Here is a 144179-nt window from a genome sequence, read left to right as displayed (position 1 = left end):
GGAGTGATAGGACAAGGGGGAATGGCTTTAATCTAAAAGAGGGTAGAGTTAGATTAGGTGTGAGGAAGAAATTCTTTACTGTGAGGCTGGTCTAGTGGAGGTGTCCCTGCCCATGGCAGGGGGTTAGAACTAGATGATCTCTAAGGTCCCTTCAAACCAAAATCGTTATTGTTATATGATAGGATTCTATTGTAATTTATTATTAAACTGTTATTTCAACCTACATGCTTTCTTTTTTTCCCCTCCTATTCTCCCTGTCACACCAGGGGGGATCAGGGAATGAGCAGGTGGCTGCATGGTACTTAGGTGACAGCTGGGGTTAAACCACGACACAAGACCTCCTGGCAAGTGCTTGATGCTTTCTTGAATTGTATAGTTTTTGGTGCTACTTTTTGATAACCACTGAAAGACTTAGGGGAGTTTAGAAGTTATTCATGTTCTTGGTAGCTTAGTCACAGATCACGTGATGTCAGTGCTCTGTGATTCACTTCTGATTAATTTCAAATAGTACACTAGTGATAAAGTTAGAACCTGCTTATGAAATAAAGACAATGCTTATGAAATAAAGGCCTCTTAGACCTAGAAAAACTAACTTTATTGCAGAATTCAGTTCAGTTAAGACATCCTTGGCAATCTTCCTGTTGCCTTATATTGCACTCCTGAGTGGGAAGGTCTCAGTACAATTATCTTGTCTATCAAACTTACTCTTTAAGTATACTTACCACAGGTTTGGTGGCCATCAGCACTTGGTGAAAAGCAGACAGTATGTTCTTAAAACCTGGCTTGCTGGCTTTTGAGTACTTTGATTCTTTCAAGTATTCACTAGAAACAAGTGATACGTCAGTTTATTTCTAAATCACAGATAACAGGGAGACACCAATTGGATCATACAACAGAGCGGCCAGTGGGCCTAGATTAGGATATTCCCACTCTTATGTGTACTGAGTCTCACGTGCAATGGAAGTTTTGTAACTGTAGTTTTTAGTGTCTTTGAGTTACTAACATAGATAATAAAATATTTAGCCTCAAGTGTTTTATGTTTTCGCTCCTGTAGTTAAATACTGGAAAAGTATATTCAACTCCTGTTGCCTTGTTTGTTTCAGAGAAACCAACTTAGTATAATAAGGGCATTTACATGAAGAAAAGCATGTAACCAGTGGGTTATTTGTGTTTTGCTGCAGTAAAACAAAGCTGAGGATTATAGAGTATTTTGTAGTTTTCTTTAAGATAAATTGACTGAAACACACCCATTCCACTTTATTATTCACTTAGTGGTTTTTGCTCAGCAGGGTGTGTGGTTAGAAACAGGTATACAAACGGAAACAAAAATGTGTCTCAAAGGTTTAAAACAAACTGCTGAAGGTTCAAGAGAGTGCTGTAAAGGCATTCAGAAACACTCTTGCAACACAATCAGGAAAGCCCTCTTGTTTGCTTCACCATTTGCAGAGAGGCAGTTTAACATAATTCTTGTTACTTCTTTACACACGGCTGTTTAGAAGGTTGGCTCTCTGAAGAGACCTAGTGGTCAGAGATGTGACAGATCCAATGACAGTTCAGAAACTGAAACTGAGCTGGAGTCTGTTCTTGACTTTTACCAGTTTAACTCCACGATTTGTTTTTAATTATGACTTTTTGAAATATAAATAGAAGAGGAATCAGATGCAATATTTTCCTCTTTAGTAGCATTTGCTGTATCATGGTGCATGCACTTGAAAAGTGCTTCCTTTAAAACTCGGCAGGAAGATGACATTAAATATTTGATATGCCATGTGTTTGTAAAACTATGTGCTGCTACAATTCCATTAAAGCTTGCTGCTCGGTGCTGGACTGTACTGGGAACTTTAAGATTTTTTTGCTGCAGAGTGTTTTAATTTGTTTTTAAACCATCAGTAATACAGTGTTTTTCTTTGTGAAGTTTGTTGAGAGAATGGATGACACAATACTTAGTACTGCTTTAGTGTGTGCGAACTAATTGCGTGTCATCATAATGCAGTCTATCTCTGTTGTGAGATAATTAGGTCTCGATGTTATGAAGCATAAATGCACTTTTATTATGCAAGAAAATACCATAAATGTGTTGACCTAATCACTAACAGTAGGCAGAACATACTCTTTTTCTCTGCATCATGGTAAAATGGAAAAGTGGCCTTTGAGAGGACAGAAATTCAATCTGGAGCTTTGTGCCAAGTGGTACCCATGTTGTATAATGGCAGAAGATTTTGGAATACACACAGAGGAAAAACCTGCTAAGAAAGTGAATTGTTTGCTGTCTTTGTCAGCTGGAGATGATCAATATTGAGCACTTCTGAAAAGTTGGTGATTTCGTTACAGCTGTATATACTTAATAGTACGTGTGCACATAACCATTCGGCTTCCAAGTTAAGCATATATTGAATTGCTTTTCTGATTCAACAAGAGTTGTTGGATGGAGGTTCTGGCAGAACACCAAGTTTTGTAAAATGGATGCAAATTGATGGAGGCCTCTGTGTGCAAGGCCTAAAATAATTTTATTCTTCCTGAAGACACTGGAAGAGTACAAAATGCCAAATACTACAGGCCTGAGTAAGCATGAGGATATGAAACAGTGAATGCATAAACTTTGGTTCATGCTGTAAAACAGAGAACTTGTGGTATAAGCTAAGAGGCTCTATTTAAGTGTAACTACAGAAGGTAGATTTAGAAATGGTCTCTCGTGTTAAGTGTTGAAGATCACCTGGAGCATAAAGTTCTCATTCTGGGCCTCATAGTGCTGAGGGTGCTCCGTGGTCGCAGAGGCTCCACCAGAATTTGCTAATCAGGATTTTTCCATTTGTCTTGCCTGAGAGGCTGGCTGTAGTAAGATGTTTCAAGACTGTTGTGCTGAGTGTCTTCCAGACTGACTAGGATTTTTGCTAGAGGAATGAAGTTACCCATACCAGCTATGTTCTCTGCTTTCAGGGCTTCACAGTTAGATAAACAGCAACTTGTAAACTATAGAGCTAGGCCATTCTGAGCCATCTTCCTGCTAAGCTACATCTACTCTGCATAAGATAGAGTCAGCCTGTCTGCCATCTTAAATTAAAATTTGATGGAAAGAGAGGAATCTCAAAGAATTGTGTGAGTAGAAGAGACACATCCAGATTGGTGATCGCAGTTGTGTGAGCCCAGCAGTGGTCTGATCTGATTTGCTGTCTGGCAGTCAGCCTGCCTGGATTCAACCACAGCATGTATTGCTTTAAGCATGAGTGAGGAGTTATGGCAGTGTTGTGGGAAAGAGAAGGAAAAGACTTTCTGGGGAGCATATTGTGATAGGACCATTGTGTAGTGAAGAATAGTGGAGACAGATCTAGAGGAAATCAGGCTTAATTAGTTCTATGAAAGATCCAGTGTATTGTTCAAAAAGAAAGACATGGGCTCTGGGGTCCTCTCTTCACATTCGGTACTTTCCTGTAAAAGGGCATAGGAAACTCTTGCTTAATGACTAACACGGATTATCTTGTTTTGCAAGTGGGCTAAGTTTAATGTTATTTTTGATGTTGTGCAATTTAAAAATCCTTACCTCCTCATTTTAGATGCCATTTCATATGCCACAAATCTGCTATTTCACCTTCCTCTTCCACTTTACATTATTGTGCATTGCTTCTGTATATTGATCGTGTTAATGTTGGTTTAATTGATAATTGTATTTATCCTCACAGAGGACAGTGTATTTAAAATAATTTAAAATGGTAAATCTTCTTTTGTATTTACAAGAGTGTCTAATTCCAATTCAAGCTACTTTGGCTCTCTTATGACAGGTGTAGAAAAATATCTGTTAATATTTACAAATACTTTCACTACTGTGTTACAGAAATTAAAACTTTTAAACATTCTGCTACATTTGATGTCTTTGATTTTTTCTGAATATGGAAAAAAAGACCACAAGACCTTTAAGATATATCTCATCTAAAAGCCTCTTCAAGTGACATCCTTGTAATGCATAGTTTGAGGAAATGTGTTAGGATATTTAGGTCCATCACAGGGAGCATCAACAGGTTAACCTGTGGGCTTCTGCATGCATTGTATCTCGTTCCATGCTTTCTATGGAACCTGTGCACGTACTTCAGTGTTATGTATGTCAGCTATACAAACAGCCTTACGAACACTTAAGAATATGGCCATACTGTTTGATAAGTTCAGTTGTGCCACTGACTGACTAGTATGGATCAGTAACTGAATTCTTTGGCTCTGCAATTCATTAATTTGTTTCAAAGGTTATACTCATCTGCCTAAGGCTAAGCATTTAAGTGCATTGCTGGGCTGGGATCATTAAAAATAACGATCTGAATATTCTGAGTGCTTTTGACACTTGCTTTTTTGCTTGCCTTATTTTTATTTATTTGTTTATTTATTTAAATATGGTAAGGGTCTTCCAAATCATGGTATGTAGCACTCATCAGAAAAATGATGCACTTCCTGAGTTAGTAGGTTACTGCTATTTTTGAAATAGCGTAGGTGAACAGGCCTGATGAGAATTAGTGTTCTGAAAAAGCCTCTTTTACCGAGTTATGCCAAGATTTCAATATGAATACTCCTTTTTTTTCAGATTTAGAAGGAAATGCATATCAAAACAACCAGCTGCTAAAGATAATTCTGGCTATGCATCAGTTTATCATCTCCTCTGCAGACATGCTCCAGAAACTCATTGATCTATATCCTTTTTAACATTCACCTGCTGTTAAGGTAATATTAGATAACTTGACAATTTTGAAATGGGTAAGTAGAGGATATTTAATATTTGAGTGTATTACTGTTCCGTTATTTAAACAATATACTCATTCTTCACAGGTTTTGGTTGTTTTTTTGGTTTGTTTAGGGTTGGGGTTTGGTTGTTTGGGGTTTTTTGGGGGGTTTAGCTTATCAACCACAGATCAAAAGATGAAACTCCATTTCAGATTTTAAGTAGGATAAATCACCCTCCATTGGGCTTTGACGAAATACCTAGCAGGTGTAAGATTAATGGAGGCACCTCAGTTAAGTCCTGTGAACCTGGGCCTAAGTTTCAGATCTCTTTTTCTCTCTTTCTGTCCTCCATATAAGTGGAAGAACAAGGAACAAAGGGGCAGTTCTTGAAAATATTCTAATTGTATCATCTGGAGATGAAGATTTTCAACAAATAGTATTTCTTACTCACACTATCACTTACTCGCACTGGAATAAATAATAAGCTTTTCCCTCCTATTTTCTCCCATTTTGAGGTAACTGCCTGGAGTTATAAAAGTATGTTTCTGGCTCATTACATTTCCCACAACAACGCTACTAGATCATATTGGTAATGCCAACCTTTAAAAAAAATTGTGGCATATATTACCTGACTTCTTAGCTGTAAAGAATGTTTACACCTAATTAAATAGGAGACTAGGTACAGGAAGCAGACCTGACAAGCTGAGAATCTCCAGCCAATTTTGATACCATTTAATTTAGATAATCCTTTCTTTCCCCAAACTCTGTATCTTACTGGCTTTTAAAAGCAGCATCATTTACAACCAAGATTTACTGTAGTGTTGGGTTCTGACTATCCTGCTGCTTCTCTAACCAAGTGACAGATCAAGTGTGCTAAGCTCCAACTGTGCTGTAGCATGCATTTAATTTATGCTCATGTGCTCTTTAAAAATGGAAGACAGTAGTTTCTTGTATGTTTCTGAGAAGTAATGTTTTCCACAGTCAGAAAGTGATTCAAACTTTCATCAGACTTGTAATTTTGCAAGCTTTTTTTTTGACTCTGTGTATAAACATTGCAGACTGTCTGTAAAGACATTGACAGGTAGAACCAGTTTTGAATGGATCAGGTAGCCTGGGCTCTTGTATTTTGAAAAACCTTGCAGGTGTTCCAGTTTCACCATTTTCCATCCCCTGAATTATGGGACTGATTTTTAGATGGTTCTGGGTGACTTTTGAACCATCTGAATTCAGACATTCAGTTCAGGGCCCTTAAAAATATTTGGGAACTTATTCAGACCTCACTGGTTCTATAGTCAGCCTAATTTAAGCTTTTAACATGGGTGCTTACATGTGTGTATGTCCCCTCAGTTTTGGTAGTTTTAGGCTTCCATTAATTTCAGTCAGATTGTGATGTGATTCACAAGGTATTTCCATGAAGTTCTATGTGTTAGCACTGAAAATATGTGTGTAATCTGCAGCAGAAGAAACAAGATATGCATAATCCATTTTGAAAATGGAATTTCCATGTCTTCAAAAGACATTGGCTACCGTATCAAAATGTGCTTTACAGAGTTAATAGAGTAAAAATATTTCCAGTTACCACAAGTCAAATAGAAACTGTTGTGTAGTTAGAAAGGTGAGATTTGCAGAGAGAAGCATTTAACATTTTTCTCTACCGCTGTATACAGCTGGTTGCATTTAAAAGAAAAGAGAATCTTTTTTTTTGGAAATCTTTAGTGAATTGTAATTAACTGAAAAGGCTTTTTTTTCATAGAAGCAGTAATTGATGAATTTAGTATTACTGTTTCAGACTCTAGTGAGATGTGCAAGTGCGTAAGTTTTATTAGAAATTGTGAAGCATGTTGCAGAGAAAAAAACATGTAGAAAGCAGAATTGTTTCACTAAAAACTAAGTACTTGGGCAGCTACATCAGTATTACTCACAGTAGTCTTATGTACAATAAACTTTTGCTAAAAGTCCTGCGATATACTTTGTATACACTTGTGTAAAACCCTAAACTGATATTGTTATCAGTAGAATGATTCCTATTGCTTACAGGTATGGAAGTATCAAGCATGTTGTATTTCATCTCATGCATGAATGGATGTGGTTTTCCTTAACAGTTTTCTACCTATCTTAATGCTTTAGAAAGTAAATCTTCCATGCTGTGTGTAAAGATATGCTATTTTGTGAGGTAAGAGTATTCTTGCTTGATAGGTAATAGTCTGCAGCTATCCATGTGCCGTATGTAAGACTGCTTTCACATATGTTAAGCTGATATTAAAAGGACAAACAGCTATACTGATTCAGCTTTTCAAGGTTCACTTTAGTAGTTTTAAACAGAAAGACCCAACTGGCTTTGTGCATATCCATTGAAGCTGGTGCATGAATTTTTGGGTCACAGTTTTTAACTGAGTCTGTATCTTAACCATCAGTGAAAACTGACAGTGCTAGCATTGGTAGTATTGTGTCTAATATTATTGTACAGGTCTATTAAAAAAATGAAGTGGGATTTTGCAGCTATTTTATTGTATTCAGTAGGTAATTCTATTGTATTCAGCAAACTATTTTATGCAGTAGATAATTCTCCTTTGTAATTCCACTCAGTCACTGAAATGATTCTGAATCACTTTTCAGCCTTACTGATGTTAGAGTAAAACCTTTATTTTTGTGTTTCTATATTTTCAATGTGCAATAGGTATTGGATTACAGAGTTCTGGGTTATGTTCAAAATGGACTCTAAACTATCCACAACTATGGAGGAATTTCAAGAACTGGTTAAAGCTAATGGTGAGGAGCTACACTGTCGTCTAATTGACACAACTCAAATGTGAGTGCTGAAGTCGCAATATGCTCAGAAAACAAACTTTTGCTCTGAATTTCATGTATTCAAATATAATGTCTCTCTAGTATAGCAGCATAATTGTCCTACAGTGGGTTAAATTTATAAGTCATATATTACTTATCCTCAGAAGAGTTTATACTTCATTATAGATGTTATATATATATATTACATAGAGAAAGAGAATATATTTAAAGAATGGCTTAGGTTGAATTTAAATGCACTGTAGAGTTTGTGCTGATTCTCTATGCTAGATAAATTTTACTCTATCCAGGGAACCTAGGAAATTTGTAGAGGCCTAATGACTTTGAAGGATCACTTGAAGTCAATGAGAGAGGAGAATACATTTTGATTGGTTAAAAGAGATGAGGTTAAAAAAGTATGTTTATATTTTTAACACCTGAGGTAAGTGAGAAGATGGAGTTTATTACATTGTAAAACTCTTGTTTCTATTTTATGTAATTTTACTTAGAAGAAGAAAGAAAAAATCCTAATAGCTATGCATCATATAGTTCTTTCTTGGGAAGAGAACTTTCCCTGTTATCAAGGAGACTAAGATAGCTCTCTGGAACTCTGTAACAGTGTCAATTTGTACTTTGGTTGGAAATGGACAGGCAAAAGCAGAGCAGAATTTGGCATACATTTTATCTGGTTATGAAAGAGGCTTTTTACTTTTTCAAATTCAATTGAATTTCATCACTCTATGTGTGAACAGTGTAGGGCGAGAGCTCATAGAGGCTCATCAAGGAAACCTGTAAGAATTTTTAAATGGAGGAGCACTGGATCTGTTCAGTGAAGATGAAGTTATGGATAGTAGTTCTGGAATGGCAATATATAATCTCGTGCTGTTTAGTAATAATAGTTATATAGTACTTGCTTGCTACAACAGTATAATAAAGACTAACAGTAATTTGTCATACAATCTCAAATGTATAAAAGGAACTAGCTGTTTAGAAACTCAAATAACTCACTTTTTATTGAAGTAAGGACTGAAAACAGTGATATTTTTGTACTAGGGAGAGACAAAAATTTTGCTCTTCAGAAACTAACTCATGGTAATTCTCTTTTGTCTAAAAGAAATTCTAGGGATTGGTCTAGGAAGCTGACACAGCGTGTAAAGACCAACACCAGTAAGAAACGTAAAGTCTCACTTCTTTTTGATCACCTTGAGCCAGAGGAGCTATCAGACCACCTTACCTATCTTGAATTTAAGTCTTTCAGAAGAATATCAGTAAGTGATTTTTATTTTTTAAATTTATTTACTTATTTTAAAGAAAGATATGAAGAACATAGAAAACATGGGAGAGAGGTAGTATTATAAGATTAACCCTGCAGTGCAAGCTGTTGGACAAGCTGAGTCTGTGTCCAGACTCTTTTTGTTTGACTAGTGTTGAAGGTGGCCAGTGGCACTTATTCTGAGTACATACTCTTTTGCTGCTGTCATTTGAGAGAGTGAACCTTTTAAACAATTGTGGAACAGAGTTGGGGCAAGGTCAGTTGGAAGTAACCATTTGATCTTTTTCCAAATTATCTTTCTGTTAGAATAAGTGGTGTTTGGCACAGGAACAAGCAGCCTCCTTTGACTCAAGTCAGTAACCAGGCTGAGATGGGATGAAGGAAACTTGGAATATTCTCCTAGAATGCTAACCTCCTGTGGCTGTAGAAAACAGTGCAGCATTCTTGTGCAGTGACTAACGGACTGTCTGTACAGAAGTCCACTGGACTTTACTTGGTATTTTGTATTGTGCATAACAAAGACTAGGGATAAGGAAACAATTGAGAAAATGCCATTTTTTAATGTAAGGGGGGTTTAAAATATTTTATTATACAAGCTTTCAAGTACACAAAAGACTTTTAAGGATTTATCTTTTCCTTTTGTAAGGATTTATGTTTTCTTTCATTTGCTTTGTTTTTTTCAGCTATGTTGGCAGCATATAAGATGCTAAATTCCCCATGCACCCTGGCTTGCACCCTTGTATGCTACAGCATTACTTCTATTCAAACCTGATACAGTTCACAGATGGAAAAGTGAACATTAGAGACCAAATTCTAAGGTGGTTTCAAAGTCAGTGTGATGACAACAATGAAAGCGAAGTGGGGTTTTTAGGGTTGTTTTTGTTATTTACTGGTTTGGGTTGGTTTGGGTTTGTTTTTTTTTCCTTCTTTTTTGAAGCACAATTTGAAGATGAAGTCTCACCAGGAGAGGGGCTCTCAGCAGATTATGGAAAATTTCACTGTTGTGTGTTAGTGTTGTTTTTTTTTAGCTGACAGTACATGACTCTTTGTGTTTTGTTAAATTCAAAAAGACATAGAAGCAAAGTCATGCACAGATTGCTGCCTGTAGGCAGTAATAATATGCGAAGCTTATATAACTCTTAGCATTTTCAAGCTCTGTGCAGACAAAAAGTAATTAATGATTAATGAGCATAACAAGTATGGTTGCAGTCAGGGTGTTGGATAAGTCATGGAGTTCCAACAGTTACATACTTGTCCGCATTTCATGTGCAGGGTCTTGCATATTTTTTAGTATAAATTGCATTACCAAGACCTCAGATCAGAAAATAATGCTTAATTAATAAGTAGCTGTATAGATTAACTCTTTGCAGAATATGTTCATGGTATGCTAAGCCACAGAATCCTTTTGTTATTCTAACATGGCAGCATATACTGGAAGACAGGCTGCAAATGACTTGCATGTTATCAGTCACAGGAATAACTATTCATTGATTCAGTCATTTGAAAGTCAGGAAGAAATACTTGATCCCCTGAACATAGCACAGCAAAATCTTCCAGACACTATACATCTTGCAGCAAAGAAAAATGCAGGGAGTGGTGTTCACAGAGCAAAAATGGCATACACCTGCTGGTGTTCAGAAACCATTTTAACTTACAGTTACAAAATACAGAGAGGCTACCTTCTTTTGTAAGAATCTGAATTCTATTTTATTGTTGAGACTCGTAAGTTAGCCATTGCAATGCCAGACTCCTGAATTACTAAAGTACCTGGACTTCTTTACCATATCTGCCATTAACGGTCTTGTTAAAGATGACCTCATTAATAAATTCTTACACCAAAATTATTTCAAAACTTTAAGTACTATATTAGATATAAATTTGTTCAGCATTAAAAAAAAATCTTTTCTGAAGGTGAGAGCTGCTGGGAACAAAATATAAACTAATCAAACTGCTTCATAATTGTGCTGTAACTGCTATGAAGTCCGTAATTATGTAGTCAGGTAGTGAAAAATTATCTATCTGTATAAAGTAGTTGCTTAAACTTCAAGATCCAGCCAAATCTGGCTGGGGTTCAAAATTCAAACAGTAATTTTAAGTAAGTACTATGTAATCTCAGAGATAGCTCTACTTATTACTGTTACTTATTATTAATTTAATAAGAGGACAAATCCAGAGATGTCTGCTGTCATATCTGCTTTTTAAAATGTTAATAGTTCTTATTAAATGTATGGAAAAATTGAAAAGTGGAGAGAAAGTGAGAGAGAGAGAGAGAAAAAAAAGAAATAGCAGCCTGACAATTTATGACCTTTTCTTAAGGATCAATGCCATTCAGCATACTCCTATGGCCTTAAGAAAGCAATATGTCTCTATTACAGCTATGAATTTTTGGTAAAATATTAGTAATCATAGTAAAGAATGGATATATAAACCCTATGTTGCATTTTCTGATGATTCAAATTCTTGTGTATTCTTGTTATTGGGTAAATCAACTGAATGGGTAAGCATTGCATCAACAAAACCAAATGATTGTTTCTTTTTGACTTTTTACTGGTAAGAATTGCTTAAAAAAATCTATTTGGTACATACAGGTATCTACTGAACAATTTTAGAACACTTTGTTTAAATAAGAGAATCTCACAAGCCATATTAAAAATATTAACAAATCTGTAGCCCTCATTCTTAATGCTCTTGTATAAGTTTTATATTCATCTCATTGAATTTACTTTTTGTATTAGTATAGCTTAATTCAGAAGTGTGACCTACATACATAGACTGAACACTTGATTTCCTTAAACTATCGCTGAGTTACTAGATTACACTTTAAATTCAGTTTAATCTTCCCTGTTGAAGCTTAGATTCAGTGAATCTAAGGAGCCACTGAGCAGGGAGGATAGCCATCATCCTAAATTTTATGAGAGCTGAGGCTCCTGAGATATATACGATTTAAATGGTGTGATACAAATTGTGGCAAAAAAGATGCTTTCAGCTAATTCAATTAGTTGAAGCCTTCTGCTTTGACCAAGGAGAAATTTCAGTCTTATGGATATCTAAGATGTAAAATATATCTTGCATATTTCATTTAAAAAGCAGGCCTTTATCTGCACAGTTCATGAGGTGTATGAGTTTTCATTTACGCTCTTTGTTTTGTTTGTTTTTTTTTTTTTGGGTTTTCTTTTTGTTTGTTTGTTTTGAAGTTCTCAGATTATCAGAACTACATTGTGAATAGCTGTGTGAAGGAGAATCCAACAATGGAAAGATCAATTGCTCTTTGCAATGGTATCTCTCAGTGGGTGCAGCTAATGGTTCTCAGCAGACCAACACCACAGCTTCGGGCTGAAGTGTTCATCAAGTTCATTCATGTTGCACAGGTCAGTTAAATTTTGACATGTGTAGTGCTTATTTTGTCTTTCTCTAATACAGCACTTGAGGTGTTCTTCCCATGCTGCTACTATAGGGTCAGCTGGGAGTGTTGGTACTGGTCTCCTGGTTCATACATACAGCATGCATATTTGTGTATGCTGCAGTTTCATATCAGCTATTCAGATATTATGGCACCATTACGTTCTCATATTCATTCTAAAAAGAACCTGGTTTCACAGAAAAACTAGTCTTACTTTTGAATCAGCTAGTGAGATTCCAAGCTGTGACTGTGTCCCTTTCCAAAGCATGAACCTTAATAATTAGAAACATTTCTACTAGATGTGCCTCACTGGGTAGAAGAAGAGATATGGTCCTATTGGTGATCTTTGCATAGTAATTCAACTGCAATCATAATCAAGACAATAGGCAGCATTTCCTAGTTGTGGTAGGCTGTGGGAAGAGGGAGAAGTACTGAGGAAGTACTTAGAAGATTTAGTGTATCTTCAGAATTAATATCTAATAACAGTAAAATAAGTACATTGCACCCAGTAAAATCACAGCTCATTACTAAAATGGATACTGGCACAAAACTTGTAAGACTTTAGAGGAGGATGGTAGAGGAAATGTAGAATTTGAATGTGTGTAGTGAACAACTTTAAAAAATAATACTATTTTTTTTCTCTTTGTCAACACAGAAGCTCCACCAGCTTCAGAACTTCAATACATTAATGGCAGTGATAGGAGGTCTCTGTCACAGCTCAATTTCCAGACTCAAGGAAACAAGCTCATGTGTTCCTCATGATGTAATTAAGGTTGGTATCACTCCTCTAAGTTTTACAAAGATGTCCTTTAACTTTTTTTGCCACTGCACACACAAAAAACCTATCTTATTTCGTTGAACAAGATGGAGAGAAAACCAGGAGAGAAAAAAAGAAAGAGAATTGCTTTGGTCTTGGAGGGGTTTTCTTTGTTATTTCATCTCTATGGTACCAGTTACTCCTATACTTCCAACCTCACTTTTCTTCAAGATTTCTATAGCTTCTCTAAAGTTTCTCTTTGAATACTCAGATGCCACAAGCTGCATTTTCATTTATTTGCAGTTGTATAGAATAGCATTCAAACACAAAAGCAGAGGATTGGATCCTTGAACATTTGAGGGAAAAAGCTATTGTCACTGATTGCAGCACTGACCATCTTGAGTCTATGAATGCTAGCGCAGAGCTCTGCAGTTTGAGTTTAAAACTGAAAGGACTGGTTTTGTTTATCTGATTTCACTGGGACAGATTTTATCTACTTCAGACTGAACAAACTTAGTCCTAGTATGCACACATTACAATACAGTGAAATGTTAGGAATCAGTTGTAATTTCCATTTGAATTTGTGTGGAATACAGATACTTTTTTTGAGATTCTTCCTGCTAAAACTGTGAAGAAAAGCATATTTTTTTAGCACTGGAATGGCTTCTTCAGAGATTAATATTTATTATTTTATCTTGTTTAGAGCCTGAAAGTTTTTGCATAGGTATCTAATGAACCTCTTTTGATCACAGTATAATCAGTTTGAATGAACAGTGCATACCTGAAGTATAGACCAGGAATATGACCTCCTACTGGTAACTGTTGCAGCTCTCGTGTTCTATAAAAAAGTTATCGAGCTTATATTAGAAGCATATTGTTTTATAAATTTTGTCATTACAAGAAGTGGACTACCTATGTGTCCATCGTTTTAATAACTTCTTTATGGCAAGATATTGTATACAAGCACTAACAGAAAGCAAGCAAATAAAGGCTCTTAATTAGTGTCTTGAGAACACACTTTAAAGTTTAACAATAACAAATAGTTTGCAAAGGTTAAAAATCAAGGTGTTACATGGAACTTCCACAGGAAAACATCAGTCTATTGATTTTATAAGGTTAAGAATCAGTACCTGTATGGTTTTATACAAGGGAAATATTTATACTTCTAGACTTAAGATTCATTTGGTCTTTACAACAAGTCAAATATACTGTTTTTTCTTCATTTCCATGGAAAAAAAGTTTTCTTAAAAGCAGAGATGTGCCACCTTGAACTGTAGTAGGAGTTCTGGTCATGCTGTGATGGGACCATATCACAGCGTAGGGTTTCTCTGCCAAGACTTTCCAATTCCAGCAATTCCAGCTGTTGACCTGAAAGCTGAAGAAGTGCATTCCACATTTTAAGGTGAAGATGATGGCTTTTATGGAGGTCAGAGAGCTTGTGCTATGCATTATCTATTATCTATGTACACATCCCCTTGATCTGAGAGGATCCTATTTCTTTTACCAGCATTAATGCTGGTCTTCCTACATTATATACTATAATAGTATCTATTATTATAACTATAATATTATTATATTATTATAATATATAATGTTATCTATTATACATTCTAGATAGTTAAATTAGGGGAGGTAAATACCTAGATTTCATTTGAAACCTAAAGCTTTAAAAAGCATTTCAAGAGTCATTGCAAACAAACCCAATAATAATAACATGAGAAATTTTTGTGCTGTATGACCAGAAGAAAACCAGTAACCAATTTTGATTTATTTTTGTTTTATTTTTAGGTGTTTAATGAAATGACGGAACTGCTTTCATCATACAGAAATTATGATAGCTACCGACGTGCTTATAATGAGTGCAGTAACTTTAAGATCCCAATACTTGGGGTCCACCTGAAAGACTTGATATCACTTTATGAGGGCATGCCAGACTACTTAGAGGACAAAAAAATTAACATATACAAACTATACTCTCTGTATAACCATATAAATGAGCTGATACAACTTCAGGAAATGCCACTTCCCCTGGAGGCTAATATGGACCTTGTTCATTTACTTACAGTAAGTCTGTTAGATGAGATAAATACCTCAATTTAAAAAATAATTTCATATACCTCTCAAGCAACTAAGTATTCTATTAATTATAAATACATAATACTGTAATATTTTTCTTTCCTTAATGGAATAGAAGAGGAAAAAGTTAGTGATACTGGTTTATCTGGCAGCAGTGGTAGAAGTGCCAGTTCAGCAGTATGCTTGTAATTCTTTCTATAAGGCAAGGAAATGTGTATTATATATGCTATATATGATAGGACATAAATTGAGAGATATACTTCATTTCAGAGCAGGATCTTCTAATCTGCTAACATTTCAGGGCACATAACTTTCCCGTTTGTTCCTGGATATTTCCAACAGTCTTTCTCCTTTTGTTTCCTTAGTCATCTGCTTTCCCATTAGCAGGCAAATCAGTTTGAAGAGGTATTAATAATTCCATACATAAGTCAAAAATCCATAGAAGTAACATTTGAACTTTTATTTTGGAGTATCAAAAACTACTTTTATTTCCCTAAGAATCTAAAATTATTCACTATTATGACTACAACAGTAATGTTTGCAGTTGTTCACAGAAAGCTGTTGCACGTGTGCAATTTGAATAAGGTTATTAATTGCTTAAAATAGCATATTTAGATTTCTTGTCTATATACCAAAGACTACAGTAGTGTTGACTCTCTTAATAAGCTTATACTTTCTTTGGCCTTGCCATAGATTGAGGCTTGTAACATATTTATATCTGGGTTTTCTATTCAACTGTGTCTAGTGTATTTTCATGCAAATAGTTAAAAATGTTACTAGTCTTTAATCTCAGCTTGGAATTTGTATCTGCTATACTATTTTCCAGGACATATGCAAAAGTCTTAATTAGACAATTTTTTCTATTTCCTTTATATACCCAGCTGTAATATTTCTTGCTGTATGTAATTGCCATTGAGAGCTAAAGGTTCTTACTAAATATATTCAAGCCTGTCTTTTATCTTCATCATGTACTTCTTAGTTCAGTACAGTCAACCACAGCTGGTTTGGATAAATATGACAAGCTTAAACAAGAGTTTTCTGAGAATTTGACTTGATGGACAGTTTCACTGGAATGGTGCTTTTGTGCTTAGCTGCACAACATGAACCACTTGAATATTATGGGAGTAATGTTTTTTTTCAGGTTACTTATTAAGTGACTGCTAATTATGCCTACAGTCACTTCCTGAGCTGATAACTGTGGCTGTGTAATGATACAGATTTCCAGATAATGGCAGTAACAGTCTGGAATTTAGAAATGTACCCATTTTAAATCACAGTGAACACCTGTGCAGCTCACATGCATTTTTTTTCTAGGTGCTACCAAAATTAAAAATCCTCAATAAAATACTCATGCTCACCAGGAACAGGCTTATCAAGGGGTAGTGACTGGTTTGGAATTAAATTAATTTTGTGTTTGATTTCAGCTGTCTCTTGATCTTTACTACACAGAAGATGAAATTTATGAGCTTTCATATGCACGAGAGCCACGAAGTCACCGAGCTACTGTAAGGGCTTTTACAGAGTCTTAGTGAAAAACACCATAAATTTAATGATTAACATAACTATCCCTTGCATTAATTTTGTTTTATTTTATGCTAAATTGAAAACATTTCACCTTTATAGACTGAGTAAAATCTGTTAAAGAATAAATTGTTTAGTTGATGATGAAACCTAAGCTAGAATATATGGGAGTGTTGACACCATATCAGGTTTTATAATATGAACACAAACACAAATGAAGTTACTTGTGTGGAGACATGACATCAGGCTTAATCTGGGCAATTGATACAGATTCTTTTAAATGAAGAATTCTTATGTGATTTAAGTGATGAAAGCCATGAGTATTATATTGTAGTTTTGTTTCTGTTTTATAAATATGGAAAAAAACGTGCATTTACAGGGCTGTTGGTGAACTGTAATAATTGAAGGAACAGCCACTGTTTTGAACAGTTCAGGGAAGAGCTTACTCTGAAGTACCATGTAATTATCAAAAGTATAATGTTGGGTCCAAGAGGCTATTTGTCACAAATGTGTAACAGGTGTAATCCTGAAAATCTTTCCATGTGGTACTAATGAAGTTCCATTCAATTTATTCTAGCCTTTGACACCTTCCAGACCACCAGTCGTTGCAGATTGGGCCTCAGGAGTAGCCCCAAAACCTGATCCAAAAACCATCAGCAAACATGTTCAGAGGATGGTAGATGTAAGTATGGTTGGCCCATTTACCTTCCATTTCATTCATAGCCTTAATCTCTAGGTATGAGGAGGTAGAAAGAAGGGAAAAAATAGTGGACTCATTCAAAGCTGTGCTGAGTTTGTAAGCACACCTGTCCTCATAAACAGATATTTCTGCATAACTGTAAATAGCAGCAGTGGCTGATGAGGCATGGAAGGAAATTCCTTAAATGGCTAAGGAACCAGTAGGGAGTGTGAATGCCAGTAACATTCTTCCAAGGAGTCAGGGAGTCCATTTCTACCAGGGATTCCAGCATCATGTTGTTTGATCTGAAAGTGGGCCTCTCAGTGGCTTTATTACTAGCAGCCATTGCTTCTTCTCTCTTATGTGTCACCTGCTTTTCTGGAAACCATTCAGTAAGCTCAGATGATTGATTCTGAAAATGACAGAGAGAGGTAAAGGCTTTGTCTTTGCATCCTTGCTTCATCTCTTCTCCTTCTAGACACTTCTAATTTTGCTAGGTATCCTTTGATACATGCTGGTTTGGAATACATTCCTAAATTTGGCCTAGGGGTGCTCCTTGCCTTAGGGCAAGAGACAAACAGTAACATGGAAATGGGTATCTATCTACATGACAATTCTGTCATATAACTACTTTTCACATAACATTCACCTGATAAAATAAACCAGACAACTATGGTGATTTAGCTGCAGAGATCACCACTGAGAAGACTAATTGAGAGGATTTAGTACAAATTGTATATGTAGACAGTCCCTCAGGGGTCGGTGCTGGGACCAGTGCTGTTTAATATTTTCATCAATGACCTGGATGAGGGAACCGAGTGTACCCTCAGCAAGTTTGCTGATGACACTAAACTGGGAGGAGTGGCTGATACACCAGAAGGCTGTGCTGCCATTCAGTGAGACCTGCACAGGCTGGAGAGTTGGGCGGGGAGAAACTTGATGAAATTCAACAAGGGCAAGTGTAGAGTCTTGCATCTGGGGAAGAACAACCCCATGTACCAGTACAGGTTGGGGTTGACCTGCTGGAAAGTAGTGAAGGGGAAAGGGACCTGAGGGTCCTGGTGGATAGGAGGATGACCATGAGCCAGCAATGTGCCCTTGTGGCCAAGAAGGCAAATGGCATCCTAGGGTGCATTAGAAGGGGTGTGGTTAGTAGGGCAAGAGAGGTTCTCCTCCCCCTCTACTCTGCCTTGGTGAGGCCACATCTGGAATATTGTGTCCAGTTCTGGGCCCCTCAGTTCAAGAAGGACAGGGAATTGCTTGAAAGAGTCCAGTGCAGAGCCACAAAGATGATGAAGGGAGTGGAACACCTCCCTTATGAGGAGAGGCTGAAGGAGCTGGGTCTCTTTAGATTGGAGAAGGGCAGACTGAGGGGTGACCTCATCAGTGTTTACAAATATGTAAAGGGTGGGTGTCAGTATGATGGAGCTAGGCTTTTTTCAGTGATATCCAGTGGTAGGACAAGGGGCAATGGGTGTAAACTGGAGCATAGGAGGTTCCATGTGAACATCAGGAAGAACTTCTTTACTGTGAGAGTGACAGAGCACTGGAACAGGTTGCCCAGGGAGGTTGTGGAGTCTCCTACATTGGAGATCTTCAAGGCCCACCTGGACAAGTTCCTGTGTGATGTACTCTAGGTTACCCTGCTCTTGCAGGAGGGTTGGACTAGATGATCTTTCGAGGTCCCTTCCAACCCTTGGGATTCTGTGATTCTGTAAAGCAAAACTGAAAATGAGATGTGATTGTGTAGTGAAGTATTTAGTCAAGCCTATGTGGACTTATCTGTATTTTACTACAAATCAAGATATCTTAATGCTTCTTTAATCTCAATCAAAAAAAGGCAGTTAGACTGTTGGCACTGTTTAATAGATACTGGGAGAAAGTGGGAGAGGAAATCCATAAATATTGTGGAGACTTTCTAAAGTGGTAATTCAGTCCATTCTTCTTATAAACTGTTCTAATATTACCTTGCACAGTCTGTCTTCAAAAATTATGACCATGATCAGGATGGATACATTTCCCAGGAAGAATTTGAGAAGATAGCTGCCAGTTTTCCTTTCTCATTTTGTGTAATGGCTAAGGACTGGTGAGTATCTAGTCCTGCTTATCAACTTTGTAGCACATTTTTGGAGGGCTTTCATGTTTAGAGTTTATTTCTGTCATTATAGTGGTAAAATCATCCTCTTCACCCACAAATAGAAGTGAAAACATGACAAAAACATTTTCTAAATGTGTTGTGAATGTCACCTGTATGGGCTTACAGAAGTTGTAACCGGGCAGATATAGGAGGAAGAACTGATAATAGAAAAAAAATATATTTTTAAATTATATTGAGTATATACTGCTAAGGAAATTTCCTAAAATGAACATGTTCCTCAAAAATAGAAAATTGGCAAATGTATAGTTCGGTCAAATTAAGAACATTTTTCTTAACACACTGAAGCATGGAAAAATACAATAGTGATTATTCAGAGATTTTCTATGAAGTAGTTTTGAGGTTGCATTGCATATGCAGATATTTAATTTATCCTTACAGGCTGCATTTTAAATGTGTAGATAAGTTTCTGTAGACTTTGGGAGCAGTTGACAAGATTACCAAGATCACTACAGGTTTTGGTCCATGAAACTATTTCCATTTTAAATTGTGAAGAAAGATATGTTTAATTCTCCTTATGCTGTTAAGAAAATGTGTGTCTCACAAACAGCTTCTCTTGTTTATTTTCAGGGAAGGTCTGATTAGCAGGGATGAAATAACAGCTTACTTTATGAGAGCTAGCTCAATCTATTCCAAATTAGGACTTGGCTTTGCTCACAACTTCCAAGAGACCACTTACTTGAGACCTACTTTCTGCGACAACTGTGCTGGATTTGTAAGCTTACATTTTAGTAAATTATGTTAGCACTGCTTGGAATAATGTCTTTTTTTAATCTTGTAATCACTATGTGTCATATACAGAAATGGATCTATATAAAACACCAGTGAAGCTATATGGAACACCAGGCTTCTGCCTGGTGTAGCTATTTAAGGTACCCTCTACACTCCTCTTGCAGTACTATTACCTATTTAAACATGGCTCCCACCATGTGGTGTTTGGTTGTGTCACCAGTCTCAGACAAGACTTCCAAATCCAGAGCCTTCCACTCCTTGGGGCTGTTAGAACTCATGTCCCCATGCAGACATGACATGCCCCCTGCCTGTGACAAAGAGAGATTTAGTAAAACTGTCTGTTCTGCCAATCCCCAGTTTAGCTGGGATCAAACAAGGCTGCTGAGATAGAATTTTCCATCTGCTCCAGCTCCACAACTTCTCTGGGGGCTGTCAGGTCTGCTGATGTGTTCATTACAGACTAGCTCAAGGTATTTTGTTTGTGATTGAGGAACACATAAAATATTCCTAGCTGTCTTATGCTAAAGAGGTAAATAGTTCATATTTCAATCTTAACATTAAAACGATAGGAAACCAAGATGCTCTGCAGGTGCTCAGATCTTAGAAATGAGTGGAGCTTTTAGTGGATTTTTATTCATTATCAATGTGCAGATATATATATTAATGCTAAGTCTTTCTGTTTGTTTGAATGTCAGCTATGGGGAGTCATTAAACAAGGATACAGATGCAAAGGTAAGGTACTTTATACTTTGTTAATTTTAATCTATAATTGATTATAATAATCTGATAATCCAGAGATCCATTTCAGTGTCTATGGACCTATTTAATCTGACCTCTCAGAGAGAAAACTGATTCAGGAATAGTATGTCAGACATATGGTCCAGAAGAAATGCAAAGATGAAGGAACTCATAGCTGATAGCTTTAACCCTTTGCAAAACATCACTGAATTCAGATTTGGGAGCAGACCCTTCTATTCCAATGGGCTCAAACAGCAACACTGTGGAGACTGTGCAGCACATACACAATATGTGTTTTGCAGAGTTTTCTTCTTCATATAGGTATCTGCTTTCTCTGCAAATCCTATAGTCACAACGCTGTTGCGACTGAATGTTGCTGTTTTGTATTTTCACAATGAAAAGGAGCTTCCTATGTATATAGCAAAGGGATGTCATTAGTCTGTTTACAAGATGTATGCTGTTACAGGTAACACATGTATAGAACACCAAAGAAGCTTTCTTGCTTCTTTGGGAGGCAACACAATGTAAGAACTGATCTTAGATGCTGCAACAGAGCCACTGAATCATGTAAACTGTGTTTTGTTTGTAGACTGTGGAATGAATTGTCACAAGCAATGCAAAGACCTGATTGTGATAGAGTGCAAGAGAAGACCCAAAACATCAGTTCCAGACAGCAGCCCAACATCTGCTCTTGCTTCAAGCCTCTGTCCAATAGGAGTCAAAGAACAATTCCATGGTGAGAAAAGATCACATTAAAAAGATCAAAAGACCTAGATAGTGCTGAGTTGTACAGTATCAGCTTAGGTTTTGTTAGGTAACTGCAGTGTTTAATCAACATATAAACTACAACCAGGTGTGAGCCTGTACTGAGTAACACCATTTTCCAGTTCTGGCCTGAGTATTGAAAGGCTGCCTTTCTGGGAGATCTCTTGTCACATGACAGAATGTGTGGTGCACGAATGCCACAAAAACTGGTTGAATCTTCTGTCAGTCTCATGAGGACTAGATGTGACTAACTGAACAGCTGACACGTTCCCTTGATTCTCTCATCTTTGACTAGCTGGTCTTGGCATACTCAGCAGTTTTTACCACTGCTGTCACATTAAGTGACTACTGCACTGTTACAGTGTTACTTGGATTTTAATGTGGAGTTTATAAAGTCAGTTTACTTACATATCTGCGTAGCGGGAAGATCAGGAGCTAACTGTATTTAATTTTTCCATGTTGGCAGTTGAATCTACTACTCCTCTTCATCTGTCCGTCTTTCATTCAACCAGAAATCTAATCTGTTCTTTTCTTCTACATCTTTACAAAATTTGCATGAAAGGTGTATAAACTTTTCATATTGTGTATTACCCTGTAGACTTCCAAGGGAGAAAACATTGTCCTTGATTAAGATGTCAGGCTACTTTTATTTTGAATTCTGATGTTTCAAATTTCTCAATACTCACTTTCTTTGAATTTCTCTCCTGCCTTTATCTAATGTTCTTCAAATCTACTTCTTGTCACTTTGATGTCCATCTTTTGTGTTGCGTTTAAGATTCATAGTGCTGGATTCCATCTTAGGCTTTCTATTGGCACAATGCAGCCAATTTCTCTTGACAACTGACAACATGCAGCTCTAAGATAGCACCTGCCATGGCTGCAGCGCTGCATAATAACCACCTCTTGGGATATCATGCTTATAGAGAGGTTGAGTTGCAGTGTGTTGCCCCATATCACCCAGTGTGCCAGAATGTTGTACCTCTCAAGGCTATATCATGTCAAAGAATGAGAATTCAGGTCTTGTTTGAAGGTGTAAGCCTCATCTGTTCATCCATATCCTCATGTAATTCTCCAGAGCCTGCAGCAGCTACTGGACTGAGTTTTTTCTTTCCCCTCATGTGTGTGAATATGCAGTCTTACTTTGTTTTCTTCCCAGTGACAGAAGTTACTTTATCTGGAATAGATCTTTTTAAAATCATTTAATCATATCTTTTGCCCACTGCTTCTAACATTGTGGGTTCTTCCCTCCTCCCCTTTTACCTGCACAAGTATTTTAGGATGACCTATACAAAAGCAGTGTAAAATTAAGAATTTTGTTATTTTACCTTTATGAAGAGGATCAGTTTCGTCTTACAGCTGCAAGTTACGGTAACGCTGAACTAACGCCCAGGCTAAATTTTGCAGCCCAATCACTGATGGTCTACATAAAACCCCATAGCCATCTAGAAGTTTTCTTCTAGCTAATCTTGATGGCACATTTGGGTTTCCTCTTGCCGATCCATATTTATGTTACTGAGACATGCAAAGAGGTCCAAGAGACACAATGGTGAGAAACTTCCAGTGATACCAATTTTGGAGAGCAATTAATATAAAAAGAATATGTTTATTTATTAAAACCATGTTTAATTGCTGTGGGTCTGTTTCTCCTTTCCTGGGATAAGATCTTGCCTCATTTTATCATGTATATCTTACAGGACAAGAAGAAGGACTGTTTATGTTTCCTAATGGAGAAATAGTGGAACACAGTGAAGACAGCAAGGACCGAACCATTATGCTCATGGGTTCCTCAGCTCAGAAGATCTCAGTGAGACTGAAACCATCTGTGGTTCATGAGGGTACACAGACTGATCCTGTACTGCTGTCTGGTGATGTATCTCGTAGGCAGGTTGAGAAGAAAGAACATAAGATGCCAGAAAATCCTTATCTCCAGCTAGCTCCACCATCCCCGTTTCCAAGTCCACTTCTAGGCCGCAAAAAGGCGTATGTTAAATGGGAAAACAAGGACTCCAGCCAGAAAAAGAAGGAGGAGCATCACAGCTGTAAACCTTCATACCAGGAACTTGAGCAGGTACATACATGATGAAACAAATTCTGGTTGGAGGGGGGGGGGGTAGGGCGGCTGGGTGGGAAGTTGTCACCTTACTCCAGTGTAATGAATTTCTGGAACAATCCATGAATAGCATCATAAATTCTTAGCCACTTTAACTCCAGTAATGCTTCATTTCAAGCATAAATTTTAGCACTAGTGTAGGGCTTAGGCAATAAATTTTGAAGCCCTTGTTATGATTACACTGATCCCTGTCAGTCTTAAAAGTTATAAGCAAGAACACAATCACAATCCAGTCGCTTAGGACAACATGTTATTCTGTAAAGTAAGTAACAGAGTCCTAATTTTCTTCCTGCTTTTGGTAGCCTCTGCTCCCCTAAGTGGCAGAATATCTGAGGCCAGGGGCGGTGGGGTGGGGAGGGAGGCTCTGTTTTTGTTCAACTGACAGTGAATCCCTTCTTTCTTTTGATAACTTTAAGTCACCAAGAAATTTTCCTGTGAACAGACATGATGACTCTTGCTAGATTTCACCTGCATCAGCCCAGTTGTGGCTCACCTTGCTCTACAAGTGTTCTGACAAAGTAGCTATTCATAAGGCTGTCACCTCAGATTTGGCCCAAATTCAGGTTTGTAGAAAAAAACACCTTTCCAGACAGATTAAAGAGACTATCACAGTATCAACAATGCAGTGGAGAATGATCCAGATATGACTATGAGGGACAAAGGCGGATTTATTTTCATACTTTATTCATTGCTGTCTTTATTCTGAGATGGACAAACATGAAAACAGTCCAGAAACAGGACCACAGCCTGATCTTTGTATGCTCAGTATTGCATCCAAAGTATCCTTTGCTATTGATAATATGAGCTTATCTTTTAAAAAAAGATTGGTTTGAGGAGAGGCTGAGGGAGCTGCGTCTCTTTAGCTTGGAGGAGACTGAGGGGTGACCTCATCAGTGTTTACAAATATGTAAAGGGTGGGTGTCAGTATGATGGAGCTAGGCTTTTTTCAGTGATATCCAGTGGTAGGACAAGGGGCAATGGGTGTAAACTGGAGCATAGGAGGTTCCATGTGAACATCAGGAAGAACTTCTTTACTGTGAGAGTGACAGAGCACTGGAACAGGTTGCCCAGGGAGGTTGTGGAGTCTCCTACATTGGAGATCTTCAAGGCCTGCCTGGACAAGTTCCTGTGTGATGTACTCTAGGTTACCCTGCTCTTGCAGGAGGGTTGGACTAGATGATCTTTCGAGGTCCCTTCCAACCCTTGGGATTCTGTGATTAAGACAGAGATTAAGACATTTAGCAAGAATTTTCCAGTACAGACCATTTCTCTTTCAGTCAGCAGTCCATACAATATAGACAAGGATGTGAAGTGTGGATGCACTTGTCAGCACTGGTTCTTTAAAATGTCCCATTCATGTCAGTCCCACAATTTACACTTGTCCTTGCTCCCTCAGCAGATCCCGACCTCAATTACTGAAGAGCATCTGATGTTACAAATGAATGTCTTAATGTCAATTTCTGCATTAGTAGAGCAGAAAACTGTGAGCTGAGTTCTGGTTTGTCCTAGATTACTGCTGTTATGAGAGGAGCAGTGGAGGGTGGATAAACGCAGCTGCTGGAAAGTTCTAAAAGTATACACAAAGGATAGATCAGTGACTGTGAAAACATTCAAATAAGTTACTGGTTCTGTTCGACTGATAAGAGCTACACCAATTTATGTTTATGCCAATCAACCTAAACATAAAACCAGACAGTCCTGAGACAAATTCAAAATAAAGTACTATTCTTTATGTTTTTTGTTTAGGAAAGAAATATTTTAAAGGCACACAATGAAGGTTTAAAGATCCAGCTGGAACAGGCACATAAAACAATTGAATCTCTCACAATCCACAGAAGAAACCACGTAGTGGACCATCTACAACACAGAGACTGCTCCTAGCAGACAAGAGAGGAAATCTCCTATGGAAGAATGTAAGAAAGACTGAAGGAGGGGTTGTGATAAAGCTGCTCTACCAGGTGAACTGGAGAGTCTGAAGGATGTTAAACAGAGATAGTCTCTTTACTCAATACATTTGAATATTAATCACACACTCCCAAATGTATAAATCCACTTCTTTCTTTGACTTTTTAAGGTAATTTAGCATTATCTGTTCCATGAAAATAGTTTCTTCAGGGTTTGTTTTTAAGAGGAGTGACATTGTTGCTGAAGTTTCTGTTCATGATGAAGATGACATGGATTGCCCAGTGACTTGGCTGCCAGCAGCACATCTTACTCTACAAGTAGTGTTCGTACAAAGCAGATAGATATTCATGAGACTGTGTCCTCAGATTTGGCCCAAATTCAGATTTGTAGAAACAAACTTTCAATAAAGCTGAGTATATAAGTAAAAGTGTAGAAACATTCCATCAAGAGAAACAGTTCTTTATCATTTTGGCTGAAACCAATTAAATAATGATATGAACTGTCATCTTTATTTCCAAGGTTTAACAAGAATATTAAAAGAAGTAGTTAAGCTAAGGATATTTGATTCTTAGACTCTAAGACAGACTGACAAGTTTTTTAAACCTCTTTCAGAACTAGTCCTGCTACTTAAATGCTTACCTTTGTTATGGTAAAATAGATGAGGCAACACTGAGTTTATATTTCCACTTTTATGTTCCATGCCATGGCTTGGAACACAGCCCTACTTATTTGGCTTAAGGGTTAAGTTGTTGTCTGGTTATTTTTCTGTCATGTCAAAGTGGACAGTGTTGAGTATAAACTCAAGGGTCATATTAAGAGGGAAACTGTACAGTAATCCCAGGGCAACAGTTACTGTATTCCAGAACTCCTAATGTCTTATGGTTCTAGCAAAGGATTCTCCATTTTTGCTCTCCTAAATTTCATATGCACTTTAGGTAAAGAGTCAAGATGAGTGTGCTCTTCTGTGTGTAAATTTTGTATAGTAAAAGGTGCTAGGGAGGTAACTTAGTTTTCTTAAAACTACAAAGTGTACATATTGTTAAGAGACAACAAAATGGTCTTTCAAGTCACTGATAAATCTGCTTGTCAGAATAGCCAATTTTATAATTGCATTTATGTTTCAAGAGGATCTGTATACTTTACAGTTGTATAAAATTTGCTTGTGTTATCAAACAGGGATTTGTCATCACACATTTAAACATCAGAAACTTAGGACTTCAATACATTTATCTCCTCAAAACTTGTAAGTTACAAGTCCATTATAGATTGAAATTTAATCAACTTATTGTAGTAGCATGTGTGCTTTGTGTTCAAAGTGGTATAAATGTATGTTCCATCCACAATTTAGTCTTTATCAAGTACATGAATGTTTTATTTATTAAGAAAAAAGTCCATTTGAAACAACTTGCCAGTTTAGTGAGTCTAAATTCTTGTTTTGAGCTTGCATCTTCATGTATTAGTAAAAACAAAGGGAGAGAACTAGTAGTAGTGGATTTTCTGTTACTTTACTGTAAATAATGGACATGTGTAAGACAAAAACCAGCAGCTGTGAAGACTGTGCAGCTTTTTTCCTCATACACTAAACCTGAATTATTAACAATTAACATGGAATTGCACTTTGATCAATGAAGCAATCAGAATGGCTTCAAGGTCTCCAAACTTGCTTTGCCCATTTTCTGTAAGCTTCTTGATTTTGTTCTCTATTCAGGGAAACTACAGTAAGGCGTATTTCAATAGGCATTTAGTAAGTACAAGTTTGTTTCTGCAACAATTAAAATAAACAACATAAGATAGAAGTTGAATGTATTTTCATGTATTTTGAAAATACCCCAGAAGAACAGCCAAGACTCATAAATCTTGTCATGCAGCTGAGTGCTTGTAGTCTAAGCTCTGGATTCTAATAGAATTTGTGTGTATTTGTATATACTTTGTCTGTGCTGAGGGTGGAGATCATGAACAAAATCTCTTATTTAAAAAGACATTTCCCGAACATCAGCCACTGGCCCAAAGGCCACTGTGTTAATACAGAAAATCAAGTTCAGACCATAGATTTGTACAGTCTTAAATGCTAACTTAATGTTCTGCTGTGCTGTCCTCTTGTTCCTACAAACAATCCAACCAACTTAAAAGGGATCTGTTTGCAGAAATGTCCTACAGAACACATACGTGGTGCTTCATGTATGCCGAAGATTACCTGCTTCAAAGAGGTCAGTTGATATCTGAAGAACATCAGAGCTCTCAAAGATCCTTCAGGTTCCCTATTTGCCCAAAGGCCCTTATTAGAGTTTTCTTCCTCCCCCTCTCTTAGTGGTAGGCCCTCCTTTCTTTTGGGACTTTCTGCTGCATGAAAGAGTAATAGCAGAAACTGAATGCAGGGATACTGCTAAAACTGACAAAGCTACTGAACAAAACTCACATCTGTATTAATTTTCATGTTGCTTTATGCTAGGAAAAAAGATAAAATTAAAGTACTAAGTGCTGTTTAAAAGTCATGTTAGCAAACACTGGTATTGACATTTATCTTGTTATGGCTAATTTAAATGAGAAGCACTCACCTTTATTTCTCCAGGCTCAGCTCTGTTTCATGTATATACAGGAAGGAAGGAAATACAAGTACCCTTCACTCCCTCCCCTCCAACTACTGTTTATTTTTAAATAAAGTGTGAATTCTGATGGTTTAAAGTTAAATAGAGTAACATCACAATCAAAAAAAAAGCAGAACTACTGTTCAGATTCAGATTATACACAGCTGCCTTTAAAGTAGCTTACATAACTTTCTTTGAAATATGTTTTTGTTACAGTAGCAATCTGTTATTTTGATGTAACTGATCTCTGTGGCAACTTGAAAAAATACTGGTTTAATGTCGAGAAGATTGAAAAACTGTACAGATTGTAAAGATTTTATATAAATTGTAAGATTTCAGTTTAATATTTATAATAGAAAAAATACTAAGATTGCACTTCATGCCTCTGAGTTTGTATCTCAAAGAAATCTGACCACCTATATATATCTTCCTTGACCCTGTCATCTGAGATACTTCTGTAGGATCAGCCTAGTGCCAGAGGCCCAGCATAGCTTCACCTTCTGTGAGCCCTGGTAATGCTGCCTGACAGAACAATGAGGAAGCTCATTATTTGTTTGCAGATTAGTCTTTCCTTATTTTAGCACTTGGCACAGTACAGACACTTTTGTCACTCACATTTCCAAGTATTACAAAGCACATTTCTTCATTAGTATAATCCCTCACATTTGTTAAGGTACCAGTTCTTGAAAGAGTTCACAGGGTAGAGCCAGGTTTAAACAAGGCTAATTTAATCAAGACCCCTTAGTAATCCCAGCCAGTATAATAGGGATGTATTTGTGATATGTCCTGTCAGTTGGAATTCTTCTATATTGTTATCTACAGCCTTCTGCATTTTGATCAAAATATATCTGTAATTTTTCAATCTCATAAAAAATATGTTCCATCACCACTGCAAATCACCAGCAAGATTTCTTCCTTACAAACACAAGAGGAACATGACAGTGGATCCAAATAACACTACACAATGGATGCAAGTAACCTCAAATACAGTACTTTATTCCTCAGTGTTTACAGCTGCTAACAAAAGTGTCTCAAATCCTGAAAAATTCCCCACCCCATTTTTCAACTCTTGAGCAAACAAAACAATACCCAGGTAGATATTCACTACACATGAATAAACACAAAAATGCTTACAAACATATATATGAAAATCTTTTGCTTGCAACAGAATTTTTGAAAATACTTTTTTTCAAGAAAAACATACAAAATTTGAGAACAGGTTTAAATCAATTATTTTCATGGTATTATTGCATTTTTTGATAAATTAAAAGCATACATTCTGACACCAGAGGACAGAAAGGATACCTCGATGAAATGTAGTGGTGCTTACTTTAGTTTTCAACTACTGGCTTCACATTTTGGAATTGCTTAAAGAGAGACTGAAATTGCCAGATTAAAAAAACAAAACAAAATCTCCAACCTATTCAAATTCCCATTTTCTACATAGCCTACATAAAGAAAACTGAAATATGGTATTAAAATAATTTAACTGTTAGAATTACACGTAGGCATATAGTTGGTTCACTTGATGGTTTACTTCATTCAGAACCACCCTGCTCTTGACAAACAGGATAAACCAATGAGTGTAAAGGCATCAAGACACATCCACATACAATTACATCTATTGAACTAAAACCAGCCCATCTCCACATCTTAAGACTGACGGAATCTTTAGGTGTAGATAAGCCACTTGATTTTCCTAACATGCTTCCATGGCGAAGCTAAATGCTTGACTGCTGTTCAGAAATTACTCGTACCAAAACACTACATTGGGATGAGCAAACAGAATTTTATATCAAGGCTTCAGTTGTTAGAAACTCCTCCCTCCACTCCTCTGCTGACCAACACTTCACCTCCACGGCCAGCAGCCTCACTTGGTGTGTCACCGATCTGTGAGCTACTGCAGAGCATTCAGCAAAAACCAGGCTCAAGAGCACAAACCCCAGTAGTTTGCTCCAACACAACCTTTGGGGTGTCTCCATAATGACTGCAGAGGCTGACAAGGGTGTAGGCCAGAAAGGAGTGTAGAAGAAAACTGGCAAAGGAACTGTATTGGTAGCAACTGACTGAAGTTAAGCCATTATTTTAAGAGTTCACATCCAAGCTAACATGTTCAAGGAAGGAAGACTCCTGCTCTTCTTTGTTAGGTACCTGCCTGGACCCTAAAGTATGGGTAAGTAAGTCCTTATCTATCCTTTCACAAGCAGCATTCTCAGACTACGAACAAAGAGGAAATAATGGAGAGAAACTTTTGCCATATATCTAGATTAAAATTTTAAATTAAAAGGTTGGTGATGGCTTATTAACAAAATGTGACACACGCTTTTTAGAGATGATAATTTGATTTTGAACAGAGCTTCATATTCACATATAAAGCTGCCAATGAAACAGGGCATGCTGCACATGTTCCTGAAGGTAAAATAACATCTGTCATGCAAACCGGATATGGACAGCAATAGGAAATTTGGGCAGAAAGAACTTGTAACTGTGGAACATAAAAGCAGAATGAAATCCTAAAGTTCAACCTGCAGCTAAGCCAACCTGCAGAGAAGCCATACTCAAAGTGCCTCAAGGTTTCTGTGCTACAAAATCCACAGACATCCCCACGTTTACCAGATGCCTTCCTGAATATCTCTATAATAACATGCCCCTGAATACTGTCACGAGTGTACACTTGGGCATCATCTCCCTGTTGCACTCTGTACTCAGGAGTGGCCTCACAGTAGAGGAGATCTAAAAGATGCTGGACGACAGAAACTGCCCTTCTCTTTAACTGACAGCTCTAAACTTAATTCTTGCCTACATGTATTTACAGCTGTAATTGTAAGAAAGTTTACTCCTTATTTCTAGTGTAACATTGTCTGTGAGGGAGAAGGCACACATACGATATCAAGACAAAATTTCTTTCAGGTTATCAGGCTAATCGGTTGGCAGAGTAAGGGAGTCACTGAGGAAGGGCAACTGCTGTATAAGATGTCTTAGCTGTACAATTGATGTTTCCCAAACACAGAGCAAGTGAGGAAGGAAAAACCAAAAACCCCAAACAAAACAAAAGAGAGGAGAAAAAAACCTGAAAACCGGAATGAAAAGTCTTCTCAAGAAGCTCAGCTTATTTGACATCTATGTCTCAAGGCTAATTCAGAAGGCATACATAAATGAGCTCTTACCAGATATGATGCTTGCAGAAGTTTCCTGCCCAATCTAACCTTAAAATATTTTTATGAAATAACAATAAAATGGAAAATGGGTAAAATGAAAATAGACACTATCAAAACTCACCACGTTTCTTAAGTTTATGGTACATGCTCTGACCTACACCTCTCTAATATAGTTATTAACACACTAAACAGCCCGATTTTATTTGTTTCTGCAGAGTATCAATTCAGAATGCTCTTTTACATGAATTCTGGAAGAATAAGAAACCCAACAGAATAATTTTGACCAAAGCCTTAAGGATTTCACCATTTGACATGAAAATTCATTTAGATGTCCCATATGAAAAGTAGATGAAGCCTGAAAGCAGCATTCTAGTTTTTCAAGTGTTTCCATCAGGTTCTTAGGCCTATTTTGATATTTCTACACAGAACTTTGGATCAGGGGAGTGGACATGTGACATGCAATAATTTGAGAAGCTTGAACATTAAATAACATTTGTTTGTTTAGAAAGAGTTTTATTCAGTTTTCTGAGGCTTATTTTAAATAAAATTACATTAAAAACACCATATGAACAGTATGAAAAAAAAGGACTTTAGTCATCACAGTTTAGTATAAAAGTTCTGTTCAGCTAACTAAATGAATTCAATGACAACATCAGTTGGTCTAATGTTAATACTTCATTCTAAACTAAACCCAAGTTAACGTATCTAAATTCCTGACACCAGTAAACACCACCACTGTATTTTGCCAATTACTGTTAATATTTACAGTATTTCAGTATCTTCGGTATCCTCCCCCTCCTCTGCTGCCATAAGGATCACCATAGCCTCCCCTGCCACCATAACCGCCCCTGCCACTCTGGAAGCCACCTCCACCTCTTCCACCACCCCTGAAACCCCCACCTCCAAACCCTCCCCCACCTCCAAACCCTCCCCCACCACCAAAGCCCCCCCCACCTCCTCCTCCTCTACACCCTCCGCCCCCCCAGTTGCCCCTTCCACCCCCACCTCCACCTCCCCAGGCACCTCTTCCACCACCGTCTTGTCTCTTTTGCCAAGGTGGCATTTCAGGAGGAGGTGGTTCAATCTCTGTTGGTCTGCCTCCACGGTCAGGTACCCTCCCCATCAGAACCTACAGGGAAAAATAGGTCATTTTTAGTTTAAAAAAAATAGTAATAATTTGAAGGGACACAGGGTACTTCTCTATGTGCAAAGACATGGTGCCTGCTCTTTACAGGAAATATGGTCCCCTTGGTGTGGAACTTGACAGCAGAATCCCTTTTTCCTGTCCTTGTAACTCACCATAACACAACAGAACTCTGAAAGTGATCCAATTTTGCCCCTGTAAAACTGCAGTAACTGCAGCTGGCTAGCTCATATTACTTTTGGGAAATATTTATGAAGTAAATACATGCATGTGAAGTATTAGTATTACAATAAACAATATACATAATTCATGTAATGCATATGAATATGTAATATATGTCATTCATACAATATATATTCATATAGAAAAGACTCCTTGTGATGCAGCCCTTCTACTTAAATTTCAAAGTTCAAGCTCAAACCTAATCAGCTAGCAAAAACCATGAACTGGCAAATTGATACGCAATCCTGAAAAGAGCACCAGTTTGCCTTAGGTTAGAAACTACTCAACTCACTAAGGGCTGGAACAGAGCATCTAACATGCTGATGTAACACTTCCAAGAAAATTAAACCAAAAAGGATCTTGATTTTGGTAGATATTACCCAGTGTACAAAAACGGAGACTGGACAAAGTTAAACAAAACATTAAGCTAAAGAACAAAAGGGTATCCATGTAGGCCTTTTTGTTGTTTCTGTATTTCCTAAACCTTCTGTGTAATGAATGTTTACATATGCTGGCACTTCCATTAAAGTCCTCTCAAAAAAACTCCAAAACTTTCTCTGAGATCCTACTGTAATTAAGAAATTGTAGTATTTCTGGGATCAAAACATATTAAAAGGTATCTAAATGAGGCACAAAACTTTAGAAAAATTTGTAAGTAAAGGATTACTAAAAACAGGCTTAGTCACCATTTGAATGGTGAAACTAATGCCATTACTCACAAGCTTCAGCTTTTATCATACACAAGAAAGCAGTACAGTGTTATTACTGTAGCTAAACCAAATAGTTTTGCTTTGCAGCAAAATGACACTTCCACAGAAACTTCTATTATTTATAATATACTGATAAACTAAAGCTGCTGATTTATGAACTGAATAACATAATCCTGGCAATGGTAGCCCAGGAGCTGATACCAGAAAGACTGACACATATCCTTAACATGAGGCGTGCAGTTCCACTGAACTCAAAGAGGTCATTTACACAAACACACATGCACACACATACATCTCCCCATACTGCTCCTGCTCATCTAGACTACTGTTTCACCCTGTGGCATGACTGAATGTGTAATAACATAAGAAAAGATGTTGCCAAAATCGTTAGTGGAATGCTGCAAACCTTCCTTTCTTAAAGCACCAGATATCTTACAGAAAGAAATGAAAATATTAAGCAGAGTGTAATTCCAGAATGATTACTGACAAACTCCCATGTTCTTTTATCACATCCCAGAAAGAAAAAGCATACCTTGTTGATTGCACAGACTGTATTTTCTCGTGTTGATCCACTACTTGTTCTCATGATCTTTGACAAATCTTCTCGAGCAGCAAGAAGGTGAGCTAACGTGATAGTTGACTTTGGAGATAATGCATAGCGCTTGGGCTGATAGATTCGTGCTATATCATCTGTTTTTACCTAAATGATAAAAATCAAACACAACTTATTTGATAGGCATAAAACATGCAAACATGTGTACTGTAAACTATGAACTGGTCTGCTTCAATTTGAGCAGAGGGTGGAATGCCTGAAAATCTAGGTTATCTTACAAAATATACTGCCAGTTGTTACCAATTCCCTTCATACTCATGAAACTATTGTACAAAAAAATGCTGCTGATGTTTAGTTGATGCTGAAATTAACACCATTACAAAGGAAAGTCTCCTATCCACTGTCATCAGATTCTTTAATGTTTTCCAACACATCTAAAGTCTAAAATGTAGGAGTCCAAACTGCCCTCTTAAGAGGTTTACATAAGCCATATTTAACAGATCACTTCTAAATGTGATGAGAACAGAGGAGCTTCAAAGTAAGATCAACTTGTAGGAAAAAAATTAATTGTACCCATGCAGCAGAACACTTGTGCAAGCCATGAAAAAGTGAAGACTGAGAAGGGGAAAAAGCAAGACTTTTTCCAAACATACCTTGAAATTTCTTTTGTTTAACAAAAAAGAAAACTACACTTTCTGGGGACATCTAAAGTGATCTTGAGAGTAAAACTGGATCTTGGAGGACCAGACAACAGGTGCTGTTCCTTTACTTGTTTTGCTAGGCAATCACTACACCATTTATGGATCCATTTCAGTCTGCAAACTTACCTCTCTTAAGGATTGAACAAGTTAAAAAAAAATCCAAACTATAGCACACACAAAAGAGCGTCACAGCATCAAAAGCAGATAAAAGTATCAATACCTATTTAATGGTGGAAAAAAAGGCTAGCTAACAAAAAAGTAAAAAAGCAGAACAATTTGCCTCTTGGCTTAAAAAAAAAATCTGAGCTGCATCAATGCCAAAATATTTTCAATCACAAAACCTTCTTGGAGAAGTTATAATAAAATATTTTGACAATAAGGAAAAAAGATTAAAAATCATATGTAATTTTGGATTAATATTTCACTTGGTTATTTCTGTAACTGCACACTATTTCACATCAACAGTCAAGATAGGAAAATGAATCATCTTACTACTCCACCATCATTAAAAATTTAAACTGTTGTTCTATTGCAAAAGTGTATTCATTGTTTTTCACATTGTTTGAATGAAGTGAGATCAAATGACTTAAAATGTTCACCTAAGTTAGTTATGAGTTAACATCAACTACATTTCAGAAATACACTTTAAATTTTAAAATATATAGTTGCATTGGTACAGCTATAAGGAAGTTACACACATGGGGACTTGTCCTGTCTTCCATGAGCTAAATGTCCTCCTTTTCCTGCAACATAAAAGCATTCACAACCCCTGCAGAAAACAGTGAGCCATTCCAAAGTAGCACAGCAGCATCCAGACTCTGGTCTTCTAGTGATACTGTGTGACTTTCATGAAAACAATTCTGTCTGCAAGTGTCAACAACAAATTGTGACACCAGCAAGACTAGTAACAATCCATACTTTCAGTAAGCTTTTGACGTTTTAAGACATCCATCTTGAGCTTTCTACACCAACCTTTTGAAGGAAAGTTGATCTTGCAGCTCATGAGCAAAAACATCAGCCTTCAGCTTTCCACATATATATTCATCAAATTACAAACCTTTTGTATCCTATCTCCCCACTCTCTTGAATAGAAGCAATATATATTTTCAGGTCAAAAAGATCAAACTGGTTAAATCATGACCGTTTTTTAATATATAGAGTGCTACAAACAAATGAAATTAACATAATTAAAATTATATCAACAGAGAAAATTCAGAGTGGTTCAGAATTTTTAGCCATCTGAAGGATTACAATTGCGTGTTTTTCTCGTGAGCTGCTATTTAAATAATCTGTTCAACTGACTATTTGTAGTATGCAGTAGATCTGAATCCAAGACAGGTAGCAATAACTGTAATCTCACTGACTTTATGGGCAGTGACTCTTTACACCCACTTTATGCTAAGGCCATGTCTTTATATTTCTCTTGCATCTGCATGAGAAATGTTGAAGATCCTTCCCAATCCACTTGATTGGAGAGGGGTGTATATAGGAAATGAAAAGGGAAGATGTGAACTTATTAAAGTGAGAAGTCCCAACAGAGGATGCTAAAATTTATAATTGTGAAGCTATAAACAGACACAAGGATGGTCTGTGCCATCTAGTCAAATCCTTCCCCTTCCAGGACTTGGATGTTATAACCACTGATGAGAAAATGGTTGGAAAGAAGACAACAGTAATGGAAGTGTATTTACATAGTATGTACCATTCAGTAGGAAGGTCTGGGGAACTACAGCAGACTCCTACATACACGAAGCAAAAAATTCATCAAGCTTACCTTTGCTCTATCAGACCAGCCAAAAGACTGTATTGTCACATCCAGCCTCTTCATTAACATGCGTCGGCGACATTCATACTCACTCTGAAGAGCATCATTGATTTTTTCCAGTCTTTCCTGCAGTGTTATAATAAAAATTCAAATCTATAAAGTTATAGAAGTCAATGTAACGGTAACCCCACTCAGCAACTGAGATGTCAATCCCCAGAAGATTACTATGAACTACATAAAATTCGAGATGCATTTGTGTAGTGCTACAGTAGTATGCATATGCAAAATATTTTGAAAGCGGATGAATCCACAAAAAGTCTGGTTAATAACATTAATTCTGGAAGTATCTGATTAGCATCATCAGTATTTAGCAACTGAATTTTAGTATTAATATTTAGCAACAGACCACTGACTGTAAAATGGACAAAGTTAGATAAGGCCATAAACATTAATTTTGACATCCCATTAAATACAGAAAAGAAATTGAGAGAATTCTATTTACCACTTGTTCAGAATTCAGAGGTTTTGTTAGTAGTGACTTTCCCACATGGTTATTTTGAACTTTTGAGAGAATGTCCTTTATCTGAAATGAAACACATACTTCTCAGAACACAAATTATACTTCTGTTTATTCCAGCACAACTTGCAGTAATCACAATTTGCTACTCATAAGATCAAACACAGCACATTTTTTTTAGCAGACTCATAAAACCAGATATACTTCTTCTGGTTTACCCATGACAAAAAGACTTCCTGAATACTTTTACTGCATGACTAACCTCCATACAAAAATATTTTATGGCACACCACTTTTCCAATTTATAATAGAAAAATACATACATAGCAAATGTATCAAGTGCATACAGGCAGAAGGGCTAGTTAAATTAATCATTTTACTTATTGTTGTACCTACAACTAAGAAAATGTAACAACTGGTAGCTAAGAATTCTGTTGCCAAATGCTAGACTTGGCTACAAAGTTCTGGTGATGGGTGCGAATAAGAATGGCAGGAGATATGACAGGTATACAGTCATTCTCTTTCTTCTTTCTCCTAATCCTGTGATTGCTTCCATTTAACATCACATTTAAGAGCTTTGCATTCACCCCAAATCAGCACTGCTTATATTTCTTCCATTAGTTTTTGCCCTCACAAATTAGGGATGAGGTGTGCTCTTTCTTTCCACCTTCCAAACTCCACTGCATTCTCCTCTCCCACTACAAGAAATCTCTACATCCTTTTCTTGAAGGAACTTCCTTTGCACAGCTCTTCTCCATGGTTGTCTGACATGTCTGTCTTCTAAATGCAGCCAACTTGTTCTGCTTTTAGTGAAGCATGCACATGATGCCTCTCATAATTTACTTAAAAATTTCAATGCATCCAAGCACATAACATACTTGAATTTAGATAAGTGTCTGAAGAATCAAAACCTGAAGCAATATAGTTAGATCAGCATGACAGCAAGAGATGAAGAAATGAATAATTACTAGAGAAGGAATAAAGAGCAGATGGATTAAAAATCCTATTAGGCAAGAGGTGTCTATCCATACACCATTAAGGTCAGAAACATAAACTCAAAAGTTCTAATCAATTGAAGAGTCTATCAAAATGAGATTGGCTTCTGAAACAAAACAACCCGGCAAAGTCAAAACAAATCCTCGATATAATTTATAGCTATTGAGTGAGAGAAAATTTGGAAACCAGTGATGCTGAATACTGTGTAGAGATTAGCATTATTGCAAGTTTAACTGCAAGGGCAGCTAAGAGGTAAATACAACACTGGGCTCAACATACAAAAAAGCCACACATTCTGCCATCTGCCATCACAAGATGGTCACAGTTAAAAGACCTAACTCAGCACTGCATACTTCTGAATGCCACAAACTGAAAAACGAAAGGAAGTTTAGAGAAAATAATTACAGAAGAAAATCAGTGAAAATCAGAATTAGAAGAAACAAGACAGGTAAATGAAACAATCCTTTATTGACTGGGAAACTGCCCCCAAATTTCTCCAACTTTGCTCTCCATGTTAAAGATGACACCTATGTAATTTTACCCAGTAACAGGTTTATTAATCAAATAATATTTAGGGAAGAATCTTTTCACTGATGAACTGGTCTACGTTCATGTTTGTGACATAAAGTCATACCCAGATTACTGAATCTCCACCTCACTCCCCTGCTCCCATCAGCAGAAATCTGAGGACATATCCTGCAACTGTAATGATGAAATAGATTGAGCTGCCTTACAACTGCAGGACACATTGTCCAGCCTTGACTGATGACAGGGCTATGAACACAAGAGCTCTGACATACCCCTGTCTGCCAGAGGACAAGAATACAACTGATATGAGAATCTATGCTATAACCCACATTCCTAAACACAACAGTTGCCCTAGATTAAGAAGGATAAGCAGGAGTTTAAAGAAAAACACCATCGCAACCCAGAAAGAAGCTTGCATATGGAGTGGGAACAATACAAAAGGATTGTCCAGGTAAGAGAGCAGTGAAAACCTACTCAGAAAAATGCAAAACAAATTGTAACAGCAAAATCAATTTAAAGTTTTCACACACTCAGCTGTAAAAAACAAACTAATTAAAAGCTAGATGGAGACAAATATACTTGACTATTTGACCTTCTGTATAATCCATGACCTTGGTAACGTAAAATACTTATGGGATTGCTTTGACAGTTCACACACTCTCTAACAATAGTTACTGGATTTGTTTGATACAAAAATTTTATTTCAAAATCTGCTGTATAAAAATATAGTAATTCTTGCTGTCCTGACATTTTAATCCTCACAAAACAGTACTAGAATTGTTTCCTCATCCTTTAAAAAAAAATTAATGGATATAAAGATTAGAACTAAATAGATCAAGCACAGTTAATAGTGCAGGAACAGACATCTTCACGATCACCTGGATGCCGTTTTTCATAAATGAATCTATTAAAGGTAGTCTTGTCACACTAAAGTCCTACAGATGTAAGAAAACCATGCAAGTAACAGGCCCTCTCCCCCAAACCTCTAAATATTCAACTGCCCCTGGCTGAGGAAGAATAAGAAAAAAGCAGCATAATAATGCAAACTTTTACTCAGCAGCACAGAGATTCATTCCATGTATCCCCCATAATTCTTAAAGGGGATTGGTCAACCACCCTCTCCACAGGGAGAAATAAAGAGCAAAACTTTTAGCTGCCTGAGAGAGAAGATAAATTCCACCCCAAGAGCCTATTTACATTCTGCAGTGAGGAAGTCAGATTAAGGATTGCACCTGGGAAATGAATTAGAAACTGGTGGGACATGAAAAAACTGAAAAAGCTATCCTGTTGAATAAAGCTTAAATTGACTTATTCTCTGCCTACCAGTAAGTCAAGCATTTTCATCCTCTTCTGCAACTAAGGAAATGGCACTGTCAAGTCAATGCCCCCAGGTAAAAAGGTCAGACGCTAAAAAGCAAAAATTTAAGCTCTGGACACTAAATTTAAATACATCCCAGAGACAGCTACAGGTATATAAATGCACAATCACAGAATCATAGAATAGTTAGGATTGGAAAGGAGCTTAAATTTATCTAGTTCCATGGGCAGCGACACCTCACACTAAACCATAACCCAAGGCTTCTTCCAACCTGGCCTTGAAATTAAGTTATTGCCCAAAGTCTTCTGCTTGCTGCAGCACATTTGAATGGGTAACATGAAAACTACGTTACTTCAACTCATGCCTTAAATTTGCACGGTAAAGTATGCCTCACCAGGTACATCACATGCTCAGGGAAATGCTGAAATACTTCACCTCAAAAAAACAAACAAACACTAAGCTGGCTTTCAGCATAAAATTTCCTTTACACTTGTCAGATAGGGCTTTTGTGGATTTGACTGTTGGGCCCTTAAAGAAGAATGCTTTCAGAGATAATGCTTACAATTTAACAATTGAGAGAACACATAAAAGCCCATACCTTTTGTTCCACAATGGTTAACAAGGGAGGAATTTCAGAAGATGAGGAGTTTGGCAGGCCCAGTGCATCACAAATAGCTTGCACTTCCTGATAAATTTCATTGTGTTTTTCCAAATGAGAGCCTTTCATTTTCTTGCTGTGCAGTATCTTTAAAGCCTGAAGTTCTGTACTTAGAAATACTAGAGAGAAAAGCATCATAATGGCAGATTTAGAGACACATGAATATTTCTGCATCCACATTCTCATACACAAATACAACTATACATTTATAAGACAACCCTGATAAAAAGGAGACTCTCAATTCTCCCATGGACAGGTCAGTATCAGTTTCCCATTCCTTACTTGAATTAACTCTCACCTGACTTCCTATCTTCAGTCTACACATCATATTTAACAGCTTAACACACGTCTGCCACCAGACCCCTAGTTCCTTGGCTAGCTTTGTATTATTGCACTGGTTTCTGCTGCTACTCCTTTGTCCAAGTCCATCTTACACCTAAATTTTATTTCTCTCAATCATGCACTTTCAAACCAGGTAGCACTTCCTTTTAAGATGTCCAGAAACTTCACAGAAACACAGGAAGCAAGGTCTGAGTTTCAGCAGAGCTGGAACTGGATCAGGAGAGGGATGAGGCCTCAGTAGATTGAACCATACTTCACAAATAAAGTTTACATTTCTACTAAAATATTTTCCTAATTTCTATTTTTCATTTCTGCACAAGTGAGCTGATGCATGCTCAGCTAGGTTGTATAACTGTACACATAAAGAACTATTCAATGTAATTGTAGAGTAACAACAGAGCATGTACATACAATACTGTATTCTAAGTGGGAATAAAAATTGCTTATAACTTACAGAGAAGTTTAAGACAATCTTCTTTTTCTCTTAATCTGTCCTTGATGTCTCCAGATATAAGTGATGAATACGGACAAGCCATTTCTCTCAGAAAGCCACTAATCTCAAGTTGGAAGCTCTCTATATCTTTATCACCTATGGGAATAAACAAGTGCAAAGCTTTGAACAAGGTGGTAATGCCACAGCAGTCTTTGAAGACATTGATGCAACTGAACATCCCTACGAAGTGAACAGTTTACGTCACAAAGCAGCGTATCAATGTAATTAATTTTCTGACTAACAAATTTTAGGAGTCATGAACCCATCCTTTCCATTGATTGTTTTTAGTTTTACTACTTTTTTTATGAAAACACAATCAATACCAAAACTTATCCAAGTTCTAGTGCTCAAAAAAAGTCAGGTAGCAGTAACATGCAAGTCAAGTATCCACACACAGTGCTGAAAGAAACACTGCACTGGACCAAGTAGCTGAAAATATTAGGCAGTGGAATTTAAGCCATCAAAATCCCTGGAAGTCTCAAGGCCAGGCTGGATGAGACATCGAGCAAGCTGGTCTAGTGGAAGGTGTCCCTGCCCGTGACAAGGGGTTTAGAACTAGATGATCTTTTATGTCTCTTCCAACAATGATTCCATTAAAATACGGTTACATAAAGCAACTACGAGGATGTATGAATGTACTTTTCATATTTACAAAGATCTAAAAAAAACCCCAAACCACAAGCACTTTTTTTTTTTTTGAAAGAAACTTCACAAGACAAGACTTAATTCTATGCGCCACATCCATGCAAATATAAGCCTGTTTAACTACCCTTTGTCTATCTGCTAAACTTCAACACTGTAAATTCACCATCAGCTGAACAATATGGGCCTAAACCCACTGAGCAAATACTAAACTGCTTTAATAAACTAAAATGCACATACCATCTGCTGCAGTGATGCTTTCTTCCATATTACAAAGTGACTTTATTTGGGAACTTAACCAAACACAAAGTTCAAAAAACTCTGGTGAAGACAATCCATTTTCTGCTGCTTTGTTCAGGGCTCCCTCCTCCAGCAGAGGACCAGTGTACCTGCAGAGAGAGAGAAACATTACTGATATGAAACCAGCTTACCATAAAATACATATGTTTTAAAACCATTTTACCACAAGCTGGTTAGTAACTATACTGGAAGTAATTACTCTTTTAAAGTTACTTTTATGAAGGAATAACTGAGACTTTTTTAAAACAGTCCAACAGATGAGTGGTGAACAAAATGGTGTGTGAGAAAACAGGAGCCAGGCATCCGCACGTATCATGTGTATGTAAAAACAGTTTCATGTCTCAGTACACGCAGAACAGACAAGAATGCAAGTGTTTAGTCAAAAAAATTTCCCTACAACATTAGTTTGGTGCTGTACTTTTGGGACAACACTGGCAATACGATAACAGAAAACTGAACTCAATTTCACACTGTTTGTGCTCTGTTCTACCTGGAGCAGCTCTCCAAGGCAGGCTGAAGCCGGGCGGAGAGCGGGAGGCCCGGGCGCCCCACCGTGAGTAGACACGGCCGCTTTCAAACCAACCCCCACCCCAGCAAACACCCGTCCAGACGCGCTTCCTTCGCCTAACCCCCATTACAACCAGGGTAAGCCCAACGCAGATGCTGTGACCCCGATCCTGGGAGAGGCTAGAGGCCCAGCCACGGCCGCCACCGGGCCTCCCCTGGCAACCGCCGGAACGCGAAGCCCGTTCCTCTGCCGCGCGCCGCTCCCCTCCGCCCCCCGACCGGGGCCCAACCTCCTCCCCGATGCGATGGGTCCCCGCTCTGTGCCCGGCAGAGCAGCGAGGCGGTGGGGTCCCCTCGGCCTCCCTCCCCGCACAAGGGGGGACCGCTGCTCCCCCCGATTACCCCAGGGCCTCCAGGGCGTCCAAAATGTCGCATTCCATCTTCCCGGCGGGGGCCAGCTCCTTCATGCCGGCACCGCGACTCGGGCTCGCCGCCGCCCTTCGCGCGGTGCTGCGCTCGGCTCAAACCGGCCCTCCGCAAACCTGCGCCCGCAGTTGCGTTCCGCTGCCGCCGTGGGCCCCAGGACCGGCAGGAGGCCCAGGGCTGTCCCCGCCCCTTCTCCCGGCGGCTGCTGCTGCTCTGAGGGGCTGCAGGGTCCCGCTGTGCCCCCGAGTTGCACGCAGATGGAGGTGACCTGCCAGGCAGGCCGGGCCTTGCGTTCTTGCCTCAGTGAGGAGCGCCGAAGCTCCCTCACCGTTCCATGGCTGGGTTGATCTGGCCCTGCCGCTCTCCCTGTTGCCTTGCTCCGGCTTTGGCCCCAAGCTCACCCGACACCTACCCGCTACCGCCAGGGGTTTCATGTGGATAAAACAAGCAGGTTTTTAACACTGGACCACACCAGTGTTTCTGGTCTCTCTGAATTTCGAACTGTGAAACTCTGCCGGAGGTGGTGAGGGCCACGACTGTGAGGCCCCTGTAGCCCCGATTTTGAACTGTGGGGACCAGCTCCCGGAGCCTGGTTGAGGTTAAAATCCAGATTGTTTACGGTATTTTTGATAAATTATGGAAGGAAGCTGGGATTGGGGGGGCTCTGTTGCACAAACACAGGCGGTAGTACCAGCTGTGAACACAACCAGCAGCTCCTGCCTGAGGAACACAGCATTTCCAGCCAGATGTGGCTGTTGTGAAGAAGACCTTGGAATCAGGACACAGCTTTGCTGCCCATGTGTGACTGTGTACTGCACACAGTACAGTGGGATGGCAAACTGTCTCTCTGTGGGCATCACTCTCCAGTCCTGTGGCCTGCAGGGATTTCCAGTTTCAGTACTGTTAGGCCTATTAATTGGAAAACTGGAAAGAAGGTTTCCCAAAACACATCTTTGCCTGAGCATTGATTTTTTGTCTTCTATTTTGAGAGGCTGGCTTGTCATTTCCAAGCTTTTGTTAGGGACAGCAATGTTCAGAGAGAGACATAAACTACTGCCAGCTTTTCTTTTTTGTCTGTTTGGTTCCAGACTATCTCTGTTTTATCCCTTACCCCCAGCCACTTCTGGTGAAGCATGCCAAAAATTCCTTCTAAAACCATACTGTAGTATTAGTTTCCCAGTTTCTTATTTCATGTGTTTCAGCCGTAGGCTCCTATCTGTCCTATTAAGTGGAAGGAAAAATCAACTTTTAATTTTTTTTTTCCAATCTTGCCTTATCCAGACCTTCAAAGAACCCAGCGTCTGAATCTGTGATGAAGTGCTGTAAAGGTGTGCAATCAGACAGAAGTAATTACAACGTAGATATTCATAACAAGCAAAATATCCACCATTTTTGAAGCAGCTATTTTGAATTATTTCCCTTTAGCAGAAGACATGACTCTATTGAGTACTAAGCTTTAAAAAAAATTGGGAATGAGGACAGCCATGACATCCTCCCACACACAGAGACAGAAATCTAGGAATTAAAAACATTATTTATGGCAGTTGGTGCAAAGAAGAGCATCTTTAAGTCTGACAGGGTTATGTCAACCATATGATGTACATCAGTGCCAGCAACTCGGTGGTCTCTTTCACAACTCTTAACTGTGTCTTTCTCCATATGACTGAGCTTCAAAACGACTTTTGCTTCAAATGGGTTAACATAATTTTTCTAAATGAAAGAACATGTATATGAGAGCGAAGATTCTAAAAATAAGAACTGTTACTCCTGTTTAAGCAACATGGATGTCCTATTATTGAAGAAATCAAGATATGCAGAAATAGAAATAGCCACTTTTCTTTCCCTCTCTTTTCTGAAGTTGCATCTTGATGCTAACTGCAGTGAATCATCACTGCACAATTGTCTGAGAAACCAGGTAGTTTTCATATCACCCAACAGTGCATGCTACGAAAAAGAACTAAGAACAACTAGAAGTGAAACTAGCATAACATAACTATCAAACCTGAAAAGTAATATGGTAGTTTAAGAGGTACTGTGTGGTACAAGTAGGTGGCAGCATTATTCCCTGGGTCTCTCTTAGTAAATTTTTCTACATGCCATAAATGTATTTTGCTAATTTGTACCACAGGACAATACATGAACTGTTGATCTTTCCTACTGTCTTTTGATAATGTTGCATATATATGATAGCCAAGCACATGCATCAATTGCTCTTTTAATTCCACAATATTTTTTTTTAATCCTAACTCTTCGGTCTAATAGAGGTATTATGTATATGAGGAAATAGAAGTTTGAATTTCACAAATTGTGTCTTGAGAACCACAAGTAAAAGACATTTTTTGTTGTGATCATGCACTTAGATTGCCTAACACCTTCTCACAACTCCGCTGTTCATTCAGTCCACAGCTTTCTCCTTGCCCATTCCTGAGTTTCCCATCCACAGGGGAGGGAAAAAAATGTGATAAAGCTGGCTAAAAATATTTTGTAGCAGCCTAATCCCACAGCAGCAGGCTTTGCATTTGCCCTTTGTAATAGACAAACAAGAATGCTAAATGAAGAGGTCTTGGCACACAGCTGTTACTTTCACAAGCAAGGCATATGTGGCCTCAACAAGGTCATCAGTGCCCTCTCACTTTTCAGGTTTTGTCAGGATTTCTTTTTCCCTAGTTTGCCAGTTAGCCATCTCCCTCAGGAGTCACATAAGTCCTGGAGCTGGCATGAGGAGGGAGAAGAAATGCACAGCCAAGGTTAGAAAATGTATATAGCACTGGATTAGTAGTGACTGGAATCAACTCAAACTGATACAAAATGGCATCTTAATTCAGCATGCAGCTGCTGCTGTCTACACCTCTCTTAAATATACTGGAGAGTACCCTGAGTTGAAAGCAAGGTGAAGATAGGAATTTGCAGGGTACATCTTCTGCCAATTCATATTAAATCTCTGCAATTTCAAGTTGTCTGTAGTCTTACGAAAACCCAAGCTACATAACTCCATTTCCTATTGATGTTAAGCCAAGGTAAATGTCAGCCACTTACCAAACTACTTGTATGAATATGACAAGTCATATGTTGTTATGCTATTCAAAACTGCAGGAGAGGTGTTCCTATTGCCAGGTTTGCAAATGGCACCAGGCATTCTCATACTGCCTAACAGTATGGGTGGGGTGGAAGGATGGAAGGACTGCTTCCTTCGGCAGCAGAGCAGTCACCTCCTGGTATGCACTGCCAACAGAGCACGCTTTTGCTGGTATGTGGTATATGCAACTTGTCTGCTCCTAGTAAGGAAAGTAAAACTTTCCACAGATACACTAGCTGCACATCTTGAAAGATTCAGTTGCTTTGTCCTTCTCCTATGCAGCACAGAAATAAAAAAATGGATCTCTTGAATTCAAAAGAGGAGACTGTTTTAGTGCAGAAGAGGTACAATCTGTAGTACTAGGAAACGTTTAGCAGACAATTATTGACCACTAGAGGGAATCATAGGAGTGGAGGAATTGTGTGTACTACATAATGTTTTCCTCTAACACAAGTTTGCCTACGTGCAATGCTGTATTGTACATGCAAACTTTAAAAAGCATTGAGAAAAGACAGCACTTCATGCATGCTCAAGTCGATATAAGAAGCTTATATTAATTGAGTTTAAAACAGATCAACAACAGGTTTAATTGTTATAATAATTTGTTTACACAGATATTTGTTTATCAGTTTAAATGAATGTATTAACCCTTTAAACCTTTTCAACTTCCATCTGTAAAAGAAGTACTAGCCATTCTTTCAACCTATTAAAAAAATAGGCATTGTTCTTCAGACTTGCGGACATTTAAACAACTGTAGCTTACTTGTTTAAAAGCTAATGTTAAATTGATTTTAATCCTTCTATAAAATCCTTTTTATATTTACAGATTATTTGCGACTACCCACACCAGGCAGTATCAGCTTAATTACATCATTGTGGAACCAGACTGCGAGTTAAAATTGATCTATATATAGATTACATCACTGCTGCAAATAGAGTAGATGTGAATGATGAGTATACTAACATCACTGAACCTGAATGGATTTATGCTAGCTACAGGAATACTGCCCAATAGTTTAAGGGCTACCCTCCTGAAATTGAAGCTGACCTCCCATCATAAACATTTGATTTAGAAATCACCCTTATAACATCTCACAGACCAAACCAGGCCACCTGCAGTTGTGATGTCAAGGCTTTCAATCCAAAATGAATTATTTCAAGATATTACACACCGTGATAAATTCTGCAGAATGAAAATTGTAATTTCTTGAAAGTGGACTGCTCTCAGGCTGCTTTTTCAGGGGACATATCTCTGCACAAATGGTGGGGGAGAGGTCAGAACTGGGCAATCATCAACACCTTGCACAATGACTGTAGTATACCGACTAGCCCTCCTTTTCCAGTACTTGTTTAAGGAGACACTGGCTCTTCATTGTCCTTGAATTAGAATAAGATGAATAAGGCACACTGAATATATTAATACACAACAATATAGCCAGAAAGGTGTTGACCATAAGCAGCTTTACAAAAGGAAAGCTGAGCGACTCATGGTATTACCAGCACCTTTCACCTCTGTCAGGGACTCAATTTAATTGTCTTCTCACTACCAAGATAGTCATTACACCATGAGGACTATTTACTTCTGAAGTTTCTCATGGATTTTTTAAAGGGAAAGTGAGAAGATGATTTAGTCTGTAGGTGCTCTGTGAACATTTGTTTGCAGAAGAGGCTTTGGAATATTGATCATAATTTTGTAGGTATTACTCCATTATGAATGAGACTGAAACCTCATATTAGTGCAACATATTAAGTGAGCAAAAAAAGACAGACCTGCAGTAAGTCTTGCCACTGCTACAGCAAATGTTCAGCCTGGCAGGACAAAGCAATGAATATTCCAAGTTCATATTTCTCATTCTTTTAAAAATAAACTGTGCCCATTTTGCTCTTCAGACCATATGGCATGAATCATTTCAGTGAAGCATTCATCAAATCATGATTTACACTGACATTATTTCTTAGAAGTTAAATGGTGGGGCTTCACTGTTAGGAGCTTCATGTATTACAACTGTTCTCTGTTCTTTTTCGCTTGTTTCACTGAAAGGTGACTTTATTAATCTTATCTCAAAATCAGAGTCACAGGAATGAAAAACCAAGCCCAAAGTGCCCACTTTTAGGCTTTCTGTCAGAAAATTAATCTCCTCATAAATGTACATAAACTTTTATTTTAATCTTTTGTACTCATGTATGATGTAGCCATAGGTGCCCCTTTACTCTTGATTCAGGTTTTTTTTTCATTTTAAGAAAGTACAACAGAGAAAAGTCTTATGCTAGTTCTTATACAAACACCAAATTAATTAAAGCATGTTGAATATTTAAACGGTGAAGGAGGTATGTGACCAGGTGTGTGAGTTGCCTGAGAGGGATTCTCTGAGATCAGAAACCTGCTACCGAGTCCCCACAACCTTTGTCAATAAAACAGTGGAGGGCTGCAGAGTTCTCCATGAAAGCATGTGTTCAAAGGCACCACAGGCACTGTGCTGCCTCCCCAGGGAAGCCAGGTATATAGATTTGCAAAAGCTCCCTCTTTTAGTTCACAGCTCTTTTTTTTTTTTTTTTAATCACTATATGTTTCTATATTCCATGGATTTGCCACAATTTAGTGAATTTTCTATGTTTTGGGGTTTGTTTTGTTTTTTCACTATCAGCTTCTTTTTGATGAGGAGAACTGAAATCGGAGAAAACTGCCAGAGCTTGTGGGTAACATGACTGAAAGAATCTCAAGAGGAGAGAGGCAACAGAAGGCTGTGAGAGGGTGTGAGAAGGGACATTTAAGGGGCATCTGTAGTTATATATAAATTATGATATTTTTATATTTTAGTATTAAAATTTAAAGCAAAGTATCAATAAAGTTGAATGCTTATTATCCAGAGGAAAGCATTCAAAAAGCCATTAAAGAAAAATCATAATGGGAGAGGTGATTAAGGAAAAAAGAAAAGATTAAAAAAAAAATTGCTAAACATTAGTAGCTAAAAAGATACACTGGCTAGAAAGGTTGAGTGTGGCTGCTTCATTCCCATGCCTCTCAAGTCCTGAGTGCGAGGAGTATCCAAAATAAGAAGTGGTGAGGATTTGGGTGCCGGCCTCCAACCAATAACATTAGAGTTTTTTTTACAAGACAACAGAAGAAAAAGAATTGTCCAGTCTGCTGTCTCATCTCTGTTTCTACCTCCAAGCTCATCCATTTCTCATGTCTTCTTTCCTGGGGGTTTTGATCCAGAAATTTTCTCCTAGCCATCTCAATCCTATCCTTGCCTCAGTTCCTCTCATGAATTTCAAGATACTGCAAAGCATGGGAAGTGCTAAAGGTTCAGCAAAATAGTTGCTTAAATAATCTAATCTATGTGAAACAGCTGAGCTGACAGTGCTGAAGTAATAAAAAAATGAGTAAATTAAAGGAGCATGAAGCATTTGAGCCCAAATGATTGAAGTCTGACAACATTAGAAGCAATTAGAAAATGTATGATGTGGCCTTTAATGCATACAGTCTTCCTCTCGTGGAAAAGTTAATACAAACATACATATGTCCACACATAACATACGTATATATACATATATATAAAAGCAGGTCACTAACTTACATTTATGGCTGGGGGTAGATTTAAGTTCTTAGGCTCTCTCTTTCAAATTATTTACCTATGTAGTGCTTGTAAGTCCTTAACCGAATTCTACTGGATTCTCCAAGAAAAAGAGCACAGGTATTTTTAAAAAGCTCATTTTGCTTTGTCTTGAACTGTAGGGTTTGTTTTTTGTTTTTGTTTTTTTTTAATAGTAATGCAGCCTTTTGGGTTTTCTTTCACCCTTTTCACCCCCTCTGCTGCTATTCCTTGAGAACTGTGGGTGGCCGATGAAGCAGTGAACATCACATGATGTCACTTAGCAACCTGATGTTCATAAATAGCAACAATCATTTTTCTAATGGCTATTTTTTCCCATCAGAAAAAATGCTTAGACCCAGTCCATTCTGACAGTGCCAAATTCTTCCTCGTCCTTCTAGCATATTTATTGCCTATGCTCTCCTTTTGGGGGTCCAATTTCAAATGTTAACATCATGGTTGATGCTCTGAGAAGGCTTCTAACATATTTCTGAGCTTACTGGTAATGTATAATGACAAATAACTGTTAGCACCCTTGGAGCTCTTTAATAGTCTCCTCTTCCCTTCCCCAAATGTCTGCATTGCATGAATCTCAGATGACCTCAACATACTGTTTCTGAGATGAAATCAGAAGGGTCATCCACAAATTACTGTTTTTTTTAAGTGCCTTTGGGGAGTACTTAGGAAGCTCAGAGATTTTTCAATTCTTTCAGAGAGAATCTGGCAGGATTTTTGTGCATCAGCTTAATATTAGTATAATTCTTTAAAATACTTGCTGTGTTGTAAAAGACTACCTTTCCTCAGTTATGGGGTTTTGCCAATAGCATACCTTCACATGACCTATTAAGAGAGAAACCAAGAGATAAGGTTATAAGCTAAGACAAGTCAAACTGTACAAGCCTTTGAAAAAGATCTTGCAAAAAATTGCTTAGGAAATATAGCAAAATTATGCAACCACCTAGGCCCAGTGCAGCATGTCCCCAAGGAGATCTCTGTCTGAGAGCATATCAAAAAACCCCCAAATCCTGTCTGTGCAGCCTCATTTCTCCTCTCCCTAACCATATGGCTGCTCCTCAAAGGCTTGGGGGCTCTGTAACTGAGAAGAGGGAGTAATGTGGGTGAAACCAAGACACTGTCATCACGTGTGCGTGACCGCTCTTCTCATTCTCACTACTTGCATTGCTAGTTGGTACACCAAGTAACTAGTGGCTAAACTACACAGATAGGAAGAAGTATCTGGATTTCTTGCTTCCTTTGTTTTTTTTTTTTTAATTAACATACTATTACACAGCACAGAATAAAAGACTCAGCTACCTTTTCATATCCAAGACCTTTGTCATCCATATCTTCCTTCTGTGGAGCTGCAAAACTGGGGGGGGGGGGGGAAATTACATTAGAAACATTTATCCCACAAAGCTTTATATATTTCTCACATAGCTGTGCTATCTTGTATCACCAAACTGTTGTTATCTGAGCCACTTCAGGGACATAGGGTCCTATCTGGAGGGTGACAGCAATAAAGGCACTATGAAATTTCAACTTTGGTGTGTCTGGTGGAAGCCAGAAGAATAGGAACTGTGAAATGCACCATTTCCTCTTGTTTGAGGGAAGTAAGGACAGCAACGGTACTTAATCAGCAGCTCTCAAAAATACTAAAACATTTAAACTGAGCTTAACAGGAGAGGCAGATACAGTGATCCCTGTTACATACTACTTTCTGTTTCTTCCCACAAGCAAGCAAAGTTAAGACTAATGGCCTGAAAGAGGAATTCATCCAGGCTGGAATTTGAATGTAAATTATGCAGACTGAGAAAATGAATGAGAGATTATGGCCTCTGCAAATGCATGTTTTACTCTTTGCCAATTCAAGAAGGTTTATTTTTGTGTGTATGTGCGGGGTGTGTGTATGTGTTTGTTGGGGTTTTTCTTTAATTTTTATTACTATGTACATCATGTGATTACTTCCCAACATATTTTTATTTGCCGTATAGTCCTTTTACACATTATAATGTGAATTAGAATTGAGAGACATAGCTAAATGAAGGACAAATTGTGGGGTGTAACAAAACTAAAATCACAAACAGTTATGAGCTGCAATAAAGATGAATTACAGAATCACAAATCCCAAGGGTTGGAAGGGATCTCGGAAGATCATCTAGTCCAACCCCCCTGAATTAGGAAGAATATTTCATGCTCTTTGTATGTCAGTAGATGGTGCTCTGTGTACTATCTACATATATAGTGTATGTGCGTAGAATGGTTTTACAAGACAGTGATTATTAGCAACCTTCCCTTAGTGTCATGAAAAGGAATTCTGGGGGGAAACAGTATATTCAATTCAATTCAATTATTTCAATTATATTTTAATTATATTAAATTTTAATTATAAATTAAAATTATAACTTTATGTAATTTTAATTATATTAACTTAAAAACATACTTTTTGCCCCCTTTTTTCAAACTTTTTCTTTTTTCTGTTGAGGTTTGTTCTTTGAGGGTTTCTGCATCAGATTATAAGATAGTAAATAAAAACAAACTATTAAATAAGTTTGCTTCACAAATTAACTGATTTTCATTGTAATCTCCATACACACTTTCCAGGTCAGTCTTCTTGCAGTGAAGTTAATAGGGGTGCTTAAATCTTCAAGTAGGTTCTGTGTGCTACCAGCTGTAACATGCAACATGTCCTGTTTGAAATTCCCAGCCTATACTCCATAAAGCATGAAAAGACTTAGATGTTGAAGGTGAAGTTCATAAGACTGAATGATCTGAGCAGGACATAGCTTGGTTATCCAGTGGGAGACATCGAGGGGCACGCAGGGATCTAAGTGCCATTGTTTTTCTTCTAAGGAAGAGTCAAATACTTAAGAGGGAAGGAGGGTAGCACCTGGTGGGTAGATGAATCACCTAGAAGCAATCACACCTGTGCTGATGGGGACCAAGCCTGGGGCCCACAGCGTAAGGGGTTACTCAGACAGTATGACAATATGAACTGTTGACAATGATGACTGTTGACTGTATGACTGGTGACAGGGATCACCTCATATGCTCATCTTACTGAAGAATTTCTACTCCAGGTTTAGGTAGTAAATCAAGAATCATGGATAAAAAAAAGATGAGGAACCTCTGTTTTGTGAATCTTGGCAGAGCTCTGCCCAGCAGCTAGCTGTTTGGTATGGTTGCAGCTTGATGCTGCTATATGTCTGTTCAACAGATAATTTCACAAATGAAGTATTAGGTATTGAGTGACTTTAGGTGCCTTTTAATGTTAAGCAGATAAGGCAACTGAATGTGTCTCTACAGAGACAGTTGAGGGAAAATCCTTGCTCTGAATTTAGCCCACAATCCCTATGAAACTCACTTGGCTGTCCATGAAATGGGAATAATATCACATCCTTTCTTCCTGGAAGTATTGTAAAGGAAACAACTTGGTAGGACTGAGAATGCAGAGGCAGTACAGCTGTATTTGACAGAATAAGACACTTGAGATACATATTTCAGGAGAAGAACATACATTTTCAGCTGAAAATACTAAATAAGTTTCTTCCTAGGTACTACAACTGTAGTAAACATTTATAAAGAAATGACCAACTGTAGAATCAAAAGGAAGATTAACAGCTTTAATTTTATATGCCAGCAGCCAAATTCTTTTCTCACTTTGTGGAATTCATCCAGGCTTCTTTCTAACTTTAGTGAGTTACTCCGCATTTAAACCAGTGTAAGCAAGGGCAAGTTAAAAATACTTGTGCCACGGTTGGCATTGGAAAATACATTTCTCCATGATAGCCATTAAACTGACTACTGAGGTAGACAGCATGTCTTGCCCATAATCATTTTGTATTTGCTCCTTTTCCTCAGTCCTTAAAATGAGTTAATGACTTCATGACTCTAAGAGTAAATACATTATATAATGAATACACTTTTCATTCAATATTTGTAGGAAATTAAAGTAAATGTTATATGTAATAATACTGCCTGGAAAAAGCAATGATAATTATCTGATGAGAGTTAATATGAAGGGCATTCAGTTAATCCTGTGGTCTGAGGTAAATGGCAGACAATCAAGTAAACCTAATTAACATCATAAAATAAAGACAAACAACATTAGCCCACCAGCTCTTGGCTAATCAATTATTTTCTTCAGAATACCATTGTATGAAAAGGTTAGGGTGCATATACTCAAATAAACCACATTCCATAAATGAATTGTCACATTGTACTGCTGAAAAAATACCAGTAAATACCTTCTATTCCATTTATAGTATATTGCTTATAAGGATATATTTTTCATTTGGAGTAAGAAAGGTTTTTGTTTGGTGGGTTTGGTTTTAAAGAAAGCTATCATGCTGTAGCCAAGTTTGACTCAGACTTTCAATCTGCACTCTTGCAAACAAGTCCTTACTCTTGTAGATAGACCTTAGGAAATTAGTTTTGCCTAATGTTGTTTCCTTCCCATTATTCAGATAGATGAGCATTGCACAGGGAGAGGGGGATTAGTGAGAAAAGGAGAAACTACACAACCATTGCAGTAATAGTGGTAACATATTTCGGTGCAGTTGAATGGTAGTAACTTTGCTGCTTTAGGTGTACTTTACTATTGCATTGGTCATCACTGAAGGTGAAGCATCAGCACCTGGGAAAAGCTCCTGAAAACAAGTATCTTTTCTGTGGATTATATTTTTAGTTGGGGGAAAGGTTTTGTAACATTTTCTTTGGGGTTTTATACAGCAAATGTACATTATGTATTGTTAAATTTGATTTCTGGTCATCCTGTTGGCTCCTTGCCGTTCATTAAAACCTGGAAGACTCCATCACTTGAGATAGTCTTTCCATGAATATACTACTGTGGATAAACAGTATGAGATGTACTTTGGATGTGACAAGGATAATGTCTTTGTAGCTTTATACACAGATTCTTGGACAGAATATCAGAGGATGGACAATACAAAGCCTTTTTAAAACTGCCTTTTGCTACTGTGGATAAACAGTTTGAGATGTACTTTGGACATGACAAGGATAATGTCTTTGTAGGTTTATACACACATTCTTGGACAGAATATCAGAGGATGAACTTAAAACTGCCTTTTTTCCCAAGTTTGCATAGAATTGAGTGAATATGTCTCAGAGGGGTTTTGAAAAGTGAGTATTTCTTTTCTTCTAGATGAGCCATCTCAGGTGAACAGAGTTTCATCTCTCAGATGAGGGGGGTTACCAGATAAAAATAGCTACCAGTATGATGAACTAGCATGTTTTTTTTTTTTTTTCTAGGGAAAAGAGTGAAATAGTGTTTAAATTTGTTTTGTGTCCATACAGTATCTATATACTGCTTAAAAATAAGCAAATCATTTAATTCTTTATGTCAATTATTAAAGGGTGAAAGGAGTAAAATAGGGTGACAGCCCTGAATCCTTCTTCCTCAGTCCTGACCTGGCAGGTGGCTTTTCCCGGGGAATGTCAGCAGGGATTTTGACATATATATTAGGAGTGACTGGGAAGGAACATAGAGTAACAGTTGTCCATCAGCTGGAAATCTCTGGTATGTTGTTCTGTAAACATGTTCACTTTGACCTGGGTTTCTTCATCCATGAAGAGAAGAGGTGTATAAAAGAAAACTGGGATAGAGAACAGTTTTTCTACTTTAAACTCAGGATTTGTGCAAAATACTGGGTGCTTCGACCATGACTTATGAAATTCAATGAACGTTAGCTATAAACTTCCAAATGTTAAAGTTTGGGGTTTTTTTTTGCATAGGTGTGACTATGATGAACTTTGATTAACTTTTCTATGCATTTTGTCTTGTAATACTTTGTTAACTGTATTGCCTTTTTCCTGTTAATCCTTCAACTTATGTGGCTTTTGTTTTTTCCCTTCTAATGACAAAGCATTGTCCAGTTAGATTTATCCAAAACTTATCCAACTGTTTACTGAGATACTAATAGAACTTCTATGAACTCCCTATTAAAAAATAAAGCAACTAAAGAGGGATACGTGCACGTAGTAAAGAGGTGGCATGGAATGACAGGAAAAGGGCAGCAGCTTTAAATTAAGAAAGGAAAATGATGTAATAATGATTAAACCACAAAACAGAGCTCCACCACAGTGAATGAGCAATGAAAATAAGGTAATAAAAAGGAGTACTGAACTAGCTCATGAGACATGTTATTACAGTGAACATTATGCTAGCACTGTTTATTTTGCTTAGCATTATGGCCACCTTCAAGGTTGCTATGACAAATGTGTGTGAGCATTCAATGGAAAGTGAAGGGGATTTTTTAGCTGAGAAGGCATCCACCAGCTCTCTGCCTACTCAATTTCCTAAATTATGTGCCATATAAATGTAACTTTATTGGCAGTAGACAAATGTTAACATTAACCACTTACGGGTTAAAGCAATTTTGGAAATATTCAGTGTGTTTCTCTGTTGACATTCCTCAACCCATACATTGAAATCCATGCAGTTATACAGTTTTGCTTAAGAAAAGTATTCACTCAAAATGTATAGCACCGTAACAACACCTAAATAAGAAATTCTGTTAGCTAAAGGGCTGACCCAGAGGTAAAATGAACATATCCAGCTTCTACTGGATTTAAGGGAAATTAAAGCTGTTTTCATAACTGACTTTTTTTCATGGCACTGAAAGAGTCTTATTCATGTGTGACTAAGTGACACTAAAATTTATGCAAGCTTCTTACAGCAGAGGGAGTAAAGGAGGAAAAGCCCAACAGAGTTTCTCCATGCAACTTACAAAAGCATTGTCAATGTGGTTCATTCACTGAGCAATGACAAACTCAGAGGCCCATTACCAGCTGGAATGGATGTACCGGACTAAACAAAGAGAGAAAGTGGAATCGGGACAACCACAGTCTGAGAGCGAGTTAAAAATAGAGCACAGCAAGGCAATTGGAATACAACACACAGAAGGGTCACACATTGACAGTGCTGCTTGCCAGGTTGTTGTGTAGTGATCCAATTTTTGAAGATTAAAGGAAGCATTTGGGAGCTTTGGTGGCATAGGAAGCATGTGGGGAGCTCCCACCTGGCCTATCAGGATATGTAGGGGGAGTGGTAGGAATCTGGATTAGCCTTGCAGCACCTGAAGCTGTGCAGGTACTGCTGAATAATGTACTTAATGAAAACAGTAAATGGCCGCTAGGGTTACAATGGAAGATCTGGGGCAGGAAGAAAAGCTGGTGTAAAAACAGAATGAGAGATCTGGGAGCCCATCTAATCAGACCTCATCATTTCAAAAGGAAGGATCAATTTACTCTGCTGAGAACACAAGCTGAAGGTACACTGCCTTCTAACCTGATAACTACAGAATTTTGGGACATTATTGTTGGAAACCTTGCTATATGCATTCTCTTTCCTGAAACATTGTTTAGAAGATGCTTTTTTTTGGCGAGTTTTTTTCTCTTTGCTCCTATAGGATAGCTGGTCATGGTCTGTACATCTTAGTACAAGATTACAATTTTATTGTTGGGGTGCTTGATGCAATGTAACACTGTCACTACTAGACTAACAAAAAACATCAGGAGGCTTTAATTCACACCGCAGGAACCTGTAAGACTACAAATAGTATTGACCATGTTCTTGTCTGATGATTGTTGTCGAATATTAAAAGCTCATAACAGATCTCCTAATGAGCTGGCCATGACACTGACAAAAGGACTCTAAGGACTCTCTAAGCAGCACGTATATAGAGGAGACACATGTACAAACATTCCCAAAGTTGATTTCTTTCTAATGCTACAGGTGGCAAACAGCATAAGAGCCTAACCATGTCCATCTGCTGCTCTAGTAACACTGTATGTAAGCAGACAAGTGAGAAAAAAAACCAAAACCAAACCAACAACAAAAAAAACCCACCAAAAAACCCAACCAACCAACCAACCAAAACCAAATCAAACAAACAAACAAAACCCAACAAAAAATCACATTTCTGGGACATACTTGGTGATGAGAGAGGCGTTGCCAACATAAATCCCATCTCAGCTTTCTCATTCTAGTCCATTAATGGCTTGAAAAACTGGAAGCAACCTTATACAATTGATGTTTAGCATCAGCCCTCAATAACTCCTCATATTTCACCTGAAGAATATTGTCAATAAGTCATTTTAAGGCATTGTCTACAGTGTTATCTACCTGACTGATAAACTGCTGCTTGCTCACTGACGTATTTCCAGGCCAGAAGTCTTCTGCAAGCTTCAGTTTTTGGAAGAAACCAAGACTGTGCACTCAGTAATAACTTGCATTCACCATTAACATTTTAAGCAATTTTACATCCTTGATGCCTAATATCTATGACAACTATAAGTTGCTATATTCCAACATATAATTCACTTGGAGGATACTATAAAAAACCCCCAACATTTGGGAAGAATCTTTGCTTTAGTTCTGATTTGACATCACAAATTACTGTCAACTGTCATCTAACAGTATCATAAACAGAGAAGGTATTGTGATGATACATGATGACATGGCAGGCTTTTGAATACTTTTGCATTCTAGCTACATCCACTGACACCAAGAAGCACCTGTTGATACCTACCTCCTCTTGACTAGCTTTTTCCACTTTTGTAACACGTCAAGAAAAGAGTGAGCTGGCAACCTTTCATGATCCTCTTTCAGCTCCTGCTGTAGATGTGTTCTTGACAAGCTACTTACTGTCTAGAAAAGGAAGCAAAGAACTCACAGAAAAATCACATTAGCATGTTATTACCAGCTATGTTTCAGAAGTTGTTTGAAGTCTGGTGACTATCCAAACATGTAAGCAGCTGGTGGGATTACCGCAAGTAGAGCTGATCTTCCAAGTCAGAGGGGTAGTTAAGCCCTAGCTACACCATGTAAAACAGACAAATCATTGCAAAACCACTGGCTGCAGCTGATAAGGTGCACCTGACCATCCATGTAAACATGCAAACTGAAATTCCCCTTGGGCTGCATCCCAGATGTCGAAGTTCCACCAAGTCCTGGCAGTGTATTCACCAAATGCTCTGACAGCCAAGACTTTCATCTCAAGTGATGTTGTAACAGTATGTCAGTCGCTCTGTTTTTGCAGACATGAATCACTCCTGATGTCAATCTTTCCTAAATGACCTTTGCAACACATGGGAGCAGTTTCATTTAAATGTTCTTACATCCAGTTACCACACACAGGGTTTTGAACCGGGCATGTTTAAAGATCTTTTCTACAGTATAATCATTGATTACACAAGGTGAGATCTTTCACACATGCAAACTTTTCAGAAGGCACATAATCCCAGAAGAGGTCCATACACATACCAGGATCTAGCTTCACCATTTACAAATCTGTATCACTTTGGTATCTTGCAAAGGACAGTCCTTTAACTAACAGCCTGGTAAGGAAGCCTACATATGTTAAAGGTTCATTTGTGGATAAATGGTGTTAATAGAAACCATCCCCGATTTAGTACATGCTACTTGTGAATAGAAGAGCAAGCCCATATGGTGTTCTGTCCAGGTCTACAACACGCCTCTACTGTGTTATGTAAAGGCTGCCTGCTCCATGAAGGGGAATGCTTTTGCACTGTCCTCTGAAGATTAAAAGTAGATTTTCATGTGCAGGTGCTTAGGAAGTGAGTGAAAAAATACACATCAAGGGATCAGGGACTTGAAAAAAGCAGTTGCCAAGTGCAGGTAGCTTTGCACTTGAGATATAACTGAAGGCCTAAGTGGTATATTAAAGGTTACTTCTAGATCATGCTTTAGCAGATATACAGCCAATTAGAAATACTTGGACTGAACAAAGAGCATTGTAAAGGTTAGTTTAGAAGATCTGAAACTACTCTTAACCCTAGTTTTTTAAATTCTTCTAAATAATAGTAATTTCCTAACATACTGCTACAATACAAATCCACTACAATTCTCACCCTCCTTTTTCCTCTAAATGTAAATGTAAATGTATATGTTCAAAGATTGAAAGGTAGAAACAGAGTAGCTGAAGAGAGAATGGAGGTAACTGTTGTGGCAAAGGGGTTTCAATAGATACATATGGGCCACAAGTTCAGGGTGTGAAGTGAGAGCAAGTCCTGCAGCTCTAGTGGCTGACCGTCCTGAGGCCTGTGCGACCATTGCTTCTGCCCAAAGGTATATTAATGCAAGACTGCGGAGCAGTCTCATGGAAAAGTACAACCACCTTCACCGTCCCTCAGCTTCCTTCCCATCTTCTTGGAAGGGCTGCTTTACAGGGTTTTTTGTTGCTCCTGGGGCAAAACCCTTCTACTTTACTTACACTGATGCAAGGCCTCAAGGCAGTGTTTACCAAGAAATGAGATCTTCATTTAATCAACATAGGAAAACAACACTGTCAGTGGGTCAGCCCTGCTGCCCCCCTCATGAATGTTTGTGTCCGTTCAGAAATAATCAGGCTGACAGAGAGGAAAGCAAAGAGGTGACAGCTCTAAAGAGAAGAGAGATTTCAGCAAATAGTTATGCATTTTTTGGAAAGACTGGTAGATCGATGGAGAGAAAAGGTACAGAGAGCATGAAGTCATCAAGGATAGTGCAGAAAGGACTTGAGTCATGATCAGCATGTTACTGAGTTAAGCTGATGAGCCAATTCCCACTTCAGAACTGGCTGGAGGTGAGCTAGCAGGCATCTGTAGACACCAAGGTACTTGACAAGCAAACAGTGCAGTTCAGGTAATTTTGGATTCTCTAGAAACACAATAATGACAGAGTTTTTAGAATATTTCATTATCCTGAACTTTGTAAGAGAGAAACAGAAGCATTGAACTGGCAATTACATAGTTAAAATCTACTCTGATTTTAACCACTTGAGACAAGAGTCTGTCTAAAACCAGGATGGGTATTTGTTTGTAGTAACATTACTTTGATTTTTTAGGAGAGGCATGAAGGGGAATGACTCAATCTTCTCAACTCCCCACCCATCCTTTGGCTCTAGAGACTGGGCACAGTATAAATTTTGTAGTAGGTACGGTGTCCCAGAGCCACAGCCATTGCTAGCTGCTAACTCTGGATGTGTGCGTCCTAACCCTGCAGTCCCACCCTGATGCTGATGCTTCAGTCTGAGCATGAGTGTATGCCTTCAAAGTATGCTCTGCCGAGGCATTTTTGCCTGGCTTGGCTCAGGAAGCTTGCCTCAGATTCCAGCCAGGTTTCAGAGATGCTTTTAAACTAGACTGGTAATCTGGAAAAGGTTGAGGGCCAGTTTATTGACTTTATTTTTTTTTGCTAATCTATCATAGTTAGCAACTCTGGGAAAACATTTTCTGTGCCAAAGAACGTGTGAAGCAGCTGTTCAGTCCTTATGCAAACACCTGTGCATATTTTTAAGCTTACTAACAGTTGGGATACCTTCCCCCCTCACCTCATGCTATGATAATACCTACTGCTTATATTGAAGCCTTTGTTCATGGAATATATTCATATTTTAATAATTCTGTCAGTGAAAAATACTGAGGTATAATGATGACATGACTACAATGACAATCCTTCAGTGGCAGTTGAAATAACCAAGTATTAATGGTAGGATTTGCCTCCGAATTGGAGAGCAGATTTAGCAGGTACAAAATCACGTGCATCACTTCTCTGAGGCTGCTCTCTTGCTTCTCTAAAATATCAATCTTCTTGATTAAAAAAAAGTCACAGAATTGCTGATGCTGTAGGTGACTTTCAGAGATCACCTTGTTCAACCCTACCTACTCAAAGCAGGGCCAGTTTGAGCATGTTAGTCAGGGACATGCCTACGTGAGTTCCAAATGCTCCAAGGATGGAGACCTGTCTGCCTCTCTGGGCAACCAGCTGCAAATGCAAATGGATACTCCTCCACAACCATGACTTTAGGAATATAGGTTTACTTTACTAACATAACTAATGCTGAGATGTCTATGTAAGTCTGCCTCAAACTAAAATTATTTAGAACTCCGAATACCACTGCCACTTTGGAATAGTGTCACTTGAAATGTCTGGAGAGCAGTCAGCCTCCAATACCAATCAGTTAGGTGTTCATCTGTACAAATCCCAGACAAGTACTATGTACAAAGAGAAATGTTGAATTTCAGAGACAGTGACTATTATGGAAGAGCCAGGACCTGGACTATAACAGACTTCATGTATTTATTAAGGTACACAATGAGGCTCAAAAGCCCTGGGGAAGTTTGAAATCTCTTGTGAATACTGTATCAGCTTGTCTGCTCATCCTGAAGTTAATTCTGTGAACAGGGCCCAGGCAATGCTCCTCTTCCTCTGCTCTTCCCTCTCCATTCCTGTTATTCTACACACAGAGAATTTAACTTCTGCCCCACACTGTACCTATTAATCTCAAGGATCACTATTCCCACATTTCATACCTCCAGCTATTTCCAGGCTTCTAAGAACTTACTGGGGACCACCAAGCCTAAGGAAGAAGAAATGGTCATTTCCTCACTCAAGTAGCCCTGAAAGGAAAAAAACCTCTCTCCTTCATAAGCAGTGTTTTTTAACACAGATCTGTAATGTCATGGAAAACAAGAGTGTATCCTGCACAGCTGGTGACTCAACAGCATTTCTTAGCACTGCTGAAGGCCAACAGTGACAACCCTTCCAAACTAATCTGTTCCACCATGTTGGTTTCAACAGTTTCAACAACTGTTGAAACTATTAACTCTATTACTGATCTGATTGTTAGGGAAAGAGCAAACCAAGAATTGTTTGGGTGCTGAGATGTGTCTGGAATCTGACAAATCACCACTTCGCTGAGGCTGAGCAGCTTGCTCTGTCAATGAAAATCATCTTCTCAAATACTGCCAATTTTCTGAATTCAGGGCATAGATATCTAGAGCTATAAGCTTCTTGAGGAACTGACTTGTCTCCTTTTGTTTCTAGGTAAAACCAAATACTTCACATCATCCTCATTATGCAGTACTCCAAACAGAACTTAGATCCCATTGTGTGTGCATGCACACACCCACCAACTTCAAGTTAAAGGTCTAAAACATGGGATTATTTTTTATTCTCATCCAGTTACATGTGATGTCTGTTTCCAAGCTATTAAATTACATTACATAGGTCAGTGTTTGCCAGCAATGGAAGTGATGATATAACGCTACAGGGAAGAGTCTTTCCATTCTAAAACAGGAGTGCACAGTGATCCATGACAGTAAGCCAACAGGTTCCAAAAACAGCAATACAAAATGAGTATTAATTGCTATATTGCAAGGACTACTTGGGATATTTTTATGAAACCTCTTTAGAAACTGGCCACTAAGTTCATGGTTCACAGACTATAATCTGTGAATTAACTTCAGTTTTGGGTTGAATTTATAAACCCCAACAATTGAGTTTGACTTGTCAAAACCAAAAAACAAAAAAACCCCAAACCAACAACAACAAAAAAGCTCCTCTGATGTATCCTTTTTTTTTCCTGTTCAAAACCAGATTGTGCACTATCCATGATGATAAGGTAGATCTGTTGCAGATCTAACACTAGATTTTTAATTTTCATGAAACCATGTTTAATGCAGTCATGTTCTCACATATGGTCTTCACATGGTCCTATCATATTCTTTGTTAACCTCTCTCACTTTGTTAGTCCATCCCTTTGCCCGTTTCCTTTCTCTGGCAGAGTTGCATTTTCAAATAATCAGTTAAAAGCTCAAATATCAACATCTAATAGTCCATGTAATGATTACACCCAGCAATAATGGAATTCTTCAAGTTAGAAATGGATCTGATGAACAGCAAAAATTACTTCATCGGTTGTAACTGGCAAGAAAACATTCATGAAAGCTAGAATCAAATACAATTCAATTTAGAATAATCCATCCTAGGCCTTGACCACTGAGCTTTCAAATTACAGCATCACAGAATTCCAACTGTTACTTTTTCCTCATAGACTGTATAGTTTCCCTTCCTTTTCTGGTATATATCTTATTTTTTTCGCTTGTTCAAAGCTTAGAATTATATTCAGAGATACACATTTTTGCAGTGGAGTTGAGTGGGAACTCAAATATGATTTATATGAAGGCATCCTGACTTCCACAGCATGATGTCAAGGACAAATACTGCTGCAAATACAAGGCAAACTGGTAATGGGCACATTTTTATTTAAAATATTATAGCAACTCTTAAAAAAAGGTTTATGATGAAAGATGCTGGAGCTTGAGGTTAATACAAAGTTTGTTTGACCAGTCTTAAAATCATAAAATCATTTAACATTTTGCTTAACCTGTTAGCAGAATACTATGGCAAAATGATTACCTGTATTTACATCTTTCCATTCTGATCTTAAGCTGCAGCATTCAACTTCGTACACACTGTTCTGAGTAATCCCAACACAGAATTGAAAAACATGTCAGTTGTTTCATTTCAAGATAGTTTTAATCGGATCATTACAGGAAAAAACATTTAAACAATTTTCATGGTGTTATCTGCTGTGTCAACTTACAAGGTATGATGTAACAAACCAGTTACAAACATAAAGGCATATTTACATTATATACCAAAGTAACAAGCTATATTCATAAAGAAAACACCTATGGGATGAGTTAACTAAATTATACATCATTTAGTAGAAAGAAATAGCAGTTGAGGTTTAATGGAAACAATATACACATGAGGCACTTTGAGGTCATTAGGGTGGGGAGCAAATGGCACCAAGCAAAAAGACAACTATGTACAGCTATACTGCAGCTTTAAACATGGAGGCTGCTTCTTCACCAAATGCTTTTGATTTCTTTAATGAACCACACCTTTTGCAATTAAGAGAGAGAAGCTTTCAGGGAAATAAAACAAATTCAAACCCAAACCTAAACCACCCACCAAACCTCTCCTTGTGTTTATTGGTGCACTGAAAGAATTAAAGGTTTCATCCATGCAGCTACTGGACTAACAGTACCATAAGGTATCATTTGAAAGTTGTTTTGTTTCCAGCCACCACGCTTGATCTTCATTTAATTAATACAAACGTATCCCTGTATTGGCTGCATACTGTGCCCTAAGGTCTGAAAAGATTTAAAAATCTAATTTAAACCTGTGCATTTTTTACAGGGGACTTCAGCATTATCTTCCAGGTACACATAAACAGGCCATTCTGCAGAGAACACATCTGAAATGGGAACGTTGTATTCCAACACACACAATTAAGACGTTCTTCAAAATACTGTTGTTTCTCTAGAGGAAACTGAAACAGTTAAGCCTATGTGGAACATCCTTTACACAAGCTATGGAAATGAGTTTTATGCCATCACTTGCTGCTGTTTACTAAAGCATTACCACAGTAATTGTAGATTATTATCAGAATATTTCTGTAATCTTACCCACAGCTGTAGGTGTGCCCTTTCCAACTACTGAATTGCATGTGCAGGCACACAGACCAACCTGTGCGTACTCAAAACTTCATTCATATCACAAACCAAAGGGCGAGATTCCCTCTGCGTGAATATCAAACTCCATCACTTTGCTGTGGGAAAGAATTAAAGAGGAGGGGGAAATAATAAAAAAAATAATCTCTTATGAACCCAGTGACAGAATCAGATTAATTCAATTTCATTCCCGATTTTGATGCTCTTGTGTAATATGCAGTCATAACTATTTTAAATCTAACTGTATGGTTAAAGTATTTTTCCTTTCAATCAATATTAATAATGAAACTTAAGATGCATAATGAGATAAAGAATAACAGAGTCTAAATTACTATTTTATAAATTCATAACTCAAGCTTTACATATTTTTGTAGCTTAAGTAGTGCACCAACAGCCAGTTAAATCATGATGTAGTCAAGTACTGGGCCTGAATGCAGCTGAGTATTTTTCCCCCAGTAGATGGTGCAGGAGTGCTGCTGGCATTTAATTTCTTTTGCTACTTTCAACAGGAAATACTCAATTTTCAGGGTAACCAAGGCTTTCAACACACCAGGGACTTAATATTCAGTGAGGGTTTCCCAGGGCTCGGGTCTCACTTCCAAGCAGCACAAACCTCTCCTACTACATGCCTGACAAACTACAGTTCTGACCTTAAGGGCAAGGGGAGGAGCAAGGACTGGGGAAGAAATTTCTCTCTTCCCAAATGCTTAAGTATTACAACAGAGAGAGAACATATTTACGTGCTATCCAAAACAAAGGATGCACAGATATAACATCCTGTTCTGGAATGGGTTTGCATACTCATCTCCTAACTGAAACAGGGGGCAAGACCCCTAATACCAAAAGAAAAGGTATGCGTGCATCATACAAACCCAGCCCTTACATAGTAAGCATATATCTTCGTAGCTCTTTTAGTTGCTCTCAAACTGGGCATGCAGGCTGACATGTCCAGCATAAGAAGAAAAAGTGAACACATCAAGTTTAGTAACCATTACCCTTTTTAGACGGATCAAATCTTCAAAGAGCAAAGCAAAAGATGAAACCATTTTAGCAGCAATGTGATTAAATGCAAGGTGAAAATATTAATGCACACATTCAATAAAAATATTAAAGCATATATGTTTCATATAAAATACAGTACAGGACCAGAAGTTTCACTACGTTGTATAGTGCTCAGAGGAAACTGTTAAACTTATTTCTTTCTTGAAGTATATATACAACAGGATTCTACAGCATTTTTCTATACAGCCAGCAAGTTCTTTTCTTAGGTCATTCATATGTTTCTTCACCTTGAATTAGGAACCTTAGCACGTACAAATAGTAAATTCCTCTCATTCACTAGAAAAACATCACTTTTTATCAAAGTTCTTTTTAAAGTTAACAGTCTATTCTAGGCAACCAAGTTTAGCTGAAAATGTGTGAAGCATGAAAATCAACCAGAGTAGCAGCTTTCAAATATATAAACTGTAAAAACCAAGACTGCTGCTACCGTGTCATATTCTTGGACTTAATTCATCCAGTCAACTCTTAATACAAAACTAGAAGCTCTTCCGTAACTTCTACAGTTATCAATATATTTGTCGTCTTTTCAATGTGAAATAATACTTTTGAGATGATCTATTTACACAAGGTGGTCAATTTAAGTTGTAATATAAATATAAATGTTTTCTTTTAAAAAGTATTTTTACAGACAGGTAATGTTATATACATTTGCTTATTTTACTCCTGGGCTACAAAGGAAAATTAAGGGCACTGATACATGCAGAAAGAAAAATTCCATAAAATATCTAGAAGAAATGCATAGGAAGTGAGAAAAAGTAAGTAATCTTTTAAAATCAATTCCTTTTTTTGTTTGTCTAATAACAAGGGTACACTGAAGACAGTCAGTCCGACTCCAGCCAAGATATCAATTAGGCACCGTCGCTAATGAATTGTGACTGGTTGTAGTGTTTTACATATCTATAATGAGAAGTAAATGTTTCTTACTTCATGGCAGAGCAAAGCAGGTAATGCTTTAACAAATTTTCTATGGGTTAATCAGTTAATTCTTATCTGAAAGTTAAACACTTAGTAAGTACAAAGCCATAGCAAGTATTGTACACAAGATACCACCACACAGACACATACATTCTCTCTCTCTCTCTCTCCCCCCACTTCCCCATCCTCCCTCTGAACCTCCTCAGTTAAGAAGTTCACTCCAATTTTGCCTGGGCTGTTAATTTATTTCTCAAGCTAAGTCTTTTGTTGTTGTTTTTGTACAAAACACACAGTACTTTTGTTCTTGCCCATTCAAATAAGAGAAAGTTAAAGTTCAAAATAATGAAAACAATTTCACTTTTGTTATTAATCTTTTGTTTTAATCATAGTACTTGATAAACAGCTGAACAGGATCCTAGTTTAACAGAAGGATAAACAAGAACACTGATGACAATTTGTTACAACTGCCTTAACGTACCTTTTGCTTAATGAACATTTGAATATGCAATAAAGTATTTTTGGAGGACGCCCCAAAAGAAAACAACTTGCTGGTTGAGCAACAGAAACAACTTCCTTTTTGCTATTATGTTGAAATCAAAGTCATTTATATATAAAAATAAATGTTATGTTCTAACAAGAACATTTTAGACAATTACATCTGTGCTTAACAAAAAAATATTGGTCACTCAAGACTAGAATAATTAATATTTTAAAGGTTTTTAGATTATCAGAATGTATGGATACAACTCAACACAAACTGTAGCTGAAGGGAACCAGGACTGAAAATATCAATTTGTCCATCTGGAATAAAAATGCGACTAAATTAACTAATTAAATATTTAAAATACTACCATGGAATGTGACAGTAGATATGGTCCATACCTACTATATCAGAGGGAAGGGAAGTTTAACATGTAATAATTCGTACCTTACACATTTAGTTAAATATAAACATTTGTTATTTATACATAAAGTTGCTTCCAAAAAACTATTAATAAGTGATTTAGTTGCACTTAAAATCAGTTTCATTTCTCATTTGCCGAGTATTAACTTTTCTTAAGCTTAAATCAACTGTCACTAGTGCACTTTTAGTTAAAATTTCCCCTCAGGTAAGTTTTAATCCTTTTAAAAGAGCCCCCTTACCTAAACCATGAATGTACAAAGTGGCAAAAGTTAATCCCTTTTAGTATAATCATAGTTTATATACTCATTTTATAGCCAATAATAAGAATAGGCTTTCCTTTGCAAAATCTCCTTCACAACTTGCAACAAATGCCACGCACTCAAAGGAAATAGTTAGGCGTGGCTAGCACTTGTAAAATGCCAAGGTCTGACAAGTCTTGTTGCTTCCTCCACATCAAGCATCTCTTACATGAAAGAAGATTCCCTTCAGCTTGCCAAAAAGCTTCCACAAATCCAAGTTAGATGCTTCCTGGAAACAAAGATTTTTCAGCTCTGTTTGGCACAAGACTGATTCATCCTGCAGCTTTATGCTTTCCTCCACAGCACCCACACACCTCACCGCAGTGATGGCATGCTCTCAAGGGGAGGTAGCAGCACATACATGGAGCAATGAACGAGAGTGCCACCAGTGCTAACCAGCGTAAGCAGAACTTGTCATCACTAGTGTCACATGAGCAAGGATCAGAAAAATCTCCTTCAGAGTCTGACATGCAGTGATAAAGCATGCTCTCTGCGCAAAGCATGCAACTAACTTGGTAGATACATCTTTTAATAGGATCTGGCGCATCTTGACATTTTCCTCTGCCATTATCTTCATGATTAAACCTCTCCTGGCAGTATATACAGCGGGAACGCTCACCATCCTCTTTTCTTCTTTTTGAGTTTTTAAATTTTGATGAGGAAGGCTGAGTTTTAAATACCACAGAACTCTTTGAGTCTTTCAGGGAATTCAACTTAGTTCCATCCCCACATGGGTATAAATAGTCAGATTTTTTACTGTCTGATTTAGAAAATGGTATATTTGAGTCTGTGTCATCCCTCTCCAGGTCGTTCTTCCACATGTCAGGATGCCTGTAGTCTGCATAACGACGTATCAAAATGTCACGAGGGTTTATCCTAACAATTTCATCTTCATCCTGAAAACTAACATGTCTGATTGACTTCAGTGGCACCTGAAATGGCAAAGCAAGATAAGTTCACTATAGTGAATCCCAAATTTATGTCCACCTACAATGTAAAACTTAGATTAGGAAATGAAAAACCAGGATTTTTTTCCCTTGCTGCTTGAAGATGAAAATTTCAGACTATTTTCTTACCAGTACAATTTATAGACTTCCCCACAATAATCATCCTTTTGCATGATATCAGGACCATGAGCTTTAGTATTCTTTCCTGACTTTTAGTATCTCATAAATGCTTTGGATATTTTGGTATCCACATAAAACTTCATACTGCTCTTTGAAATATGCTCAAAATTCAGATTTTAATATCTTACAGTGGCAACTAATTCCACAGATCAATTACACCTCACATGAAATTACTGATTTCACATCACTTATTATCCACTGCTTTAGGATTTCACATTCCCCATAAACTCACTGAGCTACTTGTGTCATCTATGAGAAGCTTTCCTTTATTCCTGCTGTAAGTTTTCAAACTTCCTCCACTTTTGCAATAGGAGTATTAAATACTGGTTACTTATTTTCAAAGCTGTATTCCAGATAAGGATTTTACCATATGATGAATAATATTCAGTGGTATGATCAATCAAAACTAATGGCTTAAAAATGTACCTCCCCATAGCATATATACAATAGTTAAATTGATTAGCTTAGGTCACTAGCATGCAAACACCCAAGTACTTTTAAAATTCTCAACTTAGAAACTGACCATAATTCAAGCCCTTTTATCTTAAAAGGCAAGTAAAAGAGAATGTGCTAAACACGTAGAAAAACAGCAGAGAGGTAAGACAATGTTCTTGTTTATTCTGCCTTATGATCAAAGGGCATGAAAAAGTTGTTGAAGGTATCACATTTGAGTCATCTAAACTGAAATGCTGCAGACCTTAGATATTACGACAGAGAACTGCCACTAAATGTTACTGAAATCACATTCCAAGTGACTTTCAAGAAAAGGTACAAATAACTACAGGATAAACATTCAGGACGTGCATGGGAGAGGCTCACAAAAATAGCAGATAGTGAGCAAAACATAAGTCTCAGTATGCCCCTGTGTTCCTACCTCATAGACAGCCAAGTATTTTCCTACACTGTAGCGCTATTATGATCAGATACAGAATATAAGAAAGCTTCAAGTCAAATTCTACCTTTTTCTCCTGTCAAGCGCACAGCCAACCATCTCACAGTAAAAAATGAAAAAACACCCACACCTTAACCCATTAGCCTTACAAAGTCTTCCAGAGTCATGAATTATTTGGGAATGCATCTTTGACATCAGTATTGTTGCTTTAAGAATATTTACCTTATTAGTACTGATTAAATTAATGAGAATTAATATGTCACTATTCCATTGTCTTGGACAACAGCAGGACTGCATGTTCCTAATCTGTGGTGTGTAGCAACAAACAAGTTAACACTCTACTGTTTCACTTTGCACATGTCTGTGCTCCTACTACAATGAGGTCTGCAGGCCCCTGGTTTTGGGGTAGAAGGCAGAGGAGGAAAGAGGAAAGACAGCTGGGAAAGAGGAAGGAATAGCTTTTTAAAATATGTCAGCTTCTGATTACATAAGAATTACCTGTAGTCTGCTCTAACCATCACTTTCCTGCTTAATAATCCTTGTGTGGTAAGTACAGAACTGTAATCAGGGCTGCTTTGCCCTGGTAGTTTCAACTATAATGAATAATGCTTTTTTTCTTGGCTCCAAGCCATGTAGCTGGACTTCCACAGTGTCTCAGGAATACAGGATGAAGAAAGGTTATATCCTATTCAGCTAACGTCAGTGCTCTTCCATACTTCCACAGGCTCCCATGGAAGCAGTTAGGCCTCCTCTTTGCTTATAAAAGCAGAGTGCTTCTCACTTCTGTTTTCAAACAAGAGAAAGAGCCTATTGTTTTACCATCAATAACTAGCTATGGCTAACTGGCATTTCTGAACAGTTAAGAGCATAAATTTAAGGGAAAAAGCATAAAAAATGACATTACAATTCTGTATCTTCCAGGCATAAAGGATCCTACTCAACTGCACATGTGGAATATTAGGCATGCATTTAAATGCATTAAATAAAATCCATTGTTTAAAACTAAAAAAAAAAAAAACCAAAACCCCTAAAACCTCAAATCAAAAAAACCCACCCTCAACCTCCCATTCTCCAGACAGCTACTAGCCATTAAAGATCACTACAAATACTAATAAGTGTAAAACCTGACCTCTCCCTAGTCTTTGAAGGCTTTTTATTTGTTTGAGCAGAACACACCACATACATAGAACTCATTTCTTTTTCTCTAGCCCCCAGCCAAACACCTACTAAAATGCTTAAGGTCTGATATGTTACAAACAAGGCAGCATTACCTTCTTCATGCAACTGATACTAAGAAACCATTTTTAAAGACAGCAAGTGGGAAACCCTGGAAACAAGTAAGTAGGAGAAATGTTGGAAAAGCTTTATAAATAAAGTGCTTACACACTGGGTGTTTAATGAGATCTGTATGAAAGCATGAGATACATGAAACCTTCAGAACACTACAGAATCCAGATTCAGTTAGGTACAAATACCAACAAACTTCAACACTAATAATGCACATCGTCCTCTAGGCATTCAAAACTGCAACTCAGTGCAAGTGCCATCTCTGTATAACAGCAGAACCAGGAAGGGAGGCAGAATGTGATGGCAAACTGACATCCCATAGAGTATCTCATTATGAACACAACTAACTGGAAATTAGGCAGAAAATTTTTGTTGACATAACTGAACTCACTGGTATTAACACCTTACTTGAACAGCTGCACCTCTAAGTAAGACACAGACACTTGCTTGGTACTGTAGCCTTCACTGCCTCCTCTCACACAGATACACCTGAATTTGCCCAGCTTGCAACTCCACAACATGAGGACACCAACAACTAAATATATCATTGCAAAGTACTACATATCAGTCAAAGGGATATCAGTGTATCAGAAGCTGAAGAGTGGAGGGACTTCAGTATTTTTTGGTAACAGCCAGAGGATTACAGGTAAAGATCTGAACTGTCATTAATAACTTCTTCAGTCTAGGCTTTTCAACTTACTAGCACAGCCAAACTTATTTATACAAACTGAAATAAACCAGGTATTTGCCTCGAGATCTGCTGTGCCACTGGTCACATGCGTGGCATTCAGCAGAGACAATGTGAGATTTTGCTGACTTGCCTATGTTCTAAATGTGCGTACCATAGAACCATGGGGTGTCAGATGCAGGTGGTGCTATAGTATAAGAAAAATAATTTAAAGAACATCTGCTTAAATTTCCATGGCATCTCCGTAACTTCAATTGACAAAAAAATGAACTGTCATTTCAAGGAAATTCCTATTTAATTTTTATTAGACAGACACTACCCAGAATACCATAGCTTAAATTATCATTTTCTCAGTAGCCAGTTCTGTATGTGCTCTTAAAACATACAAGCATTTTAAGACCACCACACTTTCATTTATGATGAAGACTAACATGCATACATCACTGGTTACTGTAGCTGTTACGTGTTAGCTGCAATAACCTGACCACCCATCTATTCTACTCTATGATATTTGAAGGTAAAGGGAAAGAGGAAAAATATATATCTCCTGATGCACAGAACAAACAAAAATATGAGGTGACTCACACAAAGAGATAATTGGTGTAGATCAATGATTAAAAATCATTAAGCTCATAATTTCAAGTTCCTTAGTTAGTTCTTGCTTTTGCTCAATGAAGCAGTTAGAAAACAGCTGATACAAGACTTTCATAAAGTCCTTTCTTTGCAATAATGACCAAGGGTATTAAAAAGCTGTATTTCAAGTTGCATAATTTTCTGTACAAGTGTTCACAACTACTTGGGCTTGTGTTCTGTTTTGACTTCTGTTAAGCTTATTCTAAAAAGCTTCCCATGTGTTTGCTTCTAGGTGCAAGACCCTCAAAATAATTATTATCCAACTTACTATTAAGTCTACTTTTACAGCCTTTAAAGCCTTTACAGTCAGTTATTTGAGGATTAGAAAAAAGGAAAATCTATATTGTTAAAGGAAAAGTTGTAACATTGTCTTTCTAACCTTTTAAAAACATTTAAAAAATGTCTGTACATCAGCCTTCCTCATGTTAGTGGGTTGTTTTCTGTTTCAAGAATCTGTTTACCAATAACTTAATACTTTTCATGTATAACAGATAAACTGTTTTCCTTTCTGTGCCAAAGTAGAATACTTTAGTTCAAATGGGCAGTTAGAAAGTATAAAACGCTTCAATTAAAATATTTAGCAAAAGTGCCCCACGGTGTAATGCATCCAAGATATCTTTTAAAGATACCTTTCAATATTTCTAATAAGAAAAAAATTGTATACATGCAACAGAGATTGAGCTCATGCCCAACCAACATTTTCTGAAAAATTTCCACAGCTTTTTGAGGCTGCAAATACTGAGTCTGTAATATAGAAATATGACTTCAGGGAAAGTGAAAGATTTATTCATGCCATCTGCTGCACTACAAGCACAGGTAAATACCTTTGCAAAGCCTTACCCCTGCCATAACAACACTAGTATTTCAGCTGCAAAGCTTATATTGATCATTTCAAGGAGCTGAGGGTATAATACTACATACAGGGACTTAGAATGGAAGTGCAGAAACTACCACACTCTGGTGTTAATGCAACAAGCAAAGTAAGAACTGCTTTTATCAGTAGTCTTACCTGGTTAGGTTGGCTAGGAAAACAGGCTCTCCTGGTGTTGAAATCCTCAAATGCTGAAGGCCTTATATTTGCACTACTGTAAGGTTCACTGGTTACTACAGTTTCGTGTTGGAAAAGGTGATCTTTCATTAATGAACTTGACGTATTTTCTTGAGTAGTCTAGAATACATAAGAACACCCTTGAAGTGATTTTGTATTTACACAAAAAACACACAAAACCCACAACATTCATGCATGAATGCATTAATAATCTACATAACATGCTAGAGGCATCTATAAACACAAATTTTTTAAATACACATTTTTAAAGTACTTATAAGTATGCAAGTATTTTCTTTACTATGAGTCAGGCTTGGAAAATAGGAGTTCCTTTTCTGCAGAGCATACACATCTCAGGCACTAAAGATCCATGCCTTTAACTCAGTTACTAAATCAGACTAAAGAAGTTCTTTAACGAAGGAGAGATAAGCCCAGTCTCTGTGATTATGCCTTCTCTAACTACCCATGAGGCTTCCAGTATTTACATACTTCCAGTACATTTACATCTGGAGGACAAAAATTGAGGCAAATAAGGCAAAAGCTAGTCAGACCTTTTAATAAACTAAAACTAAGATCAGCTGAAAAGGAAGAAAGTCAGTTTCAACATAAAGTGGCTCAATTAAAGTATATAATTACAGCAAGTGTGTATTAAACAACTAATGACTGTCTTTTTGAAATTAAGGTTCTATCGGGCAATCTGATACAAAAATGAGACCATGTGGCAACATATAATGAGATATCTGCAGGATGTGTGCCTCTGAGAATAAGGAAGAAGAAGTATGTTTGGGTGAAATATTGGTTTGTGACATGATCCAATTTCTGAAAAGAATAGAAAAAACAAACAGTTCTAATTTTTTAAGCTTAACTGGCTGGGATATACTCAGGATACAGTAGAACATATTGATAAAAATTCCACTGAGCTGCCAAAAAATGTACTCTTCAATGTTTTGTTTGCATTGAGAAATGCTGTAAAGTTAACTGGCTACTATCATCTGATATCACTGGGAAAATTCTGTCATCATACAGCTTCCAGCAACAAGAATGTTGCATTTCAGCTTTAATGTAAGGATTCGTGTATATATATATTAAGGAAACATTAAGAGGAAACAATAAAAACTGTCCAGAAAACTACTGAGGCAGAGACAAACCTGAAGGTTTGGCAGGTTAAGTACTAATAAGTACACTTATTATCAGTTAAGTACACTGAATCATTAGTTTTCATTTATCAAAATACTTAAGGAACTTACTCTGGTATTACATTAGCACCTCACATATGTAAAAGACTAAAGTATCAAGTTCTAGACACCTAGACAAAGTGCAAGTAGCTGTTTTGTAGCTGATCTTTGAGAAAGAAAATCATGACATCACTAAGAATTTATACATTGCTCAGAAGCACTCTGAGAGGAAAAACATTAGAATTAGTAAGTAATAATCAGCTTTACTACTAGAGTGCATACACCCCATGAAAGACAAGGGCTCAGTCAGGTTAAAATTCCACTGAAAAATTTTGAAGACAGGCAAAATGCCAGGAAGAAGTACTTTTTGCAGATCCTTGAGCAAGACACCACCACTAAGCAATCAGCCCTGCTGTTGTCAAGATTAAATTTTCTGGTCAAACTGCTGGAAAAGGAGTACAAAAGAAACACTGAAATGACTGGCAAGAGTTTATGATTTTATGGATGCACGTATTTTAAGTGTAAAACCATCAAATATTGGTGCAGTATCAAACATCTGCCTAGCAGGAGGTACTCCTGTAGGTACATTGCCCAGTGACATAAAAAGCTTTCAGAACACTGGTTTAAACCACAGGAGAACTGCATTCAGAATGAAGAAGAAATGCCTACAACTATTTTGGGTTTGAGCAATGTTATAAATGCTTACAACAAGCAGAAACTATTTAAACTATGAACACAACAGCTAGAAGCCATTTTAACAGAAACCACAGTGATAAGCACTACCTAACCCCCCTACCTCCCCCCAGCTATTATCAATTTGAGTGGTCTAGGGAGAAGGACGAGAGCTGCAAAAACTCCTTCTTTCCCAAGGGAAAAAAAAAACCAAAAAACCAACACATACGCTCTACAAGCTGGTTTTATCCCTGGGTGAGATTTGCAACACCCTGCATTATTTCCTGTTCCTGCAAGTGATTCACACCTTTTTTCCCTTCAGAAATAAACTATCTACACTATAGAGCAAAAAGGACACATGCACATACAGATACACATGCACACGCTCCCCTTGGCAGTTCAGGAGGGCTCCACCTACTACAGGATACGGGCACTGATCACCTATTACAGTGCTAACTAGCAGTGCCAGACACTGATGTATGAAATACAAACCTTAATCATAAAGCAAGCCCTTGTGCCCTATACACAGCAATTATGAAGGAATGCTTTTATAAAATTCAAACACAGACACCATAATTCAAGCTAATTGACTTCAAGGACAAATTTGGGGGTGGAAGGAGACAGAGAAAGGCATCTGACCTTTGTAAGGCAGGAACTCATGAGACAGCTGTTCAGAAAGCGCAACACTCACCCTACCAATCTGCACACTACAGCGGACACAGCCTAACTTCTGGTATTTATGAAAAAGCAAAAGCGATCAGGTCACTTAGGGTCTTATTCGTCTTATAAATACTCTGCAGAACCTCAGAAATGCCAGATCAATTTCCTGAACTCTGTATTTTTAACTAAAATGGTAGTTTAGATATAGCCAAACCATGCTTATTAGTATTAAAAGGCTTTCTTTGCATGTCACTTCTTGCTCCAATTAGATATTCTATGACAAAGTCATAAACACCTGAAAACCCACATTTATAATGGAAACACCAACAACCTGTAGGAAGATGCCCTTGAAACAAAAATGCTATTGTATTATAAATGCATTAAAGTAAAAAGTAAACATGTAAAGTTTTCCCCAAGAACTAAGCTTGGTATATTAAGTATACAGAACATTAAACACAAACATAAATGCACACATTCCCCTTTTCTACCGTCCAAAGCAATTACACCGCCCACATTCAATATCCTTTAACCACAGCCTGCAAAGTACAGTACTGGCATAGGTTATTCAGTATCATCTGTAGAGTAACCTACGCCAGTTTTTAATGCACAACGGAAATCTGGTTTGCTCCCAGCTGCTGGTATAATAATTACTGTCCTATGGTTGCTAAGAGATACTCTGAATTTTTTTCCAAGACTACTAAAACATTTCTGTGAGCGCAGGCAGAAGGATGCTGGGTAAAGCAATAAAATGACTCCAGCTGTAGCTCTCCAGCAGAATTCAAAGCCAGATGACAGCTGTAGAGAAAATGAAAACCAGACTGAGCTTCTCTTCTTCTTCAAATTTTCTCTTCTTACTTCTCTCAGTTTGCCAAAGTCTGGGAGAGAATTCAAGATTGTTCTGCAAACATTGTTAAAAATGTTCTGCTCTAAGTAAGTTTAATGATTACACAGAAGGATGGATAAGAGACCACATTTCCGTTGCTTCCCAGTTCTTGTATTTACTTCCCATGAGGCCTGAAAATCTGCTGTTTAATGCTAACCAACACAGGAAGCATTTAAATGTTTTTTTCTTTTTTTGTTTTTCAATTGTGAATAAATGATAAAGATTTCAAAAACATTTGAATAACTTCTGCTTTAGCCATTTCTAAGAGTGATGGAGCAACTATTTTCATATTTGGCAAAGAAGCTATTATAATCAGGTATTTAGTTCTGACACAGACTGAAATGTTACTTAAATTACTCTGAATGTTTTATACAGTTTCAAGTAAAAAAATAAGGCATTTGAGACACCTTCTTCTTTCAAGTCTGTTCTACCTGAACTATGTATTCAGCATACTGGAGGTTTTTAGGGATTCCAAGGAAGGAACTAGTAAACTAAAGCGTAACTTTGTAACTTGTAAACAGGCTGTTAGGGATACTGGGGGCTGGGGCAGGGGGAAGACCTCCTAGCTTTGAATGCTACTATACAAAAAAACTTAATAAACCCAAATAATTTTGGCACAGTGTATTAGATTCATTTCAAATTGATAATATAAGCTAGTATTACTTCCAGTTCTAGGAACTGCATTTATTCAGTGCACTAAATATTGCTAATCTTTAGTCGTTTATCATGTATTTTCTTCTCCATAAAAGCAGTACAGTATTAAAAGTAAACAATTACATATTTTCTTCCAAGACATTGCATCAAGTCATTATTGCAAAATAAAACTTCTGCAAACCTTTTGTTAAAGAGAAAATAAACCAAATGGCTACAAAATAGTGCATTTACAAAGAGGTCACTAAATAGAGTATTTCCAAAGAAGCATGTGAACCATTTATGTCCTCCCTGCCTGCACTAAAACTGTTTAAAACACACATAAGTTGCAGGCCTTTCCTCCTTCATATTGACAAAAAGCCCGATGTACCAATATCTGAAGGAACAAGACAAACTTTTTTTTTGTGCTTGTACCTTTTATCAGCCTGAAGTTTTCTTCTGCCAGTAGTAAAAACTCAAGAGCATAAGCACTTCATTTTTTATTACTTCAAAACTGATAAAATGTATTGCTAGCCTATAAATAACACCAGTATGGCTGAATCAACAAAACCTTAAAGAAATTGACTCAACTGCTCAATTTTTCAGTTCTCAAAAGCAAGACTTAAGCATTTCAGTATCCAAAACCACACAAAAATACTTCTAGATGTGCAAACTCCAGATTTCATTTCATTAGATATACTTCTAAGAAAATAAAGTTTGATTTTTACTTCCCCCCCAGTTAAGCTAGATAGGATTTAGAGCAAGAAGTTTATATTTGGTAGAGGAAAAGAACCTGAGCCAGTCCTTGAATAAACAAGCAAACTGACTTAAACAAGCTGCTTGTCTGCTGCATTCAAAATGCCTCATTTTATTTCAAAAAATCCAAACTTCCTACAAAAACAAATTCCCAGTGTGTACTTCCATATAAGTATATACAAATTCCCAGGATCCATTTACAAACATTGTAGGAAGTCAGCTAACTGCATTCGCTCATTTGTGTATTTCTATTTGAAATTGATCTCGTAAGACTAAGGCTTATTTAATGATTTAAACAATTTGCATATATGTTCATTAAATAACTAATAGCAATTATAACAATTGTACAGTTGTACAATTGTACAATTATGCAAGCAAGTCTGAATACCTTCAAGTGATGAAATATTTTACTACTAAGATTTTAATATTGCTTGCAAACAGAAGAGCTTCTAAAGAAGCTATGTCTTCTTCACATTATAAATTTGATCTTCTGTAAGAATGCTTTCTCTGTGAGGTTTTATTTAAAAATGTAATAAAAAGAATAATAAATCTAGTGACCCAAGATACAAGATAATGAGCAAAATGCTAGTCTAGAAAGCACAGGAGCTCCGTTTTTGAATTTGCATTTAAGAGTTGCACATACAAGTTTTGGACAACCCTTATTTCTGTGTGATAAAATGTGATAATACTTATTACTAGTAGGCATTGAGGTTTTACAGCAGTGCCATTGACTAGATCAGAAAGTGGTGTGTTTTGATCTTATTTGTATAATTTTATTTGCTTTCTATAGCACCAAATATAAACAGCCAGTAAAATAAATTTATGAAGCATGTTTTGCTTTCACTAATCATTTTCATTCTTAAAAACACAGTTAATGAAATTTATGTATCAACTACATGCCATATTCATACTTCCATACACATATTCAAATATGCACTAAATACAAGATTCCAGCTGTGTAAGATGACTGCAACAGCATCGGCAAAACACCTTTACACCAGATGATGTACCTGACAAAGACCTATTAATATTTTCAAGTGTACGCTGATGACATCCTGGGGACTTTATTAACTATACTAACAAAGAAAAACATGAAATCAAAGAATACCAATACATACGAAAGTTATTACAGAGTATAGACAAAAATATAAGTGCATTAACAAACATGCTATAAAAAGTGTGAAATAAAGCTTTTCTCTTTCTGATATTCTGCTATCTCAGAAGCAACTTACAACTACTTAGTTTTTTTAGTTAACTGGAGGAGCTCCACTGATTGACCTGCTGTATTTCATTCCTTAGAAGTTGCAAATTATAATTCTGGAAAAATGTTCTGATGAAACAACAAATAGCCTACTGCCCTCAGATCCAAGTGCCAACCTGCTTTTTAACATTCTATTCATACCCTAAAATGCCCTTGCATAGATATACTCTAAAACTTACACAAAAATACTATTAGAGATTTGGGAAAACAGCTTATAGAACAGGAAAGAAAAAGAAACAGGAAAAAAATATTTCTTAGCTCTTTCAAGATATAGTGGAATGGGAAGAAGGGCGGACAAGTCAACATGACTCTTTAAATATATAATACATTATCTTTAAACAAAATGGTCTTATTAGTCCTTAAAAAACACTGGGGTATCAAGTGCCACTTACAACAATATCAGTCTTGGAAGGGGAAAGAAATAAATCATTTGTAGGACAATGTACACTATTTGGTATTTCCAAGATATTCTTGATGACTAAACCTGTGCCTGTAACTAAAATGCTGTAGCCTTTCTACGCTGACATTTATAACCCTGCAATTACAGCTTTGTTATTGATACATGCACCTCATTTAGATGAAACATAGCCAAACCAGGTGGGTTCAGCCTTCTCTGCATCTCTGGCCCCACTCTCCCTTCTGGTATTGCTGCAGACAGGCAATTCTAGTATTATTTATTTTACATTGGTATGCAGAGAGATTGGCTAGCTTTTTTTGTTCCTATAAAACAGGTAATTCTTGCTATCTATTGACAGCATGAATCTACAATTAAGTAGTATGTGTTGGGTGGTGAAGAAATTGAATGTAATTGGTAATTCTACCAGCAGTTTATATCGAATAGATTATTTGTACCTGTAAGTTATATATAGAGAAAGCTTTTTTAAAAAATGTACATATTATTTTAAATATATACAAAGTAAACCTACATAATCTATTTAAGTATCTAAATATATCTATATTTACATCTAAGTGAACACACTTTTGACCATTTTCCCAGCAAGAAACTGTAAATATAAAGAATCACAGACATTTGCTTCAATTTTGGCATCCTTATATAGAAATGTAACAACTAGGCAGCATAATCAGGAGGTAATTAGTCTCCTCTAATCTCATTAGGTCTGTAGAAACTGCTCAATTATTAATCCTTGCAACAAAGCGTGTTTAAACAAGTCTTAAAAGCTGATTAAGAATTGCATTAACTTTGGCACACATTTCCTCCACCCTGTCAAAATCTCATTCCTGTTTTATACCCAAAATATCTAATATTTATAGCAATTTTACTTTAAAGTGCCTTAAAATAAAGCACTGCAAATAAAGAACAACAGGTGGTTGCACAGCCAAGACTTAACAGAGATACATTTCTCCTACCACAAAATGGAAAGAAATCAGGAGAGTCTTCTGCATTGCCACTGCATTGCAGTATCCTTTCTAAGTAGTTGACTCTCAGTCTCCTACCATAATTTGATTCTTACCCATTCTTCAAAGCAGGCTGTTAATTTTCATGGGTTTGTGTTGCAAAGGTTCTACACTGCATCTATCTACAATGATAAAGAATTTAATTTTGCATAAATGACAAAACTCTTTCCCTCAAGAAACTAATTAGGAATACTATCAGTTTTCTGAATAGTCACTAAGATGCCTGAGTCAACTTGTTTCTAAATCAGTTCCATTTTAAATTTCTGCACTCTGAAAATTGAATATATGTCTGAATAAAGCCAAGACTTTCCCTGAAACTGTAAATAGGAAAGAAGAGATGAAACGCACATATAGGCACAAGTACATTTTTACTTAGTTATATCTATTTAATGTATATATGTATCCATAATATCCATTTATACCAACTTTTTAAGTACATGGATTCTTGGATATTACAAGGCAGTGCTACATGAGTGTTACAGTACTTGTATTTGTGTAAAGCATTACAAATCTGAAGCATAGTAGAAGATAAGTTTTTACATTTTATTCCATTATGACCTATATTGAATGGTGTAAATAAGGATCAAGAAAAATGTGAAACTCAGCAAATGATTGCTTTATCTTCAGTGTGTTTTTAAAAATTAGCTGAACTTCCACTCTTGTTTGGACTAGATTCTTTTAAGCGTTAACTCAGCATCTTTTCACCTCTATATAATGTCAGAAGTGTCTATCACTGTAGAGTGAGGTCTGGGAAAAAAAAAAACAGGAGGTGCATGCAAAAGAAGAAAACTCCTGACCCTTTTATTCTTATTTTTCCAGAATAATATTTCATCTTCCCATGAATTAGGACGCCTAACCTGAGTTTTATTTTACTTTTATTTTACCTCTTGTCTATAGACAACATTGTAAGCCTTCTACATAATTGTTCTGGAGCTTATTTCATTAAACTGAATTTTGGCACTCCTCTTATTTTGTTTATTCTACTGAAAACAATTGTTTAATTAATTAAAAAAACTGCACAATTAATTTAAAAATTTATATGCTCACCTGAAAGCAGTCTTCTGCCACTTCAACATCATTTTGGGAGGGTGGATAACCTACAGAAAAAGTAAAAAGACAAGGTTATTTTCTTGTTATTTAGTTTACTGCTTCTGATAGTCCACACAATCCTTCAATATTTGGCTATGGTGATATAAATATGCTGGCTTTTTTAACCAGTAGATCACTGTATTTCAAGTTTCTTTTAATAAGTATCATTCATTTACACATTCTGCATTTTATATACTGAGTACTCCTAGCCACAATCCTCTGTCTTGTTGACACCTTTCTTGTAAAAGCATTTTCAAAGTGTCATCAGAAGTCAGAAACAAGGGAATATATTCTTGCTAATATAACATTTTGAAAATTAGAGGCAGATAATTTTGGTTGGTATGAATGCACACTGTGGTGTATTTTGATATAAATCAGCAGAAATTGGAACTGTGCGATCCTAAGTGAAGAAAGGATTTATATGTTCTCCAGTTATTTCTCTTGCAGCGACATAGAAGATATCGGCACATTTCAAAAAAAGTCATTCTAGTGTGTCAAAAAGGATTTCCCTTCAGAAATGTTTCTCCCTTTGCTAGTGTGATAACACACATTAAATACCTAAGTTTACAGTGCATCAATAGCTCAGAATATTTTGTTTAGATTTCTCTCTTTAAGTTACTTTTCACAAGCTTGGAAGAGATATTCTTTCTGTTCAATAAACACTTGTTCTCTTCCCTCCTTGCCTCTCCCCATGCAGGAGCGCATTTATCATATTCTCAGTTCAAAATCTAAGCTTGATGATGTTCTTCAGTTTGCTCACTAGTTTTCAGTTAGCGATATTATTATTAAATTCTTCTACTGCCCCATCTAAACCTCTTCTCAGAACTACTGTCAGCTGTTAGTAAATAAATAAAACTATTAAATAAAAGCACATGCAGATAAAAAGAGAACTCAAAGAGTTTCAACAGTTTATCCTCTAAGAACATAGAGGCTGTTACAAGATTCTACAAAGATCCAAGTAAGGCAAGTAACACTCTAGCTTCCCCCATTTCTTCATCACTAAAAAAATACAGGAAATGCTTTATAATAAAGGGATATTTTGAGAAATTACATCATTAATGTCAGTGAAACAGTTTAAGACACTTAGATCAATGGCACTTTAGAAATGCTGGAAGTACTATTAAAAACCTGGTAAAATCTCAATGTGCTATAAATCAATTCACATCCTTAAGCCAGCATTAATGTTAAGCAAAGTGCTCTGACTTATTTACTAAACAGTCATGATACCCCCCCTCCTCTGCCCCTTCATCTAAAATATGTACCTTGAGAAATATCCTCTACTGCTCTCCGAATACCTCTATCAAATGCTCTTGCATCAGCAGGACTCTGAAATGTGAGGCCAAACTTTTTGTCATCAATCTTCCAGTGGTAAAAAGTAGGAGTAACTTTGTTGTAAACAAGGTCCTTCTTTAACGTGCATTCCAAGACCACCTTCCAAAAAGAAGACAGAAAGAAAAGATATCACTGACCAATATATCATGTTTGAGAACAAAATTTAGTCTTTGTGCGTTACCAGAAAACATACATCATAAGAGCGGGTAAGGGCCTCTGTTCAAATTTCTTCCTGTTATAAGGATGTAATTTTAACCTTGTTTCCATTATGGTCAAATTATTCACTAACCATTGCTCACAGGTAGTACGGGTTAAGGACACTATACAGAGTAAATATTCCCAGCCTCGAAAGTGTATGATCCCTACAGCAAGCACTTCTGTCATTACAGACTTGCTAGATATTCAGCAAATGAAATATGCCACACTTCGAAAAACATTACTGCGCTGATATCAAGTATTACTCTATCATTGGTAATCTCATTTGTACACTTATTCTATCAAACTTTTAAGCACTAGACTTATGCTGCTTTCAGGCCACATCACTTGTCTCCCAGAAATGCTACCAGACAGGCTGATCATTTTAAAAACTGGAATTAATCAGAACTAAAATCTTTTGAACATATTACTGCCTGTACCTAGACACAAATGTATTTATGGCTTATGCTCAACTATAATGAAAACAGTAATTAGGAATAATTAACAGAATTATTTGGCAACAAAAACATATACATGCACATTCAGTTATGAAGCAAAGTTGCAGCCTTCAACATCATTCCCCCATTCTAAATTTTTAGAAATATCTGCATAATTCATTTATCTGCAAAATTTATGTTATGCAACATTGTTACATTGAATGTTTCTTGATTAAAAACAATCCTAGGTGAACAAGAAATTACAGAGGGACATGCATTGATCTTTTGCTGTTGCACTAGGTGCAATGAAAGGCACAGCAAGACAACCTGTATTGCTGTATTACTACTAGATTCTAAAATCCTTACTGAGAGATGATTGAGGAATTATAATATTGTATCATTTTAACATTAATGTATTTCCAGAATTAAATTTTAATTGCTATGCATGCAGCTTTGAGATAAAAATACAAAATTTCTTACAGCGTGTAGAAAAAATGAGGTTAATTATAACAGATAATCTCCAAATTTCAAAAGAAATATCTGTCTGAACTTAGATTATTCTTGCAAATCCTTTGTGTTCTTTCTCTCCTTTCCTTATCTATGGTACAGGAAAACAGTTGTGGGGTTTTTTCCTCTTGCTCTTCATTGCCCTACACCCCATCACTAATCATCTTGAGTTTTATTGCCTTTTAGCTCTATCACAAGAAGGATGACATTATTTCTGCACATATAAACTCTTCCAGTTTATATGCCCAGAAGTAATTTTTGTTACTCCATCCTGATTCCCTAAATGGTCAACAAAATATAGGTATAACTGTCTACAAGAAAGCACAGGAAATAATCTAATTATTTGCTGCAGGTGTGCAGGAAAAGGTGCTGCAGGATTAGAAAAAAAATTTAAAATGATAGTTCCACAGTTCTAAGGTGTGTTAAATGATCATTCTTTGTCCCTTTTGATGCTTTTAAACTTGTTTGCTCCTAAAATGAGGAGTTAAAATTTGAAGATTTATCAAATCACTGCATTTTCTAGGTCTGTGAATACTTTTGGGGGATCTCTACTATAATTAACCAGCTTTTTCATGCTATATTTTGTGTGCAGTATCACCCAAAACATCAACAAGAAGTACTGCACTTTACAGTCTTAGTGAATACTTGCTCCCAAAGGAGTTAATCCAGATTATTTCATACTGAAAATTCAAACGTGAATGACAAGCATTTTTAAAATATAACAAACGACTGGAGATAAACTACTGAATTAATACTTTACTGAGTCACAGCTATAATTTTCAAAGAAATCTAAACCAAACCCCTAACCCAAAAACCACTTCTACCATCTCAAAACACCCCCCCAACCTCTAAACCTCACAATATTTAATAAAACAAATGAAATAAATCATTAACAAAACAACCAAACATCAGACACCAGAATTGTTTTCAGATTGATTTGAGGAAACAATGAATTTAGCAGGACAATACTGATTTTTTCAGATCTAAAGCTGTATGAAAATAAACCAGTTAACACACAAGGTAAGCGGTTAAGAGCACTGAAAGGGGAACAACTGGTTGCATCAAAATTGTATGTGTTATGAAATATAAGAATCCATATAGGTGAGACTTCATGCCTGCCCAACCTGAGAGAAAACTCGAATAAAGTAGGTCACAATTAGCAGTAGGACACAAATCTATAAAATCTCTGCCTTTCATAGTTTTTGTTGCACACAGAAATATTAAAAACCTAAACCAACAAAAAAAACCAAAACAATCAACCATCTCCTAAAGCATTACACCATCACCTGAACACTTTCACACTTTGCAACATAGTTTTTTCCCCTGTTAAAAATAATGTCAAAGTCTTCTTCACACTGAAGCACGTAAACTACCAGTAGAACTGGGGAGGAAGTGTCCTAATACATCTGTATCCAAAGTCTGGAACTAGAAACCAAACCTTTATTCAGAACATTCAACACTCCAAATATTTTTACTGTACTTTGCTATGGTCTGAACTCTCTACATGATATGTGAAGATGGTATAATACTCTCCCACAAAGCTATCAAAAAACTGCCTTCTGAAACCTTTTTTAGGTAGACCTTCCCTAAGACCTCCAGTGATAAGCACAACAAAAAACCCCATCATTGTAAATAAGTGACTACAGCTTACAATCATAGAATAGTTAGGGGTGCAAAGGACCTTAAAATCATCAAATTCCAACCCCCCTGTCATGGGCAGGGACACCTCACACTAAACCATGTCACCCAAGGCTTCATCCAACCTGGCCTTGAACAATGCCAGCATTCACAACTTCCTCAGGCAACCCATTCCAGCGCCTCACCACCCTCACAGTAAAGAACTTCTTCCTTATATACAATCTCAACTTCCCCTGTTTAAGTTTGAACCCATTACCCCTTGTCCTGTCACTACAATCCCTAATAAAGAGTCCCTCCCCACCACCCTTATAGGCCCCCTTCAAGTACCGGAAGGCTGCTATGATGTCTACATGCAGCCTTCTCTTCTCCAGGCTGAACAGCCCCAACTTTCTCAGCCTGTCTTCATACAGGAGGTGCTCCAGTCCCCTGATAATCCTCGTGGCCCTCCTCTGAACTTGTTCTGACAGTTCCATGTCCTTTTTATGTTGAGGACACCAGAACTGCACACAATTCTCCCGGTGAGGTCTCACGAGAGCAGAGTAGAGGGGCAGGATCACCTCCTTCCACCTGCTGGTCACGCTCCTTTTGATGCAGCCCAGAATACGGTTGGCTTTCTGGGCTGTGAGCGCACACTGAAGCCAGCTCATGTTCATTTTCTCATCAATCAACACCCCCAAGTCCTTCTCCGCAGGGCTGCACTGAACCTCTTCTCTGCCCAACCTGTAGCTGTGCCTGGGATTGCTCCAACCCAGGTGTAGGACCTTGCACTTGGTATGGTTGAACTTCATGAGGCTGGCATCAGCCCACCTCACAAGTGTGTCAAGGTCCCTCTGGATGGCATTCCTTCCTCCAGCATATCAACAGAACCACACAACTTGGTGTCATCGACAAACTTGCTGAGGGCACACTCAATCCCACTGTCCAGGTCACCGACAAAGATGTTGAACAAGACCGGTCCCAACACCGATCACTGAGGGACACCACTCGTTAGTGGTCTTCAGCTGAGCATTGAGCCATTGACCACAACTCTCTGCATAGAGCCATCCAGCCAGTTCTTTATCCACTGAGTGGTCCACCTATCAAAGTGACGTCTCTCCAATTTAGAGACTAGGATGTCACGCAGGGCAGTGTCAAATGTTTGCAAGTCTGGGCAGATGACATCAACTGCTGTACCCCTGTCCATCAGTTCCATAGCCCCATCATAGAAGGACACCAAACTGGTCAAGCAGGACTTCCCCTTAGTGAAGCCATGCTGGCTGCCACCAAGCACCTTGTTGTTTTTCATGTGCCTTAGCATGCCTTCCAGAAGAATCTGCCCCAAGATTTTGCCAGGCACAGAGGTGAGACTGACTGGTCTAATGAAATAGCTTTTTTTAAGAAACATGGGTTACTGTTCTGTAGGATATCTTTATTTAGAAGCTTAATATAAGACTTCAACACCAATATGAAGCAGCAACCTTAGCGTGTAATGGGAAATGCTGCAATTATCAGACTCAAACAAGAAGAGCTTCAGATCCACATGATCAAGATCTAAATTCTCAGAGCATAAACAGGGTTATGTCTACTTACTATTATTCAATGACGAAAAAGAATCCTTTAATATCCATATGTCATTAAGTGCAACACTAGCAAGTTCACAGCTAACCATAAAAATACTTTCTTGATCCATGTTTCTTTTCTCACTTCTTCAAGCTGTATTCTTTAAAGATATTAAAAACTATTTGTCTTGTGTAGACAAGATGAATCTCTAAAGTGAGAAATTTTAAACCTCAACATTTCAAACCCAAATACTTAAAAAAAATTTAACATATAGGATATTAGTATCATTACCTAGGGCTTATTTCAGAAACAAATATGCATTTTAGATAAAATTCCATTTTGATAACACACCCCATAATCGAACATTTCTAGATTCTGGATACTATTTTACCAGTTTCTAGTTGTACTTTCAACAGCTTAAATACAGTATTACACATAGGTAGTTTCTCAGTCTTTCATTCCCAGCCTGAATCTACAGACATGTAAGCTCATAGGTTTGGTAAAACTTCCGAATGCCTTTTCTACTGGACATTATCAAAGGGTTTTCTCTAGTCTTGGGACCAAGCAGCTGACCCAAGTATATTCATGCTATAAACTGTGTGGCCCCAGTGACAGGAGTAATCTTGTATGTGCTTTTTTTTTTTTTACTCTAATTCAAAAATAAAGATAATGTAAGAGCTGTACTACCTCTCATGAGAATCAATCTTTTCCCAATCTTTAAAGCCAATTAAAAAAGTAAATTATTAAGTTTCTGAACAGCAGATTTTTAGATCAGAGCAGTATTTATATTCAGTTTCAGCTTCGTATCTTCTCCTTTACGCAAGTACCTCTTCTTCACAAGAAAGGTTTTAAACTTTGTCACTCTCAACTCATGACCCAAAAGATACCAGTCACTTTTTGTTTTCTTTCAGTAAATATTTGCATGGTAAAGGACTGGAGAATAAAAATACAAAAAAAAAATCAAGCAGAAAAGTCTGTTAGACTTTTCATTCAAGAAATGAAGACCTTTAAATAAAGATCAGGCTTTTCATTCCAGAATGTAAAACTCACCAAACCCTAAAGAATTGTGAGGCTGAGCTTAATGTATGTTTAACACTAATACTATTAAGATAGAAGAGAGCTACTGTAAACACTAAAAGAGAGCAGCAGACCTGACCAGGTTAGGAGGGAGTACAATTGTTCCAAGCAGACTGGCTGGAGCCAGATCTAGGAAGGTGAGTATAATAAAGGAAGGAACATGTTATTATGTCAGTCTTCAAGAAATACCTTTACATTCCAAGTCATATCTAAACAACCTGAGGAAACTACTGGGGAGCATTCTCTTTCGCAAGTTAGTTCAGTGGTGCCACCACTTTGATTTCTTTTTCTCAGATAACTAGGATGCTTTTTGTGAATCCCATGACATGTTTTAAGTAGCTAGGTACTGCACAAAAACGTTGGAACTTCTACATGTAGACTGAAAGTGGCTCATCAAACAGCTGACAGCAATTTAACTCTTGGGTATATAATGAAACAACAAGAAACTCTCACCCTCCTCCACATCCACTCCCCTCATCACCACTCTACCCACAACAAGGAACTTCAATATTTTGATGGTCAGTCCCAAAGTATTTAATTTACAGTGCCGAGTTACTGACTGAGATCTAGTGACTTTAATTAATTATTATTAAATGCCTACCTAACCTATAAAATATATGGAGAGATCCAACACATTGGAATGGAATTGAAATGCAGTGTCAGAAGCAGCTCTTGGAAAAGCAGCAACTAAAGCTAGTTTACAAGCAACAGTAAGAGAAGAGATAAAAGATATCTAATTCATTTTTATTATAACCATTAAAGAGGCACCTGGAAGTTACTGCCATCAATACGTCACTTATGGATTTCAAGTTGCTTTGGAATAAATTCTACCTTTCTACTGACACATAGGCTGACCACTAATACTGGCATTAAGATTCCCATATATCTTAGGTAGAAGTAGTTATCCAAATACCATTTGCTCTCTAGTCTGAGGTATTTCAAACCCCATGCTTCCCTGTGTCCCAGAAAAATGCTCCAAATTTCATGCTATAGACTTTCTAGAATAAGGGTATTTCTGAACCTTTTCTGGAAGCTGAGCCAGTTCAGAAAAGAAAGGATTATGGGCCAGAGGAAAGAAAAATATAATCTAGTTATAAAGGTATTTTAAGTGTATAATGGGGGAGGAAGAGGTGTATAGAGTGAAGGAAGATTTATTTTTAAAGATTACTTTCTTTTTTAATCCATAGTAGTATTTTCAGAAATGGCTGTGTGTACTTTGCAAAAAAGTGAGTGGCTTGGAAATCATGGTCCAGCTGACTGAGCTGTAATGACTTCTGGATACTACAACAGCTTAAGCATTCCTGAAGACACATGCTCAAAGTCTGAATAACAGAAATGTTCAAAATGATTTATGGTTGAGGAGCTTTTTTAAAAAAATACTGCCACTTTCTGTTTGCAAATACAACGGCAGAGCAACCAAATAAACCAAGTACAACTAACCTCAAAGATTATTCAGATATACAGATTTATATACTAAGGCCATTCTAAAATGAGAGTAGAGTGATGCTGGAGCATGGAAACAGGCGATTCAGTGTAACTCTTCTTCAAAATCAGATGATCAAAATACCTAGTCCCTACTCAACAGTGAATATGATGAACCCATAACAACTTCAACTTTTACTTTATTTTTACAGAAAAAAAAAAAGGAAGAAAGTATTTTGTGTCACTGAAGTAACCCTCAACAGTCCTTTTCAGGGTCACCTCTTTGAGAACACAGCCTTCTTCATCCTTTCTGCTGAAAGTGTTAATTGCATTTCAACTTCTTGGTGTTATTTTTCTTGGTCTTTGTGTTCTGAAATATAATAGTCACCCGTCAAGTCTATTGACCAAAAAACCCAACTGTTTGGCTTCATTAAAGAAAAGGTTTAAATGTGTACTTGAACAGCGAATCCAAATGAATGTCTTAAGAAAAAATGTAAAAGCATTAATTATACTGAAAAGCAAAACAGTGACTGGATCAACAACCAACAGAATTTCTCTTCCAGTCCTTGTTGTGGTCCTTCTGAAAAGGTGTTATCACCCAACAAGGTCCTCACATACCTCAGTGTAGGATCTTGTTTCTTTTATGCCAGCAGGGTTACTGTTGCATACTGTGCAACTGTTGTTAATTCATTACACACTAGTTGTTGTTTATAAATGCATTATTTGAAGTCTGAGGAAATACACACATATATAACTTCATTTTACTTCATTACGAAGCATCACTTGCTCTACAGTATTTTTCCTCATAGCATTAATCTGTATTTGTTAGTACCCTGAACTTTATTCAATATACACTGGATAGGTGCTCTTCTTTGCTGCATTTTTTCCATCTTTTATCCTATGTTTTTGAGGAACTGACTTCCAACAACTTCCTAAAACTGCTGCAAGATCAAAATCCGCAGTGACAGACTAGTTAGTCACATTTGTGGGGAGCAGGGGGGAGGACAGATAGACACAGGATGGGGGACACACAAAAAAAAACAAAACAAAAAAAGCCCAATCAATAAAAAAGAAAAACCAAACACCCAAACCAATTGTTCAGGACAACGTTTGGAAAGAATTCATACTAACCTGAGCTCAATTTTGGACAGGAAGAGGAGCAGAGACATTTAAACCCTGCTACCAGCAGTGGAAACAAAAACAAGGCTTGCCTAGGGGAAGCAGGAAAGTGAGCGCAAACAGATCAGGATGCCGATGGCTACGACATTTTCATATGCATGAGGGAGAAACATTAAACCAGCTTTCAGTTCTGAGCATTTTATTACCCTCAGATTCTGAAGGCAAGCTGTGAATGTCAAAAGTATTAAGAATTAAGAGAAAACTGTCAAGTATCTCTAAATGCAATTAAGCTCCTCAAAACCAGCCTCAATAAGGCTAAAAAAAGTTCTAAAGGGAACTACTGCAAAGTGAGGAAGGAACTGCAGGTGCACATAGCTGTGCAGGAACACAGGGTACTCTGCTAACAGCACTACGCCTCCCTGAAACAACTGAGTCAGCAGAATTTCTATTTATATGCTCTCTTCCTACAACAGCCACAGTAAGGCAGAAAACTCAGCAGTCCTGCCTCAAGAAACAAACTGGTATGGCTGAGAAAGAATCATCAGTAAAGTATAAGAAGCAGTTCTACCTTTAAGCTTATATAGGAATCATAGATTATTGGCAGAAAAGAGTAAGTTTTTGATAGAAGTCATTAAGATGGAGGTTTTGTGCTTTCCTCACTTCTCTGTTTCCACAGTAAGACACCGCCCCCATCAGAAACCTGTTTAGCACATGAGTAGCCAAGCAACCCTTACGTCTTCCATAGGTCTGCATGTAGAAATGGCTGAGATCCTATCCCAGTTTTCCTTTTGTGAGGCTATTTAAGGAAGGTTTCTGGTATTTTATTTAATGTAGCTGATAAATGAGTACTGTCATCAAACCAGATCAATTCTTGGGCCTTGTCAGCTTCATGCTCTCATCCAAAACAAAAGTTGTTTTCATGTACAATGACTATGTTTTGCCATAGCCAAATTCCACAACTAAATCTTTACTGAGGAATTCCTCCAGATTTGTGTTTTAAACAATTTCTAATTTTCCAACACTCCTATTATACACAGTATTATTGGTGTATAAAGAGATTAATAGGTAGTTTTAACTTTAACCCTCTACTAGAAAAAACACTTGAGTAGAAAATTGCTTCCAGTCCAGTTCTGTGCCCCCCAGTTCAAGAAGGACAGGGAATTGCTTGAAAGAGTCCAGCGCAGAGCCACAAAGATGATTAAGGGAGTGGAACACCTCCCTTATGAGGAGAGGCTGAAGGAGCTGGGTCTCTTTAGCTTGGAGAAGAGGAGACTGAGGGGTGACCTCATCAGTGTTTACAAATATGTAAAGGGTGGGTGTCAGGATGATGGAGCTAGGTTTTTTTCAGTGATATCCAGTGGTAGGACAAGGGGCAATGGGTGTAAACTGGAGCATAGGAGGTTCCATGTGAACATCAGGAAGAACTTCTTTACTGTAAGAGTGACAGAGCACTGGAACAGGTTTCCCAGGGGGGTTGTGGAGTCTCCTACGTTGGAGATATTCAAGGCCCGCCTGGACAAGTTCCTGTGTGATGTACTCTAGGTTACCCTGCTCTTGCAGGGGGGTTGGACTAGATGATCTTTTGAGGTCCCTTCCAACCCTTGGAATTCTGTGATTCTGTGAAATGGATGGAAATCTGCAATGAACAAAAAGGATCTTCTAAAGTTTCTAGAAGATCAATGTGCTTAATTCTAGAAATGCATGGTATTACATGTAAAACAAATAAATGGCTCTTTAGGTATACAAACATTTACTTTCTAGTCTACAAGCAACAATAAACAAACATCTACTCTTAGGTCCTATGTGGCTTTAATAGGAACATTAAACAGATGTAAAGTGTTACCGTTTTATCCCTGAGTCGTTCTCCATGGATAAGAAAATCAGCACAGCTATTCTCTTCCTGGGGAATGACTTTGAAGACTGTGACACAGCTTAGTCCACCCCCTCCAAGTGGTAACCATCCACCACTTGAGTCATCCCGGGTCATCACCACAGCTCGCACTCGTGCATAACTATTACTGGAAGAGATGCAAAAGAAGAAATTAGTTTTCCCTCAACAAAACCTGGTTAAATAAAAAACTAAAGCAACAACAATAAAAAATTATAAACCCACAACCAAGCTCATGATAACATTGTGGAGGTTCAATCCTTCCGTAACAGTCACCTAAAAGTAACCAGTCTAAGACAACCCACTAAAAAAATGTTCCTCTGTGATTTTATGCCTTCATTAGGACTTCTTGGAGCTTACATGCAATTTGTTTTAAACAAAACTCAATCAGTGTAGCTCCTCAGCGTCAAAACTGATATTTGTCTAAAAAACTTTACAGTCAGTGATCTAGCTAGACGGTCAGGGGTGGGAAGAGAGTAAGAATCAACTCCTGATTTATTTTAGACTAATCATGAAGCCAGTCAGCCACCATGAAATTGCACAGAAAAGAGAACAAGAAAGCAGAAAGAGGTCAGGCCTTCTGCCACTGAAATCTAAACAAGAACAGGCTTCTAGCCAGAAACCCTGCTTCCCTTCATTCCTCCGTCCCTCTTCCACACGCACATAAGCCGTCCTTTGCAAGGGTAGGTCAGGACATACACATTGTGGGGTTTGACAACAAAACCAGTTATGGCTACTTAAAACTTACTATTTACAATATCTACTAGCTCATTCTCTCCTCTATTTGCAGTTTGTGGAAAATTATTTGCATTTTACAATTTAACAGCTTTCACCATGACTTAATGTTTTTGTAAAATAAACAAAATGGTTATTACTTCATTAATGAAAAACCAAATTCCTTTTCCAGAGTCTTGGAAAAAGGTTTTGGCGACACTCTGAGATTTTATTTTATTTATTTTAAAATAATTACACATTTTAGCTTTGGTTATGAATTTGCTGCTACATCAGCTGGAAAGCCCCTGGGCTTACCAAGGACGTTACAAGATCCTGCTTTCAAAGTATGGTTTACTGCATGAATGCAGCAGTCCATGAATGAAGATTCCAACACTTTAAAAGAAATGAACTTCACAGTATCTTTTGCAACATACTGTTTATTGAGGGCTTAAGTATTTTTGCCAGTTAGCATTAGTAGTATCAAATTAATGGACTGAATAGGAAACACTAGAAAACGAAAAAGTTGTTCCTTCTGTACAAAATTATTTGCAATATAACCATTCATCCAATTGTTGTATTTTAAAGTGATCACTTCTAGCCTTTTTTTTTTTTTTTTCCGAAACGTCCCAAAATAACTGAAGGTAGGCTTCTTTGCGTACTTAATATATTACGTTCTCACACACATGATTCACACATATGATTCACATATAGATATATATATAAGAGAATTCTGCTGCAAGCATTTAGAGCTTAAATGCATAATGGCTTGCAAAATGGGAAATAAAAGAAGACTATCTAATTTTAGTTTATAAGCAAGTGAATTTGTTTGTAGAGACTTTGTTTGCTCCCTCCAAGCAAAAAATCAGCCTCCTCCTCCCCCTAAACCTCATAGTTAAAATGACAGTTCAGTCAATGTTTCTCACCATTTCTGTACCAACATCTTTTAGTAACTTCTCCCACACAGCAGATAAATATAATCAAGAAAATTCCAATCCTTCATTGTATGCATCTATCAATTCTAATAGCTGAAAATAAAAATGGCTATATCTCAGTGCTTAATAATATTACTGAAAATTGGTCTCTATTACTGTATTTCAGTCAGGGATAAGTTCAGGCTGTAGTTCTACACTTCAGACTGATAAAGTCTTTTATCTCCTACGTCTCAGGTGAAGAGGCCTCTCACAGAAACTGAGCACACTGGGACTTTCCTGTGAAACAGAAACAGGATGCACCAACTAGTTAAACCTATACACTCTTTGCTATTCTCCACTCAAGTGAACCAACAATTTCGCTTAAAAGTTATTAATTCTATAAATTTGGTCATAAATCTTAGTATTAGTGTTCTCTTGTATACCAACAGACTACAGCAGCAGTTCAGTTAAACATCATTTAGGGATATCGCAGAACTTACAGAATCATAAAACTTCACTCAGGCTACATGAAAAAAATAGAACTATAACATAATAACTTTTTTTTTCTTTTTAATGAAAGTTTACACTCCACATCCATTTACTTCAAGGATTGCTAAGGAGAAGCTAAGATGAAGGATACGTATCATACCTCAATGGCTTTGTTACTTCCATCTGCCGTAAGATTTATGTCAGTGTTGGGTTTTTTCCCCCCACTTCCCTATAAAGAGCAACCTAGTCTGGTTTACTTAACATTCTTGTGTTTTCCTTCCATGTTTTCTACACTGTTTTAAACAAGATTTACCCTTTCAAATATTCTAGAAACTACTGTTAAATCCACTGCATTAATGCAAAAGCCAAAATAAAACTCTCCAACAGGTAATACCTAACGAATAACCTCTTAAATGGAAACAGTTTTTTCAGAAAACCACCCTGTAAATTAACTAGACAAATTCACTACTGTACTTGCAACAACACCAAAGACTATGAAGAGATTGCTTAGTTTTGTGTTGCTGTTATTTTTTAAATTTTACAGGGACTCAATATTGGCAACAATAGTTATTTTTAGTAGAAATACAAGCTGACTTGCAATTAGCCACAAATCAGCAGAACTTATGAGTGATTTCCATTTCCAAAATCCTCTGCAAACAAAACAGCATCTGCCTGCCACATCGCTGGTGCTACCAAAATGCTTGTATCTAAGCCTTTTAGCCCCCACCCATATTTGGGAATTTTGTAACAAACTGCTGAACTGCTGATATAGCTTAGCTGTGGGAAAAAGCCCCACAAGGCTCCAGTGTTTTCAGGCACCACACCTACAATGTAACATTTTTACCTACTTTTGCATGTGTACCAGCTCTATCAGGAAAAACTAAAGAAAAGAAAATGAACCAAACTGGGGAGTCAGTTGAGCATTGCTCCTTATTGCTACCACAAACATGTGAAACATAGCATGAAGAGCAGCACTGCAACAGCAGGACCAAACCTGTTGTATTACATACAATCTTTCCTGAGACCCCTTGATTTTGGTTGTGGCAACTGGGAACTTGAGGCAGAAGTCACCTTAAGATAGTATAACACATTGTCTCAAGTTTCATTCTAAAAGAATCAGCAAAGGAAGATGATTCTTGTTCTGAAAATCAAAAGCTGGAGTGAGGTGAGCTAAGAAGCCTGAGAAAGCATTCGGGGCAGACACAAAGGGCTACAAACCGTAAGTGGATAGGGAAGATACAAGACTTACAGTCCTTGCCTGCCATCAACTTTATTTTAAGAGCATTAAGCATTAAAATCTGACCACAGGCTTTAAACGCACTCTCCTCCCTCCAAAAGCTGTGTTTATACCAGTATAATGCTCTTGGGCCCAAAATGACTTATGATCTGGATGTTGCACAAGCCCAGGAAGCAAGCCACTGATCTTGACAGGTTGGGAGCTTGAGCTCAGCAACTAATCTTGCATTTGGTGGCTGGGGGAAGGAACACAATTGTAATTTCATCACTAAATTTTGGGGTTTTTTTGTTTTTTTTTTTTTTAATAAAAAATAAATTATTTTGATAATTTGTGGCATTTCTTACGTGTAATACCAAGCCAATTCAAGATACCGAATATTATTACAACATCTGTCCTTTCTTCTGTAAGTGATCCAAAAGAGAAAGAAGGTTAAAAATTTTCTGTGAAAATATTTTTCCCAAAGAAAAAGGGGAAGAGATATTGAAGGAGGAAAAGAAAACAAAAGCAGTTATCTTACAGAATCATAGAATGTTTCGGATTGGAAAAAATCTTAAAATAATCTAGTTGCAATCCCCCTGCCATGCTTGTTGCTTTACATTTATTTTAACCCAGTTCCAATAGTATACAAGTCTTCCCTCTCCTAGATTCATATTAAGCATTACCATTCTTTTATTTGTATTGCATCCTGCACATTACTATATTAATATAGGACTGAAAAATAGTAACAATGATCACAGAAATGTTTGTTAATACAATTGAACTGTAACTGCAAATTGGGTTTAGTACTATAAAGCTTACTACCACCATCATCAAGAAACCTGGATCTTCAATGGTAATTATAACTTGAACTATATGAGAAACAGACCCTCTTAGCTTCAGTAAAAATATTTGACATTTTGGTTTCTTTTAAAGTAGATTTGCAGAAAGGGACCTTGGGTTTCATGTGGACACCAGGTTGACAAAAAACTGGCAATGTGCCCTTGAGACAGTAGTGTCAGCGGCATCCTGGCCTACCTTGGGGGAAGCAGTGCCATGAGGTCAAGGGAGCACTCTGCTCAGCACTGGTGAGGGCACACCTGGATAGCCATGTCCAGTGCTGAGCTCCCCAACACAAAAGTGTTAAGGAGCTACTGGCAGAGTCCAGCAAAGGCCAGTAAGATGGCTATGGGACTGGAGCACATGTCATGTGGGAAGGCTGAGAGAACTGGAACTGTTCAGCCTGGGAAAGACTCAGAGATATCAACATATAGAAATACATTTTAACATCAGGAATTACTTTTTCACTGTTAGGGTGCCTGAGCACTGGCACAAGTTGCGCAGAGAAGTTGCAGAGTCTTCATCCTTAAGAGATATTCAAAAGCCTCTTGGATATAGTCCTGGGCAACCTGTTTTATGTGGCCCTCCTTGAGCAGGGTGTGGTGGCTAAGATTACATCCAGAGGTCCCTTCCAATCTCAATTATTTTGTAATCCTTTCTTTTATTTAATATCATATTTCAAAACATAGCAATTTCAATAAAATATAACTTTATAAATATAACTAATAAGGGTTAATTTATGGAAAATCACGATACTTTGAAGTAAGAGTTGTCACTATGCACAACTGCTATTTAAACACTTCTGACAAGGCTGAGAAGAAAAAGGCGTTCTGAAAAATCGTGACACACTTTGCTATGAAATTAAACTATCTTTGCTGGCACGCAAAGTAACAACTCCAGGCTAATCTCCAAATCAGAACTGGTGAACTGGTCATGGATCAAGGCTCTTTACCTTTGACTGTCACTTTACACATGTACTTTAAGCCCTCCAACTTCTGGTGCAATATACCTGTGTATTTGTAGCCTCACCCAAAAAACATACATGAATCACACTTGGCTTTTTATGGTTCTTACTGTCCAAACAGCTTAGCAGAAGATTTTACAATTCCCAGCTAGGGAAGCACTCTTGAGTATGTGCATACCCACAATACCAAAAGGTAATACCAGAACACTGAGCTGATGTCTGCCTTACCTGCAGATAACATTTGAGTATTGACTCAATCTAGAAAAAATAAATTATTTCACTGGTATTACATGAACATATCCCTTCACTGCTGATGCTATAAATCCCTTTATTTTTAAAGGTTTAGAGAATGACTGCCACTGGCACAAAACATTAATGAGTTATCTAGAACAGAAGGACATGCAAATATAGCATGAGTACTAAAGAAGACAATTTACATCAATAAAGCATGACAATATATCCTATTAATTTTTAGGAAAAGGAAACTATATATGTTTTGCCATAATAACAGACACTACATAAGGCTCTGCCTTGCATGACTGTTACTTTTCTCCTCTCAAAATTATACCAGCAAGTCAGAATATACACCAAACTATTGTGCTCATAGAAGGCAAAATGTTTCAAATTTTCTCCTTTAAGATAGAGGCAAGAGGTATTCCTCACAGTAAAAGCAGGAGGTACAGCAACCACACATGGCTACTATGTCTAGGAAGTTTATTTTATGAGTAGCTTAGCAAAAAAAGATATGGATTTCCAGGAGGAACTATTGACAAATACTGTTACATTTAGCAAGCCGGTACCACATCGGTTTACTGGAGAGCTTTGGACTTTTCAGAAAAACCTGAATAGGACATTCCCACTCAAACAAAAACCCCAACCAAACCAACACAAAATTTTACTTACATAAACTTGAACTACCAAACAAAAGGGCTAGAACCCAAAATGGCAAAGGAAAAAACTATGCAAAAAAACTCCACTGCATAACGAGGGGATAACTAGTATCCTGCAAGGGCCAAAAATACTTGATTACACAATTATTATTTAGCAGGAGAGTCTTATAAAACAAGGAATTTTGACAGCGTACCTACAGTTCAAAGAGGACAATGAGACACAAACGAACAAGTGTCCAGAATGGGAAACTGTTAAAACAGTATATTGCTGTTACTAAGTGTATTATAGGACACAAAAATCAGAAAAATAATAATAGAAGCACTAGAACCACATCTGTATTTGCATACAGACAAAGATTTGTGACTGTGTAAAGTAGCCACTGCTACAAGGAATAGTAGCTACTTCTGCACAAGTTTTTGCAAAGCAAAAGAGAACATGAAGAAGCTGTTGTAAAGATCTGAAAACCATGAAAACTACACACAAAGTAGGTATTTGACATTTCTGTGAATAATATTTTAGCCTTGCTCTCCAGCACCTCCTCTTGTTTAATAGCTAGTAGCTAGCTTCTATTACTTCTGTATGTCATCCATGAGGACTGGTTAAATGAAGTAATATTTTAGCACATTAACTGAGCTCATGACACATGCTTGTGTTCCACCACTTTTAAAGCAATTGCCTTCTGGAGGCCTAAGTTTTCATAATAGTGGATTCTGTAACACCATCTCATTAAGCTACATTACTTCAAAAATTGAATCTGATATCAAATACACAGCAAATAAAAAACCCAAACAAACTTATTTTTCTTTCTACCCCTCCCTTCAGGAGTTAAAAAGAATCAAAGTAACAAAGATGGGTCCACAGGTTTTAGACATGCATAGCTGAGCTAAAAGGTTGGTTTGCAGTATGCAGTTCCCCTTTGTAAGAGCTGGTGAGATGAGCTGGACATGGAAGATGCTTTTTAATGACTTCCACAGCTGTCTGCTTAACAAAAGAGGGCAGCTGGTACCAGTGACTGATCGATCCATCCAGTTTTAGGGAGATGGGGTAACACAATTTGAGTGGTCAGATCTTGCTACATATATGCCCATAATAAGTTTAATGGTTTTCCTCAAAAAAACCCTAAATTTGTTTCATTTTTTACAAGTTGACAGCCACAAACTCCAAGAATATCCACTCTTCATCCCAGCCAGACTTCTCCCCTCTCTCTCTATTCTCTCACGTTTTTTTTTTCCTCAAGATCCAGAGGAACCTCTTTACTCCATTTATAGCAGAGAACTGTCTGTACCCTCTTCTAAATTCTGTGAAATCACTACTCATTTCTTATCAAGTAGCAATCAAGCTATTAGGCACTGATGCCATGTGTTGATTGTGACTTGCTTATCATGCAAACATGTAGGTAACGAGGAACAAGTCCACAAATAAAGAAAAAAATTAAATTCTTAGAGAAGTTACCAATTATTCCAACCTGGCAGAAATAGAGGAACACCTAAATGAACGATAGATGACAAGCTTTTTATTTTCCTCCACCCTTCAGCGAACCTGGTACAAGCACAAGTTTGTAGCTGAAGGCAGATTCCACTGAAACTAAGACAACACTTCCACTAAATGTCAGACAACGCTTCCACTAAAATCCATCCAGCCTAGAGGGAAATACCGCTTTATTTATTTAAAATTAAGCTTACAGATTAAGGTGTGTCTTTTATTTTCCTTGGAATAGCAACAATTACTACAGTTTATGATATAAAGGAAAGCTTTTCAGGTAATAGTTATACCTGAACAAGTCAGATATCTCTTATCTTAGGGCCATATTCCTCCAGTCTTACATACTCACAAAGCCCCTGAGCACTCAAGTACGCATGTACAATTAGATCACCCTCATAGTCAAAGCTATTTGCCATCTAGCCATCAAGATTAAGGATGGTATAATTCTGGAGACTCTGTTAACATGAGATGTGAATGCATTCATCAACAAGTCACTTTGTAATAAAGTTCCTGACTACTGAAGATGAAGGTAACTAAAACACTGAAAGGAGATCTAGTATGATTCCTTATGAACAACTTTAGCTCCTTTAAGGATGTGTGATTTCTATAAGAAGGCTGTACTGCATGTGCTATTTTCAAACCAGCACCTCAGTACTTCTTATTTCACAGCCCTTTATATTTAAAAGGACAGTGCTCCACAAATAGTCCAAAAAGCTATTATTCTCCTTCTAACACACCTAAGGATTTATTTAGCAAAAATAAACGACAAACCAAGCAGACCCTGCTATACTTTCTCTAACACACCAGAAAACATTGTTTCAGATTTTATATTTATTATATCTGAATTTCTTTCAGCTTCTCAAGGTCTATATATTTGCTGGAGCAGAGACCATCTGTAATGCATGTAATTCAATAAAGATCTCAGTGCATGTTGGGATACAGTATACACAGTGTAGCTGGTGAGCTGCTACACGCTCTTTGATTTTTTAGCAATACAGAGGAAAAAAAGCCTCAGTCCCACTGAGTTTACTCACCTCAAGCAACACTTGATACTAGGTAAGCAATCCCAAAATTTAAATTTTAATCTTGTCACATTAAAACAAATTTATAAAAGGTCCAGATCATTCCTGGCATGCATTCCCCACTCAGCATGCACAGAAAAGGAACAGAACCTTAAACCAAATAAAGCATAACCACACTTATAAAAATAATCTTCCTATATTCGCCTTGCTAGACTGTGATATTGCTAAATGAATGTTGTATAAGAAATAATGTTTTAAAACTATGTGAATTAAAAATGTAGTATAATTTGTTGATGCTGTTAGATCTAAAGCTTGTCTCAACTTTTACATTTACATAGCTTTTCAAGGACTTTAACCTGACCATATAAAAGTGATCTTGTGAAGCAAATTATATTCAAGAAAAATCCTTAATGCTAAATTGCTCTTTTTAACATAATCACAAGTAGACAAAAATTCAAAAGGATGTCTCAAACACATGCAAATGGATAAATCATGAATGCCCAAATCAACAAAGACTACAAGCCATACTGCAAAATGCTTAACAAGTAGCACCAAAATTGGAGCAAAGAAAAAAACCTGAACAAGTCTTAACAAAAATAGCTTGTGAACTTACAGATCTATTTTAAAGGTCTGTGTTCAGTAACTGAAAAGAAACTACTACTCCTTTGCTATGCAGCACCACACTTTGTGGTCTGAATTAGTCTTTTTGTAGTGTTAACAAAACATGAATATTTGGGATAGAAGAAACAAACTAAGAGAAGAAAAAAACAATTAGAACGACTTCTATTACAACAGTCCATCAAAGCAGAACAAAAGATTAACAAGATTATACAAAATGTTTTAATGGTATGCCCTTCATAACTGCAGTATGTCAGCATGGACAATGTGATCTACACTGCCAATATATATCTGTATGATCCATGTTTGATAATCTCAGCAAAAATTAGCATCCTCAGCAGCAGTCTCAAGCATAGAAATGGGCAATTCACAAGTCCTAAATTCAGAGAACATAGGAATACTAACAGCGCATCAAAAAAGCATAAGCAAGCCTTGTGCAACTACATTCCCTGTTCCAGTTACTACTACAGTAACGCCTTCCACAAGTTTCTACAAAACACTTCATACATAAGTCATACATGAGCGTAACACAGCAAACAGCACACTGAAAAGCCTCTCAGTTCAAAAGGAAGATTATTTAAGTTGCATTAGTTACTGCTGTTATGGCAGAAAAGGTTAGAAACGTGTAGCCACCTGCATAGAAAAAGTACAGATGCATCCCCCCACAAAAATATGTAGCAAAATAAGAATACATTCACACTTCATAAACGATAGCTAGCCATGAGAACTCCTACAATAATCACTAAATTTCTCAGTCTCCTCAGCAATTGAAAAGGGATCCACCAAATTAATTTTCCTCGTTTTGGCAACAACAAAGTCCTAAACCAAGGGTTACAACACTGAGATCATGAGATAATTTATTTTAGTTAGTTTATGGTTATATTTGGTTGCTTCCTCTTTGGACTTTTAAAATTATTAATATCATTAGATGCGGGTTTAGGGTGGGATTTCATCATAAGCAGTAAGTTCTGAAAAGGATGCTAGAGATAGTGAAGTTAAAATGCACAAACTATATAAGAAAGCAAGTGCAACATGACATGACACAAACTCAAAACAGGTTTTTAAAAAGTAAAATCCAAGCAAGGATTAAAAGAAAAGTCTTTCTGCTCCAGTCAACCTATAAGACAAAAACATCATGTAGGAACAACTAGGCAGATTTTTTTGGTGCAGCTCTAACATCTATGTTGCACAGTTTTACTAACCAAAACAGACTGTCACCGCCACTAAAACTGTTTGAAGTGGCTATTTGCCACTTCTATTACACAAGTAGGATATGATAGTTGATAAAATCTAGTATAAAGTAAAAAATGGAAAACTCTTACTAAGTCAATAAGATATTCTAACTGCTTAATTGAAGAAATACCAATAGAAAATTAAGTAACTCTGCTTAGGGAGACAGAAGATGACATTATATATTCAATATAAAAGAAATTCAACTCATGCAATGAAAGAGTAAGTATAGACAGTGAAGACCAAGCTCAAGAAACATGAACTGAAATCTGGACATTTAATTTGTACCCATGTATTCTGCTAGGGACTTTCATTCTTATTCCAGCAACAGAAGAACCTTCTCTATTCATATCTCAAGCACAGAGTCTACTACTGAAACAGTAAGATTTAAAATTCATTTTCCTTTATTATAAATAACACAGAATTTTGAGTATTTATCTGCAATGAGATTGTCCAAATAATCCCAGTAAATCAGAAGTCATTAACTGCTTTACTAGCTAACAAAAACAAATCAGCATTTTATTATGCATACTAAAAAGCAAGGTCAAAAGACCAGTAATATATTACAAGTAACTTCTTCACTGATGCTAACAAATCATTTGAGCCAAAATTTTCACTAAGGAATGTAAGCCTGAAGTACAGGCTGAAAGTTCACCTGACAGAACCCTGTAGGCTTTGCTCACAACCCAACATTAGGAATTACATTCATCATCATATAAACTTTAAATACAGGATATATAAAAGTGTGTTTGAGAGCTCCACATTTGAATTTGGTTGCTCAAACATCACAAAGCAATTGTATTTGAAGGGAAGAGAAGACATTCCCTAGTCATGTGGTAATTCCTAGCATGCATTCATTTGCCTGTAATTTTTATCCATTACTCCTATTGTAATTAAAGACATATTAAAAAAAAAAAAACAAACCCAAACAACTATTGACTAAAAGAAAAATCAAAAGAGAAGCAATTGTTTCAGTCAAAGGATTCTAGAACTGTCACTCTGCAATTTTAACCACCTGATGAGTAAAGTAGCTCATCCTTGTTTTCTTTACCCATATGCTGACTGGAAAGCGTTGTGTATTCAGTATTTCACACAACTATACATTTGAGGCATTTTCACAAAAGACTTAGGGGAGAAAAAAAAAGGAATATATATCTATATATATTGATTATTCCACATAAAAAGCTGATGTTTAGAAAAAAACAGCTGACACAGTTGTTTCTTTAGGAAGCACAGAAAAGATTGCCCAAGAGTTATTTAAGGGGAAGAAAGGGGAGCTAAAAATGCCAGAACTCAAGTAACAAAAATGAAGTAATAGATGTTTCAAAAGTCAGTGACATGAAAAGACTGGGGTGGGAGAGAAGAATACAGCTTGCATAAATTCTTCCCTACCAAGTAAATAATATTTTAAAAAGCTGATGGGGGGGAGAGAGGGAGGGAAGGATATGAGGGAGACAGGAAACAACATCTGCTTTTTCCAAACAAGAAGCAGTCACATGAGGAAAAACTGTGTGCCCTTCTTCAATGTGTGCAGCACAAACACAAAGTATTTGATTTTAACTGTATGAGAGAAGCATAATCACAAAGCATATCGCTGTTCAGCATGCCATTCTTATGCTATGGCTTTCCATAATACACTCATTTTTTTCTACATTAAAAGGGAAGTATAAAATCTTGCAGCTAAATCTAAACTAGTAAAAATTTGTTAGATTGGGTCAAATTAAAATACTGGTTTTTTTTTCATTTTTTAACTATGTATGGAGTAATTTTCAGTGAATACAAGCTATTATATTACAATACCATATTTTCCCCTCAGCACTGGTGAGGCCATACCTTGAATACTGTGCTCAGCTCTGGGCTCTCACTACAATGAAGAGATCGAAGTGCTGCAGCAGGTCCAGAAAAGGACAAAAAAACCTCATGAAGGGTCTGGAGCACAAGTCTGATGAGGAACAGCTGAGGGAACTGGGATTGTTTAGCCTGGAGAGGAGAAGGCTCAGGGGGAAGCCTTGGGTGATATAGTTTAGTGTGAGGTGTCCCTGCCCATGGCAGGGGGGTTGGAACTAGATGATCTTCAGGTCCTTTCCAATCCTAACTATTCTATGATTCTATGATTCTTGCTCTCTACAACTACCTGAAAGAAGGTTGTAGTGAGGCGGGGGTCAGTCTCTTCTCCCAGGTAACAAGTGAAAGAACAAGAGGTGACAGCTTCAGGATGTGCCAGGGGAAGTTTAGATTGGATATTAGGAAAAATTTATTCACAGAGAAGGTGGTCAGGCATTGTAACAGGCTGCACACAGAAGTGGTGGAATCACTGTCCTTGGAAGCCTTAGGAAAATGTTACAGTCTAGTGATGGTTTTGGCAGCCCTGGGGTAAGGTTTGGACTTGATAATCTTAAAGCTCTTTTCCAACCTAGTCAATTCTATGATTCTATATTAATAGTTTTAAGTAACACAAGTGGATAACTTCTACGGATTATAAAGGAGTGGAAAGAAGGGTTCTAAGAAGCATCTCCACAGTGAGTAAGCAGTGACAGATGAAAGTGCACAGCAATCACATAATCTTATTTTTTCTGTAACCACTTTCTGCAACCTCATTTCAGAAGAACAAAGACTAGTCAGAAGATACAGAAGTGGTGACCATTCTATCCTATCTTCTACTAAGAAGTCCAAAGCAACTTTCATACCTGCACTTACCATTACTGTTACAGCACTTTAAAGTTACACGATTTGGCACAATTGCCAGAAGCACTCTCTACCCTTCTCTTGCCCCAATTGCTTATTTATTCCTTTCTTCGCCATTTATGCGGCTTTGCAGTGATCAACACTGGGAAGCTATCTGAATCAAAATCAATCCAGAAGAAAGGTTAACTTCAATACAGAACAATTATCCAACTTTAATCAGTAAATGACTGGTTTTGGTCACAAGGCTCTCTTGTAAGTGTTCGAAGTGATTCCATAGACACCATACTTCAACACAAGTTTCAGAGCAGTGTCTGAACACATGTATGAATGCTTCTACACCCGCAACTGCTGCCAAACTCTCATTCACATAAGTCTGTATGGATCAGGAAAAGAAGGGGTCAGTCATATTACAGCCCAGTTGGAGCTTGATTGCTTCTCTACATTGTATATGTATTTTGAGATTAAGCCACAAGTAGTCATATGAGAACCTAGGATTCAAGTCACAAAGTCTTGGCAAGTTTGATCTCTTTCTGCAGTATCAACATAAGTTATGTTTTAAATTTTTATTTTTTTTTCCTGGCTTTGTGCCTGTGGAATGATGAGCACCAAACATGTAACAAAGTTATGAATAGTTTCCTTCCTCACAAGAAATGTAGATTTTCTTTCTCCAAATTCTTACCATGAGAGGTTTTGGCCCTCTTTGTATTTAGCAAAGCCTAGTTTATATGCTGACAAAACAAGCTGAATTTCCTTTATGTAGTGACGAAATACACAAAGAGAAAGCCCTCTTGATTCCAGAAGATGCAAGGGGATTAATTAACTCTGATAGCACAGAAAACAGATACTCTGAACACTGCAAAAAGTTTATACCCCAGCATAGTAAAAAATGAGATGCAGAGAATCCAGTTTTCAAGAAACATAACTGAGAATATATCACAATACCAGAATAAATTGTAAGCACAGGTAACCTGCATGTAGCTTTTAGTTTTGATATCATTAATTCACATAAAACTTAGTATTTACAAGATGGAGTTAAAATAAATGAGTACTATATTGTTGCAGATTAAAACACTGATACACCACACCTGGCTAAACATTTTACTCATAAACCAGTAATTTTACAATAATGTAACACTAAAGACTGTAGTCCTACTGTATTAATTTAGACATCTGAATGCAGACTGTAATAAGATTGCAAGGGTTAAAAGTACTCAGTCTGAATCTTTTTATTAGAAAGGAGTTATAGCAATCTCTATTTGGAAGAAGTTTAATATATACCAAGCAAATGTGATTTATCTGAAGTGATTCATCAGCTCATCTTCATTGATGCACAGTTACTAACACTCAAAGAAATATCACCAAAAAAAAAAAATTAAATAGGAAAGTAAGAACAACCTAGAAAAACACATCTGACAACTGAACCTTTCCACTACAAAACACTTATTCATTTTAACAAGTTACAAAAATTGATGAAGTGACTACACTGTTAACTACTTGTCACAGAGACTCTTTAAATTTTAATTGAGTTTACTGGTACAACACATTTTTCAAGCTGCAGCACTACTGGCATCATGAACCACTGTTGCTTTTACCACTTTTTTTAGTTTGTGCTCCTGCATTATTATGCCGGGCACATAAGGGAGAGGAAATACACATCTCCCTTCTCCAAAAGGGGAAGAAGAGAGAAAAAGAAAACCATTAAAATCTTTCAAGTTAGGCAGCTATTTATCCTTTAATAAGGACCACTATTTACAGAAAGTTATTCAGTATTTCTTGAGAATGCAAGGAAATACAAATTCCATGAATTTCAAGCTTCAAACACTGGCTTCCAGTACACTGGCACTCAGAAGAAAAACAGCTTCCAGATTACACTCATGCAAGCATTTTGACACAGACAGATGATGCATCTCCACTAAACAAATTAAAGGGTGATGCTCCATTAAGCAGTTATATGACAGGAATATAGTATACTATGCACAGCACATAAATGCTACATAGATCTCTCCTTTTGTGAGGTTCTTATTAACTGCAAGGTTTTATTTATAGAAACCTAAACAGTCATACATGAGTTCTACCAGTGATTCAGCATCTGTAGGTCTGCAGCAAAAAAATTGTTTGATTTTGTAGAATAACAGGAAGGCAACTAAACCTACTCATCTAACTCCAGCCTGAATCCCTAACCCTCTTCTTCTCCAGACTTGGGACACAGTTCTGCTGCTTCCTTTGTGTTAACTCAAATCAGCATGCAACTGTGAAGCAAGCTGGTTGTGCAACCAAAACAGAAAATCCATCATGCCAGAAAGACTGTTCTGACAGATCAGTGCCCCAAATCACCTGCAGTCATGTACCCTTTAGATGCAAGGCCAAGGCTGCATAGGTGAATACAAACTATTGCTTTCAGCGGCAGCCCAAAACTATACTTCATCATTAGAAATGCAGATCCACACAACTATTTAAAGACTTATCTAAATTATTCATTTGGGAAGGAGGTGGGGGATTTATATATAAATTATTCTTTAATTCAGAGGAAATCCATAGAAGTTATTCTCTGGTCCATACACAAATTTTAATTCTAAAAAGATTTCTTTGGGTTTTTCTTTTTTTTTAATTTTTGTTTAGTGCTTTAACTTTGGTTTACATCAGTCCAACTGATGACCAATAACATAGCCATTTGTGCTACATAAAAATCCTGTACTGCATGGGAACAAACAGACAGAATCACCTCTTTGCTTTAAGATATCTAGAAACCAAGAAAAATGTTCTGCTGCATTTGACATTTTTCAATCACTGCATATACTCTATATATACTTCCACCACCAGGTGTGAATCCTAGGAAAGTCTCATGTCTCATTCAGTCCGGTGACTCCTACAGTAGTGTTTTCCAGATACAGCTAGCAGTGCTTACATTCAATTGTACATAAAGTTTGAAGGAAAAAAAAATATATATATATAATTAACTTCACAATAACTAGAGGCTGAGAGCATCAAAGACTTCTTTCAGATATCAATTACTTTTATTATTATAATTTGAAATTAGCCTTCTTAGTCTATTTATGCATTTACTCTTGATCCTCATGTTACAGCTTCCAGCAGCAGCTACACGGTTAAAAGCAGATGCCTATTAGAATAAACTTCTGGTGGGAAGTGCTAAGAATTCACCCCGCTGCCTACCAATCCATCCAGAAATCTGTTCTCACTCCTACTTCCTCCTGTCTGTTCCTTTCTGAAACAGCAGTAGGGGGGCTGGGAGTTTGCCTTTCCTCTACTGGATCACAGTTGTGTACATGAACTACAGCGGACCATATGGCAATCTCTTTCAATTCATAAGAGGCAAAACAAGCTTCCTACCAACCCAATCCAAAGAGATCCAGGTAAGAGAGAGCCTATAGATACCAGTGTTCACAGCTCCGTGTTCACAGAGATGGGTTACTAAATTCTGTTATTAAAGTAACAAGAAGGAACTACAGAAATGTTGCTTCAGGGATAAGAGCAGCCACAGCCATGCCCATACTCACACAAGCATTTACAGTGTGCTCCAGCTTCTCTTCCCACCACACACAGAAGTAGCCACATGCCTATAAGCCACTTCAAGTAGTCCAGAAAAAAAACAAAGACTCAGATGCACTACTCAGCACGCAGGAAGGCTTTGACATAAAGAAAATTACTGTACTGAAGGGAACACAGTGCCTGTTTAATGAGTGACACATGCAGAAGATAAGTCTACTCACAGGAGAGTGAAACTGAAGAAGAGAAAGGTTGAAAGCTGAAAAGAAACCGATGGAGCTGTCTGGAAGCTGCCAGATGGAGACAGGCCAACCAGAAATGGAGATGGATTTTCCTTTCATGAAAGGAAAACATTAACATTTTATTGAACACCAAAGTGCAAAAATCCAATAGGAGAACAATTCCCAGACCCACCACCTCAAGAGAAATTCCACTACTCACTCAACGAAAAGGGGGTAACTTCTCAAAAGCGTCCAAATTCTGGATACATGAAGTTGTGTTTAGCTCTTTCGTAAAACTAGGACTGTCTGATCAAGTACATTGAATAGGATCTTACTCATCTGTTTTTGTAGAAATTAAAACAGATTTTTAAAGATTGTTTATTTTTAATCTTACAAAATAATTACTTCATTTTACAACAGCTTTTAGGCCAGCAGCCAAGTCCTTGTGTAAAACAGCACAAAAGTTTGCCTACATTTCCACACTAAGTTTCAGGGCACAGAACTTACAGTAACATACAAGGAACCAACATGACAGAAAATAGCTCCCTCAACTGGAGCTGCATAATTTTTACTTTTTAGTTTAATTCAACTAGTAGAGTCATTAAGTATACGACTAAATTATATGTGTATAACAAGACACTAATCTAATGTTCTTAATTTTACTGTTCACTACTATATTCTGAAGTTCTTTACTATGACACAGATAGCTTAATGAAAATAAGCATCTGTATCAGAGGGAGAAGGGAGCAAACTGAAAGCAGTATAAAGTGATGCCCATTATCTGCCTTAAAGAAAAATGAAAAACACCAAGACAGATATCTGCTAACCAGCTGGAGATACATTCAGGATCTGCCTCTATTAAAACATAACTACAATAAAAATAAAAACTTGACCATGGTTTGCCATTGCATCATTTCTTCTTCAACTTTAATATTGTATACCATGTGGAGAAAGACGTGGGACATACAGGATAAGACTGAATAATATTCTACCTTTAATTTATAGGTGTTAATGCACCTGTAATCTGCAATCATAGAGCCATGACATTTGATATAATAATACCAGAAGTGTTACTGTAAAGAACAATTCACTCCTGATATTGAGGTTAAATATTCATCCTTTGCAATTTAAGAGAACTGAGCACTTCTATCTGTTCACATATTATTTAAAAAAAAATAAACAAAACCCTGTAAGCAATTAAAGAAATAAGGAATAAAGTGGCCAAGAGATTTTGACAAAAATCTCTAAGCACTAAACTAAGAAGCATGAGCACATCTGTATTTGCCTTGGAAAAAGTCATCCTTTACGGAAACACCACCCTAGACATGACAAAATAGTAATTTCCAGAATAATGGAGAAAACCAATTTTTATTGATAAGCAGCTATAACAAGGCACCTCTGTATTTCCTTAGTTCTGTTTTCTGTCATAGTTGCATGTTAAGGAGATTAAACATCCCAAAACCTTAAAGGTTCAAATGTTAGTGTCAAGAAGTTGAAGAGCTGTAATTTTCCCTCACTTAAACCTTAGAATGAACACTAGCAAGAGGATGTCAAAGATGTCATTGGCCTATCACATTTGCAACATTCAGAAGGCAGCTGTAAAAAAACAACCAACCAAACAAAAAAAGCCAAATTAAAAAATAGAAAAAAATTCCAAACAAATCAAGCTTTGAAAGAAAATTCAAAATCCATGCTTAACAGCAATGACCTAAAATACTAAATAGTCTAAAAGTTAAAATACTAAACCTTGAAAGTCCTACAGATTTCAGAAAGCTTACAGAACTTCTTTAGCAACAAGGTTCTCTAATTCACGCCACAATAATTTAAGGTTCAGTTAGTGTCAAGCACCATTATTTCTTAAGGGCTTTTCTCAGATAGATTATGTGTCAAATAGATTTAACCCCAGAGATGTAACATGATCTTATAATAGTTATGACTAAATTGCAAGTTTTAAAGTAGACAGCCATCAAAGTAAGGAGAACAGGCAATCGTGGATTCAGGAAATGTACATTCCTCCATAGTCAGCTAATGGCAACATTAATAGGATGTGATAGATTCTTCTCCACCAGGAGAAAATACTGCCTGCATTTCTGCTTCAACAACCCACACCAGCTGACTAATGGAGTTATATTTTTGTCTCATATGAGGATGGTTACTTGCCCATCCTCTAGCAGTTGCAGAATGAAACGTTAACAGCAGCTGTGGAGCGAACAGAAAAGCTGCTCTATTTGGTAGCCAAGATTCAAAGCACAGGCCTTTCCCCTCAAACAGTGGAGTTCATTTTCTGTCACAGGGTGACAAAAAGAAACAGCACAGGACAAGGCCACTTTTAGGGCTTAAAGTAGCTAGCTGAAGATACTTTTAAGGAGTAATAAATCTTCACAGAGAGGAAAATAAAGGATTTGCAAAAACCAAAATTAAGGTTCTTGGACAGATACGAGCCCTGGGGAACTTAGAAGTTGCTGTTGGAAAGAAAAACTGATGAATCAAAACCGGTTTCTTAGAACAACTTTTATCAAATACTATTAAACGTAAAAACTCTTTACCTTGGCATAACAACAATGCTAATCATACCAGACCAGCCCCAAAGAAACACTTCCGCCACACTACTGAATAATCAGCATATGCCTGCAACTAGAAGCATCTCTTTATGCAATCACTTGGGCTTCAGTCCTGCAAAAATTTAAATATATCACTCTGAGTAGACCTACAGATCTCTGTGGAAGTCTGTAGAGTTTATCACACACATGAAAGCTAGCATATATTTGTAAGTCTTGCAGGATAATTGCTTTTGGCAGGATATAAATAACATTGCTCTAATGTGTTTCAGCATCATGGTCTCCTGCATTAAGAACCAGGTGTTCTGGTGAAGCCTGTCATTCTTCATATAAAGAGTGGCAGATGTATAGCCCACAGAGACATTTAAACTTCCCTTTGCATTTTCTTTAAAGTTTCAGAATAGTGTTTGGGCATTATTTAAAAGTAGCAAGAAAGCTAACAAATGAAGCCGATACAAATTGCCTAGCAACTACTAGTACCACTACCTGTGGTATCCATGTACTACTGCCATGGATACCACAGGTGGGACTGGAAGCAATTCTTAGACAAACTATCTATAGCTTCCAACACTTCCAAACAGCGCACCAATACAGACTGCGAAGTTTACTAGGTATTTTTCCAGAACCCAATGCACTGGGTGACAGGGAAATAACTCAGTATGAGAAGCAGTCTTAATAAGGGATTCTAATGTTCACTGTACTAACTCAATGAAAAAGCTTAAAAGACTGCTACAAGAAGAGCTTTCAGATAGCAAGACAGGCATCTGAAATAATTTTAGAAACTTAATGCCAGTAGTTTGCCTAATTGACTTTAAAATGTATACCTAAAACTAGGTCTTAGATTACTCTCCTTGTCAGTCTTCTTTATCTTTTCAGCATTGTCTTACTGTCTCTACTGCCTTTCATTTTAACTCCTAGCAAGGATAAACTTGAGCAAAGAATAGGAACTTTGGTAACTATCAATGACATTGAGAATTAAAAGAATGGTATATATCACCTCTTGCAGTCACTACTGCTTCTGCAAGCCCAGCTGGAACAGAAGATCTGTCTTGGCAGAAGGCCCAACTCTAATAAGGGGAAAGGAATGAATATATTTTGTAGACACAGGTAGCTCTTACAGCAAGGTTTACTTTCGTCCTCCCATTACACCCCCTGCACCCCCCCCCCTTATTTTTATGCAATACCTTAATCTCCCTAATCCCACCACACACCAAAAAAAAGAAAAAAAAAACACCACCAAACAAAACCCAGGAGTTTCACTGATGATATAAAGATTTTACAGCTGAGAAAGTGTGGCATGCAACAGCAGTCCAACAATGCTAACAGCAATGAGGGGGAAAAAAGTAATTTAAAATACTCAGCAGCTCTCTCAAACCTGTGACTTCACATTTACAGCTTGTAATCGGCCCAAATAACCAGTTAGAAATTCCTTGCATCAATTGGTTTCTATTAAGCACATTTTATTTTGTGCACAAAAATGACAGAGACCCACAGGTAAATTGGATAGACAGCTACATTTTGCAGTACTGACCTAGCTCTTTCTCAATAAATCCTTTGCTTGCACCTCAGATGTATCTAGTGTAAAGTAGCATCTTACAAAAAACAACAAACAAAACCCCACAAAAACCCAAGTATTAATAGGCCAGCCCTGAATGTCCTTGTTCAAGGCAAAGGCCAAGAGCACCAGAACCTCCCAATCCCCTTCTCCTGTTAACACACTACTTTAGCATCTGAAAACAAGCAGATGACACTGACATGACCATAAATTCAATGCATTTCCCAACAAAGCTAAATTACTTCAGTTTTTTTCCTAGAATGCCACGCTTACCACTTTATTTCATCACCTTATTCGTATGATTCTCGTGAGACACACCGTTTCAAGAAAAGAAATACCTATGGAGTACATAATGCTCTGAAATACTGTTTAGATGTTAAGGCTAATTTCAAGTTCTGACATTCAAAGATGAACAGCACACTATACCAAAAGATTGAAACTGAATAATCTGGCATAGCAATTTCAGTTCACTTCAACTTCTGAATGCCTGAAAACACAACACTTGTATTCAGAACAGATAAGCCATCCAAAACTAAATTGCTGCTAAAGTAAAATGAGATCCTACCAAACAAACACGTCTAAGTTTTTCACTAAATAACTAGAAACAATTATTTCATCTTAAACTTCCTGATGAGGAAACAGATGCATGTGGCATCTAACCAAGTATATAGCAAGCAGAAAAGTCAGACAAAGGGCTGCCAGATCTTTTATGGCAATTCTTATATTTTTTGTATAAAGCATTAACATGCATTAATATTAAGGTAATACCAGCATTAACACCTTAATAAATGATAATACTAAATTATTATTAATTTGTGATGTCATTGGAACACTTTGTGCAGATATTAATTGCATCTCTGAAGATCTTCAGGATCTTCAAGTTTCTTCAACATTCTCAAAGGGAGATTTCCAACCTCCCAGAAAGGAGAAACCATAGCTGACCCCTTTGTAGGTTTATCAAGGAGTTCTGAACCATAACCTGCCTTGTCACAAAAACTTCCCCAAACCATTTCAAACCACAGATCTGCTTTAAAAAGCAAACAAGTGAGCAGTTAAGTTCAGTGGATTTTAAATAAATCTACTCCCACTCTTCCTCATTAACTGATCTCTACTGTAAATTCATTCTAGATGCTTTAGGTGGCTATTAACTGTATAGAGACAAAGTTACTTTGTGTGTCAAAATGACAGCACCAGTACTATTTATTTAGAGGAACTGGATTTGTCAGTGTTAGTAAATCACAAGGCATTAATGGAATTCTTTGTATTTCTCTCTTAAAAGGCTTGTGTACTTATGCAACTTTAGCTTATTCTGAAATACTTCACATGTTGACAAGAAAGAATCTGAACATACCTGCCTCAAAAAAATAAAATTCTAGACCCATTCTGAAGAGTCAGATTATGTAAATAGTCTATCAAAAAATATTAACATAAATGCATCCATAGCAAGTATCAGATACACCACTACAAAAGTTCATATGGTTTGGGGAGGGGGCATTTATAGATTTATATCTAAAAAAACCCCACAGAATTACAAAGATTTGCTTGCAAGTACCCTTTTCTCAACAGTTTTACAAAAGAACATCAACTTCTAGACCTTCAAAGTTACAGACAGATAATTTAATTCAATCCCAAATAGTATCAATACTGAATTCAACTCGATTCCCGTGGATGTTTGAACCTCACTTGTAGGCGCCTCAACCACCAGATTCAACAACTGCTGCTGCAAGGCTACATATTGAAGTGAATAAGCCACACACAAAGCATTGTCAATTCTGAAAGACTGAAGATGTATGAACAGAAGTTCTATCATTAGGAGAAAATCCCAAACCATAAAAAAATCACCAACCCCCCTCCAAAAAAAAAACTACAGAAGTACTGCATAATCCTCCCTACTTCTGTCAGATATTACAGTAATTTCCAATAGTGAAGGCATACAAATACTACCTGATTATTTAAAACTTAAGATAGATTTGAGCTTCATATGATTCTACTGGAATAATGCACAAAGAGAACTTCCTGTTTTTTGACCAACATTGTTATTGACAAAGTCAGAAGCAATTCCTGACAACATTATTTGCTGAGCAAATAATAAGAACACCTTGCAGAGGAAAGGAAAAATAGTCCTTCGGAAAACACCATTTTCCAGGGTAAATAAACAAAAGTTGCATCCTACTGAAGACACTATACAACTAAACTGAATTTCTTGGTTAATGATAAAAGCTTGAATAGCATCCTTCAGTTTGAGCGTTAAAACTGTATTTCTCAGGAATCAAGTATATCATTTTATTATATAGACAAAATAAAAGAAGATCTGTCTCAGACATAGAATACCAAAACTGGAAAGAAAAAAAAATATTCCTTCTCACCAAATACATCCTAGATCACAGATACTAATGCTGCAATAGGGAAATGACAATCATACTCTCTCCACTGTAAGATATCTACACTGTAAGTTAGACAAGAAACAAAATGTAAAAAGCAGATCCTTTCTACATAGGATGCAACCATTTCTGCACTATCTGGTTGTAATTGCCTTGGAAACAAACTGTGAAGCAATCTCAAATAAGCTGGACAAAATTACTCCTGCCCTTGAGAAGTTACACTTTTTCCTTGTTCTGGCATTGGAAAGTTAGTTAAGATACCTCTTGCAACTTCTCTACTGAAATGATCTTTTCCTGAAGCACGTGGAGAGATTTGGATCACTATGCCTTATTTGGGATGATACATTGATCAAAGCTCATTGTTTGCACCCTCCAGTTGGAAGGAGTGTGAGGGCCTTAAAGCTTACTTAAAAGATTTTATTTCATTCATTGAGCTTCAGTTGTGGGATCAAGCTCATGCAGCACAGGCTTGCCAAAAGCCAATCCTGCACCTTCCAGTAGCTGCTCAGGTCTAAAAAAACAGCTGAAGTACCAGATATAGTAAACTTATTTTCAATCATTCCACAAGTCTAATCTGTACATTTGCTTTTGTTTTGAAAAGCTACACATATAGCTGTAGTTCTACATCAGGAAGATTTGTTCACAATCATAAAAAGTTGAATTTTCTGCAGTAGTCACTCAGCATTGATTTTCAACAATACTGCAATTTTTTCTCCTTTCACTGCTGAAAGTGGGATGAACTTGCAGCCTGTGGGAAGCATTCTGTCTTTCTCCAGCAAAGGAAACACGTATTTTTATTTAGGTTATGTTTTTTATGTCCCAGATTGGCAAAACACAAGCTTCTTGCTAGCACTGCTCAAGGGTAAAACCCTGGCATTAAGACCTGTGAGGGTGCTCAGTGGGCCAGTCAAAATGTCTTGAATGACAATAACCAGTGTCTTATTTTCCAGAGAAGCCTTTCAGGATAAGCTGTATGAGAACACTGATTCAGAGAAATGCCCAGAAAAATGCTTCCTAAAATGCTAAAACCAAAACTAACAAGGATAGCTCTCTCTAACAGGCAACATACTTCAGAACACAGAAAGAGACACCACTTTCAGCAGTAAAAAAACAAAAACCAAAAAACCCAAACCCAAATAATAATAAAAAAAAACAAAAAAACCCCACAAACAACAAAACCAAACCCTCCCCCCCCAAAAAAAAAAATCCAAATAACAACAAAAACCAAACACAAAAGCCCCAAAATAGTTAATAACAAAATAACTAATTTAGGAAAACTACAGTTTTAAAAATGTACAGCAGACAATAGAGGGAGAACCTGAAGAGCTCCCCTAATTAGAAAACTAAGCTTACTGTCTTCCCCTAGTTAACAACTTACTCCAGAAGGAGAATAAAGGCCTCCATAGGAAACTACCCTTTACTAAAATATAGCCCTCCAAATTCCTGTCTTGTTCTGGAACAGCTTCCCTGAATAGACTTGTTCTTCATCCAGAATTCAACTAACAGCTGAAGAAGAGCTCATGTTTTCTACTTTGCTTCAGGGGAATGACTGTGGACATATTCTCCCTTTGTAAGATTTACAGGCAGCCATAACAGAGAAATAAAAGGTAGTGATATCCTGCACTGTGAACCTAGGGACTTCAAAGAAAAACAAACCTGGTTTTATATCAGGGACAAACATTCAATGCGCCTGTACAAGCATTGCCTTTATGCTGTGCACAGCACCCAAAGTATATCATATAAGGCACTTAAAAGCACGTGATAAGGCAACATTACTGCAACTTCTGAAACCATCTCCAAAAAGTCCTCTTCACCCCCAAACAATCTGAAAACAGAGAAGCATCTAATCAGGTCACATAAGATTCCCTCAGCTTGCGTGTAGCCAAGAGGCTGGGGTGGAGGTATGGTCAGGGACTCAATTTTCAGCGCCCCAGGCAAATGCTTCACTGATTTCTACAAATCTTCCATTACCTAACGTGGGGTTATTAACATGCACGATTCCTTTCCATCACCATAGTAACAAAGCAGGTACATTTTAAGGTGCATATGGGGGCTTTTCTAGAGGATGTGTCAAGTTGAATACAGCTAAGACAATATAAGATATTTTAAGCTAGACCCGTTCAGTACAAATACTGAGAGCATGAAAGTACTGTGACAGAGATCATCACAAGATTGTTTAAGCAGTGGTTACACATCCATTAAAAAGTTTTCTGGAGGCTGAAAGAGGTAGAAGATGAAGCAAGATTCAGTCAGGACATTTATGGGTCTTAATGCGTACAAACAGCTGTGTAATAAGAGCCTGATTTTAGACTCTCCAACATCTTCAGGAACCACAGAGCAGAACATAGTAAACATTTTTAAGAACAATACGTTTTACCTGTCAATTTCCATTTAAAAAAAATCTAATTAGGAAAACATATTTACTGATTAAGAAATTACAAGCAACTGGCATTTTAGTTTCAATGTCAGCTGCAAGTACTTTGCACTTACATGCCTGAAGTATGACGCTATTCCTGTAGGACACACGAGGACACCACAGAAATCCAGTCTTAATGGCAACCTGTATGTACAGTGCCTCCATGGCAATTATGGTCATACATGTCAACAGCCTAACCAGCTCTGTGTGACTGACATCCCACGGCGGCACGACTTGCTCATAACAGATGTCATTATTGCCTTAAAAGAACCAAACCAAAAGTCCAACATTACTAACGTGTTATTCCCTAAAATAATTTCTCATACTACACTACAGAGAGCTTGCAAATTGGGAGGAAAAAAAAAACAAACCCAAGCCAAACAGAAAACACCACCAAAACCCAACTTTCAAACAGGAAGAAATAAGAAAATGATGCTAGCAAAAGCATGCAAGAAATACACTACAAGTCCAGTTAGAATAACAGCAGTATTACCGATTGAAACACTCCCATAGATGAAATGGGAGGATTAAAGACTAAAACAAGACTAAACTGCAGAAGCAAATGAACAATAAAAAAAAAACCAACCCATAACAACCCCTAACTAACTTAGAACATTGCCTTACTTTTCAGTATTAGTATTAATAGAATTTTAGCACTTATTAAGATGCAGTCTTCAATTTCACAGCACCACCTGTGTGTGATCAGAAAGTATAGTTCTCTCTGGCACAGGATGAGCAGCAAATGAAGCAAGAGGCTGAAAAAAAGCAAATGTGTGTTTCCTAGCATTGAAGGTTTGAGAGCAGAGCCCAGGCAATTTGATCATACTCTTGGCTCTGTCTCATTATCAAAATCATCAAAATTCATGCCCCCTGGCCACATGGATTATATCTGCACAAGCAATCTCAGATCTCAGTCCTGACAATTCTCAAGCATTTAATTTTACAACTTTACATTCCCTTGGCACACTCATTATGTGTACACTGGTACCAGCCATCATACAACATAGTTGCTTCTACAGCTGTTCGGGGGGTTTTTGTTTTGGGGTTTTTTTCCTAAAAAAAAAAATAATCATTTCTACATTTTCAAAAGATTTTCTACACAATTAAAGTAAGAGACAGCAACCCCAGTGTTTTTTCTGAATAACATCAGTAGGACAGATCAGTAACATCTGAACTACAAGTGGAACTTGTAATAACATAGATAACTAAAATAGGGGAGACTCAGGCTGGACATGAGTAAAAAATTCATTACAATGAGGGTAGCAAAATACTGGGACAGGCTGCTCAGTGGCAGTGGATGCACCATCCATGGAGACATTCAAACCCAGGCTGAATGTGGTTCTGGACAACCTAATCTAGTTAAAGATGCCCTGCTCATTGCAGGGTGGTTGGACTAGATGATCTTTGAAGGTCCCATGCAAACCAAACTGTTCTATGATTCTATGAACTTCTCCCTGAAGAAGGCACAAACATACCTATCTCCATTCTACCCTACTAGGAAATGTCCAATCTATTCTTGGTCCTAAAGGGAGCAAAGACCAGTAATTAGCAACAGTAATTAGTGCTTAAAAACACACAGGTTTTGTACATAAGGTCAGCCACTTACATAGATTAAAAAAACACGGAACAAACCACAATTACCCATTTTAAAAGGGTAATAAACCTCATGTCTAGATCCTGAATTACCTCCTTTACATCTTTCAGAAATGCATTCCTGTCCAAGCTGGAACATACCACAGGCTTCATATTACAAGATGCTACACTAGGATCCAGAGTGAGCTTGTGGCTCACAGAAAGATATACCTCAGGCACAGAGTACTTTATCATGTCTGAAAGAGTGAAAAGTTTCTAGGAAGCTACATAAATATTCCTAAATCAGAGCAGACTCTGTACTCCCACCTTTCCCTACCCTTACTTAAATCCTTTCAAAAAGTTAAAAGGAGAAACTCCTTCTGTCCTCAAGGTTTATACCACTTAACCAAAACAGTTCTGCACAATTTCTGAAAGAGAAAAAATCCCAAGCAGGAATCCTCATTGAGAATTATATTTCACCAGTTTTTGGTTTTTTAGGAAAGGCAGGCAGTCTCAGTAACAATTTTTACTAACCCTTAACCCAGTTTTCAGTAATTACTTGCTTTATTAATGAAATTCTCAATGCTTCTTGTTGCTACACTTGTTTATATACAGCATCTGACTTTACTAAAACTTTACTAAAACTGAAATAAATCAGTTTAATCTTTTGCCCTGACATCAGTTAGTGTAGCAACTTGTCAGTACAAGCCAAAGAAAAAGGGTAACTGTCAACACTTGTCAGATCATCTTGGAGAAAACTTAACTTATTTATTTGGTACCATTTTCCCAGAGTTTCTTAAAAAAAAAAAAAAAAAAGAGAACAACAAAAACTCTGCCACAGACCTGACAGTTGCTTTCACAAACCATTCAAGCCAGACATCAGTGAAAACAACTTCTTTATCACAAACAGCAGTAGCCAAAAATTTCAAACACAAGAATGAATACACCTGGAAAGGTGCATCCATTCATGAAGGAGGAAAAAAAAAATTACCACCTCATTCTTCAGTCAGTTTAGATGTTTCAACAGCACACATTTGGAGAATTCTTGTGTACCTCACACACAAAGAATATTTCCTTCTGAATGGAAGTTTGGCATCAGGCAACAAAAGAGAATGGAGCACAGTAACTGCTGAAGTTTCTATGGCCTATTTTCCTTGTTTGAAGTATTTACTGTCATATGACAGTGAGCTCTTAGAGAACAAAATGCTTGTGATCTTGCATATATATTGCATTTATCGTCATTATATTAGGACATTTTTCTTATTTTCCCCATCTTATTTGGGAATTTGAGCCTGCAACTGTGTGTAGCAAGTCAGTTATTATTTAATCAGAGCACGCTCATAAATAATTTTAGTACTCACAGCACTTAAATGCACATCTTTTGTCCCCTAGCATATCTAAAGATTTATTGGCTAGTTGAGTTTTTTTTAAATTCTTTTCTTGTCATAGGTAGGAAGAAAACAGTGAATATAAAGCACTGAATATAAATAAATGAATATACATTATTTTAATAAAATGGTATCACAGATAGCAGCATGACCATTGTGTGATAACCTTGAAAAGATGTGAAAACACATGCACCTAAAATGTCTGCTTATTTTCTAAAAGGAAGCACTTCTCAATACCATCATAGTCTTACAGACTGATTCTCATCACAGGTATTTGTCAAGTATGAGAGATATCATGTTTACCATAGACCATAAAATATGTTACCATATACAACATAATACTACCTCACATATGAGAAAAAACACAGGGAGTAATGCCAGCCAACAGATTTTACTAGATCAGAGTCTAAGCACTAGCAAAAAAACAACGAAAAAGTCTTCTCTTAGGGAGTACAGGAAAAGTGAGCACAACAAATACACGTACTCCATTGTCCTATGTCTAGAAATATATGTTAACATGGCATACTGAGACAGCAGCCAGTCCCCTTCCTTCCCTCAAAACCAAACATTGCTAAAGATTATTTCTGCTGAATACCAAGACTGGTTAGAAGACACACCTTAAAAAGTATTAGAAAGTATAAAAAAAATGTTGCATATAATTTATATCTTATTGAATTTTAATTGTAGTATTTGTGCCACATTAGTCACCAGTAACTAAATAAATACTTCACGACTAGAAGTGCTTTCAGAAAGAGAAATATGTATTTTCAAGGAACAGGTTTTGTATTTTCAGGCACCATTTATTTTTTGTTTACAACCAACTCCAGCCATTCAGTGACTGTACAAACTGCGCTAGTTAAAATTTGCTTGCTTAAGTATTGTTGCACATTAGAACAAAGAGGGAAAAGACAGACAGCCCCTTTTTAATATAACCCTAAAGAAACTGGGATCCTCAAAAACATGGCAACTCCCAGCCATCTTTCAAAATCCTTTAAGGAAGCTGCAACACATTTCAATTGAGAAAGAAAAGCAGCAGGTAGAAAGAAGACATTTAAACATTAGAACACCACCATTTAAGCCAAAATACATTGTATGCCATATCACAGTTACATTTTTTCAACCAGGGGAGTAAAAACCAAAAAAGTCAAAAATATTTCCTTTGTCTCCTCCTTAAAACTGTGCCAATATTCTAAAAAGTATTTTTTTGTTTCTGATGTTTCTCATATCCCATCAAGTCATCACCAATGCATATGACTTTTCCAGATACACACAAGACTGGGTAAATAAGAAACAAAAATGCCAGTGTTAAGCCTAAAATCCACTAGGAATGCCCTCTGCTTTAATCCCATGACTTCTTATCCTATCAAGATGTATTTCTTTCAAGAAACACCTCTACTTTTGAAACACAGGCTGGTATCTTCACTGCCACTTAACACTTCAAGAATGTTAAATTGAATAAACAAAGGAAACATTCAGCATTTTTTTAATTTAAGCATTATGGCTGGCTCCAGTTATGCTAAAGCATCCAGAAAATATTTGTCTGCAATACCACAGTAATCAAGAAATGCTGCCAAGGTGAACCCTTTTTTTTGCAGAAAAAAAACAACACAAAAACAAACAAAAAAAACCCAAACAAAAACCACAAAAAAAAACAGAACAAACCAACCCCCTGTCTCACAGATTTTATAACATGCAAATATAATTTCACCTTCATAATAGTGTCATGTAACATAAAGCCAAAGAGACAGCAAGAAGCAGTTCATAAGACTGGAAAAGCCTCCCCAGGACTCTATAGGAGCCATTCCTCCAAAAGAAAATATATCAGGATTGCAATGATTTCATATAATTACTTGGTTTAGAAGATGCTTTCCTTAACAAAAATAAAATCTTGCTTCTTTCTATAAATTACATTAAGGGATGAAGAATTCCAAAGTTTATGGATATGGCCTAAATAGCAGAAAGAAAATTAGCCTGCTGAAAAGTGTTAAAACCCTCCAAGAGCTAATAAAACCAAACTAGTTGGCTTTACTTTCTGCCATATGATTTCACGTTCATCTTTCAGTATTTAGGCATGTAACATAAGAAGTTCTGAAGCACAAATGAAGCATAAATAGCATCTTCATAAATAACTGAAGGAAAATGTGAAGATACCAAGTATTTTTTAAATTTAGTTTAGCTTTACTTTTGAAATCAACTGAGGATATTTATAACACCATAATCTAGAAGCTGTTAAACAAACAGCACTAGCATATATCTGTATACCTGTATTTCTTTAATTTGTAATCTCTTTATCTAGGAAAAAGAGTATAAGATTACCTATATTTATGTAGCAAAATAATTAGCATATTACAGTCTGAATCTGTAAAAAACTATATAAAACCAATTCTGAATATAATTCAAGATCATAAGCATTCCCTGAAAAAGAAAGAGGCCACCTGCAATACAGAGGAAAGTAAACAAGCCAATAAAGCAGCATGCCTACTTTTCAATAGCAGCAACTCAGACTCCATCTTAAGTCTGTCATCATTCATCCCTGCTGAATGGGGACTACATAACAACAATCTTTCTGTTTCACCTAACACTGAAATTCAGTAGCATTTATAGACAGCAATAAAACCTGCCACCAAATCAGGAATTTTGGTACAGTGCTTGCTGACCTCCCTGCTTTGATATTATTATGTTAAGTTGCATGAACAGCAATTTGACCCACAAATCCCACTAATTCCTTCCTTTAGAAACTGACAGTATTTGTGAACACCACATTGTGTTCATGTTGACCACAGTGACTGCAAAACCACTGGGGAGGCAAAAGGGGGAGGTAAAATTATCTGGATGTACAGAAATACTCTCATTTAGCTAATACCCAATTGACAAATACAAAAACATACAAGAACCATGTGAAAATCACCAACGAGGACTCATTCATGGCAATCATAATTTTTCATATGGCTGCCTTCCATATATTCATGGCTGACAAGAAACCTAGTAGTTTTTAGTGCAGCTTTTTTAATTAATATTTTTCACCACCAGTGAGAATCTAACATTATTAACTGAGGTCAAACTCTACACACCACAAATATTTATATCTTACTCCATAGCATGAAGTTTTATAAACAAAGAATAATGCTCAATTATCAGAATACTCCCAGTGGCCACAATGATACAAAATGCATTGCAAAGTACCCGTATTTACCCTTATATGCCAAGAGATTTGTTAATGAATTCAAGGCCACTGATGTCACCAATTATACTGATAAAATTAAACACAGTGCACTTTTAATATATGATGAATCTCAATTGGTAGAGCCACCTTATTTTCACAAATGGTTGTTTGGAGTTTCAAGCGTATTTCCCAGTCATTTCAAATGACACATTTGTGCTATGTGCAAAATAAACCAAAGAGAAATGACAACTCTGGCTTCACCAAAAATGCTGTCAAAAGAAAAGGGCAACTGAAACAGAGAAAAGCAGTATTTTTCTTATTTTTCTTCTGATATTCTCATAACCAAAGGTAAAAGAATCTATTATGTGAGAAAAAGCACTGTTTATAGTGTTTTGTAAGGTTATACACATTCAGCTTTATAACACGGAGTTAACCCAAACCGAATACTGTACATGAGCTTTTCTTTCTCATTTTAAGTAAAGATTAGTAATCTTTCAGGTATTCCCTTAGGTTGCACTACCAACAAAGACTTCTCCACTCCATAAATGTATAATTAAAGATCACTTTAGTGTAATTTGTTAAGATAATGAAATAGGGTATTCATGAGCAGTGAACATCACCATTTTAACACTGGCACCACAAAACAGTTACATCAAACACACTGTCTGCTTCAGGAACGCTTCATCACCAAGTTTCATTTAATTTGTTGTTGATTAGGTTATTTCTTTTTAATTTAAAAAATATTTAAAATCAAAGTTAATGCACTGACCTCTAAACAGTTTCTGCCATATTAAAACATTTATCTGTTATTTCAGAGGTTTCTTCAGCCACAGCATAGGTTAAGGAGAAATGGCGATAACTAATCTCCTGCAAAATCCTCAAAGCAAACAGGGAAAAAAAACCAAACCCAAACCACAACTGCATTGCTGATTTCTATCAATTTAGTTGTCTTCACTGTTACCTGCATTTTATAACAGGCAGTATTTTCATACGTCTCATTTGGTACAATCGGTTTCCTTCCTACATTATGCTGATACCTTGCAGATACAAGACGGTATCGTTCAATAAACTGTAAATTGCCAAAAAATGTATTAACATACTGTCCTAAAAACACGTTCACAATAATCAGTATGATCTTCAATATCCTGGTTTTGAGTCAGTGTCTGGAGGGGAAAATATTTCAGTGTTTGATGAATAAAACTCTTCCCTGCTTAAATGTTAGACGGCACAGCGACAAGGCGCTTCCGAACTAATGCTCCTTTACAAGAAAACGACAAACACGCTATGAAAATGCCCACCCCCCATCTTTAGTGCGAGCTCCCCTGCTCGCAGCCATAAGCCTTCTTTCTGCCGCCCTCTCCGCTGTGCCTGCCGGCCTGGCTCCTCTCCCTTCCCGTGCAGGTCTGATCCGCGGAGCTGCTGAATGCAGAGGCTGTGCTGCACTGTGAATGGACAGCCAGGTATTTTATGAATGGAGCAGATCACGTGCTCCCAGCACCTCCCCGAGCTGATATTTCCCACATAACTGTGTCAACAACCAGCGAGCAGCACATATTAATACAGCCGGTCCTGGAGACCTTCCTCTGCCGGCCGCGGGAGGGTCCCTGCACCGTAGCAGCAGCTCGGGGCACTCTGAAGGGCAGGTTCTGCCGCAGGTCAGCCGCGATGACGGCAAGGGTTGGGGTTTTCCCCCCCCCCGCCTTTTTTTTTTATGAATGGAGATTGTGGTATGCAAATGAGAGCGATTCACAAAAAAGGAAACATGGCGGCGGCCCCGGCTCCCCGCTCCCGGCCCCGCGGGCGCCGCAGCAGCTCCCTCCCGGCCCGCCCCGCGCCCCACTCCGCGACCGACAGCGCGGAGGTCCCCGGGCCAGCCGCCCCTGCCCGCACGGCTCCCCCGGGGCCGGGCAGCCACGCTTCGAGGAGCGCCAAAGAAGCCGGGCAGGCTTTACTGCGGAAGGCAGCGAAGCGGGCAGCGCCGCGCTCCCGCCGCGGAGCCGCTCGGCGGCCGCTGCCGCCCAGACACACCACCGACGGGCGCGGGGCTGCCTCAGCTCCGCCATGGCCGCGGCCACCACCCGCATCATTCATAAAATCGGCCCGAGCCAACGCCGGCACCTCAAGTCGTAACGCTAAGGCTCGGAGACAGCAGCGACCGACCTTAAACGTCCCGATAGCAGCGAAAGTTTCAAAATACTTCTTGTTCGTTTTTCAACGCCATAAAGAACTCGGGTGTTTCCTGACAAGCATTTTATCTCCTCCGACCCAAAATGTATTTCAAAGACAGACTACGTGCAGGGGGATACAGCCGCGCGCACACACATATTCTCTGGATTTCCTCCAAACCAGTCACATTAAAAATATTGAGAGCTTTGAACTGTCTTCTTCCCCTTAAAATAATAATAAAAAATATATCAAGAATTAAGATCTCAAGTGCTTTTTAAAAGGGAAAAAAAAATGCTCCAGGGTAGGTTTTAGCTGTATTTACACTGACTGACTCATCCAATTAAAATTCAGGAGCAGTTTCCTGCAGGACGAAGCTCCCACACACTAGTTTCCATGTGAAATATCTACAAGTAATAGGATTATTATCAGAGGTAGTACGTGCCGATACCTCTCTGGGCATTCAAAATCCTTCCCCCTCCCCCGAGACACTCTCGTTACCTGCACCATTTTCTATCGGGCTTTAAATAAAGCACGCTTTTCTGACCCCCCCCGCTCGCAGCCCTTCTAAACGAAGCCCCTTCACAAAGAGAGAGCTTCAGGGCTTCCATGGACGCGAGAAGAAATGCGCAGTACGCGCAGGGGGAGACCAGCACACGTACGTGCGCAAGGAAAGGCCCCCGCGGGCGTGGAGCCGCGGGACCCGCCGAGCCTCGGCCCCATCCCGATCCCAAACCCGGGGGGGAACCACCGCCGCGGCGAGCAGGGGGAACGGGCGCTTACTCGTTGTTAGAAGTCGCCGTCTCTTCGCTCATTTTCTCCTCACCGCGATCCGACAGGGAGACGGAGCAGCACCGACGCAGCCAGGGCGCAGCCAGAACTCACCAGAAACTTCACCATTGTTACCCCCCGGGCTGCCGCCCCCGGCCAGGCCCGGGCAGCGCTGAGAAGGGGGGGAGGAGAAGGGAAAACGGTGTGGTGAGCGATCTTTATCCTGGAAACACGAAATCCTGTTGTCCGGCACCGGAGCGTATTTCCCCTGTCTTTAGAGATGACGATGATGATGATGGTGGTGGTGAAGGTAGTGGTGGAAACAGCAGAAACAACCACGGATCTTCTGCTCTTGAGCTGCTTCCAGTTAAAGGGGGACAGAGCGGCAGAGACGAGGGAGGGCTCCGCGATGCAAAAAACTGCACCGCACTGTCCTCCCGCTGCAGCTCATCTCCCGTTGCAGCTGCCTTCACTGCTGCTCTCCTCCTCTTCCCGCTGCTGCTCGACTGCCTCCCTCGCCCAGCCGGGGCAGGCGGCGGCAGAAATTCCTCCAGACACCGGAGCCGCCACAGGCAGGGGCTGGCGCGGAAGGGGGGGGGGGGGAAGGAAGGGGGGCCGAGCTGCTCGGCTGGGCTCTCCCACCCCCTCCGAGGCGACGCCGAGCACTGCGGAGGGAGGACGAGCCGGCCCCAAGGAGAAGGCTGGTGACGGGGGGAGGGAGGCGTTTTAAACCAGCCTGGGGGTGGGAAGGGGGGGGACGGAGAAGAGAGAGGATGCGTCACGGCTGTTTGTGTGAGGAGCGGAGTGGGGAGCCTGGGAGAGAGGAGCTGCCAGGGCCAGAGAGGAGCCCCGGCCGCAGGACGAGAGGCAGGGGAGGGAAGAAGCTCAGCGGGGAAGTTCAGCGGCCGCGCTCCCTCCTCGGCAGCAACTCCATTAGCTACCGTCTCGGCTCCTCGCAGCCGCCTCCGCCTCCTCCTCACAGGAAAACTGGGCGGAAGCGTAGACTTCAAGCTCCTTCCGCCGCCACAGCTTGATCCAAAATAACCAGGGGGAAAAGGGAGGAGGGAGAAGAGGGAAGAGCGAGGGTAAGAAAGTAATCCCCTTGACCCTAAGCCCGCGCCGGACGGGCCCGCGGCGCCGCCCTCCCCGCGGCGCCCGGCGCTGCCCTGGGCTCGAGTTTCCTGAAAGTAGTTCCCTCCCTGCGGTGCTGCCTCACGCGCTTCCCAAGCAGCCGCCTCCGCCGCAAACGCACGCACGGCGCCGCGGAGGGATACAGAAGCTGTCCCACTGTCGCTCTCCTTCCTGCGCGGAGGTTCAGGGGAGGCAGCGAGCGGGGATCCGAGGGTGTCACTCTCGTCCCATCAGCTTCCATACCAGCCCGGCCCGGCCAAGCACTGCCCAGGCAGAATGCAGGGCTGGCGGCACTCTTCAGCTGCGGACCGGACCGGGGCGGGTTCGGCCCCGTCCCCGGAGTTGCCGAGGAGCTTGGGGCAGGAGTGGCAGATCACCGGCGGTTTGGGCTTCCACTCTTAACTACTTCTCTAAGCCTAAGCGTGCGGCAGCCCCTGGGGAGCGCGGGGTCTGGTGGGTCGGAGCCCCGTGTCGCGTTCTCTTTAGCTGGCGCCGGTATCGCCTCCCTCAGCCAGCCTTGCGGCGGCGAAGCGGGTAGACGGGCGAAACAGAAGGTGCGGGCACGGTAACGGATCTCCGCTGCTCTGGGGGGTGCCGTGTGAGGGTGGTAGCAGGGTACGTCCATGGACTATCTGTGCGAGGGTCAGCGCCGCTTCTTGGAGAGGAGGGAGCCCTTCCGTAACGAGTTCCCTAACTCTGGAAGCCTGAGCGCGATACTAGTTGGGTGATAGCACCGGGGTGTGTACGAAACAGTGACCTGGCCCTTTTCTAAGTGCACGCTGAAAACGGGAACATTTGTAGTTGACCCCGGCAAGCAGTGAAATGAAGCAGCAGCAACAGAACCCAAATCCCTTTTCAGGAGCTTGGGAGGTAAATGTACCGCTTGATATGGTGGAGAAGTGGAGCAATGCTTCAGACCCCAAGGACCTGAAAATCATGAGTCAGACCATCAAGTAAATTAGGTTATAATAAAAGATTATATTGTGGTTTTCTCTGTCGGTTGGATTTTGATTTCTTCCTGCCTAGTCTTCGCATACATGCCTGCCAACTGATACATCTCACTGTCTGAAATTTATGGGGTAAAATATTGTGGCGCTGCTGTAAGAGACATCACTTCTCTGGTGCGTATTTGTTATGCCCGGTGTACTCGCTCACTTTTTCACAGCTGCTCTCCATGAGCCTTCACTGTCAATGCTAGTCCCATTCTGTTATTTTACTGTAACTGTGGGATTTGTTCCCAACTCTGGTGGTGCCACAGGCACAGGGATGAGCTGTTCTCTCTTCCTGTCTGAAAAAGATGAGGTGATATTCCCTTGGCAATCGTAACATGACTGATTCCCACACTTCTGTAGGTTGGCTGCTTTTCCCAAGGAAGAGAGAGACTGGACCATGGGAAATCAGTAGAAGGAATTTTCACCCTTTCAAGGGAACCTGCAGTGCCTCACATCATTGTAGGCCGGACTACAAACTTGAGTCATCTGAATGCAGGGTTGTATTGCATTTACCAAAGGGATTTGTTAAGGAAATCCTTCCTTTTCACTGAAGTTTCAAAGTACCAATTGGACTATGGATCTTAATGGTGTCCAAAGACTTTTCTTGAAGGCTTCCTTTTCCTGTGATTGAAGATGGTAAGAAAATGCTGCAGTAACGAAAAAGTATATATGGTTTCTGTCAGGATTTTAAACATAAATCTCATTTTATCTTAGCAGGCAAGAAAAGACACTTAATTTCTAGATGTTATGTTTGTTGCCATTCCTATGGGTCAAAATTCCGTGTTTCTACAAAAGAGTTCTGCCATAGATGTAATGGAAAGATTACAGTAAAAAACAGCTCTCAAACTTTCTCTATATGATAAAAGCCCTGTAGTGCATTTCAAGCAGCACACATCTCAACCCTGCAGTAATGAAGCCGGCTTCCTTATTTTGGGAGGCTTTGAGAGGAAAATTTCCCATTGTTTTTAAAAACTGCAAAAATGGATCAGTTATTCATGGCATAATCTCATCCCAACACTAAAAATACATTACAAACCCATTTTTATGCTATTCTACAACTCACATAAATCAACTTGAGTATTTGATAGTACCCCCTCAAGGGCTTTGAAAATCAGCTGTGGGGACATAATATTATTCTCCTTAGCAGTGAGAATATTTTCAGAGAACTTCCTGTCTTGTGACTGGATGGTAGTGTGACTTCCTGCTAATTTAATTCTGATTTTCTACTGTCTTCAAAGTTGAAATATGTAACATTCAGTAAGCTAATGGCTTTATTAAGATAATTTGATTAATACAATGCTGTACAAGAATGCCCAAGAATCAGCTCATTTGGTCAGATGGTGGTATAGCTCTATTCAATGCATCTTATAGAAAAGACACAATGATGACAAGAAAGACCATTAATCTGGGTGCATTTCTTTAAATTTCTTAGATATATGTAATGTAAAAGTTATTTTCATCATGGCAATTCAATAAAATATGCTGTTTTGTAATATATCATAAATAATTTCAAATCGTTTCAGTCTCCTTAAGGTTTTCATGAGTGTCTTTATTAACAATAAAACGTGTATTCAGTTGTCAGCTGAAAACTGTGCCTTTTATTTGTCTGTGTGGAGAAGGGGAGACGGATCCACTGTTTCTTCACCTGTGGCTGTTCAACTTCTGCAAGTGGTCTCATGCTGCAGTATGCATAGCAGGGATGTTGCAAGCAGTTTATTTCCCTTCGCTTAAAGACCATAAAGAGGACAGAAAATCTTCACTAGTCTTGAATTTGAAATCCTGTTTGTTTGTTTACCTTTGCCCAGGTTGGAAAGATGGGGGAACACAGTCCTGGAGTATTGGTGTCCTTTGGCCGGCAGCAGGTTCTTTCAGGGCTGGTTTTGTTTTTCAGGTTTGGGGTTTGTATTTTTTTTTTCAGCAGAAATAAATGATCAGGTGTTTTCAGTGCAAATGGTTTATTTCAGGAATATGTGTGAGCCCTGCCTATGCAAACAAGGCAGAAGTGGGCTAGGCATGGGTAACACCACTCAGAAACCTTAGACAAATGACCACTTTGTGTCCCAAGCACCACATGTTTTGGGGACTTGCCTTTCTTTGTACATTCTGTGTCTCTTTGCTTTCTGTGTGATTTAAGTGATAATCTGTTGTTGAAATCTGGCCTTCTTCTAGATGACCTGGAAAAGATACCTCTAAAAAGGAAAGCTGCTACTCCTTTTCATTAGCAATGCTGAGGTATATTAACTTTCTGGTGTAGGTACAGGGATGACTCCTTAGCTAAAGACAGGATAAACCCAGTACAGAATGGGACAAATGTGGTTGAAAATCATAATTTTTTTTATGTTGCTTTTGCTGTTTTCCTACATCCAATGCCTACTTCAACTGCACTTTACAAAAACTAATTTAGGTGTCAATTCCACTGCCCCATTGTAACATTTTGATAGCTGTGGACCTCTGAGGTGCAAATGTTCTCAGAGTTGCTTCTAGAGACCCTTGTAAATGAGAAATGGGGAAGCAACAGTTACTTCTGAAGGACAATGAAGGCAATGTGTGTGATTAGGAAGCCATGTAACATGGAAAAAGAAATCTTATGTAAGCAAAATAAAAATCTGTATTCTGAATTTCTCTGTTTTTGTAATTTTCACACATGTATGCATCCCAGACTCATCAGCATTTGTCCTTTTGTGACGAACATTAGCCTTAAAAATGCTCAGTTAACCAGGAGTAATTATGATGAGGCAGCAATCTCCTCTGTATTACAAAACGTGTTTACTTGGCTAAGTGGGACTAAAGCATTTCTCATATAATTTTGCTGAGTGTAGAGCCAGTGTACATTTGGCCCAATATGCTTATTCACCATTTCTTGGAATGGTTGTGTGTCTGTGATTGTCTCTGACAACAGAGGTGGTCGGGAGTGGCCATGGAGTAGCAGGCCACAGTCTGTGGCAGAAGAATTATGTCTAGAAGACCTATGAGGGGAGGTTAAGTTGCATGAATTCTTACTGGATTGCATTCACCTCTTAAAATCCCTTGTAGGATCAGTGGAAGTTAAGTAATGACATCCAGATTAGCTGGACAGTGCAGGATTTAAGTGACCAATTCTCAGTTGAGGTTTTAATGCCTTAATACGAAAGTTTTGAACTGTGCCTCCACTAAACACAATGATGCTTCCTTTTTTTATCCAGATACTAATGATAAATTTACAAAAAGATGAGGGTTGGATAGATGTTCTGCCATTTTGAGGAAAATCACTAGAGGTCATTTGGGAATTTCTTCTGTAATAGCTTTCATTCAGAATCCTAGTGGGAGTTAGACTCTGGGTGGTCTTCACACACATCTTAATAAGGATTTAGCTAAACTGAGCAGATTAAATCTATATTACTCTTTCACCAAAGTCAGATTTTGTGAAGTTCTAACCAGGAATCCTGTTATTGCATGCAAGTTAAAAAAGTTCTTGTTCTACTTAATGCTACTATCTAAAAAATATTTTCCAACAAGATACAAAACCACATTAAATTTTTTCTCAATTCCAGTGTATTTCAGATGGAGCTAACTCATCAGAATATCAATTTTGTACATCATTCCAGTTAGTGATTTGTAACAACATAGAGCTATTTATGAGATAAAAAAATGCTAGCAATTGCTGCTATGTGTTGGAAAAGCATGCTACGTATGCTGGAAAAATGGAGACCCAGGTGGGAGGATGCAGGGGACATTACATGACTTTTCAGATGTATTAGCTGTTGTAGCTTTCCTGTGGCCAATGTGGCTGGTGTGCACAGCAATCACGGTGGGGATCTGTGGTATCTGTTTTTCAGTAACTTCATTCTAGCCTTTTTGAGCATGCTCGCAGGATGTTTGGGGATAAGCATATGTTCAGTTTTTGTGAAACCTTATATGCCTTTGGGTGGCCAGCTAGGGCAGCACTGCCACTGAAAGAAGCAGCCTCACCTTCCTCCCACTCTGCTCCCTTCCCTATCTTGCACCTTAGGTGGCCCAAATATTTGTGTGTTGAGCAATGAACTGTACTGGGGAAGTCACCCAGATTAAAACTAGCATGGGAAATAAAAACTGGTGAGCCTTTCAGTATTTCCAGTTAACCATGCAACTAGATAAACAAACATGCTTGCTCATGAAATGGATAACAGGGAAGGGGGAGCAAGAAAAGGGTGGCAGTGCAAAACTGCTTTTTATGGAGGCAGTGGTAAGTTGGTCACCCTGAGGTGGGGCTTGGTAAAATACTGCAAAATGGGCAAATAAAAGGAAGAAAACAATCTAAGTACACAAAAGAATGAGTGCAGTCTCATTTTTTGCTAATGGTTATGTTAAGCAGTAAATACTCTGTGAAGAACATGCAAAATAATGTCATTCTAAATTTAACATACTCTTTCATGTTTCTTTTTTGGACTTTTTTGCCCCATTATTATCAATAGTCACTTAGAAAATCGTGCCCCAGGATCTTCCAAAGGGAAAGTCCCAAATATACTCAGAAATTACAGTGGTGCCTGCTGGCCAGCAGTTGGGGGCAGATTCATTGCAGTCATTTCAGTCTATATAAAATAGGAACTGGAGACACATTTCTGTTCCATATGCAGAAATGTGTTGTCTAGGGGAAATTGTGGTCTAATGCTCCAAACACAGAATGACCCATCAGCAGTTCTGGTTCTCCTCCCCAGCCCTGCCACCCTTGTGTTGTGCGATCTTTGGCAATTAATTAAAAAATCAGTGGGGTATGATATGATTGAACAAGAGCTTGCAATGTAATTGAAGAGATTTCAGCTGAGAGGCTGTGGTCAATTGTATGCAGACTTTTAATTAATTTCAGGGCAGAGCTGGGAGATTAGTTTCAACCCTCCACTGCAAAGAGTTAAAGCAAACCTGTTTCTTTTGCAGCAAAATGAACAAGGAGAATCTACGCATATGTTTAATATGTTCAGCCATCAAGAAGTTCCTATATCTCTCAACTTCCATGGGGGCCTGATTTCTCTCACTTCTAGAAATGAGAATAAAAATATCCACTATATTTTTAAAGGTGTCTCAGAGGTTCAAATGGATACTTAATTTTCTTAAGCTTTTCCATTCCAATAGAAGCAGAAGGGAGGCAGAAATGGATATGCAAGGTCCGAATGGAGTGTTAGCTCAAGTGCAAGCGAACGTTGCACATAATCTTTCCTTTAAAAAATAGACTGTGCAGTACTAGGGTTGCAAAGAGAGAACTTGTCCTGCACCTCTTCAGGCACCCAGTTACTCCTGTTTCTTCTTCCACCATGCTTCTTACTGACATTTTATTGAACTTAAAATTTAAAAGAATGCTAAAACCTGAGACTTTCTGCATTGTGCTTGTTTCTTTTCCTGCAAATGGGTATGTGCCGCAAAGCAGTGTGACAACTAAGCTGTATATGCCATTATTTATAGGAGCCACACAGAGTTGTGCTAAAGTAACTAATGGCATGATTATACCATCAAACAAATACAATTAAATTGTTATATGAGCATACTGCTTTTTGTAGAAAAACTTTAACTCAGGGAAGAAAGTAAAAATTTAAAACTACAGCTAATAAACTAATTTAAAAATCAAGCATCCAGTATGGAAGGTTTTTTGATATTTATACTGTATGTTTCCATTCCTCCTTCTTTACTACAAAGCAAATTCACACTTCTATTTAAAAAATCACCATGTTTCTTCTTAAGAATGGACATATGAATATTACTTTAGAATTGTAGTGTAATTCAGATCTGGGCTATTTTTATTTCCAATTGCCTAAGAGATTTTTCCTTTGTCTGAGAAAGTCTTGAAGCAAAAAGTTCTCTTGCTTACTTCCCCAATTCAGGCTCATCATGTGTAAGCCTAGAAACTCACTGCTTCTAGTTATCAGCACTCAGGCTAGGAGGTATCTCTGGTTTAGTAACCAGCTTAAAGCAGACACCCAACTTTTAGATGACTAAATGAAGTCTACTTACAAGCACTTTCTATACTTTAAAAAATTATCAGTCTGGCAAATTGGTATCATACTCCAGGGTCTCTCAGATCCTGAATAGCTATGATGTCTTTCAGCTGAGAAACAAAACAAGGTCCTGATTAGCAGTGTTTATTAAAAGCCCTGTGGCACTTTTTGCCCTAGCTGACTGTAGATGGGTAATCACATCTATGGTTACATAACGAAGATAAACATTTCATGGCGTTATAAACTCTCCTGCTGTGAAGCATAAGCCACCCACCAACTGCCTGATTTTAGGAAGAGCCCTCTCTATTACATAAGTGTTCAGTATGGGGGTTTCTTGCACCTGCCTCTGAAGCATCTGGTACTTGTCACCTTCAAAAACAGGATTCGAGACTCGATGGACAACTAATCTGAGCCAATCTGGCAAATTTTATGTAACCAAAGGCTCTTTGTGACAGGAGGATGTGCCATAGTTCTTGATGATGTATCTGCCAAATTCCCAGGGCTATTTAAAATGTGTATTGTATGTTCTTCCTTAAAAGTTCATTTTTTAAGCTGCTCAATACAAGGTAATATTGTAGGAATCACTCTACAAATGTGCAAACGAGTGGGACTGTATTCATATGTGTGATTGTGGGTGACTTTTAAGTACATTCCTGTTCATGAAGAAGCAGTGAATTGCTAGCAGAGAAAGTGGGAGTACTATTACATAAGTTGGAGCTATCCAGGATATCTTTACCTCGTTCTCATGTGCTTTGTGCATTTTTGCTTTCTTCACAGAAAAGGCAGCACAGGTGTAACTGCCCCTCACCCTAGAGTCAACTCCTCCCTACAGTGTTTAGCTAGTGTGGATTCTGGTAGCTTTCCCAAGCAGATCACACAAATGCTATCAAAATGCCTGTGAAAGAATTTACACAAGAGATCTGTATAAGGGGATTTTATAATTTATAGGAAGAAAAATTTTATGTATCTTCTACTGGAGTAGGATCTTTGATTTCAAAGCAGTCTTCAAATTGGAAACCTGTTATTTTTCATGAGAATGTGTTAGGCTCTGGAACGGTAAGTAGTCATGTTTAAATCAAAATATTTGCTTCCTAGCCCCTGTTTAAGTTTGACTGATGTTTCTGAGAGTTAAGCACATGCATAAAGCTAAGTGCATTTTTGATCACTTTGCAGTTTTAGGGCAGTGTTAACTTGCTGCCTGTAGCAAAACACAGCATTTCCTAAAGTCTTGTAGTGCATAGCAACACAGTGAAACATTTTGTTGTGGGACATTAACAACACCATATCTAATTGAAACATAATGGTCTTTAAATAAAAAATTGGCAGCACTAGATGCTGTATACATGTTCCTTGGTAATGACATTTAATATTTTAAACATCAGATTAATCCAAAGCTCTCCAACCAATAGACTTCATGAAAAGCTCTCCAAACATTCTCATCCATTTATGCGGGTTCTGAATGTATCGGCTCTTTGTCTTTTTCCTGGTTGCACTGATTGCAACTGTCACTGAGTCACACAGCTTGCTTTTGGGCCTGCCGCCAAGTTGATTACAACAACGTGTGAACCATAAAAAGGTAGTCTCAGATCTCAGAGCTGAATTATAAGAAATAATAAAAGGACGCACTAAAATCAATCGGGAAAAGGGTGGACTCAGAAAGTACTTTTGCTTCATTCCCGTAACTTTCTCAAGGAATAAATTAGTTATCAATGGTGAAACTAATTATTTTGAGATGCCACAGGCAGCTAAAAATGAAAAAGACTTTGGAGCTTTCTGTGGTCTATCAGATGTTAGAGCAGTACCTGTTGGTGCAAAGGTCACAGACACACAAGTTTAAGGGCAAATGTGCCAAAATAATTTCTTAGTTACTTTCAGTGTATTTCAGTGTTGTTTATTTCTCAGTAAATCACTGCTCTGCCAGCTGTCTAGGAATATTTTGACATCTCCAGGGTGTAAACAATAAAACTAACAAATTTCTGTATACAGTAACATTTACAGCCATGTTCTTTATACAATGGATGGTAAACATACCAAGTCAGAAAGAACTAAGCTGCTGTCTTCTCAGGGCCCTTAAAAGCACTGTTATTAAGAATAATATCACAGCCTTTTATGGATGACTGACTGAAAAGTTTTCTCTTCCACAGCACAGCATGGCTTACATAAATATTTTTTGCGAAAAAATACTGGAGTTCCCAATGTTTTAACCCATATATTTTAATTGCAGGAATTCAGTGTGGATTTGGTATTTAGATAAATTTTAAAAGTTTCAGTCCGTGTAGTGAAACACCAATTTAAAAATGAAGTTTTGCATTACATAAGCTAAAAGTATTCTATAAAAACATATGGAGCAAGTTGTTGATGTATGTGGCTCCACTGACATGAGCACCTATGTTACATAATATTTCTTCTGTAGTGACCAAACGTCACGTTAGAACAACCCAACTTGTTTGTTCTCCATACTCACAGTGGGAAGCTGATCTCTGTCTTCATTCCCTAATTAGGATAAAATATCCTAACTTCCAGCCTAAATTTATCGTGATAAGATTATACCCACCTGTTTTCATGACAGCACTGTCTGCTATCTTAAATAGTTAATTTCTCCCTTGATAAATTTATAGTCTATCATATCAGTCCACATATTCTGGAGGAACCAAATCATATTCTTCCATTTTATTCTCATATGCCAGGCTCTCCATTTCAAAGACCAGTTGAATAGCTCATCTCTGCAATGACTTTAGCTTGAATTCATCCTTCTTGAACATGAAATGCAGTAATTGTGCAGCCTAGTGTCAGGTATTGTCAGTGCTCTGCACTAATGGTATTAATCCTTCCATGCCTCTAATACTGCGTTTCTCTTTCATTGCTTATAGCAGATTGACAGCTCAAATAGTTTTGCATCCAGTTAATGTATACATGTAATTCTCCTCCCCAGTTGCCTCTAGCTGAAGACCTTAGATTTTATAGAAAAATTTTTGTTCTCAGTTTCTGAGTGCTTGATTTTGGCCTTTGAATTTCACTTCACTTCTGTTACTCCAGTTCTCAGTTACCCAGTTTTTCTGGTGCAATATCTTCCTCTTGCAATCACTTTGCTTTGGCAGTCCACTTCATAACCACAGATGTTTTCTGTGACATCTACATCCATTCACACGCAAATAAGACTGATCCCAAGAGCAGTGCTTAGTGGAGAGGAACTCCACTAGCTGCCTCTGTCCAGCTTGATGCTTTGATTTCAATATTTGATGAGAAACATCTCCTTTTTGCAAGGTGACATGGAGACCATTGCTCCTGCATGCATTTTTAAATGAGATTTTAAGATGCATTTTGTAAACAGAAGAAATACAGATAACTGATGTATTAGTTTGCCGATGACACCAAGCTGTGTGCTTCTGTTGATACGCTGGAGGGAAGGAATGCCATTCAGAGGGACCTTGACACACCCTTGTGAGGTGGGCTGAAGTTTATGAAGTCATGAAGTTTAACCATGCCAAGTGTAAGGTCCTACAGCTGGGTTGGAGCAATCCCAGGCACAGCTACAGGTTGGGCAAAAAGGAAATCCAGTGCAGCCCTGCGGAGAAGGACTTAGGGGTGTTAGTCAATGAGAAAATGAACATGAGCCAGCAGTGTGCACTCACAGGCCAGAAATCCAACTGTATTCTGGGCTGCATCAAAAGAAGTGTGACCAGCAGGTCGAAGGAGGTGATCCTGCCCCTCTACTCTGCTCTCATGAGACCTCACTTGGAGTATTGTGTGCAGTTCTGGTGTCCTCAACATAAAAAGGACATGGAACTGTTGGAACAAGTCCAGAGGAGGGCCATGAGGATGATCAGGGGACTGGAGCAACTCCTGTATGAAGACAGGCTGAGAAAGTTGTAGCTGTTCAGCCTGGAGAAGAGAAGGCTGAATGGACACCTCATAGCAGCCTTCCAGTATTTGAAGGGGACCTACAATGGTGCTGGCGAGGGACTATTCATGAGGGACTGTAGTGATAGGACAAGGGGTAATGGGTTGAAACTTAAACAGCAGAGGTTTAGACTGGATATAAGGAAGAAATTCTTTAAGGATGGTGAGGCACTGGAATGGGTTACCCAAGGAAGCTGTGGGTGCTCTATTCCTGGCAGTGTTCAAGGTCAGGTTGGATGAAGCCTTGGGTGACATGGTTTAGTGTGAGGTGTCCCTGCCCATGGCAGGGGAGTTGGAATTTGATGATCTTAAGGTCCTTTCCAACCCTAACGATTCTATGATTCTATGATTTTCTTTTTTAAGAGATTAAGATCCTCATTTAAGGCCTTAAAGCTATTTAAATCTGTTGAAGTTCCCCCTGTTCTCTCAAACTGCTAAGATTTGCAGGCAATTCGCTAGTTTATATGAGATCATTTTAACAACTTCAGAACAATTAAGGTTAAATAATATTAATTTTCACATTGAGTATAAGGAATTGTAGCCTAATTTTGATGCTTCATTTGATTCAGAATTCAGATTGGAAGTCATTAGAAAACCTACAGCTTGTATCCCCTTTCATCCAAGTTTGAATAAAAATTATGGAAGTAAAACTAAAGGCCTTTGTGAGAAAGAAGGTTGCCAGGTTCATTCGGATCCATGAATTCAAATGCATCTTGGAACAGTAAGGCAGAAACCATACTTACTGTTTCAGTTTAATCTGCAAATCACTAAGCTGCATCAGAACTAGCAACAATTTATATAATTCTTTACAGTTTCAGTATACAAGGCAAGACATAAAGACTAAACTAACACCTACTATCTGCTTTCTCTCATTTCTTAGATTGTAAACTGTTTGAGGTAGGGCTAGTTTTAAGATTATTCTGTTTCCATAGTGCTTAGAAAAATGGTCTCTTATTCCTAGTTGGCACTATTGTAGGAAACACCGTTTCTGAAGAAATATGGACAAAACCTGCCCTGTTGTCAGTGAATCATGGATAATAGTAATGCTTTACATATTTCCTCTTAGCCTCCACATTCTGTAAAGTTAAAAAAGAAAAAAATTTCCATTGTGAATAACAAAGTGCATGTATTTGCTGTACAAAGAGCAGTGTTCAGTTAATGTAATGACTAAATCCAATCCACTAATACACAAAAAATTTAGTCAGATTTTAGAAGCTATTTTTAATTCTTTCCATTGTAAGCTGCAACATATATGATCTGACATTCCTACATCTGATCTCTATAAGAGAAGAAGGGGATTTTAAACCCTATTCTTGATTTTCTGGGATCGATTAAAATGCTTCAGCACAGCTGAATCGTGCAGGTGTAAATTGTCTGTGTGTGGGAGGAAGAGACAGAATTGCTTCTCTTCAGCCTGATCTGACTTACACTACAGCAAACAGCCTTTTCTCCTCTACGAAATGTGTGGTAGTCAAGAAGCATCCTGCTTCTCTTGTGATCTGGGGTACTGACAGAGTGTTTCCAGTTATTCATTCTAGATGGGAAATGCAGACAAGTACAATGCAGAACACATGGCTGGAAATGTGCTCCAGGTTTTTGGTGGAATTCTTCCATTGCTAAATCAATCTCCTCCTAAATGTCTATGAAGAGCCCTTGTTTTTAAGCTTTCATATACACACAATCATTCACATACATGCATGTATAGCCATGCACACATACATGTCTGTGTGCCCACAGATATGCATACACATGCATGAACACGTATCTCAATTGTTCCTGAAAAATGAAGCATTTATATAGTAATAAACCTCTTCCGCTATTTTTCTTACACAATATTTTATTTACTTTGCAGGCTTTGAAGCTGCTGGTGTCAGTGCCTACAAGCCTCAAAGATGTGAGCTTCACTGCACTAGCCATTGATGTGCACACAGAAGAATAACCCAAAAAGAATGCAAGTCCAATAGCTTTTGCAGACAGAAATGAGAGGCACATGCAACTAGTATTTGTCCATTGTGTGGAGATTAGGGAAACTAGACTGTAAGTAGGCCACTTAGATGATATGCCTGAAGGTATCTGTTGTATAGTTTTTCCTGCTGAGACTTGCCCAGGGTTGTTCTGAGTTTCTGTGTTAAGAGCATGAATTGGTTCCAGATCTCTTGATTTTAGTCTAATATGTTAACCACAGATTATTCTCCTGCTATTACTAGAAAATATAGACCTGAAAATGCTGTGTATCTGAGATTGCTGGGAACTGTTATTTAGCTTGACTTGCTATGAATCAATTTAGAATGGTAGGGCTGGGCACAGTACAAGTGGATTGGTAAAGCATTTTGGGAAATTGAGAAATTTTAAAGGCTCCAAGGGAGCATCAAAGAGCAAAACTTTCTTGGAGGTCAATGAGGAGAGCAGCTGATTGACACCTATTTCATAAAGAAATCAAATCCAGCCTCTGTGCAAGAACTATTGTTAATGGAAAAGCAAATAACCATGGTTTTAGTTCTAGTCACTTGACTAGAAAGAAACTTGCTGTTCACAGGACACAGACTACATGGAGAGGTACAAAGGGTCATCCAGTGGAAAACACATTTTGAGGATGTCCTCAGGCACAGCTACAGGCTGGGCAGACAAGAGATTCAGAGCAGCCCTGAGAAGGACTTGGGGGTGTTGATTGATGAGAAACTTAATGTGAGCCGACTTCAATGTGTGCTTGAAGCCCAGAAAGCCAACTGTATCCTGGGCTGCCTCAAAGGGAGTGTGACCAGCAGGTCAAAAGAGGTGATCCTGCCCCTCTACTCTGCTCTCATGAGACCCCACTTGGTGTACTGTGTAGTTCTGGTATCCTCAACATAAAAAGGACATGGAGCTGTTGGAGCAAGTCCTCAGGAGGGCCATGAGGACTGGAGCACCTCCTATATGAAGACAGGCTGAGAAAGTTGGGGCTGTTCAGCCTGGGGAAGAGAAGGCTGCGTGGAGACCTCATAGCAGCCTTCCAGTATCTGAAGGGGGCCTACAGGGATGTTGGTGAGGGACTCTTCATGAGGGACTGTAGTGATAGGACAAGTGGTAATGGGTTCAAACTTGAACAGGGGAAGCTGAGATTGTATATAAGGAAGAAGTTCTTTACTGAGGGTGGTGAGGCACTGGAATGGGTTGCCCAGAGAAGTTGTGAATGCTCCATCAAAGCTGGGTTGGAGAGAGCCTTGGGTGACATGGTTTAGTGTGAGGTGTCCCTGCCCATGGCAGGGGGTTGAACTTGATGACCTTAAGTTCTTTTCCAATCCTAACTATTCTATGATTCTATGATTCTTTGGACTTTTGTCTGCTGAGATTCCTGTCAGTGAAGTCTTGAGATAACATCTCTTTGCTGATGTGCCCTCCTGAATGAACATAGTAATTACCTCTATTAAAATAGGAAATACTATCTGAGCAGCACTCCTATAATGACACTTTAGGTTTCAAAACAGAAACAAAAATTACATTTATCTTCAGCAATGAGGAGGAGACAGCCAAACAGTCATTCAGCACATTGTCTCTTTTATGTGCCCTAATCTGCTGAAACCATCAGATAGATTTTGCTGTGGTGTTTTTCATGGTGTTAATGATCTGATAGGATAAATGGTATTTCATAAAATCATAGCATGTTTTGGGTTGGAAGGGGCCTTAAGGATCACCCAGTTCCTACCCTCCTGCTACAGGCAAGGACACCTCCCACTAGACCAGGTTGCTCAAAGCCCCATCCAACCTGGACTTGAACACTG

At 37.9% G+C, this 144179-nt stretch overlaps 3 protein-coding genes across 4 annotated transcripts in view; 1 reads left to right on the top strand and 2 right to left on the bottom strand.

Moving 5' to 3' along the window:
- Window positions 1–28556, top strand: part of RASGRP1 (RAS guanyl releasing protein 1) — a 41948-nt gene extending 13392 nt beyond the window's left edge. Inside the window, exons 3-17 of the mRNA XM_005149280.3 lie at window positions 4565–4670; window positions 6812–6874; window positions 7379–7510; window positions 8600–8753; window positions 11953–12126; window positions 12814–12930; window positions 14704–14979; window positions 16416–16496; window positions 17090–17194; window positions 19168–19277; window positions 19917–20061; window positions 20774–20810; window positions 21406–21552; window positions 23276–23649; window positions 25438–28556. Coding sequence (XP_005149337.1) covers window positions 4565–4670; window positions 6812–6874; window positions 7379–7510; window positions 8600–8753; window positions 11953–12126; window positions 12814–12930; window positions 14704–14979; window positions 16416–16496; window positions 17090–17194; window positions 19168–19277; window positions 19917–20061; window positions 20774–20810; window positions 21406–21552; window positions 23276–23649; window positions 25438–25572 — 2156 coding nt within the window. The 3' untranslated portion in view covers window positions 25573–28556. The remainder of the gene's footprint in view (window positions 1–4564; window positions 4671–6811; window positions 6875–7378; window positions 7511–8599; window positions 8754–11952; window positions 12127–12813; window positions 12931–14703; window positions 14980–16415; window positions 16497–17089; window positions 17195–19167; window positions 19278–19916; window positions 20062–20773; window positions 20811–21405; window positions 21553–23275; window positions 23650–25437) is intronic.
- Window positions 28557–29156: 600 nt separating this feature from the next.
- On the bottom strand, window positions 29157–43499 carry FAM98B (family with sequence similarity 98 member B). Its single transcript, XM_034062476.1, has 8 exons — window positions 43138–43499; window positions 42169–42317; window positions 41248–41382; window positions 40392–40570; window positions 36937–37017; window positions 36444–36560; window positions 33948–34115; window positions 29157–32468 (listed from the first exon to the last, which is right to left on the bottom strand). The coding sequence occupies exons 1-8, from the start codon at window positions 43200–43202 to the stop codon at window positions 32112–32114; spliced, it is 1251 nt and encodes a 416-aa protein (XP_033918367.1). The 5' UTR covers window positions 43203–43499; the 3' UTR covers window positions 29157–32111.
- A 23806-nt stretch (window positions 43500–67305) lies between these two features.
- On the bottom strand, window positions 67306–129034 carry SPRED1 (sprouty related EVH1 domain containing 1). Of its 2 annotated transcripts, none has more exons than XM_031049068.2 (6): window positions 128469–129034; window positions 93661–93835; window positions 83814–83982; window positions 82510–82559; window positions 73971–74129; window positions 67306–69266 (listed from the first exon to the last, which is right to left on the bottom strand). In XM_031049068.2, exons 1-6 carry the CDS (start codon window positions 128498–128500, stop codon window positions 68607–68609), a joined length of 1245 nt encoding a protein of 414 aa, XP_030904928.1. In that variant the 5' UTR covers window positions 128501–129034; the 3' UTR covers window positions 67306–68606. The 2 variants fall into 2 exon arrangements, with proteins under 2 accessions (XP_030904928.1, XP_005149339.1); XM_005149282.4 differs by lacking the exon at window positions 128469–129034 and adding an exon at window positions 119474–119492.
- Between the last annotated feature and the right edge of the window lie 15145 nt (window positions 129035–144179).

Source organism: Melopsittacus undulatus, chromosome 4, assembly GCF_012275295.1.
Source record: "Melopsittacus undulatus isolate bMelUnd1 chromosome 4, bMelUnd1.mat.Z, whole genome shotgun sequence".
In the NCBI taxonomy this organism is placed as follows: Eukaryota; Metazoa; Chordata; class Aves; order Psittaciformes; family Psittaculidae; genus Melopsittacus; species Melopsittacus undulatus.
Note: the sequence above shows the minus strand (reverse complement) of the source record. Positions and strands in the feature narration are given on the sequence as shown.

Excerpts from the sequence above, each read along its gene's own strand:
- FAM98B (XM_034062476.1), bottom strand. The coding sequence starts at position 43,202 with ATGAAGGAGCTGGCCCCCGCCGGGAAGATGGAATGCGACATTTTGGAC. Across the intron at positions 42,318-43,137 it reads GACGCCCTGGAGGCCCTGGG|GTACACTGGTCCTCTGCTGG; the intron begins GTAATCGGGGGG and ends CTCTCTCTGCAG. Across the intron at positions 34,116-36,443 it reads GCTGGTCTGATAGAGCAAAG|GTAAAAACAGATGATATAGC; the intron begins GTAAGCTTGATG and ends TTTATCATTTAG.
- SPRED1 (XM_031049068.2), bottom strand. The coding sequence starts at position 128,500 with ATGAGCGAAGAGACGGCGACTTCTAACAACGA. Across the intron at positions 93,836-128,468 it reads ACGGCGACTTCTAACAACGA|TAATAGTTATGCACGAGTGC; the intron begins GTAAGCGCCCGT and ends CATCTCTTCCAG. Across the intron at positions 82,560-83,813 it reads AGTAGAGGATATTTCTCAAG|GTTATCCACCCTCCCAAAAT; the intron begins GTACATATTTTA and ends CTTTTTCTGTAG.